The sequence below is a fragment of the Callithrix jacchus genome, chromosome 22, assembly GCF_049354715.1.
Source record: "Callithrix jacchus isolate 240 chromosome 22, calJac240_pri, whole genome shotgun sequence".
NCBI classification, from domain to species: Eukaryota; Metazoa; Chordata; class Mammalia; order Primates; family Cebidae; genus Callithrix; species Callithrix jacchus.
The window spans coordinates 44260324-44382271 of record NC_133523.1 but is presented as its reverse complement, the minus strand read 5'-3'; the positions used below and the strand labels follow the sequence as shown (position 1 = coordinate 44382271).

The 121948-nt window shown below is 53.7% G+C and overlaps 4 protein-coding genes and 1 long non-coding RNA gene across 26 annotated transcripts; 3 read left to right on the top strand and 2 right to left on the bottom strand.

Moving 5' to 3' along the window:
* Positions 1–15207: 15207 nt before the first annotated feature.
* Positions 15208–17554, bottom strand: CLEC11A (C-type lectin domain containing 11A). Of its 2 annotated transcripts, none has more exons than XM_035286742.3 (4): positions 17242–17554; positions 16829–17012; positions 16275–16515; positions 15208–15897 (listed from the first exon to the last, which is right to left on the bottom strand). In XM_035286742.3, the coding sequence occupies exons 1-4, from the start codon at positions 17386–17388 to the stop codon at positions 15519–15521; spliced, it is 951 nt and encodes a 316-aa protein (XP_035142633.2). In that variant the 5' UTR covers positions 17389–17554; the 3' UTR covers positions 15208–15518. The 2 variants fall into 2 exon arrangements, with proteins under 2 accessions (XP_035142633.2, XP_035142632.2); XM_035286741.3 differs by having other exon boundaries at positions 16324–16515.
* Positions 17555–21099: 3545 nt separating this feature from the next.
* On the top strand, positions 21100–80776 carry SHANK1 (SH3 and multiple ankyrin repeat domains 1). Of its 7 annotated transcripts, none has more exons than XR_008478708.2 (25): positions 23927–24222; positions 24426–24629; positions 25178–25249; positions 26637–26745; positions 27059–27210; positions 28888–29055; positions 29535–29651; positions 35621–35698; positions 35929–35995; positions 36279–36609; positions 37455–37648; positions 42315–42428; positions 42590–42665; positions 43137–43163; positions 50944–51026; positions 51255–51379; positions 52809–52944; positions 53193–53273; positions 53818–53841; positions 54058–54126; positions 54514–54632; positions 68402–68498; positions 70600–73693; positions 76892–76964; positions 77382–78298. XR_008478708.2 is itself a non-coding variant. In XM_054250367.2 (25 exons), the coding sequence occupies exons 1-24, from the start codon at positions 23968–23970 to the stop codon at positions 76931–76933; spliced, it is 5838 nt and encodes a 1945-aa protein (XP_054106342.1). In that variant the 5' UTR covers positions 23927–23967; the 3' UTR covers positions 76934–76964; positions 77382–78298. The 7 variants fall into 7 exon arrangements, 6 of the variants coding, with proteins under 6 accessions (XP_035142620.1, XP_054106342.1, XP_078215656.1 ...); XM_054250367.2 differs by having other exon boundaries at positions 76888–76964; XM_035286729.3 differs by lacking the exons at positions 53818–53841; positions 76892–76964 and adding an exon at positions 21100–21506 and having other exon boundaries at positions 23925–24222; positions 77382–80776.
* C22H19orf81 (chromosome 22 C19orf81 homolog) lies at positions 80195–91206 on the bottom strand. 2 transcript variants are annotated; one of them, XM_003735641.6, is made up of 5 exons: positions 90682–91206; positions 83963–84035; positions 83739–83859; positions 82012–82151; positions 80195–81091 (listed from the first exon to the last, which is right to left on the bottom strand). In XM_003735641.6, the coding sequence occupies exons 1-5, from the start codon at positions 91187–91189 to the stop codon at positions 80896–80898; spliced, it is 1038 nt and encodes a 345-aa protein (XP_003735689.3). In that variant the 5' UTR covers positions 91190–91206; the 3' UTR covers positions 80195–80895. The 2 variants fall into 2 exon arrangements, with proteins under 2 accessions (XP_003735689.3, XP_078215666.1); XM_078359540.1 differs by lacking the exon at positions 90682–91206 and adding an exon at positions 90405–90468.
* SYT3 (synaptotagmin 3) lies at positions 80932–115840 on the top strand. Of its 14 annotated transcripts, XM_078359535.1 has the most exons (14): positions 80932–81196; positions 81988–82130; positions 86698–86792; positions 94773–94888; positions 100253–100390; positions 102019–102181; positions 105907–106432; positions 108088–108475; positions 108781–108999; positions 110706–110826; positions 111226–111397; positions 111496–111628; positions 114877–114945; positions 115340–115840. In XM_078359535.1, the coding sequence occupies exons 6-13, from the start codon at positions 102034–102036 to the stop codon at positions 114940–114942; spliced, it is 1773 nt and encodes a 590-aa protein (XP_078215661.1). In that variant the 5' UTR covers positions 80932–81196; positions 81988–82130; positions 86698–86792; positions 94773–94888; positions 100253–100390; positions 102019–102033; the 3' UTR covers positions 114943–114945; positions 115340–115840. The 14 variants fall into 14 exon arrangements, with proteins under 14 accessions (XP_078215661.1, XP_078215659.1, XP_078215662.1 ...); XM_078359533.1 differs by lacking the exon at positions 94773–94888; XM_078359536.1 differs by lacking the exon at positions 94773–94888 and having other exon boundaries at positions 101727–102181.
* A 1700-nt stretch (positions 115841–117540) lies between these two features.
* LOC144580746 (uncharacterized) lies at positions 117541–120423 on the top strand. Its single transcript, XR_013530851.1, has 2 exons — positions 117541–117675; positions 120166–120423. It is a non-coding gene; the product is annotated as an uncharacterized LOC144580746 (long non-coding RNA).
* The last annotated feature ends 1525 nt before the right edge of the window (positions 120424–121948 follow it).

Below are 121948 nucleotides of genomic sequence, written 5' to 3'. Positions count from 1 at the left end.
AGCCCAGAAATGGTGCAAACGGAGGACCATGCACAGATGCGGGTGTGCACGGCGGGGCTCCTCCACCTGTGCCTGGTACACGAATGAATCCGTGAAGAGAAATAAAAGGTAGAGAGAAAGCCCTCAAAAGAAAGATATGGATGGGTGTGGAGGCTCACGCCTGTAATCCCAGCACTTTGCGAGGCTGAGGCAGCAGAATCACTTGAAGCCAGGAGTTCAAGACCAGCCTGGGCAACATGGTGTGACTCCAATCTCTATTATTAAAAAAAAGAAAAGAAAAGAAAGGTATACACTTATTAACGATTCTCATTATCTGAGGGAAGAACAAGGATGGCAGGGGAGTCTTTAGGCACCAATTTTAGTTTGATCTGCAATATTCTCCCCCTTTGGCATTTTCTGTTTTGTTCAAGAAAAAAAGACCAAAATATTGGAGGTCAATCTTTTAAAACATAGAGCAACCCAGAGAAAAGAACTGCTGATTCATGTCCATTCTTTTAGCGTTCTTACGTTTTGTTAACACTGGAGCCATAACGGGGTATGAGGGAATTTGGGGTGACGGAGCTGTCCTGTGTTTTGGTTGCAGGCGATCACATGCCACATGCATTTGCCAGAACCTCAGGACTGCACCTAAAAACGGTGAATTGTGCTGTATGCAAATTATGCCTTTATTTTAAAAATGCTAATTTTTTTCTTTCTTTCTCACATTAAGGAGACAGATTTGACAGCCTTTAAATTAAGATCTCTGTGTATAAAACAAAACTCACACTAAAATTATAAGTTAAGAAATAGACCTGGAAAAAACGTATATCCCCTGTGACAGAAATAGCATCAATAATCTTAACATATGAACCACACAGAAGAGGAACAAAGTTGGATTCCAGTAGGCACATGGGCAAAAGACACAGAGAGACATTCGCAAATCGGAAAGAGGGAGTAGCCATCCACCACCGCAGGAGGACCTTCCCGAGCTCAAGAAATCAAAATCCAACGCCCCCCATCACAACCAGGAACCAATCTCACAGGAACCCGGGTGTGGGGGAGGTCGGGGCAGCAATTCTCCTGCTGGGACTGTCAGGGCCTTCTGGGGGACAGAGACAAGATCTTTTCATCTTCGGGGTCCATTTGTGGGAATCGAGACCAAAGAAATCATCTAAACACGGACAAAAGCTTCATCCCCAAAGGCGTGATTTGCAGCACTATTTATTGTAAAAGTCACCAAAATAAAAACAGAGGTACTAGTATCTTTGTCTTTATTTAACTTATTTTGAGACAGAGCCTCACTCTTGTTGCGCAGGCTGGAGTGCAGTGCCGTGATCTTGGCTCACTGCAAACCTTCGCCTCCCAGGTTCAAGAGATTCTGCCTCAGCCTCCCAAGTAGCTGGATTACAGGCACGCAACACCGCGTCCAGCTAATTTTTGTGTTTTCAGTAGAGATGGGGTTTTGCCATGTTGGGCAGGCTGGTCTTGAACTCCTGATCTCAAGTGATCCGCCTGCCTTGGTCTCCCAAAGTGCTTGGATTACAGGCACGAGCCACTGTAATATTAGCACCTAGGGAGTGCCCATCCTAGGAACTAGGTACAAATATTTGTAAAACATTGACAGAGTTATGAAGAGAGGGATATCATGTCTGTATGCCTGATAACAAAGACTCTCACATGCAGGATTTGATGGCTCATGCCTGTAATCTCAGCACTTTGGGAAGCTGAGGAGGGAGGCTCACTTTGAACCCCCCAACAAAAAATACCAAATAATAGCCGGGCATGGTAGTATGTGCCTGTGGTCCCAGCTACTCTGGAGGCTAAGGTGGGAGGATCACTTGAGCCCAGAAGTTGGAGGCTGTACTGCAGTGAGCCAAGATCACACCACTGCACTTCAGTCTGGGTGACAGAGTGAGACCCCATCTCAAGGAAAAAAACCAAAACACCACCAACGACACCTATGATAAAAGACGCTACAAAAACCACACTATAATCCCAGCACTTTGGGAGGCCGAGGCGGGTGGATCACGAGGTCTAGAGATCGAGACCATCCTGGTCAACAAGGTGAAACCCCGTCTCTACTAAAAATACAAAAATTAGCTGGGCATGGTGGTGCGCGCCTGTAATCCCAGCTACTCGGGAGGCTGAGGCAGGAGAATTGCCTGAACCCAGGAGGCGAAGGTTGCAGTGAGCAGAGATCGTGCCATTGCACTCCAGCCCGGGTAACAAGAGGGAAACTCCATCTCAAAAAAATAAAAAAAAAAACAAAACACAACCTGCCACCAAAAATACTTCAAGGACATCTCCCCCAACATTGCCTGTTCACCCTCAGACTGGTGTCACCTTTATTATCGATCTTTGCAGCCAAGGATAATTATTTCAAAACGATTATGTAATCCTCCTCTTCTTTCCCTTAAAACCCTTCTTCCTTTACCTCTCTGCATATGCGTGCCACTTACTATGACATGCATTTCCCACTGCAATGATCTATTCCCAAATAAACATAATTTCTTTTGGAAGCCTCTCTCTGGTTCTTATTTAGTTTGACATTGCAATAGCAAAATACTTAGGGAAAGGGGGAAAAAAAACCTTAAATCTGTGCCAAGAAGGAATTGGGTAAGAACGCCATAAACCCTTCCCAGGGTACTATGATTTTAAAAGACTGAAGATGGCTGGCAGAAGGGGAAATGCTTCCAGAAATTAAGTATCCAAAACCAGGCTGCCCACTTGAAAATATTAGTTAGGCTATCAGCTTGTCAAGAAGCAGTGCCCAAATCCAGGCAGAGCAGAGCCTGGGAGAACAACCATCATCTCACCAGCTCTCCCCAGTGTCACCCTTAGAGAAGGAACTGGCTTCAGTAAAGGAGACACCACCTTTGAAAAACACACCATAATTGATCAATTCTAAGAAGAAACTTTCCCCACATCTTGACGGCTCTGAAACTGGGAGGCATCTTCCAACGGCTGGCACCATACGACTGCTGTTTGCAAGGCATGAAAACCTGCAGAAGGGGTGTCCACAGCCTAGAAGAAAATCCAGCAGACGAGAGTGGGGCACTCAGCCCCTGGGAACCAACTGGGTGGGCCTGGGTTGGGGGAGGGGGACATTGGTGGGGAATACGTTGTGTTTGGTGTTGCTTTGAAAATCGAAGTCAGGGCCGGGCGCGGTGGCTCAAGCTTGTAATCCCAGCACTTTGGGAGGCCGAGACGGGTGGATCACGAGGTCAACAGATCGATACCAACCTGGTCAACATGGTGAAACCCCGTCTCTACTAAAAATACAAAAAATTAGCTGGGCATGGTGGCACGTGCCTGTAATCCCAGCTACTGAGGAGGCTGAGGCAGGAGAATTGCCTGAACCCAGGCGGCGGAGGTTGCTGTGAGCCGAGATCTCGGCATTACACTCCAGCCTGGGTTACAAGAGCAAAACTCTGTCTCAAAAAAAAAAAAAAGAAAGAAAGAAAACCGAAGTCAGAAATAAGCTGTTTCCTCTCATTGCAAAACTGGATCAAGAGCCCAGCAGTAATGATTTTTAGTTCTTACATGCAATCATGCAATCTTTTTTTTTTTTTTTTTGAGACAGGGTCTCCCTCTATCATCCAGGCTGCAGTGCAATGGCGCCATCACAACTCACCACAGCTTCAACCTCGCGGGCTCAGGTGACTCTTGATTCTCCCACCTCAGCCTCCCCAGTAGCTGGGACCACAGGTACACACCACCATGTCCAGCTAATCTTTGTGTGACTTTTCCATAATAAAGAACAGGATCTCAATTGTGAAACAAGTCTGGGAATCATTTGTTTTACCTGTATTTTCCTTTACTGCTTGCAAAAAAACACACCCATAAAAGCTCTTTCAGTAAATAAGAAATAAGAATTCCAAGTGATAATAAAGTACTGTGTTACATCTTACAGGCAGCCCACACTTTTCTTTCTTTCTTTCTTTTTTCTTGAGACAGAGTCTTGCTCTGCTGCCCATGCTCGTGTGTAGTGGCAAGATCTCGGCTCACTGCAAACTCCGCCTCCCAAGTTCAGGTGATTCTTCTGCCTCAGCCTCCAAGTAGCTGGGATTACAGGTGTGTGCCACCACACGCAGCTAATTTTTCTATTTTTAGTAGAGACGGGGGTTTCATCATATTGGCCAGGCGGGTCTCGAACTCCTGACCTCTTGATCTGCCTGCCTCGGCTTCCCAAATGTTGGGATTACAGGTGTGGGCCACCACGCCTGGCCCACTTTTCTTTCTTTGTAACAACTATAAAAGTGGAGTGTCTTAGAATCCATAAAATGCAGTAGCTTAAACATTCTGCAGAAGGAATCATGCTCATCATAGTAGCTGATGGGCCGGGCAGGGTGGCTCACACCCGTAATCCCAGCACTTTGGGAGGCCAAGGGAGGTGGGTCACCTGAGGTCAGGAGTTTGAGACCAGGCTGGCTAACATGGTGAAATACCATTTCTACTAAAAATACAAAATTAGCCGGTGTGGTGGTAGGTGCCTGTAATCTAAGCTATCCAGGAGGCAGGAGAATTGCTTGAACCCAGGAGGCAGAGGTTGCAGTGAGCTGAGATCATGCCACTGCACTCCAGCCTGGGCAACAGAGTAAGACTCTGCCTCAAAAGAAAAAAAAAAGCAGCTGCTGATTTTTTTTTTTACCACCTACTGAGTCCCAAGCACTGTTCTCAGTGCTTTGTAAATATTAACTGATTTTGTTGACATTATGGAAAGTGTGGGGAGAAGAGGGGAGAGGGCAGGCAGTGGAGAGATGGCCCCGTGTCCCAGAGGCAGCCAAAGAGCTTCTTAGAAGCAGACTCACATATCCATCTCCCATAGACTGTTTTTGCAAGACCCCAGGACCTTGGTGGCAAATGTCTTCGGGTACCACAAGTTCACAAGCACCAGAATTATCTGTGGGGAAAGATTGATGTTAACTATTGAGCTGCATATTCAAAGTTTAATGCATTACAGTCTGGCATGTTGGCTCATGCCTGTAATCCCAGTACTTTGGGAGGCTGAGACAGGCAAATTACCTGAGGTTAGACGTTCAAGACCAACCTGGGCAATACAGTGAAACCCTCTCTACTAAAATACAAAAAATTATCCAGGCATGGTGGCATATGCCTATAATTCCAGCTTCTCAAGAGACTGAGGCAGGAGAATTGCTTGATCCCAGGAGGCAGAGGTTGCAGTGAGCCGAGATTGCGCCACAGCACTCCAGCCTGGGCGACAGAGGGAGACTCTGTCTCCAAAACAAAAAGAATGAAATACTAGTAGATGCTACACGGATAAACCTTGAAAACATGATGTAAGTGAAAGAAGTAGCAGAAGTATTTCCTGGGCCAGGAGCAGTGGCTCACACCTGTAATCCCAGCATTCTGGGAGGCCAAGGCAGGTGGACCACTTGAACTCAGGAGTTCAAGACCAGCCTGGATGACATAGTGAGACCCTAATCTCTGGAAACATTACCAAAATTAGCCAGGTGTGGTGGCACTTGCCTGTAGTCCTAGCTACTCAGGAGGCTGATGTGGGAGGATCATTTGAGCCCTGGAGGTTCAGCCTTCAGCGAGCCACGATGGCATCACCATACTCCAGCCTGGCCGACAGAGTGAGATCCTGTCTCCAAAATAAACAATTAAAGAAAAGAAATGCCAGTCACAACATTATATGATTCCATTCATACAGACAACGTTCACAAGAGGCAAATCTATAAAGACAGAAAGAGGATTAGTAATTTCTTAGAGCTGGGCAGAGTTGGGGAAGCTGGGGAGGCAGAGGAACGAGAGCTAATGGGTACAGGGTTTTTTCCAGAAGTGGTGAAAATGTTCTAAAATTGTAGCAATAGGTGTGTGTATCTGTGAATACATTAACAGCCACTGAGTTGTAGACTTTAAATATGTGAACTGTCTGGGTATGGTGGCTCATGCCTGTAATACCAGCACTTTGGGAGGCCGAGGAGTGTGGATCACCTGAGGTCAGGAGTTCAAGACCAGCCTGACTAACATGGTGAAACCCTCTACTAAAAACACAAAAAATTAGCCAGGCATGGTGGTGGGTGCCTGTAATTCCGTAATCCCAGCTACTAGGAAGGCTGAGGCACACAATTGCTCGAACCTTGGAGGTGGAGGTTGCAGTGAGCCAAGATCGCACCACTGCCCTCCAGCCTGGGCAACAGAGTGAGACTCCATCTTAAAAAAAAAGAAAAAGAAAAACTTATTTTTTCCTCCGTGTTTTATAGGTGTTTTAATTTTCTTTTGTTTTGTTTTTTGAGATGGACCATTGCCCAGGCTGAAGTGCAGTGGCACAATTCCACCTCAGTGCAGCCCCCCAGGCTCAAGTAATTCTCCCCTCTGCCTCCCAAGTAGCTGGGACCACTGATGCACACCACCATGTCATAGCCTCACTATGCTGCCCAGCCTGGTCTCAAACTCCTGGGCTCAAGCCATGCTCCCACCCTAGCCTCCCAAAGTGAAGTGTTTTAATTTTTTTTTATCATAAATAGATATACAGCCTTAAGAAATTATTTTCCCACATCAGTTGAAATTACTATATTTTCTTCTTTGGTCTATTGATATGGTGAATTATATGAAAGATTTTTTTTTCAATTTTTGAACCATCTTCGCATTAGGAGGAGAAATCTTATTTGATCATGAAGAATTATGGTATGCTGGATTTAATAGAGGATTATTTCATTTGGGATTTTTGCATCTTCATTCACAAGTGAAAGGAATCTATAATTTTCTTGCATCTGGTCCTTATCCGATTTTGGATTCAACATTGCATTAGCCTCTAAAAATGAATCAGGCAGTTATTACATAATTTTCCAGCAATTTTCTGGAATAATTCATACAAGATAGGAATTAAACATTCTTTGAATGTTTGCTATCACTTGCTTAGAAAACCATCTGTGCCTGGGGGTTTTTGGGGAGAGGGGAGATCTCCGAATATAATTTCAAATTCTTTAATAGTCACTGGCTTATTCAAGTTCTTTAATTTTGTGTCATTTTAGCATTGTATGTTTTTCTAGTAATTTAACCAGTTCATTCAGGTTTTTAATGTTAGCACATAGCCATAATATAGTTTCATTACTTTTTATATCTCTGTCCTGGCTATAATTATTCACTGTTTTACAATTTGTATTTTATTTGCGGCCTCTTTTGTTCTCAATTTGTTTGCCAAAAGTAAGTCTATCTTAGTCGCTTTTTCAAAAATTAAAATAGCTTAAGGTTTCGTTTATCTTCTTTTCTTCCCCCATCCATTTCATTGATTTCTCCCATATTATTTTTAATCATTTTCATACCATACCCCCCAAAAATGTGCAAACTATAGCTACAGGTACCATCACAAACGCATCTTAGTAATAGAAGTTTGTCTTTAAAAAGCAAGTTGCATTGGCTGGGTGAGGTGGATCACACTTGTAATCCCAACACTTTGGAAGGCCGAGGCGGATGGATTACTTGAGGTCAGGAGTTCAAGACCAGCCTGACCAACATGGTGAAATTCCATCTCTACAAATGCAAAAATTAGCTGAGCATGGTGGTGTGCACTTGTAGTCCCAACTACTTGGAAAGCTGAGGCAGGGGATTGGCTTGAACCTGGGAAGCAGAGCGGAGGCTGCAGTGAGCCAAGACTGTACCACTTCACTCTGGCCTGGGCAACAGAGCAAGACTCTGTCTCAAAAAAAAAGAAAAGAAAAGAAAAAGCAAGTTGCATACAGTAAGATATGGTTGTGGGCTGAAATGCAGCCCCCAAAGAGGCAATGAAGGTTAAATGGGGCCATTAAGATGGGCCCTAATCCTATCGGACTTCCTCCTTATGGGAAGAGCAAATACGGCCACACAGGAGTCAGCCGGGATGTGCACAGAGAGAGGACCACGTGAGGACACAGCAAGAAGGCGGCTGTCTGCAAGCCAAGGAAGGAGCCCTTGGACAAAAGCAACCGTGCTGACATCTTGATCTCAGACTTCCAGCTCCAGAACTAGGAGACAATCAATTCCGCTGTTTCAGCCCCCACCAGCCTGTGCTACTTTATAAGGGTAGTTTGAGCAAACGAATGCAGGTATTATCACTACAAAGCCCAAAAACAAGCAAAACTAAATAGGACGTTGTTTCGGGAAACACACACACGCTGAAGTAATAGTGAAAATCGAGCAGCAGTGAAAATCCAGGATGGTGGGAACCAGTGAGCGGGGATGGGAGAAAGCGTTTAACAGTAACGTTCTATCCTTTTTCTTTTTCTTTCCCCCCATCCCTCAACCTCCTGGGCTCAAGCAATCCTCCCACCTCATCCTCCCAAGTAGCTGGGACTTCAGATTCATGCCACCACGCCAGGCTAATTTTTGTATGTTTTGTAGAGATGAGGTCCCACTATGTTGCCGAGGCTGGTCTCAAACTCCTGGGTTCAAGTGATCTTCCCGCCTCAGCTTCCCACAGTGCTGGGACGACAGGAGTGAGTCACCACACAGTCCAGGAGCATCTTCTGTTGTTCATAATAAGCCCATATCTGCTGAATCATCAATGGGTGTGAAATCACGGGGGAAGTTTTGATGAAAGGCAGATACCTACCTGTCTTAAAGTGTCTGCCCCTGGACCGCTTATTAGCTGCAAAGGAGTATTATACAGCTGAGGAACCGGACATCAGCTTGCGGGGTGATCAAAGCTCACTTCACTAATGAGGGACAGTAGGACACTGTCTGTGTCCAGAGGGATACCTTCAAAGTTGTGCACACATAACCTCATTACTCTGGTGGGGAATGTATAACCTGAATCTAATCATCATGAGGAAACATTAGACCAACTCAAAATGAGAATTTTTTTTTTTTTTTTGAAATGGAGTCTTACTCTGTCCCCAGGCTGTAGTGCAGTGGCACCATCTCAGCTCACTGAAACCTCTCAGGTTCAAGCAATTCCTCTGTCTCGGTCTTCCCAGTAGCTGGGACTACAGGCACCCACCGCCATCCCCAGCTAATTTTTTGTATTTTAGTAGAGACAGGGTTTCACCATGCTGGCCAGGATGGTATCAATCTCCTGACCTCGTGATCCACCTGCCTCAGCCTCCCAAAGTGCTGGGATTACAGGCGTGAGCCACTGCATGTGGCCAAAATGTGGAACTTCTATTTTTAAAAGGGCAAGGAGCTGTTCTTCCAAAATGTCAATATCATAAATATGTTCCAGATTCATGGAGGCTAAAGAGACATGACAACTGGCCAGGTGCAGTGGCTCATGCCTGTAATCCCAGCACTTTGGGAGGCCAAGGCAGGTGGATCGCCTGAGGTCAGTAGTTCAAGACCAGCGTGGCCAATATGGTGAAACCTCATCTCTATTAAAAGTCCAGAAATTAGCTGGGCATGGTGGCAGGTGCCTATAATCCCAGCTACTTGGGAGGCTGAGACAGGAGAATTGCTTGAACTTGGGAGGTGGAGGCTGCAGTGAGCTGAGATCGTCCCACTGCACTCCAGCCTGTGCAACGGAATGAGACTCCATCTCAAAAAAAAAAAAAAAAAAAAAAAAAGCCAGGCGTGGTGGTTCATGCCTGTAATCCAAGCACTTTGGAGGCCAAGACGGGCAGATCACCTGAGGTTGGGAGTTCAAGACCAGCCTGACCAATATGGTGAAACCCTGTCTTAAAAAAAAAAGAAAGAAAGACAAAGAAAAGGAAGAGACAACTAAATGCAATGCCTGACCCCAGATGGGATCCTGAACTAGAGGGGGAAGTGCTGTGAAGGACATCATTGGGTAAACTGACATAATTTTGAATATCGCCAGTGGATTAAAGTATGCATAAATGTTACATTTACAGAAGCTGATTGCTGTGGTTATGGAGGGCAATATTTCTATTCTGAGGAAATACACACTGAAGAATTTAGTTACACACATGATATGTGTAACTAACCCTTAAATGCTTTAGAAAATATATGGATAAGGCCCATCATGATGACTCATGCCTATAATCCCAGCACTTTAGGAGGCTGAGGCAGGAAGATTCCTTGAGCCCACAAGTTTCACACCAGCCTGGGAGAGACCTAGTCTTTTCAAATAACAATAATAAAATCGGCTGAGTGTGGTCTTGCATGTCTTTGGTCCCAGCTATTTGGGAGGCTGCCTGGGGAATTGCTGAAGCCCAGACAGTTAAGCGGCAGTGAGCTGTGATTGCACCACTGCACTCCACACTTAGGGGGTGAGGCAGAATTGTTTGAACCTGGGAAACGGAGGTTGTGCCACAGTACTACAGCCTGAGCGACAGAGCAAAACTCCGTCTAAAAAAAAAGAAAAAGAAAAAAAGGAAAGATTGGGGGAGCGAGAGAAAGAGAAAGAAAGGCTGGAAAAGAAAAATTACATATATATGAGCTAAAAGTAGCTAATACCGTAAAAATCTGGCCTGCCTATCATCTATAGATCCAGAGAAACCAGCTACGAGGTTAGCAGCACACATTTCACCCAGGGGCGAGCTGCAGCGGTGAAAGTGTCCTAGCTGCCCCCTTTGTGAAAGACTACTGCTATCTTACTCTCTGAGAAACTTTGTTTACTAAAATCATAGACTGTTGGAAACTTGGCTGTTTGAAAGTCTGTCTGTAAGAATGAAACGGCCTGATCTTTGTTGCCTGGAAGATCTCCGTCACTTAGACAAAGATAAGAAGCCTCCATTTCCAGCCCTGGTGCAGAGCTTTAAATAAAGAGTTTCTGGGCACAGCATGCCACGTTTATATTAACACTGTAGTTTCCAGGGAAACAAGACCTTAGGTCCACTTTGAAGTTCAAATCTGATTTATTTATTTGTTTTTTTGAGACAGGGTGTCATTCTGTTATGTAGACTGGAATACAGTGGTGCAATCATATAGTCCACTGCAACCGCAAACTCCTGGGCTCAAGGCATCCCCTACCACCACACCCAGATAATTCTCCCCTCTTCTCTCCTCCCCTCCTCTCCCCTCCTCCTTCTCTCCCTCCCTGCCTTCCTCCCTCCCTCCCTTCCTCCCTTTCCTTCCTTTCTTCCTTCCTTCCTTCCTTTCTTCCTTCCTTCCTCCCTCCCTCCCTTCCTTTCTTCCTTCTTTCCTTCCTTCCATGGAGACTGGGTTTCACTGTTACCCAGGTTGCAATGAGCTACAATTGTGCCACTACTGCCCTCCAGCCTGGAGTATTATTTATCCTCTTGTGTTGGCCTCCTAAAGTGTTGGGATTACAGACATGAGCTACTGCACTTGGCCCAGGCTTGATGCTGAATCACTTATACAGATTCCTACCGTGTTCTAAACCCATCTAAACATTGCTTCACTTAAATTTCACCCAAATTTCTGTCTTCCTCCAAACCCTATAACTCGATTGCAGCTTCTCCTCTGGGGAGTGATCGCCATCATTTCAATGGGTCAACAATCCTGACTTTGTCTTGCTTGTCCCTGATGGCTGGGCTAGGATGGGTGGGTGGATGAATAGATGCAATGGCACAAACTGCTAATAAATCCATCTGAGTATTTGTACTACAGTGTTATCTATAAGTTTAAAATTATTTCCAAATTAAAATTTTGTCTTTTTGTTTGTTTGTTTTTTGAGACGGAGTCTCGCTGTGTCACCCAGGCTGAAGTGCAGTGGCACAATCTCAGCTCACTGCAACCTCCGCCTCTCAGGTTCAAGTGATTCTTCTCCCTCAGCCTCCCGAGTAGCTGGGACTACAGACGCCTGCCACCGTGCCCGTCTAATTTTTGTATTTTTAGTAGAGACGGGGTTTCACCTATTGGCCAGGCTGGTCTCTAACCCCTGACCTTGTGATCCACCCACCTCGGCCTCCCAGAGTGCTGGGATTACAGGCATGAGCCCCCGCGCCCAGCCTTTGTGTTGTTTTTGTAAGGTGCACGCCTGTAGTCCCAGCTACTCAGGAGGTTGAGGCGGGAAGATTGGTTTCGCGTAGGAGGTTAAGGCTGCAATGAGCTACAATTGTGCCACTACTGCCCTCCAGCCTGGAGTATTATTTATTTATTATTATAAATAAATAAATAATAAAAAAGAAAAAGAAAATAAATAAATAGAAAATAAAGAAACTAAGTTGGTTCGGACCAGCGTTTAGGCACAAAGAAAGAAATTTTACATTGAATTTTATGTTGTAATTCTGCATATTGACGTTCAAATTTTGAAAAGCTTCTTACCATTTTCCCCGTTACTAATATTTCATATGAACTTATTTCACTTTTCAAAAAATGATTATGATGTACCCAAGGAAATGCGCCTGTTTTGAAAAACTCTCGTCTAAGAGCTCCAAGGGCAGGTTGAATGCTAAGACTTCGCTGCTTAGGGTTTTCCTACCTTTGGGCGCGTGACCGGACTACATTTCCCAAAGTACCGCGGGGCGAGGCCTAAGAGGAGAGGTGGGGTCTGAGCTCTGATTGGAGACTGCGGAGCTCCGACCTCACCGCCAAGGCGTGGCCCTCAGGCTCGCTGGGAAATGGAGGGGAAACCCCACGTGGGAGGAGGGGGCGGGGCTTGCGAGGTGACCCGTTGGAGTCACCCAGTTACTGCAGAAAAACATGGTTCTGGGAAGGCGGTAACGGGCGTGCAGCTTGGCCTCCTGGGCTTTGTCGCCCTGCAAGTCCTTGCGGCTTCCTCCTTTGCTGAATCATCCCAGGCCTTCTGCCCTTCCTCTACTACTTCCCTGGGATCCCTTAATGGATCCATCCCAATCAGCTGCCAAGGCCTCCCCTAGTCTATTACTCTGGCCTTGCAAACTACAGGCGCTCCGCAGAAATTCAGAGAGGACATTGGCAAACTCTGGCCCGTGGGAAGTCTGGTGGGGCTTCCTGGAGGAGACGGTAGGCTTCCCACGCAGATTAGTCAGGAATCAGCACCGAATGCCACTTATAGGCTGCTGTTCGATGTATAAACAGTCCTTGCAGGCATGCCACTCCCCACCTCGGACCTCTCTCTCTGCATGCCCCTAGCTGTCCCAGTGCTTGGTATGGTAGCTCCAGGCACTGCCAGAGAGACAGACATTGTCTGTCAGACCAGACAGTGGCAGCTAAAGTGATGTAGAAAGCCCTGAACCCTATGGAAAACTAGAGGAGGTGCCTCACCCAGCCTGGAGAAGGCCAGGGAGGAAAAGCAGCAGAGATCCGACTCATCTCAGGGTCCCCAGCATGACGTCACACAAGCATCTTCATTCAAAGGGCTCTCATGTGGCAGGCGATGCTGAGGACACGGAGATAGTCATGCCCTGTCCTGCCCCCCACCACACACACACCTGCAGTGTCCCTCAGCCTGGCTGATCAGGGCTGGGTCAAGTGAGGAACAAGAGGTTTGTGGATACCAAAGGGGGTCCCTAACCCCACGCGGGGTGGGGGGAAAGTCTGGTTGTTTGGGATGATGTGTTATCCAATTCTTGGGAGTGGGCGTTTACCCTGCAGAGAAAGGAGGATGGAAATCTTTGCATATACAAGAGCACAGTGTCAGGAGAGAGCACACAGAGATGAAGGTGAGGTCGACTTGCCCTGGGGAAGATCAGATTGGGAATTGCAGACTCCTCTGTATCTGGTACTATTCTGGATCAATATTGTTTTTATCCCCACAGTACAGATGGGGACAGTGAGAAGCAGCAAGGTTATATCTCACTTGGGTTTTCCCAGGAGATAACAGTTGAGATAGGATTGGAACCTGGGCCATCTGGCTCCAGAATCCAGGCAGGTAACCATGGTGTACCATACCCACATACTTTCCAGAATGGAAGCTCTGCAAGGGCGGGGACCTCTCTGGGAAATAATAGGTACTCATCGTCTGCCTAATCTGACCTCTGGTTGGCTTTAAGATGTCAAGCTGTCTGTCCCTTCCCAGGGAAACTGAAGCTCAGAATGGGTGGAATTTCTGATTGAAGGCTGGCTCCAGGCCACACCCCCGCTATCCTATCCTGCATTCCTCTGGGGCTGTAGGACTGAGAAATAACTCCTGAAGGGAAAAGGGTGGGTGATCTCCCCTCTATCCAAGCTGACAGTGATGGCTTGCTCTTCTCATGTGTGGATCCAATGGTGTCCCTTTAGGTGGTGGTGCCATGGCTGAAGGAGGGGACTGTGGTAAGGACAGACAGGGTCACATCCCCATTCCTGGGCTCCCTGACGTCAGGGTCATGCCCACAATGCCAATACTGGGGGAGGTACTAGGGTGATTTCTAAAGAGCCTCTCCTCCAAACAGAGCTGTCCACTATGCTGAGGCCCAGGCTGGCTGATTCCTGAGTGTCTTCACTGCCCCCAAGGAGTAAAGGTATGAAAAATGGTGAGGAAGGGTTGGGCAAGGTGCTCACACCTGTATTCCCAGTACTTTGGGAGGCCCAGACAGGCAGATGGCTTGAGCTCAGGAGTTCAAGGCCAGCCTGGGCAACATGGCAAAACCCGCCCTCTACAAAAATACAAAAATTAGCCAGGTGTGGTGGGGTGCACCTGTAGTCCCTGCTACTTGAGGGGCTAAGGTGGGAGGACTGCTTGAGCCCAGTTGGTTGAGGCTGCAGTGAGTCATGATTGTACCACTGCACTCAAGCCTAGCTGACAGAGTAAGACCCTGTCTCAAAAAAAGAAAAAAAAAAAGGAAGGAAGGAAGGTAGCATGTGGCTCAAGTTCAGCCATCCCCAAATGCACACTGTCCTGGCCTCACCTGAACATCCCAAGAGCCACAGAAAGTAGAAAGGATTGTGCCCATGTTCAGATGAGGAAACCGAGGCTCACAGAGGGGAAGGGCTGGGCTCCTGGACTCACTGACAGGAAGCAGAGGAGGAAAATTTGGAATTCTAAGCTTCAGGGTTGGGTGGGTCCTTAAGTCCATGTTTCAGTATATGATCTCAAGTCTGTGAAATGATATCAGGGGAAACAAATTGGCGGCACACCACTTAAACAAAGTAAACAGGCTCTTTCCTGCAGGACTTGTCAAAGCCTTTAGCTCCTTCATGTTTCCCCAATCTCTTTGAAAAGGACCAAAGCCACAGCCTGGGCGGTTGGCAGGCCCTGCGTCCCAAAGGCCAAGAGAGAGGGCACAATGGAGGTGAAGGTGTCTACAGCGTTTACACACGTGTACTCCGGGCATCTGTGCACAGGAGCAGATGACCGTGTGTACATATGCACCTGTTTCTCCATCACTCTGACATCTCAAATGACATCTGTAAAAAGCAGGCATCCAAAGGCCAGGACAGGCGTCCAAAGACCAGGGTCTGGCCCTTCCCGTCTTCCCCTGCAGGAGATAAAGTCCAAGAGTGCCTTCACTGCCCCTCAAGTCAGATTCCACAAGGATTTATTGGCACCGGACCTAGCATGCTGCCAGCCCATTCAACGGGGCTGAACCCGGAGGAGTCCCAGCACCGCAAGAGCCCTCCCAGGAGGGCCCAGCCCGGAGGCCGGGGACCGGGGAGACACTGCCATCCGTGGATAGGGAGTGAAGGGCGATCTCGGAGGAGGGTGGGCACGGCACAGGAGAAGGCCGAGTGGTGGGATGGGCGGAGAGGCGGGTAACCAGCCCCGCTAGAAGGGGAACTCGCAGACGTAGTAGAGGCGCCGCTGGCAGTCGTGGTCCCACCAGGAGCCATCGTCAGAGGCCTGCGCCACGCAGTTCTCCAGCGTGCCGCCGTTGGGCTGGTCCGGGCTGAGTGGGTGCGGCGTGGCGCTGGGCCGCGCGCCGGGCTCGGGGCGGGGTGCGCGGTGCCATGCGAAGAAGGACACGCGCTGCCCGTTTTCGAAGAGGTAGAGGCCCTCGGCGCGCCGATCGTGCACGCCCAGCCATACGGGCCAGTTGTAGGGAGCGAGCGCCGCGCGCAGGTAGCGGGTGAGCGCCTCCATCTGCTGGCGGTCCGCAGGTTGCGCCAGGCTCCCGCCCCGCGCCGTGCACCGCGCCTGCGCCGCCGCCTGCGCTTCGAAGTCGCGCGAGAGTAGGAAGCACTTGTGGCCCAGGCGCAGCCCCTTCAGGCAGCCTGCGGACCCCGCCGGGTCGAGAAGGAGGCGGGGTCATGCATTTGGAGGCGGGAAGGGGGAGGTGCTAAAACACCCGGGGTGGAGGGAGGCGGGGTCAGGACCTCGTGAGGTGGGCTGGGAGGAGGCGTGGCCAGAACCGCGGGAGCCCAGAGGCGGAGAGTCCGGTCCGCCAGGGGCGGGGCCAGGCGGTGGGGGCGGGACTGTAGGGGGCGTGGCGCTGCCCCAGTCGGGTCCGCGCGGCTCCGGGGTGCCAGCTCTGCTCCCCGCATTCAGCCTCCCGGCTCTCTAACCTCCCTGTCCCCCAGCACACCCCAGTCCTCCCGAATCCACCCTCCTGCCCCGGGCACCGAGGGCCACTTTCCCACCAGTCCCATACCTGGCCCAGATAGTCTCATTTTTTTCCATCCCGCGCGCCGCGGACTCACCCTCCAAGCGGCCGTGCTCGCGCTCGGCGCGACCCTGCGCCTCCTGCAGGGCTTGCAGGGCATCGCGGGTGTCGCCCGCCGCGTTCCGCAGCTGCCGCAGCCCCTGGGTCAGCTCGACCACGCGGGTGTCCAACGCGTGCAGACGGACGTGCAGCTGGTGCAGGCCTGCGTCAAGGCCGGCCAGGCGGCCCACTGCGGACACACAGGGATCATGCTGGAGGGGGAGCCTGGGGATGCAGCGGGGAGCCTGAGGACCTGGAGAACTGGGACCTAGGGCTCCTGAGGGCGGGGAGGGAGTGGGGTGGGACGGGATTCCTGGAAGGTAGGATCGAGTGGCACAGGCTCTTAGGAGGCATGGCCGTGGACCTGGGGCCTCTAGGGGTGTGGGGGCTCTGGGCTGGGCAATGAATAGCTGAAAGGCCACTGGGCACTGAACCAACCCTTCATTTTGCGAAAGTGATAGCAGAGGCCAGGGGTTTGGGGGTGGGGACTTCTGGTTACTCACGGATGTAAGTGACGGTGTCCTCAGGGGTGGGAGAGGGGCTGGGGCTGGAGGATGGGGTTGGCGTTGCTCCCTCCTCTTCATCTCCCTGGTCCTCCTCCATCTCCCAGTCCTCTTTGTCCTCAACAGTTCCGGGAGGATTCTCATCCCCCCTCCCAGCAGGCAGTCCCAGGGCCTCCTGCAGATGCTGAGGCAGGGGAGGGGTGGTGAGCCCCAGCTTGTCACCAAGATGCCCCACATGCCCTTTTCCAACTCTTAACTCATTCTCTGCCTCCTGAGTCCTGTCTCTGAGCCCATTACCCTCCTCCTCCGAGACTATCCCCATCGCTCCTCCTTGTCCATTTCCCTAACCTTGCAATACCCTCTCCCAGGCCCACAGTTTGCCACCCATAGCTCCCTGACACTCCAGCGCTCACCTTCAGCATCAGGGCCTCCCTCTCCCGCTCCTCCTCCTGAGCACCTCCCCAGACTCCCTCCCACTCCCTCTCGGCTCCCCGAGCCCCATGGCCAAAGCTCAAGAGCTGGGGGATCACCAAAGCCCCCAAAAGCCAGGCTGCCGGCATTAGGCTGTACTCTTGGCACCCAAGGTTCCAGATGTCTGGATGTCTGGGGTGGGGGTGGGGGTCTCTGAGAACTGCTGAGTGGCTCTGCCCTGTGTGCAGATCACTAGCCCCCAGGTTCCCGACTCTCCCAGCTTCTCTCTTCCTGTTCCTCTCCTCGTCTCTGTCTGTCCGTTGGTCTCTTCTGCTCCTCTGAGTGTGTCTCTCCCCGCCCCTCTTGGCTCCCTCGAGGCCCTGCCTCTGTGGCCGGAAACCTCCAACGTTCCAAAGCCTGGATCCCGCCTTGGGTCTCCTCACACACCCCCCTCTTTCCACTTTCCAGAGCTCGCTTCCGCCCTGCTCTTTTCCTTCTGCCGAGGCCCAAAGCTCAGATAATCAGGAAGAGGATGGAGCTGACTCTTCAAGGAATCTTGGAGAACGCAGGCCCCGTTTAGAACCAACGGAGCAGTGGAGGGATGCTGGGACCGAGCACTGCTCCCTTCTCCCCTGCCTGGTCTTTCCTGAAGAGGGAGCAGACCTCAGGGTAATAACTGAGGTTATTACCCTGGGGCCACCATTGCCCACACACCCGATGGAGGAGACGCCATGGCCTCTCCTGCCCCTAGATTGCACATCCCACCCTCCAAGCCCTTGTCTGGAGAGGCAAGTGAGTGTGTGCGGGGGCGGGGCGACACATGTGAAGAGCATGCATGTGACTGTGCACAGCCCTGGAAGATGGGGCTTGGAGATTAATTGACCACTTTACTAGAAGCCTCCTGCAGGCCGGGCCCTGGACTGGGTGATGCTGGGGGCTCCAGCTGCTCACAGACCAGTAGCCAGATAGTTCCCAGGGTGAGGGGGCTGGAGGTGGGAGGGGGTGGGGAGTCTGGAGGAGCAGTCAAGGAAGGTTTCTCCAGGAGGTGAAATCGACAGACACTGGGTTGTGTGCCTAAGGAGCCCAGAGCATTCCAAGAGCCACCTCATCCCAGCCTGGACCACTGCAGTCTCCCTGCCCTCCCCCTTCCTCCTGAGCCCCTCCAATCCCGGCTGCTTGCCACAGCCAAAGCAATCCTTCCAAACCATAAATCAGATCACATCACTCCCCACTCCCCTGCTCCCCCACCTTCCCATCATAAGCAGGAGGGAAGCCAAGCCCGGGCCTCAGTCCTCGGCACAGCCTGCCATGCTGGGGGCTGGGAAGGAAGAACCCTTTGTACCTCTGCAGCCTCATCACCCCCACTCCCCTCGCCCACCCCCAGGCTCCACCTTCCCTGGCCTCTTGGCTTGTACCCAAATACTAAGCTCATTACAACCTCAGAGCCTCTGCAGTAGCCCTTTCCTCCTTCTAGAAGATTCTTTCCCCAGCTCCTCATCATCGAGATCTCAGCTCCAAGATGCCTTCCCCAACCACCTTCTCTGTCCCACAAGTTACTTTATTAAAATGCCCCATTTCATCTTTTTGGTATAATCAAGACTGGCACGATCTGTTTGTTTACATCTATCCCCTGCCAAAGAAGGCAGGGGTTTTTATGCACTGCTGGATTCCCTAGCACCAGGCCTACCGAGCACATAGTAGGTGCACAATCGGCCTGTTGAGTGGGTGAGAGAGTAGCTGTTCCTGGTGGGGTCAAAGGCCTGGAGGCTTCACCTTTTTGGTTTGGCGGCACCCAAGTTCCCAGGGTCGTGGTGGCAGCGTGGGTGGAAGTGCTGAGGGCAATGGGAGAGGGGTTTGGAGGTGAGGAAGTACGGCGCCACTCCATGCCCCTCTATGCCAGGCCCATGAGTCACACAGGGCTTTTCCAGCACAGGCCTGGCCGGTGGTGCCAACAAGCATGGAGCACAGCAGCCAGGGATCACTGGGCCTGCTCTTCAAAGGAGGAGACCGAGGCTCTGAAGCAGCATGGCCTGCTGGAGGTCACCAGTGTGGCGGCAGCTAGCCAAGGTTTCTGGCTCCAAGAGCAGGGCATCTGCCCTCCGCTGCCGGGAGCCCCAGGAGGGGCCTTGGAAAACAATGCCTCCAGCCTTCTGTTTTCCAAGAAAGCCTGGTACATTGAGGACACGGTGACCTTGGGCAGGCTGCTCCCTGCCTCAGAGCCTGGGCCTCTCAGGTGCCCACCAGGGACCTGGGCCCCTCACCAGGAGCTACAGACCTCAAGAAATCATGCATATGTGGGGAAAGGCCTTGTAAACTGCAGGGGTGCACAGCCTCTCTGACTGCTGGAGCCAACACCGGCAGCTGTTCTCTCCCCGGGCTCAGCTGCTCACCACCTGGGCTAGTGGGTGTGCATCGAGATAGAGGCCTCCCCAGGCTGGGCAGGCACCTCCTCCATCTCATACTGGGGTACCCCAGAGAGCCTGCAGCTGGAGGGGAACCCAGAGGCTGCTTAGAACTGCCTCTTGCAGGCTCTGGAGGTGCTGTTGGAGCCGGAGAATGGGGAAGCCTGGGCTAAGGAGCCACTCACCACTCACTGCTGCCCTGTGGGATCTGCCTTTGTGGGTGCATCCCAGGCATGAATTAGCTGTCTGCACACAGCTGGCTGCTTATGCGTGCCTACACACACGCGTGCAAGCTCTGAGGAGATGGCTGGGTGTGTCTGTGTGTGAGGATCAAGGATATGCAACTGTGAGGGGATATGCCCAACAGTGCACAATAGCAATTGAGCGAGGACTCTGGAGCCAACCTACCCGTTCCTGATCCTCGTTACCACCTCCTTATAGCTAGATGACCTTGGGCAAGTTATTTCGCCTCTCTGTGCCTTGCTTCCCCCGCTGGAAAATGGGGATGGTGAAAGTCTCTGAGCCTGGCACACAGAAAATGCTCCAGGAATGTCAGCAGTAACTATCCTGGAGGGGAAGGATGGCACGGAGTTAGGCATGTAAACGGGTGAGTGCCAACCAGTGCAATGGACGGCACAGTGGGTGGGTGTGATGGGAAGGCGTGCACACGTCTCTACAGTGCTGTAACTCCGTTTTGGTGTTGAGAGATCTGGGCATGCATACCCGGGTGAACGCCTGCGTGCGTGTGTGTGTGTGTGTGTGTGTGTGTGTGGTGGTGGTGGGCAAATGTGTGCATGTGCTTATGTGCTGTGTGTGTGCCCAGGCGCAGGGGTGTGACACACAACTGCATGTAGCTGGGTGTGTTTGTGGCTGTGTACCCCAGGTGCACTGTGTCTGGGCTTGCGTGCACTGGAGAGTGTGTGCATGTGGGGATGTCTGCAGGTGCTGTTCAGCTGGTGACTATGCACCTGTGCCTTGGGGTAATGTGGTCTGGCCCAGGTATGTCCACGTGTGCCCGGCTCCAGTGCTTAGATGGAAAGGGTGTGTGTGTGGAGGGGTGGGGAATAGGGTAGGAATTTATAACCTTCACACTTCAATTTGGGGGTATAGAGTCTGGCAGCAAATATTTATTGTGCCCCACTGTGTGCAGGGGAGTGAAGAGCTCTCTGGGAGGGGGTAGTCCTGAGGTGTGTGTGGGGCACACTTGGGGGGCAAGATCCCTTATTTGGGATATGGGAGCAAACAGTGGAGTCAGGATTTGGGGACTCGGAGGTGAAGAGGAATGGTGGGGGAGGGCAAGGGTAGGGGGCGGAGCCGGCGTTGGTGGGGGGGGATGGGCGAGGTTTGGGGGCGCGGGGAGGGGCGATGTCTCCTCCGCCGCCTCCCGGAGGGAGGGGAGAGGGCGGAGGGAGGGGAGGGAGGGAGGGAGAGAGGGAGGGAGAGAGAAACAGGGTGAGGGAGAGACAGCGAGAGCGAGAGAGCGAGAAGGGTGGCAGAGGAGGCGCGGAGCGGGCGGCGGCGGCGGCGGCGGCGGCGGCCCGAGGAAGAGGAGGAGGAAGAGCAGGCGGAGACGCGGCGCCCAGAGCCGGCCGGACCGAGCCGGGGGCGGGCGAGGAGGGGCGCGGCGGCCGCGGCGGAAGGGGGGTGCTCTGCGGATGGCCAGGCCCGGCCCGCGGGGGGGGTGAGGTCCTCGGCCCTCCCGCCCTCCCCCCCGGCCCCCGCCCGCCCCCTCCCCGGGCCCGCTCGCCCTCCGGGGCGGTGGGGCATGGCCTGAGGGTCCCCCGTCTCCGGGGGGGTGGGGGGTGGGGGGAGGGGGGAGGGGCCGCGGGCGCCGCCGACCGGGACTCAGCAGCCCCGCCAGGCAGGTAAGGGGGTCGAGAACCTGGGGGTTGGGGGAGCTACGGGGCCGGGGCCGCGGGAAGGGGCGGGGGCGCCCGGGATGTCCTTGGCCTGGCGCCGGGCTCCGGGCCTGGGTGTGCGGCTGGGGGTGCGGGTGAGGTGGGGAGCGTTGCCCTGGGTGACGCCAAATTGGGTTACGCCCCGGTCCCCGGTGCCCCGTCCCAGATCGCATCCTTGATGGGAGGCGCGTCCCCCATCCCCAGACAGCAGAACCCCTATCCCGAACCCGCCTTCCGGCTCTCAGGGGCCAAGGGCTCAGTCCCGGTACCCGCCTCCCCGCCCAGCCCGGCCACTCCCCCGCCTCATCCTGGCGCACCTGGGCCCCTTCGCCAGGTCATTCTGGTTCCCCTTCTCCTCCAGGGAGGGTCTAGGCCCGGGCCTCCTCCGCCCCCTTCGACCCCTCCAGCTCCCGCTTCCCCTTCCAGGCTCCTCCATTCCCTTCCCACCTCCTGCCGCAGCTCCCCGCGTCCCCTCCTGGTCTCCAGTCCCTACACCACCGGCCGGCGCGCCCCCTCGGCTCCCGCCCCCGACTCCTGCTCCCCGGAGACCCCCGCCCCTCTCCCCGGCCCGGGCTCTCCCCCACCAGTTTCCCAGCTTCGGCCCTGGCTCTCTCTCCCCGCCCCTCTCCGCCTCCCTCCGCCTCCATTCATTCTCCCGAGCCCCGCTCTCGGCCACGCCAGCCGCCCCCTGTTCCCCCGCAGCCTCCCAGGGCACCCCCTCTCTCCCGTCCTCCGCCCCCCCCTCGCCGATTCCTCAGCCCGTCTTGGTACCAGCTGCGTGCCAGCTATTCTTAGCCGCGGAGCGTTTGATTCATGCCGCCCCGGCGGAGCGTGCCCGCTCCCTCCCGCGAGCCCTGAGGGGGAGGGGCCGGAGCCGGCCCGGGGGCTGGGGCAGCCTTGCGCGCTGGGGGCCTCGGCCAGCTTTTCTTGCCTCCCACTGGCCACCCCCTCCTAGCGGGGTTGAGGCTGGGGGTCAGCCAGGGTCAGCCGAGGGGGAGTGGCTGCAGGCCCCAGATCGAGAGGTGGGCTGTGCGGTGGGGTGAGGAGGAGGAAGCCAGGGTCTCCGCAGGGACGAGGTGGGGCGGCGCGGCTGGGTACCTGGAGGGGGAGGGGGCTTCGTAGCGCTGCCGCGCGTGGGGGAGGGGTCCGCCGGCCCTGGGTTAGAGGCGCGCTCGCCCACAGCTCCTGGAACTCTCTTCCCCCCCACACATTTCGTCTTTGCTTCCCCAACCCCCCAGCCCATCCCCACTCCCCCAAAGTCAGCAGTACCCTCCACTGCTTCCCATCTCCATGGCAACGGTGCAGGAACCGGGCCTGGTGTGGGGGGGAGGGACCAGACCAGACATTCTGGTTTCCGGTGCTGGGGTGGGAGTTGGGGGAGAACAGTAGGGAGGCGGATCCCATTTGGAAGGGGCCCACCCTCATAAGGCCACCTCACGGGAGAACAGCAAGGATCCAGAAATGACCCCCACCCTCCTCTCACTTCTTAATCTCCCTCCTAATACCCCGGTCCTCAGAGTGGAGCCCCTAGTACCCAGCAAAGCCAGCCTACCCCCCCTGCAGTCCTAGGAAAGAGCTACAGGTCATGTGCAGCCACCCATATGTACCAGAGCACCATACCACTGCCACCAGGACAGTGCTCCCCGGCCAACCTCCCCACCCACCCACACACCTCCAGATGCCCCAACCTCCAAAGGCCACTTCTTATGGTTCCCTTGGGGACACCCCGGGCCAGATGCTCTGCCCGTGACACCCCATCTCAGTGCCCCTTGCTCCCGTGTGACAACCAATTCCCCAGCACTACTCTGCATGCCACACGTTGTCAGCCACACTGAAGTGAAGTCACCAGCTCCACCCGCTCCAGGCTCACCACGCCTCCATCTCCCCTTACTACATCTCAGCCTCAGCTTCTCCCCAACACCGCCCCCCCCAACCAACGCCCTGGGTGAGGGGCCAGGCTGGGGCCAGGAGGGCAGGATGCCTGTCAGTTTGTCCACCTGTCTGTCCTTAGCTAATTTTAGCTGCATTTTCTGTGGCCTGGCAAAGTGGGCCAGTAGCTCCCGTGGTGATTCTGCGGTTTCTGGGACACGGCCACGCTGGGTCACCAGCAAAGTGGGGCGCAGGGGGGGTGGGGGGCTGCAAGCAGGGCCAAGGGCAGGGAAGGAGACACATGCCAGAAGCATGTCAGGGATGGGGGTGTGTGCTTGCCAGCGTGGGAGGAGGCGGCAAGGGAGGCCCTGCAGGCAGAGGGTGTGCCCAGCCTCCTTTCTGTCCGCCTTGGGCAGTAGGGGGAGGCTGCCCTTGACCACTTGACCACTGAGTAGCACCCCTGGGCTCCAGGGGGTCCCAATCTCCTAGTCTGATGCCCGCCCTTGGCCCTCGCAGCCGCCTGTGATGCTGCCGTCCCCCGTCGCCCCGTGGCCCCACGATGACCCACAGCCCCGCGACAAGCGAGGACGAGGAACGCCACAGTGCCAGCGAGTGTCCCGAGGGGGGCTCAGAGTCCGACAGCTCCCCAGACGGGCCAGGTCAAGGCCCCCGGGGGACCCGGGGCCGGGGCAGTGGGGCACCTGGTAGCCTGGCCTCTGTCAGAGGCCTTCAGGGCCGCTCAATGTCAGTCCCAGACGACGCCCACTTCAGCATGATGGTCTTCAGGATTGGCATCCCAGACCTGCACCAGACAGTGAGTGCCTGCTCACTGGCTGGCGGCAGAGGGGGGACGGGGGAGCTGGGGGTACAGGGCCCCAACTGACACGGGGAGGCCACTGGTGCTGGGTATCCCCGGAGGAATCACCCCCACGCCCAGCTCCCAGCTCCCTTCCCAATCCACCTGAGGCTCCTCTCTGGCCCCTGACCCACCCTATCCCCTGTCTCCTCCCCCACCAGAAATGCCTGCGCTTCAACCCTGATGCCACCATCTGGACGGCCAAGCAGCAGGTGCTCTGTGCCCTGAGCGAGAGCCTGCAGGATGTGCTCAACTATGGCCTGTTCCAGCCGGCCACCTCCGGCCGTGACGCCAACTTCCTGGAGGAGGAGAGGCTGCTTCGGGAGTACCCCCAGTCTTTTGAGAAGGGGGTCCCCTACCTGGAGGTGAGGCTTCCCCAACTCCTCCACTGACAAGAGAAGGCACGCCCTGAAATACATCTGTCTACCACCCACTTTTTAACACACTTGAAACCTTAACGAGGGGGCACCCAGTGTGCTAGTCCAGACCTAAGCAGCACAGGGAACTCAGAGAGGCCTGAGTGCAAATTACCATCTGTTCCACTTCTGACTAGCCAAGTGGCCTTGAGCAATTCACTCTGTGCCCTGAGCTTCTGCTGGCCCGTCAAATTGGGGGAGGATTCCCGATTACAGGAGGCACTCTAGAACATTCCCTGTGGGGTCCAGACTCCCCCTCCTTCAAGGCAGGGGTTGCAGCGCACCTATATCATGATGCCCAGCACTCTCGGAAAAGCCACTGCCTCCCCTCTGCCCAATAAACCAAGGTTCCAGGGCTGTTTCCACTCCTACCCTGAGCTCCCCCCGCCACTGGGGAATTAGAGGGGGATCAGACCTTCCCCCTACTCCAAGCCTCCTCCCCAGGCCCCTGATTCCAAGTCTCTGTGTCTCTCCCACTACCCTACCCCTGACCTCAGTTCCGATACAAGACCCGAGTTTACAAACAGACCAACCTGGATGAGAAGCAGCTGGCCAAATTGCACACGAAGGTGAGAGAACCCTGCTGGCATCTGTCCCTTGTAGACCCTACCACCGGAGCCCCCTGCCCAAACACCTTCTCTGCCCACCTCTTGCCAACAGACTCCACATTCCTCAAGCCCGCTATTCCTCTGGCAGTCCGCTCCACCCCTGACTTAACTTGGGATGCGGTACCACATTTGAGACAACCCCAAATACCCTCATCCCCATCACAGCCCCTTCTTACTTTCCTCTTTTGTCCCTCATCCCTCTGCCTGGGGTCGCATCATTCCCACCTGGCCTCCTTTGAGTCCCCTTTCTCTTCCCCTGACTCTCTCCACATTCAGCCAAGGCCTCTTTGCTTTCCCGCCTCGGCCTAGGACCCTGATATTGAAGGTCCTTCTGCCTAGAGGCTATCTCACAGACAGGCTGCAGTTCCCCCACCCTCATAGCCTGAACCTCTGCGAAATCCAAGCATTACCCCCCACCTTTTCCAGCCACATCTATCCTGGTACCTTGCCCTCTAGTCCTCAGCCCCTATCTCCCCTGTGTCTCTGATGGTGAGAGCTGGGAGGAAATCAGGGAACTGCTTTGGTCAGAAGTGAAGGATTCTTGATGCTTGAGAAGGAAAACCTCCCAATCCCTCCTTGTCTGCCCTCTCCCGCCCACAGCATGCATTGAACTCTTTCCTCCCCGAAATGTTCCATCCCTCCAGACTTGCACCATCCACGTTGGGAGCTACTGGCCAAGTGTGGCTCCTGAGAGCTTTCAGTGTGGTTGGTCCCAACTAAGAAGCGCTGTGAGTGTGAAATACACACTGGGTTTCAAAAACTTAGTATCAAAAAAAGAAAAGTTAAATAATCTCATTAGTAATTTTTATCTCAATTGTCTGTTGAAACAATAACATTGTGGCTATGTCAGTTAAAGAATATATATCATTAAAATGAATTTCAACACGATTAACAGTTCACCCCCACCCTGCTTTCTTTTTTTTTTTTATTTTTTATTTTGACAGGATCTTGCTCTGTCCCCTGGGCTCCAGTGCGGTAGTGCAATCATGGCTCACTGCAGCCTCAACCTTTCAGGGTTCAAAGGATCCTTCCAGCTCAGCCTCCCGAGTAGCTAGGACTACAGGCGTGTGCCACCACACCTGGCTAGTTTTTTGCATTTTTTGTAGAGACTGGGAGGAGGGGTCTCACTTTGTTGCTCAGGCTGGTCTCAAACTCCTGGGCCCAAGTGATCCGCCGGCCTCGGCCTCCCAAAGGGCTGGGTGCTTTCTCTGTAAAGGAGGCTGCTAGACAGTTTTTAATGGTGTACATGACACCACGTGTATTTTCACTGGACGGCCTTGCTCAAGGACCCTGCTTCTCCTCCCTGCTCCTGACTGTCCTGTCTTCTCTCTTTTTGCCCGTGGCTCAGACGGGGTTGAAGAAGTTCCTGGAGTATGTGCAGCTCGGGACATCTGACAAGGTGGCGCGGCTGCTGGACAAGGGGCTGGACCCCAATTACCATGACTCAGATTCGGGAGGTAGGGAGGGCACACAGCAGGAGGACCTTGGGGCCAGGTCAGGGCTGGGGAGCAGGGCTGCCATCTGCATTCAGATCCATTCCTGACTGATCCAACTCTCTGTGGTTTCCCTGGGGACACCCCAGGCCGGATGCTCTGCCCGTGACACCCCCATCTCCGTGTTCCTTGTTTGGGTGTCTCCCAAACATGCCACCGTCCCGAGGGGCAGGCTGCAGGGCCAGAGGCTGTGGGGTGGAGAGCTCCAGAGCCTAGAAAATGGGCAGGGATGGAGGAGAGAACGGGCTCCGTGTGACCAGCTTTTCCTGCCCTGCAGAGACCCCTTTGACACTGGCGGCCCAGACCGAAGGCTCCGTAGAGGTGATTCGAACCCTGTGCCTGGGTGGAGCCCACATTGACTTCCGGGCCCGGGATGGCATGACAGCGCTGCATAAGGCCGCCTGTGCCCGACACTGCCTGGCACTCACGGTGAGGCTGTGGGGTACCCCGCCCCGGTCCTGGGGCTCTCTCCTTTTCCCTTTGTTCTTTCTCAAACCTGGGTTCTTTGGTTTCTGTTAAAAATAGGCCCTCTCATGTCCCCAGTACAAAGCCCCTTTCCATAGACTGACAGGCAGCTCCTATTGTCACTGTTGTCAGGCCCCCTGGGTGCACCCACCTGGGCTACAGCTGACATTACGCATTCCCCAGGCACAGCCTCCTCCCCTAAACACCCCGAATGTCTCCATCCCCAGTGACCCAGCTCAATACCAAACCTGCCTCTGTCTCCCCAAGGTGTAAACCCTTCTCCTTCCTTAGACTATGAAGTGAGCTCCCTGCTATGCCTCCAGGTAGAGCCCCTCCGCATATACCCTGAAAGGAGCCCTCCAGCTACCTTTCCAAACCCAGCCCTGCACCAGCTCCACTCCGTCCTCTCTCACATCCAAATACAGCCCCTTCCCCACGTACACAGCCTCAAATGCACTTTCCCAAATAGACAAACCCATACACCCACAAAATACATACACAGCGTCAGCTGCACAGTCTAATTTTAAAATACTCTTCTTCTCCCCCTGCCCCCGCCAGGACACTTGATTCCTCTTCATACACAGGTCAGGATGGGCTGCCCCCAAAAACAGCCATTGAGAAGCACCCCAATGCACAGATGCTCCAGCTAAACAGCCCCTCCCTTCTCTCCCTCAAATTCTTTCCTGAAGAGCCCCTAATGCAGTCAGACACCAGCCACAAGGAGCTGCAGTATACCCCTAGAATTAGCAGACCCTCTTCATGTACCCCCCCATTCCCACTCACCCCCAAACCCCCATCCTGCTCATGCACACCCCTCCCAGCCCCCAGACCTATTCAAGCCAGTAGCCACTGGCCACCTGGGGCTGTTTAAATTTAAATTAATTAGAATGAAGTAAAAAAGTTTCAGTTCCTGAGGCTCACTAGCCACATTCAAGTGCTCAGGGCCCACTCGTGGCCACCACATAGGGCGGGGAGCTGTGCACCATCCCCATGATGGCGGAACGTTCTGTTGGACAGCTCTGCTCCAGGCTGTCCTCACACAAGGTTGCTGCCAACATTTTCTCCTATTAATGCTCATTATCGCCAGCCTTCCACACCCGGAGCTGTCCTTCAAGTGGGGGCAGGAAGTGGCCTCCAGCCCCAAGGAGGCTGACCTGATCCTTGCCCTTTCCCAAGCTTATTTATCTGTCCCCTGGCTTCCTGCTGTGCCCCTTCTTTGAGATCCTGGACCTAATAACACCTCCCACTTGGCCAGGGACCCTCCTGCATCCAGACTCTGTCCTCTCATTTGTCCCCACAACCCACCTGTACTAGGTGGAATGGGTGGGTGCTGTGGCCCCTAGTATCCCTCAATGGCTCATCCAAGGTTGCCCCCTTGGGGAAAGGCTGGGCAGGGTGTCAGAGTGCCAGAGTCCTCTGGAGGCACCTACCAAGTCCCACATTGTTCACAGAGGATCAGAGTGGTCCAGGGAGGGAAAGGGCCGGGCTCAAGGTCGCACAAGGGCATCATGGCGGAACTGAGACTGGCCTTGGCCACTTGGTTCACCCAGGACTGCCAAGTCCCTCTGGCCCTTCAGAATGAGTTGGTTAATGTGTGACGGTCACCTGTGTTTTTCTACTGGGCTCTCTCTTCATTCCTAGGCGCTCCTGGACCTTGGGGGTTCCCCCAACTATAAGGACCGCCGGGGTCTGACCCCCTTGTTCCACACGGCTATGGTGGGTGGTGACCCCCGATGCTGTGAGCTGCTGCTGTACAACAGGGCCCAGCTGGGCATAGCTGATGAGAACGGCTGGCAGGAGATTCACCAGGTGCTCCTGAAGGGCTATGCCATGAAGGGCTGGGGTGGGGGACCGGGTCCCTAAGGCATCCAAGGGGCTGGGGCTGGGAACCAGAGGCCAGGCTCCTCACAGAGCTTGGGGGTGAAGATAGCATGGTCCCCAAAGAGGAAAAGATGGGTGATGAAGTCATGAAGACCCCAAGGGAGCAGGGGCTGGGGAACCAGGCGCCTTGATCCCTGAGAGCGATGGGCTGGCCTCTTGGCCCTCTTAAGGAGGTAGACCAGACACCTGGGGCTTGGAATGACTGGACATTTGGGTTGTAACGCTGACAGCCCAGGCCCCTCAGCAGGAAGTGGGGCTAAAAGGTGATGGGGAGGTGGATGCAGTGAATGCTAGCATCAGAAGGCCAGAACACAGGTCACAGACAGACTCTTGGCCCAGAGGGAGAGCAGCCTGGGCGGAATCCAGCCTGGGTCTGATCCATGCCCGTCGCTCCCTGTCCTGCCCAGGCCTGCCAGCGGGGTCATTCTCAGCACCTGGAGCACCTGCTCTTCTACGGGGCTGAGCCTGGAGCCCAGAACGCCTCGGGGAACACGGCTCTGCACATCTGCGCCCTCTACAATAAGGTCTGCCTAGCAGCGGCCACCCCAGGCCCCTCACACCCCCCACAGTCGCCTCCCCCAGGGCCAAGCTCAGGAACTCCTCTTGACTGCACTCTGCATCCTTCACTTCTTCACTATTTCCACCCTTTATCCAGTCATTCATTCATTCCTCCATCCATCCATCCATCCATCCATCCATCCATCCAACAGATATTTACTGAGCTCCTTCTCTGTGTCAGGCCCAGAGCTGGGTAATGGGGACAAAGTGTTGAGCTTGTGGCCTAGCATAGGGCAGATGACATAGTTTGCTGCTGCAATCCAGAGTGCTCAGAGCAAAGTCACAGGGAATCCAGGTCCCTGTGGGAGCCCACATCTGGGACTGGGCTTGGGTGGAGTGGCTGGGGGTAGAGGTGGCTTCCTGGAAGAGGTGCCCCCAATGTTAAGATTAGCAGGAGTAGAAAAGGATAAAAGGGGTGCTCCAGGGCAGGGGCGTGGCCTGTCCAGAAAGCCAGCAGAAAAGGGGCTGTGGGTCCTCAGTTCTCACGTGTCTTCATTCAGCCAGTGATGTGTGCAGGTGCCACGTGTCAGCAGGGCAGGGCACAGGGGAAGGCCAGTGTGCAGCCCCTGCGGCCCCTGAAGGGAATGAGAGTGGGACAGGAGTTTTAGCAATTCAGGACCTTGGGGTTTCTGACAACCTGGGTCCCTGAGCAGGAAGGGAGTGCTGAAAGGAGACGGGGAGGACATCCCCATTTCTGGAGTCCCTGGGAGAGGAGAGGTACAGAGTAGGCAGGGGGTCTCATGAGAGCTGGTTGGCAAGAGCTGGGGCTTTCAATGTCATGACCTCTGGCACTTCAGCCACCCAAGCTGCAGGTGATCCTGGGCAGATCAGCCCCATGGGAAGCCTCAGTCTCCCCACCTGTTTCTTGATGCTCCCTGCCCTTGAAGGGATGCTGGGGGTTACCTAGAGGGACAGGGGCTAGCATGACAGAGCTTGTATGTCAGCCCCCTTCCTCCAGGAAGTCTTCCAAAACAGCCCTCGGCCCCCTCTGCTCGGCAGAACTTGCAGTGCTGGGGATTTGGCGGGTGGCCACGTGCCGCCTCGTGGCAGCCAGCAGTATGCCTGGAGCCCAGGGAAGACTCAGTGTTTGTCAAACTGAACCAACATGGTGCCGGCACTTCTCTCCCTGCATGCTTCTGCCTCTCCTGCTCTGCGACACAGGCCTCGAAACCAATCCTCTGACTCCCAGGCCCTCGTGCTCCTGAGGGGGAAGAAGCCCCAGCCCCACAGGCAGATGTGGGGGGGGCAAACAAGTCCCTCCCCCTCTTCAAGGCGCCATCCTTCTTCCTGAAATGGGAATAACACCAGCTTTTATTGAAGAGGATGAGCCATCGTGTATATTAAATGCTCATCCCTGGAAGGCAGCCATCAGAATAATAATTGTCATTGTTATCATCACCAGTGTCAGTCAGCGTCCAGTCGAGAGACAGAAACTGTACCATTTGGATAAACAGATAAATTTTAGTTTAGAGAATTAGGCCAGACACGGTGGCTCATGCCTGTATCCCAATACTTTGGGAGGCTGAGGCGGGAGGATGGCTTGAGCCCAGGAATTCAAGACCAGCCTGGGCAACATGGGAAAACCTGACCTCTATGAAAAATACAAAAATTGGCCGGGCATGGTGGCTCATACCTGTAATCCCAGCACTTCGGGAGGCTGAGGTGGGTGGATCATGAGGTCAAAAGATTGAGACCATCCTGGTCAACATGGTGAAACCCCGTCTCTACTAAAACTACAAAAATGAGCTGGGCATGGTGGTATGCACTTGCTACTTGGGAGGCTGAGGCAGGAGAATCGCTTGAACCCGGGAGTTGGAGGTTGCAGTAAGCTGAGATCGCGCCACTGCACTCTAGCCTGGGCTACAGAGCGAGACTCCATCTAAAAAAAGAAAAATACAAAAATTAGCCAGACACAATTGGGTGCACCTGTAGTCCCAGCTACTCAGGAGGCTGAGTTGGAAAGGTCACTTGAGCCTGGGAGGTGGAGGCTACAGTGAGTTATGATCATGCCACTGCACTATAGCCTGGGTGACAGAGTGAAACCCTGACTCTGAAAAAAAAAGAGAGAGACAGGAGGCAGAGTTTGCTCAGTGGACTGATGAACAAATAATTTCTCCTCCTTGGTAGTCTCCTTTCTCAGCTGTGAAATGGGTCATTAATTAATATCCGCCCTGCCAAAGGATCAATGGGTTAATAGTTATGCTTGCCTTTGCCATGGGCTTAACAAATGGATGCATAACACATGAGAACTTGTTTTTCCATTTCCATGCCCGCCCCCACCAGTCTTCCTTCCAGGCTTTAAGCTTTCCAAGAGCCAGAGCTGAGTCTGACAGTTTTTCCTCAGCCCCTGCCACCTTGGCCTCCTGACATGCCTGTCTAGCCGTTAGCGGTGAAGGTCAGATCTGTGTCTCGGCTGTGAGCACCTCAAGGGGGAAAGTTGAGTCTGATTACTTGCTCTGTTCCAGGGCCCTGGCATAGAGCAGACCCACATGCATCTTTGTTGAGTGAGTGAATGAATGAATGAAAATGAGTGGATGAATGATGGGTTAGTCCTCTTGGATTTCCACCAAGACTGTGCACAGTGCCTGGCTCAGAGCATTCAACAGGTGTTTGCTTATTTCAACAGAGTGAATGACTCAACGAATGAATGAATGACTCGAACAAATGAATTTTGACTGACTCAACCCCACATCTTCCATCCTCATTCTTTCTGTGCACATTTCTTGAGCACCTACTGTGTGCCCAGCACCAGGCACTGGGGATGTGAGATGAATCAGACGCAGCATCTGCCCTGGGGAGGGCGAGGGCGGGGTGGGGGGCTGGGAGTTCACAGTCTGGTGAGGAGGCAGACGTGTAAACAAATCACAGCGACAGCATGAGATAAGTGCTAGGATTCCTTTAAATTCCAGGTTCTCTGGGCTCCCAGGGGAGGGAGCCGTCAACTCTGACTTGCACACCTTCTCAGCTTTGTAAGAGTAGGTTGAGGAGCACGTGAGCTCAGGGGCTGTGCTCTGGTCCTGTGCCCCCAGGGTGGGGGTTGGGGGTGTGAAAACATTCAAAAATACACATGGCAGCAGTTAACAGTCTAGTTGGCCAGCACGGGCACATGCAGACTCACATGCACACACACACACACACACACACACACACACACACCCAGAACACACACTGGGCTAACTCTGCTGCCTAATGTGTGACTTGGGCGGTCAGAGTCCTCCATTCACAGCATCAGAAGGCCAGGTACATAGGAGAATCACTTGAGCCCAGGAAGCGGAGGCTGCAGTGAGCCAATACCGCGCCACTCCACTCCAGCCTGGGGACAGAGTCTCAAAAAGTAAAAAAGAAGGTCGGGTTGGAATCCTAACTGTTCCACTAACCAGCTGTGTGGCCTTGGGCATAGTGTCTGCCCTCTCTGAGCCTGTCCTGTAACATGTCATGTGGAAGGGGTAAGATCAAGGAGGTGCTTGGGGAACGCTGGTTAAATTAGCATCAGAGGGCACTGGGGTAGAGTTGAGCTGGAGGCCAGGTTGGGTTTGGCCAGGCCAAGACAAAAGGGAGAGGACATCCCTCCTACCAAACAGTTCTTGTGGGTCCAGCATGAATCCAGGTGGTGGGTGCCACAGGCAAAATGAATCCCCTGTGCAATTTATGATGTAGAAGAGACACTAATGGGACAAATAACAGAAAATGGAATTTCAGGGAGATGGTGTTATGAAGAAAATGAGTCCACATTGGCTTAGAGTGCCTGGCACACACACCAGTATCATATTAAAAAATAAAGCAAGGGGCTGGGCGCAGAGGCTCAGTCCTGTGATCCCAGCACTTTGGGAGGCCGCTGAGTTTGGGAATTCGAGACCAGCCTGGCCAACATGGTGAAATCCCACCTCTACTAAAAATACAAAAATTAGCCAGGCATAGTGGCAGGCTCCTGTAACCTCAGCTACTCGAGAGGCCGAGGCAGGAGAATCACTTGAACCCAGGAGGCGGAGGTTGCAGTGAGCCAAGATCACACCACTGTACTCCAGCCTGGGCAAACTCCATCTCAAAAAAAATAAATTAAATAAATAAAGCAAGGAAGAGGACAGGGTTTTTTTTTGTTTTGTTTTGTTTTGTTTTGAGACAGAGTTTCGCTCTTGTTACCCAGGCTGGAGTGCAATGGCGCGATCTCGGCTCACCGCAACCTCCGCCCCCTGGGTTCAGGCAATTCTCCTGCCTCAGCCTCCTGAGTAGCTGGGATTACAGGCACACACCACCGTGCCCGGCTAATTTTTTGTCATTTTTAGTAGAGACGGGGTTTCACCATGTTGACCAGGATGGTCTCGATCTGCCGACCTCGTGATCCACCCGCCTCAGCCTCCCAAAGTGCTGGGATTACAGGAGTGAGCCACCGCGCCGGCCCACCTTGAGCTCTTTTAAAAGCCTTAGTTTCCTCCTCTATAAAATAGAGACAATTTCCATCTCCAGGAATTGCTGGGCAATTCAGTGAGCTTTTGCCTTTAAAGTGCCAAGTGCCTGGCATGTAGCATGATAAGCCTCTGGAAGGTCTAGACCTGTGGTTCTCAACCCGGGAGCTTCTGCCGCCCAGGGGACACTTGGCAGTGTTGAGAGACATTTTTGGTTGTCATGACTGGGGAGGGGAGTGCTACTGACATCTAGTGGTAGAAATGGGGGATGCTACTCAACTCAGAACACCCCTCATAAACCAATGAATCACCAAGAATTAATTATCCCGCCCCAACGTCCAGTGGAATGTAGCATGAGCCATATATCCTAAACGCCCTCAAATATCCTAGTGACCACGTTAAAAAGAAGGGGAAAATAATTAGGTGACATTTATTTTAATAACATATTCTACTTATAATAGTGTATCCGAAATATCATTTCAACGTAGAATCAGTGCAGAAATTATAAGAGGTTTTTTTGTTTGTTTGTTTGTTTTTGTTTTTGAGACAGAGTCTCACTCTGTCACCCAAGCTGGAGTTCAGTGGTGTAATCTCAGCTCACTGCAACCTCCAACTCCTGGGTTCAGGCGATTGTCCCACCTCAGCCTCCTGAGTAGCTGGGATTACAGGCGCCTGCCACCACGCCTGGCTAATTTTTGTATTTTTTGGTAGAGATGGGGTTTCACCATGTTGGCTAGGCTGGTCTTGAATACCTGGCTCAAGTGATCCACTTGCCTCAGCCTCCCAAAATGCTGGAATTACAGGTGTCAGTCGGCACACCCAACTTCTCTTTTTTTTCCCATGGAGGGAGACAGGGCCTTGCTCTGTCACCCAAGCTTGATCTCAGTTCACTGCAGCCTCAAACTCCTGGGTTCAAATGATCCCCCTATCTCAACCTCCCAAGGAGCTGGGAATCCAGGCACCCACCACCATGCCTGGCTAATTTCTGTTGATCTTTTTGTAGACATGGGAGGGGGGGTTCTCACTATATTGCCCAGGCTGGTCTGGATTGCCTCCCAAAGTCCTAGGATTATAGGCTTGAGCCACCGAGCCTGGCTACAGACATTTAAATTCTCTCTTGTTTTCATATGGCATCCTTGAAATCCATCGTGTATTTTGCATGCATGGTGCATCTCTGTTTGGGCTGGCCACATTTAAACTAAAGTGCTCCTGGTCCATACCTGGCAGGCGGCTGCTGTCCTGAGTGGTGCAGGTTTAGGGTGGAGTATTTATTCCTATGGATCTTAGCACAAGCTCGAACTAAGGGCCTTGGGCAAGTGGTTTCACCTGTGTGGGGCTCTGTTCCTTCAACTATGCAATGGGGCCCAGGACCCCCTTCCCCAGAAAGGGCCATCAGGGAGTCTAATAAGATGATTTGGTGAAACGTTCCAACTATGTCCTGCACAGCGGCACACCACGAGTAATACCCGTATCCACTCATGGTGACCTTAATTTTTTTTTCTCTGTCCTGCACCACGGGCCATCACCCACAGGAGACCTGTGCCAGGATCCTCCTGTATCGAGGGGCCGACAAGGATGTGAAGAATAACAACGGACAGACCCCCTTCCAGGTCCGGGGCTGCAGGGGATGTGCTGACATTTCCGGGGCTGAGGAAAGGGTGACAGTGACACCCAGTGGATAAGGAAGGGGACAATGAGGAAAGCAAGGAGAGGTTGTGGGGGGAGCTGGAATAAGAGGGAGGGCGTGGGGGGAAGGTTTGGGTTGGCTGGGGGCCTCACCATGTTTCCTGCCCTCTCTCTGCTGCCTGCCCCCCTACCTGCCTGTACCCCCTCTCTCCAGGTGGCCGTGATTGCTGGGAATTTTGAGCTGGGGGAGCTGATCCGAAACCATCGAGAACAGGATGTGGGTGAGTGACAGGGAGCTGGGGCTACATAGAGAACCTGGGGCAGCTGGGAGTTCATGGTGGGATGGACAGTTGGGGGACTGGATATGGGGGCTGGGATCTGATGGAGAAAACCCTAGAGAACCCAAAACGTCTGGGTGGTGGTGGGCAGTTCCAGGCCCCCCACCCTTTCTCATCCCTGTCTCTCCCCCTCATACCTCTCTCCCACCATCTCTTATCCCTGCATGGCCCCTGCCTGCCCTTTCTCCTCCTCCCGTATGCCCCTGCCACCACTGTGCCCTCTCAGTGCCCTTCCAGGAGTCCCCGAAGTACGCGGCCCGTCGACGGGGACCCCCGGGCACAGGGCTGACGGTGCCCCCGGCGCTGTTGAGAGCCAACAGTGACACCAGCATGGCCCTGCCCGACTGGATGGTATTCTCTGCCCCGGGGGCCTCATCCTCTGGGGCCCCTGGCCCTACCTCAGGGTCCCAGGGCCAGTCACAGCCCTCAGCCCCGACCACCAAGCTCAGCAGCGGGACCCTCCGAAGTGCCAGCAGCCCCCGGGGTGCCCGTGCCCGCTCTCCATCCAGAGGGAGGCACCCTGAGGACGCCAAGAGGCAGCCCCGAGGCCGGCCCAGGTAGGGGAGGCTGCCCTGGCACCACAGTTCCCAGCCCCATTGAATCTCCTCCCCAATCAGTGGCTTCTCCCAAGGCCAGCCCAGCTGCCTTCCTCCCTGTGTCCCCATCCATCCAAGTCCCTAGTGTCACTCTGGGGTAAAGTAAGGTCCTTGGGAGGTACTGTCCCAACTCCATCTCCAGAGCACCACGTTAGCTGGGTGTCTGCTCCACGACAGGGGCCCAAGACGGGGGGTACCCCAAATAAACATAGGCCCCAGCCCTTGAGGACAGACAGAATGACAGAGTGAGGTGGAGGAAGCTGAGCAGGAAGAGGATGAGGGCTGGTGGCAGGGACTTGGCGGTGGCGGGCAGATAGAGGTCATGCTGAAGGGAGGATGAGGAGGGGGTGGGGGACATTCTGGGGTCAGGTGGCTGACCTGGCTAGAGGAGGGTGATAGGAAGGTGGAAGCCAGGCAGGCGAGTCCCAAGGAAGTGGGGGAGAGGCTGGCAACAGCGGGCAGAGGAGTTGGAGCTGACCCAGGAGGAAGCCGGGAGTCGCGGAAGGCTCGTGAGCAGAGGGATGACACAGTCCCAGCTCAGCCTCAGGAAGCTGAATCAGGCGGTGCGCACAGGACCGTGGGAGGGGCAGAGCCGGAAGCCAGGAGGCAGGAGAGGGGGCTGAGGGGGCAGCTGTGGGCAGGCAGAGGGAGCCCCCAAATGGCCTCTTTCCCTGAGGATGCCAGTGCTGGGAAACCCCTATCCCCCACCCTGATGCTCCATCCTCCCCCACCCAAGGACCTCTGTCCTCCTAGAAGTGTCCCTTCTCTCCACCCTCCCCTACCTTTCATGCCCTCTGTGTATGCAGCTCCAGTGGGACACCCCGGGAAGGGCCAGCTGGGGGCACAGGGGGCTCAGGGGGCCCTGGGGGCTCCCTGGGCAGCCGCGGGAGGCGGAGGAAGCTCTACTCAGCGGTACCCGGACGATCCTTCATGGCTGTGAAATCGTACCAGGCCCAAGCCGAGGGGGAGATTTCCCTGAGCAAGGGCGAGAAGATCAAAGGTAGGCTGGGTGGAAGCAGGGAGGTCTGGGCTGTAGGGGCGATCAGGGAGGAGGTAGAGCAGAGAGCAGACCATTCTTGGGCACCTGGAGTACCTCATGCACTCTGGAGAACTCAGAGAGCCCCGGGATGCCTCTTGAGCCTTGGAGGAGCGTAGAGTGTAGCTAAGAAGCCCCTGTCAGGTGGCAGCACTGAGGCAAAGGAGTCGTGAGCATCTGTGGGGCGCCGACGCTGTGTGCAGGGCATGACTGGAACGTTCCACCAAATCGTCTCATTAGACTCCTGATGGCCCTTTCTGGGGAGGGGGTCACAGGCCCCATTGCATAGTTGAAGGAACAGAGCCGCACACAGGTGAAGCCACTTGCTCAAGGCCCTCAGGCCAAGCCCACAGTCCTTCCTGCCACCTGGTGTGGAGCCTGAGGCTGAGCAGCCTTAACTTTGCCTCCTGCATCTGCCCAGGGGTCCTCAACTGAGAGATGGGTCGTGGCGAGGGCTCGAAAAACAGTGGCCACTGTTATCGGGGTTCATCTCCCTTTGGTTTTTCCATCATCTGGAAAGTGATGCCAGTTGCCCCTGCTTGGAGGCTTTGCAGGGCTGCTGACGTGTTCTTGGATAGAAGGATGCTTTAGAGACTACCACGTGCAGCAGGTGTGGCTGTTAATATGAGGCAGAATAATTCTTTGCCAGACTCTAGGCCGCCCAGGATCCGAGCAGTATAGAGGTTGAGAGCCAAGCGGCTTGGGTTCCAATCCTGACCCTACCACTTCTTAGCAGGGTGACCTCGACCACATGATTTCTCTGGGCCTCAGTTTCTTCATCTGTAAAATGGGACCCTATGAGGATTAGAGGAGTCAGTGCTGTGAAGCACTTAGACCAATGTTTCCTACATAACAAGTGCCATATAAGAGTCATCATTTGGCCAGGCAAGGTAGCTCATGCCTGTAATCCCAACACTGGGAGGCCAAGGCGGTGGCTCACCTGAGATCAGGAGTTCGAGATCAGCCTGGCCAACATGGTGATTCCCCATCTCTATTGAAAATACAAAAAATAAAAATAGCCAGGTGTGGTGGTGTGTACCTATAATCCCAGCTACTTGGGAGGCCGAGGCAGGAGAATAGCTTGAACCCAGGAGGGGGAGGCTGCCGTGAGCCAAGATTGTGCCACTGCACTCCAGCCTGGGTGATAAGAGTGTAACTCCATCTCAAAAAAGAAAAAGCCATCATTTTCCTAAGTGGCCCCTATTTTAGGCATTTAGAGGACAGAGACTCAGGCCCCTGGATAAGCAAGGAGGGTCCTATCATAGAAGGTGAACTTGAGCGAGGCCTTGGAGGGTATTCAGGGATCAGAGCAACAGGCAGGCAGTGTTTTGTAGTCTCTCTTCCCATAGCCTGAGTTCCTGGAGGTGAGGTCATAAGTCAATGGTCTCTGGGTCTCTAGTGCTCAGTTTAATGACCCAACCTACAGGAGGTTTCAATACACAAATACTGAGTGAATGAATGATCAAATTCAGGAGCCACTGTGGGGGCCAGGTGCAGCTTCTTCAGGGCCAGCCGCCTGGGATGTAGGCACGTGGGGTGGGGGTTGATGGGAGAAAAGCATGGTGAGCTGAGGCCAGAGGTAAAGGCCCTTCCAGGCAGGCGGAGGACCATGGGCAGTATCTTGCTGAGCTACACACTCAAGGCTTCAATGCAGGGAGAGAACACATTGCCTTCTGTTTTATATCCTCATCTTCCATTAAAAGGGACTTAATTGCCTCAAAGCATGCCCACATCCACGATGTCACCAAGCTTCACACAGCCCAATGAGGTAGCAGAATCCCTCTACTCTCAGAATCAAAGCCTAAAGCCTTAACTTGGCCTCCAAGCTGCCTCCCTGCCCATCTCACCAACCTCATCTCATGTGACTCTTCCCTTCATCCACCAGGTTCCAGGGACCTCGTCCTTCTCTCCAATCCTCCAATGGTACAAGTCCTCCATTACCCAATGCCCAAACCCCCCAATCCTTCAATGCCCAAGCCCTCCAATTCCCCCAATACCCCAAGCCCTCCAATCCCCCAATGCCCCGAGTTCTCCAAACCCCTAATGCCCCGAGTCCTCCAAACCCCCAATGCCTCAAGTTCTCCAAACCCCCAATGCCTCAAGTTCTCCAAACCCCCAATGCCCCGAGTCCTCCAACCCCCCCAATGCCCCGAGTCCTCCAACCCTCCAATGCCCGAGCCCTCCAATCCCCCAATGCCCAAGTCCTCCAATCCCTCAATGCCTAAGCCCTCCACCCCTCCAATATCCCAAGTCCTCCAAACCCCCAATGCCCCAAGTCCTCCAACCCCCCAATGCCGAAGCCCTCCAATCCCCCAATGCCCCAAGTCCTCCAATCCCTCAATGCCTAAGCCCTCCAACCCTCCAATGCCCCAAGTCCTCCAAACCCCCAATGCCTCAAGTTCTCCAACCCCCCAATGCCCCAAGTTCTCCAAACCCCCAATGCCCCAAGTCCTCCAACCCCCCAATGCCCCAAGTTCTCCAAACCCCCAATGCCCCAAGTCCTCCAACCCCCCAATGCCCCAAGTTCTCCAAACCTCCAATGCCCCAAGTCTTCCAATCCCCCAATGCCCCTAGTCCTCCAATCCTCCAATGCCCTGAGCCCTCCAATCCTTCTATACCCCAAACCCTCCAATCCTCCAATACCCCGAGCCCTCCATTCCCCCAATACCCTGAGCCCTCCAATCCCCCAAACCCTCCAATCCTCCAATGCCCTGAGCCCTCTAATCCTCCAATACCCGAGCCCTCCAATCCCCCAATGCCCTGAGCCCTTCATTCCCCCAATACCCCAAACCCTCCAATCTTTAGTGCCCGAGCCCTCCAATGCCCCAACTCCCTGAGCACTCCAATCATCTAATGCCCTCAGCCCTCCAATCCCACAATACCCCAAGCCCTCCATTCCCCCAATGCCCCAAACCCTCCAATCATACAATGTCCAAGCCCTCCATCCCCCCAAATCCCTGAGCCCTCCAATCCTCCAAGCCCCCTCAAGCCTCCAGTGCCCCAAGCCTTCTTACACACCAAAGCCTTCAAACATGCTGTTCCTTCTGCCTGGAAAACTCTTCCACGCTCTCTTTGCCTTCCCAGCTCCTAGGACCTTCAGGTCTCAGCCTATGTGTCAGCACCCAGGGACTCCTCCCTGGACCCCTTTGCCATATGTAAGTTACACCCCCATCCGGTTTCTCTCCAAACACCCTCTTCTTTTCTTTTGCGCTCTGACCCCAACTCCCAATCATGCAGTCACTTGTACAGTCATGCCCCTGCTGGCTGCTGGTTTGGAAGCTTCTCAAAGGAAGGAACATTGATTTATTCAACAGGGTCTACCCTGGCACCTGACTCATGACTGGTACTAAATAAGTATTTTTTTCAGTGAACAAATGATTGATCACAAGACCTGGCATGGCAGAACCAGACAAGAACCCAGTTCCCTCAACACCTCATCTCCCGCTCTCTTCCATTACTTTCAGCTTCCCCTCATTTGGTCTCCCCAGAGGCTCTCAAGGGAGGCAGTTTGTAGAAGGGAACACATCTGATGGCCCCAACTCAACCCCTAGCACAGCTGGAGCCATCTCCAGGCAGGGGTTTTCTCCACATTTGCCTCAGCTTCGTCTATAAAGTGGAAACACAGTCGTTACCTAGGAAGGTGTAAGGAAGGGTTGAATGAGGAAGGAAAATATGTGAAGGGCCGAATGGGGGCAGAGTCATGAAAAACACCGAGGAAATGGAAGACAATGTGTTGTCACTGGTGCCATTGTCGTGCAGCAAAGCTCTGTGATGGAGAGGTAACAGCTCCTGAGTGACTGAAAGCATGACCCCTGGAAGCAGACTGAGCTGTGTTCAAATCCAGATCTGTCAGTTACTAGCCTTGTAACCTTCAGCAAATGATCTTGGCTCTCCAAGCCTCAGTGTTCCTATGAGTAAAAGGGGGTAATGAAAGTGCCCCCTCTTAGGGTCCTGGCCCGGGTGAGAGCTAGATAAACATGAGCTGTTCTTGTCATGCATCTCTGTACTTCGGCACCAGGCACGTAACAGGCGGTCAGTGATGTCTGCTAAATGGGGAAGCGGTAGAACCTGGGAGGTTGGGCAGGGGGAAGCAGCTTCCATTAGGGGAGAGGGAGAGAAGGAAACAGGTGATTCTAATCTCTTCTCCCTTCTAGAGCCAAGAGAGGCAAAGAGAAACAGAGGGGTCTGGGGACAAAGGACAATAAGTGGCAAGGAGACTTTGGGAGGTGGTGGGGACAGTGGTGAGGGGGTAAGGTAGAGCTTGTCCCTCCACCGGTGATCTAAGTCCACGGAGCCTAGGAGGGTGTAGGGGAATGACACAACTGAGCTGTGACCAGTTGCCAGGGGAGACGAGGACCAGTCGTGGACCTGCCCCTAATCCGGGAAGACCATGTCATGGAACACACCCCTCTTCCCCAGTGCCTCTGATCCCCACTGGATCCAGAAGCTAGAAGGCAAGAATGACATGATTTCGTTCTCTCCCAAGCTCCTCGCCCCTTCCTCAGACATTTATCAAGGATGCCCTTGGCCAGGAGCTGGTAACTGGGGAAGGCTGTAAGTTGAGTGTGTTGCCGGCTGAGGGGCAGCACAGAAATGCAGAAATGTATCTGTGTCCCTGTTCCCCAACCAGTACTTAGCATCGGGGAAGGAGGCTTCTGGGAAGGCCAGGTCAAAGGTCGTGTTGGCTGGTTCCCCTCTGACTGCCTGGAAGAGGTGGCCAATCGCTCTCAGGAGAGCAAGCAAGGTAATGCAGAACCTCCAGCTGTGCTCAGTGGACCCTAGGATTCCCATGTTCACACCTTTCCCTTTCTTGATGGGGGTGGGTGCTGGGAGGTAGATGGGAAGACTTGGGGTTGGGCTTGTGGTTTCCACAAGAGTCCAAGGTTGTCTGTTGTCTCCCTGCAGAAAGCCGCAGTGACAAGGCAAAGAGACTCTTCCGGCATTATACCGTGGGCTCCTACGACAGCTTTGATGCCCCAAGGTAAATGTCCTTACACCCGTGGGTGACCCCCCTCACCCCAAGTTCCCTTCACAATTTATGCCTTTAAATATTTCCATTACCTCTAAGGCCCCTTTCTAATCTGTTCCTTCTAAAATTTAATCCAGGGGTGGGAGAAGCCAGAATTAGCTTCAGACAGCATAGCCCAACCCAACCCCAAACCATCTTCCACAGCCACTAAGACTGCCCAGCTCTGGGGTTGCCAGAGACCAATGGAGTGGCCAGAGCAGTGTGGGGACGCCTAGGGACCTGGGGAGTTCTTATGCCCGGCTGGCTGGAGGCCCTTGTCTCCTTCTTGCGCCCCATCTCTGTGCAGTCTCGTGCAGTGGGAGTGTGTGTGTCCCATGCACTGGCGTGGGGAGGGCGCAGTCAGGGCTGGGTGGGATGGGGGTGAGGAGAGGGGTGCACTGACACCTTTCCCCTCCCTGGCTGCTGGCTGACTTGCTTCGGAAGCTTAATCGATGGGATTGGCCCAGGGAGGTGAGAGGGGAGGGGCAGGGAGGGGATGGGGTCAGGAGGGAAAGACGGGGTGCCTGGGGGGGTGTATGAACATGTGTGTGCACGATCAGAGCTGAGGTTTCCTGGTGTGTGAACGTGTGTCTCTGTAGGTGTGCATGACATGCATCTGTGTGCATGTGTGGCCTGGATGTACATGTACCTATGCCCGGGGTTGGAGGGTCTGCCCTGCTCTGTACATACCGGTGCCTTTGTGGCTATGATGACTGTGGGCTGGCTCTGCACATCTGTGCCTCTCTGAATCTGTGGGCAAGCACTGCAGGGCATGTCAGTGAGTCTGCTTACACACACGGACAGGTGGGTCTCTGCACACATCTGTCCCTCTCTGTGCATGTCACTGTGCGTGTGCACTGGCACAGGAACGTGTGTGCATGCATGTGTGTCTGTCTGATTGATCTGAGATTCAGGACCTGGGATGTTGGGGGAGGGAAGGGCAGAGGAGGGGAGGATTCCAGGGCTTGGGCCTCCAGAAGGACAGGGCTGTGGGGGAGGGAGGGTCATAATTTGGTGTCTAAAATAGGATACTCTCCTCCGATGCTCCCTCCAATCCAAGGAAGGGTCCCCTTGTGCGTAGCATCCTTCCATTAAATGTGTCCAAACCTACGTGTCTGTGTTCTGGCCAGTGGGGATGGGTCAGGGATGGGGGAGACAGAGAAATGGCAACATGGGGAGAGAGGGTGGGGCTGGGGTGCCACCCTGCGCTCTGAGTGTCTGAGGCGCTTGACCGTTGTGCGTGTTTGCCTGGCACGTCTCCGACTCTGGGCACTGGGTGAGTATTGGGGTACATCCCCACCCCGAGCTTCCATGTCAGCCTTTGCTTCTTGTGTACCAGCGTCTCTCTGGGTCTCTCCTTGGCCTCCTCAGTGGGGGTCACTTGCTCTACCAGCTGAATGAGGGTGGTCCCATCTCCTACTCTGTCTTGTCAATGGGCTTCCTCTCCTACTCCTCCGTGCCTCTCGCTGGCTCCCACGTGCTGCTCTGTGTGTGGTGCATCTGAGCCTCCCCTCCTCCTGCCTCCCCGCTGCTCCTGGACCCTGTCTGTGCTGGTCTGGCCTGTGCCTTGTGGTGGGCCCCTGCCGGAGATGGGAGATCCTTCCGTGTGTCCCCCCTCCTGGCGTGTGACGCCCTCGCGGGGCCACGCTCTTTCGCGGAGCCGTGGTGGTGTGTTCGCCCCTCCGCCTGGGCTTCTCTGGTGGAGGAGGGGTGTCGCTCACCGCCTTGGGGGCCCAGTCTGAATGGCCTGGCGTGCCTTTCCAACTGTGTCGAGGTGCGTTGTGTGTTGGTCTGTGGTGGTGGGCTGCGCGTCCCTGCCTGGGGCCTCTCTCACCCGCGGTGTTCCTGCCCGGGAAGCGGGGCTCCGTCCGCGCGTCCGTGCACGCGGCTGCGAGGCATCTTGTGTGATGTTGTGCGTCCCTCTCCCCGCGCTCTCTCGCTCTGCACCTGCGCGGGAGGGCTCTGGAGGGGGGAGGGGGGTTAAGGGGGGGCTCAGACCGGAAGTGCCTCCCCCTTCTCCTCCCCCCTCCTAGCCTTGCCCCTCCCCCTTCTCCCGCCAAGGGGGCCCCGCGTTCCCCTCCCGGCCCCCTCCCCCTGCCCGGCCCCCTCCGCCGCCCGGCGCAGGACGCCAAGGGGTTAAGCCTCGCGCCTGCCGCCCGCCTCCGGAGCTGTCCGCGGTGCTGAAGCCGGCGCCGTCCGCGGTCTTCGCGCTACCGCCGCGGCCCGACCCCGCGCCCCGCGCCCCCCGCGCCCCGCGCCCCCGCGCCCCCTGGCATGTGAGCCCCCGGCCCTGCCCTCCCTCCCGCGGGGGGAGTGCGCGCCCCCTCCCCCTCCCCCCTCCCGGCGCGGGTCAGCATGAGGCGGGGCCTGGGGGCCCGGACACGGGGGTTCGGCCGAGCGGGGACGGGGACGCCGCGGCGGCGGCGGCGGCGGGGGCGGCCGGCACCGGGACCCGGGCCGGGGCTGGGGCCGCGGCGGCGATGGCTTTGTCTGCGGTCGGCGGCGGGGGTCTCGGAGGTGGCCCCGGTGGGAGCTCCCTGCCGCAGCCGCCCCCCGCGCTGTCCTCCAGCTGGCCAGCCCTGGGGCCCCGGCGGCGCAGCGTTTGGTACATCTACAGGTAACGGAGCGCGCCGCCCCCTGCTTTACGGCCCGGCCAGCAGGCCCCGGCCCGCGGTGGCGACCCTCCCCTGCCGCTAACCCCCAGCCCCAGGGCCCTTCCCCCTCCCCCAACCCACCCCTTCCCCTCCGCTCCTCTTCCCTAACCTTCTCTCAGCCGGAAACCCCTTTCTGGACCCTCGTCTCAACCTTTCTCCTCTCCATCTCCCTCCCTGGACCCTCTCCCCAACCTCCCACCCAATACGCACTCAACGGCCCTGGGAATCTTTTCCTCCACCCCCTCACAGGCCCTTCGAGGCCCCCCTCCGCTCTTCCCCCAGACTTCCCTCCCAGCAGGCCCCCCAAACGGATCCCCCTCCAGGATTTGGAACCCACTTGCCTTTCTGCCGCCCCTAGCGCCCCCACTCCCCGGAGCCCTCCCTGTGGGGAGCCACCGTGGCTTACCCGCATCCACCTACATCCCAGGCCCCTGTCCCTCTGATCCCCACATCCCTACACCTCTTCACGGAGTTGGCAAGTCCCCCCATTCATACCCCTCTCTCCCATTCACAGTCATCCCCCCTCCATCACACACGCATCCCGCCCCCGGCTTCCCCTCCCCTCCTCTTTTTCCGCTGCGTGTCACTGTGCGACGGTGCGTGTGTCAGTGTGGCTGTGTCGATGTGCGTGTGTGTGACTGCCTGCAGCCGCGTGCGTGTGTGCTCGGTGTGTGTGTGAGTGAGAGAGATGGAGAGATGGTGGGCTCCGAGCCCACCCCCCAACTGTGTCCATCTGTGTGTCCCTGTGTGACAGCGTCTGTCTCTGTATGACTTGGAGCGACAACGAGGCTGTCTGGGACTCTGTGTGTGTGGTGTGTGGTTTGTGTGCTGGAGTGGGTCTGTCCCAGGGACTGCGGCTGTGCTTCCCAACACCCACCCTCCTGGGCCTGGCCTGCCCCTCCCCCACAGGTCCCTACTTCAAGGGTCCATCCTGTGTCTCTGTCCCCATGTGCTCCTCCCTCCTGCCCCCTGCCCCTGGGGGTCTGTGCTTGTCAGGGGCACTTGAGCCACTGGCTCTGCCCTCTGCCCAAGTGGGGCACGTGTTCTGAGCCCCGGCTGAGCTGCATGGGGAGCCGCATCCGCTTGTTTGTGCCACTTTTCGGCATGGGGAGGGGGGCTGGCGTCCCTTGTGGGGCCTCTGGGCGGGCCGTGGACGTGGGTACACGGGGAGGGGCTGAGTGTGGGGTTGGGGGTGCGGCATGCACAGCAGTAGGCTCTGGGCTGGTGGACCCTGGGTTTTTGAGGGGGACTATGGGGCGGGGGAGGGGGAAGGAGGGGAGTGCAGGCCGCTGCAGTGCCCCTGTGTGTGGAATCCAGTGAACAATAGCTGGCTACTGAGCTCTGAAGGCCTCTCGGGGTCGCTGAGGGATGGCCTGGGGAAAAGCATTGTGTGAGCTCCTGCAGGGCAGGTAGTCAGCCATAGGGAGCATGAATGGGATGCTACGTGGGCAGCCAAGATGGGAGGCGAGAGGGAGGGGCTAGAGGGGGCTGGGTAGGAGGTGCAGGGTTGAGCCTGGAACCGGGGAGAGTGGGGATACTGAAGTGGGGGAGGGGTGGAGGCTGGAGCCCGGAGGGTTCCGAGCAGAGAACTGGGGTGGGGAGGGAATGCGGGGAATGTGGGGAGGATTTGGGGGTGGGGATTTGGGCTGTAGGGTGAGAGGACGCAGGGAATGTAAATGAAACGCAGCTGCCAGTAAACGCAGGTGGGAGGGCGTGTGATGAAGTGAGTCGAGGGGGCAGAAATTGGTAGAGGTTTCCACTGTTTCGAAAAGGGTGCCTGGGGAGTATGAAAGGGACCAGGGGTGCTAGGGGAGCCATTGAGGTTACTTACGAGGTACAAGAGTGTGTGGGAGGGATGAGGCCAAGAGACGATGGAGAGGTGACAGGACAGGGGTGAGGAGGTCACAGAGGTCTGAGGAGGATGCTTTGAGGGAAAGGAGGGTGGGGTGTGTCTGGGTGACCAGGGAAGTTTGGGGATGGCTCCTGGGAGTGTGAGGAGAGCTTGTGGGAGTCAGGGTTGAGGGGGGTGGGTTAGGGCATATGTAACCTCAAGATGGCATGGAGGAGCAGGGAGTGAGGGGCAGAGAGGAGGGGTACACAGGAGTCGGGGAGAGGGAGTTTAGGGGTACATGGAGCTGTGGGAGCAAGAGAGCAGTTGGGAAGTCCGAGGAGGCTGTGGTGGGATGAGGGAAACCCCAACTATGCCCTAGCTGGGGGCTGGGGGAGGAGTCCTGGAGGAGAGAGGGGAATGGAGCATGTGTAGGATAAGGGGTGATTGAGAGGCAGGAACAGAGCAGGTCTGGATGTGGTTAGACCCCCATCCCTGCCCCAGATCACCGCTGCTAAATCTAGGTTGCCTCTGGTGAATCCAAATCTTGGCTTTGACATTTTTCTATCTGGTGTCATCTTGAGCAAGTTATTGCTCTGTGCCTCAGTTTCCCCATCTATAAAATGGGAAGAATAACAGTCAGCCCTTCCCAGGGTTGTTGTAAGGAATAACTGAACACACAAATGTTTAAATGCAAAGTGCTTGGAATGGTGGCTGGCATTCAGCAACAGTGCGATAGTTCCTGCCACACCCTGGGATAAACTCCAGGTGCTGCAGGGCCGAGCTCAGGGTGGATTTGGAGCAGACGGATATGTATGCTCAAGGTATTTCAGTGCTGTGGAGTGGAGGGTATTACCACTGCAGTTACCCAGGTGTTCTCTTGGGTATTGTTGAAGAGTGGTACTCACTGTGTGACCTTGGACAAGTTACTGAACCTTTCTGTGCCCTGTTTCCTCACCTATACAGTGAAACTAGGGCCCAGTGTCATGGCTCATGCCTGTAATCCCAACACTTTGGTGGGAGGACTGCTTGAGCCTAGGAGTTCAAGACCAGCATGAGAAAGATAGTGAGACCTCATCTCTATCCAAAAAATTATTTTAATTAGTTGGACATGGTGGCATGCACCTGTAGCCCTAGGTATTTGGGAGGCTGAAGTTGGAGGATCCTTTGAGCCCAGGAGTTTGAAGTGAGCCTCAATTGTGTCACTGCACTCCAGCCTGGGCAAGAGAGGGAGACCCTGTCTCAAAAAAATATAAAAAAATACATAAAGTGGAACTGGTACGTATCCGTACCCCAAGGCTGCTTATGAGGAGAAAATTTAATGATCTATGTGTGACGGGCTTCAATACTGCCCAGCCCATGGCAAATTATCTTTCTTGGCATATCGACATGGGAGTTTTATTAATTATATTGGCTGACATTTGGGGAAGGCTTATATATGGGGTATGAGGCTGATAAGGGGGCAAGAGAGAGATTCCAGAAGACAGGGAGAAAGATGAAAGAAGGGAGGGATTGGTGGAATAAGTGAAAGAAAGTGAGGTTGCCACCAGTGAGGAAGGGTGCTGCTGGCTGCTGGGGGGCCCTGGAGACCTGGAAGGGATACAGGAGGAGGAGGAGGGTAGGGAGATGAGAATGAGGATGTCACAGAATGCATGGTCAGAAACAGACAGCTCTGACCTCTGAGTCAATGTCCATGTCCAGTTTCCCTGTCCACTCGCTGTTCCAGCCTTCTTGGCCCCTTTTCCTCCCTTCCCCTCTCCCTTCTTCCCACTTCATCCACCCCTTTCAGCCCCTTCCCTTTTTTGCTGCCATCACCTCTCCATCCAAGGGAGGAAGACCTGGCAGGTATGGATGAGTTTACTGGACTGTGATGAACTCTGAGCAAGGATTGTTGCTGGAGTACGTACATGTGGACACTCGTGGTGTTGGGTGCACTGAGGCACCACAAGGAGGGTGGTGGCAGGAAGGGAGGACATGTGCACGTCCAGAACCCTGTCGCCATGGTGCAAATGTATGGATTTTACAAGGGGAGCCATTGGGGTTCTGGGAGCATACAGGGGTGCTTGTAGGGGGTAGTACCCAAATACAGTGGAGCACAGTAGGTATTATAGGCATGTGCTGGGAGGTATGTGTTCAGGGGGCGTGTTATGGGAAATATACTGAGATCCGAGTGAAGGGGAGTTATTATTGGAACATACTGGGATGTGTGGGGGTTGTTGAAACATACTGGAGTATTCCAGAAGGGCTGTTTTGCTGAGTTTGTGGGGGCAGGTAATTGGGGAGCATGCTTGGCTATTATTGGAGTATATTCGGGCCACATGGATGTTACTGGGATCTGGGTATTGTTGGAATACACTGGGATTGTGAGGGCGGGAGGTGCTATATGGTTATGCCCTGGGACAGGCTTTAGACCCCTAGGATGCTGGGCACAAGAGAGCATGCAATCTAGTGACTTCTGGGTGATCTTGGGTATTCTGAGGGCAGTGGGTTACAGCCAGGTTGTCTGAGTATCCCTGCTGTAGATTGGGGTGTCAGATCCTCTGGAAATTGAATGGATGTGTATTCCTGAGGTGTACAGTGGTGATGTCAGGGGTTTGGGGCTGTTTGAGTGAGTGTTGAGATGAATGAACTGTATCTGAGTTTCATTGACATTTCCTGGGTACATGAGCCTCACCCAAATGTGCTGGTGGTATTTGGTGGCTTTACTGGAGACCACCAGCCATATGCACGGGTGCTTTGCATTTTACTATAATAGAATATGCTGACTGCATGCAGGAGCTCCATTTGGGATGCACCAGGGAATACAGAAGACAGAGCCATTCGCAGGGAGCTTTGCAGCAAGGAAAATGTTCTGTATCTGCACTGTCCAGTGTGGTGGCCACCAGCCACGTGCAGCTTCTGCACACTTTGAAATACGGCCACTGTGACTGAGGAATTGAATTTTTCCATTTGATTTTGATTAGCTTTCATAAAAATAGCCACACGCACCTAGTGGCCACCATATTGGGCAGTATAGAATAAGCAATTTTATCATGTATGTGGAGTCCTTGGGAGGTGACATATATATATGAAAGAAAGAAGAAAGTGAGGGTGCCACCTTTACTATATATATATATATATATATATATATATATATATATATATACACACACACACACACACACACACACACAGTAAAGGCATTTTGAGGGGTATCATCAAAGTACATGAATCCTCTTGACTTAACACCCTGACCTAAGGACAGCAAGCAGATCGTACTGAGCACCCACTATGTGCCAGGCATTGTGCAAAATGCTATATGTGTATTACCCCCACTGGACTCCTACCACAATCCCATCAGGTAGGGTCTGCGATCACACCCCATTATATATGAGGGAACTGAGATACAAAAGGTTAAAGTTGTGGGCTCAAGGTCACAGGCAGGAAGTGACTAGCAGGGACTCAAGCCCAGCTGTCTGGTAATCTGGAGGCTCTTCTCCCATCCTCCCCACCATGCCTGGCGATGAATGGATGGGTGGATGGAGGCATGGATGGATGAATGAGGAGAGAGGGAGTGGGAGAGAGAGCATGCCGGCTCCGAGGGGGAAGCCTGTCAGGGCTGCTGCTAGCATACACACACAGAGTGGGTGACAGAGATCCTAGGAGGTGCATTTCATGCCCCTGGAGCAGGAGCTCTGGTCTCTGGGTTGCTGGGTTGGGGACAGGCTCCATGTCTCACGATTTCTTCTCCACTCCCCCCGCACCCCCATTTCTCCTGCCTCCCTGCCAGCGATTACATCATTAAGGAGAAGACAGTCTTGCTGCAGAAGAAGGACAGTGAGGGATTTGGGTTCGTGCTCCGGGGGGCCAAGGGTGAGTGCCAGCTGGGGAGGAGACGGGAGAAGGGTTCTGTGACCCCAGAATCAGGGCTGGGTTGGGGGCCTGGAAAGGGAAAGGGACCCCAGCCTGCCCACCACCCCACCCCGGGGTGCTGGTCCCTCAGCTGCGGTGAGGCCTCCGTGACTTGGGTCTGAGCCCCATCCCCTGCTCGGCCTCTCCACCCCCTCCCCTCCGACCCCGCCGGCTCCTCCCTGTCTGCAGCGCAGACCCCCATCGAGGAGTTCACCCCCACCCCGGCCTTCCCGGCGCTGCAGTACCTGGAGTCAGTGGACGAGGGTGGCGTGGCATGGCGAGCTGGACTGAGAATGGGAGACTTCCTCATCGAGGTGAGTCCAGACCCCTTCTCTTCCTGGGGAACCTGGTGACAAGTTCCCAGACCCCCTCATGATCCACACCAGATCTGACTGCGCAGTTTTTTTGTTGTTGTTTGTTTTTGTTTTTTTTGTTTGTTTGTTTTTAGACAAGAGTTTTGCTCTTGTGACCCAGGCTGGAGTGCAATGGCGCGATCTTGGCTCACCGCAACCTCCGCCTCCTGGGTTCAGGCAATTCTTCTGCCTCAGCCTCCTGAGTAGCTGAGATCACAGGCACGCGCCACCATGCCCAACTAATTTTTTGTATTTTTAGTAGAGACGGGGTTTCACCATGTTGGCCAGGATGGTCTCGATCTCTTGACCTCATGATCCGCCCGCCTCAGCCTCCCAAAGTGCTGGGATTACAGGCTTGAGCCACCGCGCCCGGCCCGTGACTGCCCAGTTCTGTCCTCCTTTGGCAACAGACTTCCTAGCCCCCTGCTCACCCTCCAGCCAGCCTCCGCTTTCTCCAGCGATTCCATCCAAAGGCCTCTGAGGCATCTTAAAAGAGTGACACAGAGCTGTTGCCAACACACATACACAATACCAGGGGACAGCCAGGTACAGTGGCTCACGCCTGCAATCCCAATGCTTTGGGAGGCTGAAGCAAGTGGATTGCTTGAGCCCAGAGGTTTGAGATCAGCCTGGGCAACATAGCAAGACCCTGTCTCTTAAAAAAAAGAGCCGAGTGTGGTGCTACATGCCTGAGGTCCCAGCTACTCAGGAGGCTGAGGAGGGAGGACTGCTTGAGCCCAGGAAGTTCAGGCTGCAGTGAGCCGTGATTGTGCCACTGCTCAGCAACCTGGGTGTCAGAGACTCTGTCTTTTAAAAACGAAAGTAGCCAGGCGCAGTGGCTCCCACCAGTAATCCTAGAACTTTGGGAGGCTGAGGTGGGCAGATCACCTGAGGTTGGGAGTTTGAGACCAGCCTGACCAACATGGAGAAACTCCTTCTCTACTAAAAATACAAACTTAGCCAGGTGTGGTGGGGCATGCCTGCAATCCCAGCTACTCAGGAGGCTGAGGCAGGAGAATCACTTGAATCCTGGAGGCAGAGGTTGTGGTGAGCCAAGGTCACACCATTGCACTCCAGCCTGGGCAACAAGAGTGAAACTCTGTCTCAAAAATAAATAAATAAATAAACAAAAGTAAATAAATACTGGGGACAAAGAGGGAGGGCGAGGTGAATAGGGTAGGCTGAGCCTCTTCCCCAACCCTGGGGCCAGGGAGGGTGGGAAAGGGGGCTTGCCCAGGGAGGCAGTGGTATGAAGGGTCAGAGAGAGGGGAACGTGGCCCAGAGGGCCATGGACAGGACAGTGCAGGAGGCATCCTCACTGGGGTGTCTGAAGCTGCAGGTACCCCTCCCCTCATCCACTTGATGTGATCTGGGAATGTCTGTGCCTCAGGTGAATGGGCAGAACGTGGTGAAAGTCGGCCACCGGCAGGTGGTGAACATGATCCGCCAGGGGGGCAACACGCTGATGGTGAAGGTGGTGATGGTCACCAGGCACCCGGACATGGATGAGGCAGTGCACAAGAAAGGTACTCCTGTGACCATTCTTGCAGACACCCCACTGCCACTAGGCTCAGGCCTGTGGGAGCCCCAGAGCTGGTTGCTGCTGCCCAAGGCCTTCCCTTCCCCAGCCCTGTTTCTCCATGACTCTTGTGGGGAGAAACTGAGGCCGGGAGGGCTCACCCTGGCAGTGGCTATCCTCGGAGCCCTGTAGTGGGTAGAGGGTGGTGGGGGCATCTCCCCCATTATACTGATGCCTCCCCCCATCACCTTTTAGCACCCCAGCAGGCCAAGCGGCTGCCGCCCCCAACCATCTCTCTGCGTTCCAAATCTATGACCTCAGAGTTGGAGGAGATGGGTGAGCCTGCGGGGCTGCTGCAGCCAGGGGGCCAGGGGGGAGAGGGGAAGGGGGTGCTAGACCACCCCTTGAGTTCGTTAGTGTCGTTAGTGACCAGGGGTCCTTGTCCTCATCCTGTCCCTAGTCCATGGGTAGGACTCTGGCCTATGTGTGTGTCGCTGGGAAGGGGTGTCTGAGAGACGACTTTCCTCTGTGCTCTTGCATCTGTTTCTCTGTTGGGGTCTCTCTCAGGGTCTGTATGTGGCCCTCTCTACGGGTCTCTCTGTCTCCTTCCTTCTGTCCACCTAACCCCCAACCCCCATTCAACATCTCTCCCTCCACCAGCTCCCCCCAACCCCCAATAACAGAGGAAAGCGAGCCCCTCCCTCCAGAGGAGGCCGAGTGGACCTAGGGGTCCCACTTCCCCTGACAGGGAGCGGGTCGGACAGCTGACCGCCCCCCCTCCCCGGGGCCCCGAGGGAGGTGGGCTTCCAGAGAGGGGACCCCCTCGCCTTCCCCTGACGTCCTAACTCTTGGCTCCTCTACTGCCTCTCCCCCGGGCTAGTCTCCCCCTGGAAGAAGAAGAGTGGTGAGTGGGCACAGGACTGGCGGGAGGGTCCCCGTCTCCCGACCCCGCCGGCGGACTCGCGCCTCCCCGAACCCGGCCCCTCACTGCCCCTCTCGCGCATGCGCGCCTGCTGGCCACGCCTGCTGGCCCGCACCTGCTGGCCACGCCCACTGGCCGAGCCCGCTCCGCCCCGCCCCCGGGGGCTCCCTGGGCTTCATCCGTGTCCTTTGCCCACAGAGTACGAGCAGCAGCCGGCGCCGGTGCCCAGCATGGAGAAAAAGCGGACCGTGTATCAGATGGCTCTCAGTAAGACGGCCCAGCCCTGCCCCTCAGGCTGCGGGGGGCCCCCAGCCCCGACATCCGCTGCATCCCCGTCCCACCATGAACCCCACGGCGCCCCTCACCTTCCTGCCCCAGCGGGGCCACGATCCCACCTCCCCTCCCTCCGCCCGTCCTCCCCCGATGGCTGCCCCGTTCCTTGCCCGCACCCCTTCCCATCCTGGCTGCTGCCCCATGGGCTGGGAGATCGTGTCCCCAAGCGGGACTTCCCGTCCACCTGGACCCAGACAGCGCTGCCCTTTCTCCGTCGATCCAGGTGCTGGATGAACTGCGGGCGGCAGCTCTGGTCTCTGCGGCCCGGGTCAAAGTAAACTTCATTTTATTGTCTTGCTACCGCTCTTCATCTCCCCCTAGACAAACTGGACGAAATCCTGGCTGCAGCTCAACAGACCATCAGTGCAAGCGAGAGCCCTGGGCCCGGTGGCCTCGCCTCCCTGGGCAAACACCGACCCAAAGGCTTTTTTGCCACTGAGGTAGGTGGCCTGGTGTGGGGAGAAACTTGCAGGGGAGCCGCGGTTCACACAGCAACCCGGAGCCTCTCTCTTTCCAAAACCCTCCTGACACCCCTGTGCTTTAGGCTGGTCCTGGGGAGGCGACACGCCTCCTAGGGTTCCCTCCTTTCTCTCAACTTTAGGGACCTCCTTTCTTCCTTATCCCCTTTCCTCAAAATCCCATCTCTGTCCTTTTCTGTCTCCACTTTCCACCCCTGCTCTCATACTTGCTCTCTTCCCCTGCCTCTTTTGATCCTTCTGCGTCCCATCTCAGAGGTCTCAGGGAACACAAAATGGTGTTACGGATGGAGTCTCCCCTGGCATAATAGATGCCCAACAGATAGTACTTATTAAAATATGAATGGTCATCTCTGCGGCCGCTCTGTCTGCCTCTCCCTGCAATAAGAGTCTGACCTGTAGGGAGTGTTGATAATCTGGGGGACACTGCATTTTATTTTTTAATTTTCATTTATTTATTTGTTTTGAGACAGAGTCTCACTCTGTTGCCCAAGCTGGACTGCAGTGGGGTGATAGTGGCTCACTGCAACCTTTGCCTCCTGAGTAGCTGGGATTACAGCTGTGCACCTCTGTATCTGTCGGATTTTTGTATTTTTAGTAGAGACAGGGTTTTGCCATGATGACCAGGCTGGTCTCGAACTCCTGGCCTCAAGTAATCCACCTGCCTCGGCCCCCCCCAGAGTGCTGGGATTACAGGTGTGAGCCACCGTGCCCAGCCAGACACTGAATTTTATAAATTATCTCATTTATTCCTTAGACTCATCCTGGGAGGTACACCAGGTTGTTAGCTCATTTACAGAGGGGGAAACTGAGGCTCAAGGAAGGAGGAGGGATTTTAACCCAGGAAGGCAGTCCTCTGAACCCACGGTCCTGCCACAGCTCTGGCTCTTCTCGTGGGGTCCCGCTGGCACCTTCCTGGCTGTCACCCTACTGCACTGGGCTGTGTGCCTTCCCTTCAACACATTCCTCACCAGGCCCACCAGTGCCACTCCTGACCCTCTGGCTGTCTCCTCCTCCTGAAGCCACACTCTGCCTTACCCCTCCCTTCCCGCTTCCTTCTTAGCTGCACAGGCCCCATCCTCCAGCCACATTCACCACCTAGTGGTCAGGGGTCCATTGACTCTAAAACTGGGTCCTTTGGCTTTTAGGGGGTCATGGATCTCTTTGGCAGGCTGCCATAGTCCTTCTCAGAATAATGCTTATAAATGCATAACATGAGAGGATAACAAAAGAGGCCAGTTATGCTAACATATAGTTCTCAAAATATTTTTCTAAAGCAAAATTTGTGATATCACAATATCATCTTTTTTTGTCAACATGGTAGACACTGGCGCTGGATCTTAACAACTCTAATTTCAAAATCACGAGGAGTATAAACACTATTTTGGGAAATCTGCGCCACTGTGATGGGTTATGGAAATATCTGTGATTCCTACTGGGGATACAGGCATGGGTCCTGCTGAAACGAGCATGGTTTGCCGCTTACGTATTTAATTGAGGAAAGGTTGAGTTTTTGTTGGAGGATAATGAAAACGAAGACATTGGGTTTTTTTCCTCTGCAAGTGCAGGAGCCCGCTGAAGTCTTTCCACAGTGCAGATGTTAGAAACTGCACTGTGCTCTGGAGGGTCTCATGCTTTTATAAAAATCAAGAGCAGGGGACAAATTTTGTACCAGGACTCCTGGAATTTCTTTCTGATTTAGAGGCAGAAGGTCCTTGGCCACCTCTCAGGGCATGGCAAAGAGTCCTGTTTGTAACTAGTCTTCATTTTACACCAGCCCTTGGATTCTCAAGGAATTTGCAGTCCTTGAGTCTGTTAGGGTCATATTCCCATGCCCACCTCTCCCCAAGTTCCACGGTACATGGACATTAGAGCCGGGAGGATGTGGCTTCAAATCCTGACTTCCTCTAACTCACTTAATTTCTCCTCAACTCAGTTTCCTGCTCTGCAAAAGAGTGTTAAAGCTGACCTTGCTGGTTCTTAGGAGGATAAAATTGATGAATCCTAGCACAGCAGGCTCTCCACAAATAGAGGTTTCCATCTTTCCCCATTTCCCTCGTCTCAGAGATGTTTTTCCAGATGGTTTCTCTGATCTAAGGCATGTCCTTCCCCCATTCCCCAGAACTCACACCCTGGAGTTTTTGAAACTTCACATCTGGCTCTGAGTTCCACAGACTCCAAGGCCATCCCCTGGGGACATTGTTTGGAATCTAGTCCAGATATCAGCTCTTTATTTCATAATCCTCTCTACTGCCTCTTTCTTTCTCTTTCTTGAGGCAGTCCTTTTCCAGCCTGTTCTTGAATGCCTCTGAAGATAAGGAGCTCACCACTGCCTGTTGCAGTTAGTCTATATGTGGATGGGTCTTGTTTTTTTTTTTTTTTTTTTTTTTTAAGACGGGGTTTCACCATATTGGTCAGGCTGATCTCAAACTCCTGACCTCAGGTGATCTGCCCACCTCAGCCTCCCAAAGTGCTGGGATTACAGGCGTGAGCCACCGCACCCAGTGTGGATGGGTTTTTAACAAACTCCTTCCTGGCCAGGTGTGGTGGCTCGCACCTGTAATCCGAGCACTTTGGGAAGCTGAGGTGGGCAGATCACCTGAGGTCAGGAGTTTGAGACCAGCCTGACTAACATGAAGAAACCCCATCTCTACTAAAAATACAAAAATTAGCCAGATGTGGAAGGTGCCTGTAATCCCAGCTACTCAGGAGGCTGAGGTGAGAGAATCAGTTGAACCTGGGAGGCGGAGGTTGCAGTGAGCCAAGATTGCTCCATTGCACTCCAGCCTTGGTGACAAGAGCAAAACTGCATCACAAAACAAAACCTATTCCTTATGTGGAGTTCAAATCTACTTCCACTGGGCTCTTACCTTTTTTGTCACAGTTTTCTCCTGTGATCTATCCTTACTTGCCTGGCAGCAAACCCTCATAATTCCTCAGCAAACTTCTTCATAACCAACTACAAAGAAGGAAAGGGCAGTACAGAGACAGACGGGGCGGGGGGAGAGAGAGACAGAGAGAGAGAGACAGAGAGAGAGACAGCGAGAGAGACGGGGAGAGAGACAGCGAGAGAGGGGGAGGGAGAGAGAGGGAGAGAGAGACAGCAAGAGATAGGGGAGACAGAGACAGAGAGAGAGACAGTGAGGGGGAGAGAGAGAGACAGAGAGAGAGACAAGGAGGGGGGAGAGAGAGACAGAGAGAGAGAGAGGGTAGAGAGGAGAGAGAGAGACAGCGAGAGAGAGAGAGAGAGAGAGAGAGAGCGCACATTCCCATTTTGCGGAAGATGAAACAGTCTTAGAGATTTGCATTCCCTTGCCTGAGACCTCTTGGCAAGTGTGTATCTAATCAGACAGAACCAAAGTCCAAGACCTCTTCCTCTGCGTAGTGGTTTCTAGCATCTGCACTGTGGAAACAGTTGGCCCTCATGATCCCCAGATTCTGTTTGCGAATTTGCCTACTTGTTGAAATTTATTAGAACCCCAGGATCAATACAGGAAGGGTTTTTGTGGTTATTCTTGGACATGGGCAAAACAGAGAAAAATCTGGAGTAGTTCTATGTGCGGGCTCCCGACGAGGCGGAATGAGGCTGCCTTCTCATTTCGGCTCCTATACTGTGAACAAGTGTCTTTTCTTGGTCTATTTAGTGCTACATGCTTTGCATCCTTGGGCTTTTTAGTGGTGATATCAGTGTTTAAAAGGTCCCCCAAGCATGGTGCTGAAGAACTGTCTAGTGTTCCTAAGTGTGAGAAGGCCGTGATGTGCCTTATGGAAAAAATACGTATGTTAGAGAAGCTTCATTCAGGCATGAGTGAGAGCGCTGTTGGCCAGGTGTTGGATGTGAATGAATCAACACTATATATTAAATAAGGCATCCTTCAGGCCGGGCGCCGTGGCTCATGCCTATAATCCCAGCACTTTGGGAGGCCGAGGCTGGCACATCCCTGGAGCTCAGTAGTTCCAGACCAGCATGCGCAACATGGCAAAACCCCGTCTCTACTAAACCCCATCTGTATCAGCTGGGCATGGTGGCTCACACCTGTAATTCTAGCATTTTGGGAGGCCAAGGTGGGTAGATCACCTGATGTCAGGAGTTTGAGACCAGCCTGGCCAACATGGTGAAACCCTGTCCTATTAAAAATACAAAAATTAGCTGGGCACAGTGGTGCATGCCTGTAATCCCAGCTACTTGGGAGGCTGAAGCAGGAGAATCACAACCCGGGATGTGGAGGTTGTGGTGAGCTGAGATCGCCCCATTGCACTCTAGCCTTGGCAACAGAGCAAAAAAACTCCGTCTCAAAAAAAAAAAAAGGAAGTCCACCATGACTCACCAGTGATCCCTGTGTATGCCTCCAGAGACCCCGAAACACCAGAGACCCCACACTAGCATATCAGACTGAGTATCAATCTCTGATAAACTAATTAGAGCAAGTCCTATTTCCATTAATTCAACAAATGCACAGAGCTCCCGTGAAGTGCCAGGCAGCCACAGTGCGAAGTCTGCCCTGTGTGAACCCAGTTACAGGACAGCCAGGATCCCAGCCCTCAGGGAATTCACTCTCTGAGCTCCAAAGTTCTCCCAAGAGGAGCCCAGACACCAGCCAGTAATAAAACCAGCTGCCCACCTGCCCCCACCTCCTAGAAATGAAATTCACAGGCACTCCCCTGAGTTCTGCGGGACCTCCTTTCTCTCTGTGACCAGGGCAGCCATAGTCATTTGCCCTGTACATCCCCCTCGCCTCTTCTCTTGCCTCTTGGATCTGCCCTGGGCCTTCCCCAGGTGCCCCTCTCGTGTCTGAGGCTCTCTCTGCCACCTTCTCTCCTCCTTCCCCCTGCAGTCTTTATCTTTCCCAATCTCCGAGTCAATGCAGACCCCCCTTCATGAGGTGTCTGCATCTTGGTGGCCTCTCTTGGCATCTGGTCTGGTTTTTGTGTCTCGATTTCCCGTTTCTCTCAGCTCCTCTCCCTTTTCACTCTGCATCTTCCCTCTGGTCTAGTTGCAGTGTGGGGGTGTACTATCCCCACCTCCCCGAGGCATCTTAGGTCAGGTCTGCACAAAAGTGAGCAAGAGCAAAGCATTGTATAAGATGCCACTATTGGCTGAGTGTGGTGGCTCACGCCTGTAATCCCAGCACTTTGAGAGGCTGAAGCAGGAGAATCACTTGAACCCGGGAGGCAGAGGTTGCAGTGAGCAGAGATCACCCCATTGCACTCCAGCCTGGGCGACAGAGTGAAAAAAAAAAAAAGATGCCACTGTGTAAGGACTTGGAAGCTGGGAAATTTCAACCCTCTCTAAAGATGCACTTTTGCATACAACCTAGGGCAGGTGGGGAGGAAGACCCTCAGGTGCCAACAGCGGGGCAGAGAGCCCGGAGCCTGGCAGATCCACCCTAGGTCAGGGCATCTCTTGGGCTGTCTCCTCCTAGGGCTCTGCTGTCCATCCAACCCTCAGCATGGCTTTGGCTTTCTCGGCTACCGTCTTTGTCACCCACCACTGATGGCAGAGAACTCCCTTGCCCCCCCAGTCTCTCAGTCTGAGAAGTCTCACCCTCTGGAAGTTGCACTCCCTGCTTCTGGGGTTCCCTCCTGGGGCTGCGCTGGCCCTCTCCAAGTCAGGGTTGCCCTCCCTCCCACCTCTCTGTGCTCCTTCTGCTTCCCATCTCACTCTCGTTACCCTCTTGTCTCAGTCCACGTCTCTCCCCCTTCTAGGCCCCATCTCTGTCTGTCCCTCCTCCTCTCTCTCACTTTCCCCATCTTTCTCTTCTCATCCCTCTCTACTTCCCCCCCTTCCCCCATCTCTGTGTTCATCTCTGTGTCTCTGTCTCTCCATCACTGTCTCCCCATCTCTGCCTGTGTCTCTCTGTCTCCTGATCTCTGCCTTTGTCTCTCTGTCTCTATCTCTGTCTCCCCTCTCTGCCTTTGTCTCTCTGTCTCTCCATCTCTGTCTCTCTCTCCCCATCTCTGCCATCGTCTGTCTCTGTCTATCTCTGTCTCTTCACCTGTGTCTCTGTGTCTCCTTGTCTCCCTGTCTCTATCTCTGTCTCCCCATCCCTGTCTCTCCAGTTGTCTCTCTGCCCATTCTCTCCTCATCCCCTATCAGGGTGGCTTCCCTAGCAGGAGTTCCCAGCCCCTGGTCAGCCCCAGGACCTGTGCTGCCACTGAGGCACCAGGCTCACGAGGTGACCGAGAGCTGGGCCTGCAACTCACTGAGGAGTGTCTGCCCGGCAGCCGGTGACGTCACTCATGGCCGCGCACTCTGATTGGCTGTCCCTTCGCGGGAGCGAATGCTCTTGTTGATTGGTGGAGTTTAGGTGCTCCCTTGGCAGTCAGTGCGACGCCCCCCGCCAGACAGTGTTATGGCCCCTCCATCATTCTGATATCTCTCCTGTTACCCTGGTCCTTCTTATGTCAAGCTTTTTGACACTTCCTCTTCCACATGGCAAATCTTTTGTCAGTTTGCAAATCTGACACCTCCTCTGTCACTCTGCACCCTCCTCCGTTGGGGACACCCCTCCCCTCTCACTCTAATCCATTTCCTACCACTCTAAGCCCTCTCCCATCAGCCTGATACCTTGCCTGTAACCCTGAACCCTCCCCATCACCCTGATGCCTTGCCTGTAACCCTGACCCCTCCCCGTCACACTGACACCCTGCATCACCCTGAACCCTCCCCATCACACTGACACCCTGCATCACCCTGACCCCTCCCCGTCACACTTACACCCCCATCACCCTGTCCGCTCCCCATCAGCCTGATTCCTTGCCTGTAACCCTGACCCCTCCCCATCACACTGACACCCTGCATCACCCTGAACACTCCCCATCACACTGACACCCTGCATCACCCTGACCCCTCCCCGTCACACTTACACCCCCATCACCCTGTCCGCTCCCCGTCACACTGACACCCTGCATCACCCTGACCCCTCCCCGTCACACTTACACCCCCATCACCCTGTCCGCTCCCCATCAGCCTGATTCCTTGCCTGTAACCCTGACCCCTCCCCATCACACTGACACCCTGCATCACCCTGACCCCTGCCCGTCACACTTACACCCCCATCACCCTGTCCGCTCCCCATCAGCCGGATTCCTTGCCTGTAACCCTGACCCCTCCCCATCACACTGATATCTCCATCACCCTGACCCCTCCCCATCACCCTGATTCCTTGCCTGTAACCCTGACTCCTCCCCATCACACTGACACCCTGCATCACCCTGACCCCTCCCCATCACGCTGATTCCTTGCCTGTAACCCTGACCCCTCCCCATCACACTGATATCTCCATCACCCTGACCCCTCCCCATCACCCTGATTCCTTGCCTGTAACCCTGACCCCTCCCCATCACACTGATATCTCCATCACCCTGACCCCTCCCCATCACCCTGATTCCTTCCCTGTAACCCTGACCCCTCCCCATCACACTGATATCTCCATCACCCTGACTCCTTGCCTGTAATCCTGACCCATCCCATCACTCAGATCCCTCCCCATCACCCTGATCTGACCTGAAAAATGCTTTTTATCTCTCTCTTGTTAAAGAAGTATTGGGGCTGGGCATCGTAGCTCATGCCTGTAATTCGAGTATTTTGGGAGGCCAAAGCAACGGATTACTTGAGGTCAGGAATTCGAGACTAGCCTGGCCAACATGGTGAAACCCCGTCTCTACTAAAAATACATACACAATAAAATAGCCAGGCATGGTGGTGGGCACCTGTAATCCCAGCTGCTCGGGAGGCTGAGGCAGGAAATCGCTTGAACCTGGGAGGTGGAGATTGCATTAAGCTGAGATCACACCATTACACTTCAGCCTGGGTGGCAGAGTAAGACTCCATGTCTATATATATGTATAGATATATATGTCTATATATATGTATATATATATACATGTATATGTCTATATATGTCTATATATATACATGTATATGTCTATGTCTATATGTATGTATGTGTATATATATCTATAAATAGGGGGTCTCAGCCAGGTTGGCAGCCTCCACAGTCTTAAAGACCCAGAATCCTTCTCAATTTCTGCTTCACCATCCTAGCTATGTTTTCAACTGCAGACTGGCCTCATAGTCCAAACTGGCTGCTGGAGCACTAGCTATTGCACAGCATTCCAGGTAGCAGGAACAAGGAAGGAAGGAAGGAAAGGCAGAAGGACAAAAGAGGGCCATACGGCCACACCTAGCTGCAAAGGAGGCTGGGAAGTGGAGTCTCTCAAAAGGTGCCAAATAAGATTGGCATTTTCTTACCAAGGAAATAGAGTAGAATGAGTATGGTGGTGGGCTGCATGCCCAGGAAGACAGACAGTAAACAAGCAAGCAAATAATTATGATGACTCCAAACTGGCATAAGTTCAGGGAGCTGTGGCAGAGTAACAGGAAGAAGCCTCTCCAGAGAGGAGACATTGGAGCCAAAATCTGAAAGAAACTCGAACCTTGCAGATCCTACCCAATTCCACCCTTCCATCACCTGTCTGACCTCATCTCCCACCCCTCAGCTCCCGGTCTTTTTTCTGCTCCTCCTGAGCCTGCCAGGCTCACCCTCACCTCAGGGCCTTTGCACCTACTGTTCCAGCTGCCTGGAACACTCTTGCTCTACACATGGTTATGCTGCCTCCTCCACCTCCTCCAGGACTTTGCTCAAATAATACCATCCAGTCAGGCCTTCCTTGACCACCTCATTTTATTTATTTTGAAACAAGGTCTTGCTCTTACCCAGGCAGGAGTGCAGTGGCATGATCATAGATCACTGCGGTTTCAAACTCATGGGCTCAAGGGATCCTCCCACCTCAGCCTCCCAGTAGCTGGGATAACAGGCACAGGCACCATGCACCACTAATTGTTTTTAAAAAATTGTTTTGGTAGAGACAGTGTCTTGCTGTGTTGCCCAGGCTGGCCTCAAGAGAGCCTCCCACCTCCCAGAGTGCTGAGATCACAGACATGAGCCACTGTGCCTGGCCAGCCCTTATTTTGTTTTGTTTTTTATTTTATTTTATTTGAGACAGAGGCTTGGTCTTTTTCACCCAGGCTGGAGTGCAGTGGCACAATCTCAGCTAACTGCAAATTCCGCCTTCCAGATTCAAGTGATTCTTCTGCCTCAGCCTCCCAAGACTTGGGACTACAGGCATGTGCCACTACACCCAGCTAATTTTTTTGTATTTTTAGTAGAGATGGGGTTTCACTATGTTGGTCAGGCTGGTTTCAAACTCCTGACCTTAAATGATCCACCGCCTTGACCTCCCAAAGTGCTGGGATTACAGGCGAGAGCCACCATGCCCGGCACCAGCCCTTATTTTAAATTACATTCTCCCTCTCTGTTGCCCCTTACCTCCATCTGACCCATGTTATATTTTACAAATTTATTTTGTTTATGGCCTGCTTGCCCTTCCTGTGGTCCAGGCCATTTGTGTAACTTGTTGTATCTGCAGTATCTGTCACAGTCCCTGGCATAAAGGAAGTCCTCACTAAATACTTCTGGAATGAATGAATCAGTGAGACAAACATAGGAATAGTCCCTGTCAGGGAGGGAAGTGCAGTGAGAGGCGTGTAATACAGACCCCAGGAAGGTCTGGACTAGAACCAATAGAACTCACTGTGATGAAATGTTCCGCATCTACACTGTCCAGTTTGGTAGCCAGCAGCCACAGGTAACTGTTGAGTACTTCAAATGTGGTCAGTGCAATGGAGAAACTGAATTTTACAAATTAATTTTAATTAATTGAAATTTACTCTTGTCTTTTTGGTTTGTCTGCAGAGTCTCACTCTGTCATCCAGGCTGGAGTGCAGTGGTACAATCATAGCTCAGTGCAGCTATGAATTCTTGCACTCAGGTGATGCTCCCACTTCAGTCTCCCAAGTAACCAGGATGACGGGCATGTGCCACTACGCCTGGCTAATTTTTTTTTTTTTTTTTTTTTTTGGAGACCGAGTCTTGCTGTATAACCCAGGCTGGAGTGCAGTGGCGTAATCTCGGCTCACTGCAACCTCCGCCTCCCTGTTTCAAGTGATTCTCCTGCCTCAGCCTCCTGTATAGCTGGGATTAGAGGTCCGTGCCACCAAGCCCAGCTAATTTTTAGTATTTTTAGTAGAGATGGAGTTTCACCATGTTGGCCAGGCTGGTCTCAAACTGCTGACCTCAGGTGATCCCCCCGCCTTGGCCTCCCAAAGTACTGGGATTACAGGTGTGAGCCACCGTGCCCAGCAACTTTTTTAAATTTTTGTAGAGACAGTCTCCCTATGCTTCCCAGGCTGGTGTGAAACTCTTGGGCTCAAGCTATCCTCCCAAATGTTGAGATTTCAGGCATGATCTGCCATGTTGGCCTGAAATTTACAGTTGAATGGCTAGTGGCTACTCTACGGGGCAGGGCAGACCTAAAGGAAGTGGGTAGCCAGGCCCAGGTGGAGGGCTACAATGACAGAACTTCCCCAAGCAGAGCACAGAGCCCAGTGCAAGGATGTTCCACGCAGAGTCTGGGAGGTGAGAATTCAGGGAACTGGGACTGCTTGTAAATGGCTGGAAGAAAGGAACAGGAGAGGGTGTGGTGGGAAGTACAGGCAGTGAAGTTTCACCCCAAAGGTGAGGACTTCATTCCAAGAGGGTTTCCTTTCTCTGCACTTCTTGTCCCAAAGATGGAGAAGAAAGAGAGATGGGGTGACCTGGCAGAAACTGGGAGTCAGGGCCCAGAAGTGCTGGACCTTGGCTGATGCTCCGTTACTCATCTGATGCCTGCAGAACAGCAGGCCGTGTATACGGACTGGGGACTCAGTAGGAAACGGATAAAGTCACTACCCTACCCTCAGGCAGGTTTCACAGTGACCTCCATGAACCTTAGGCACTTTGGCCCTTCTGCATTAAAGAAAAAAAAGGGGCCAGCACGGTGGCTCATGCCTTGTAATCTGACACTTTTTGGGAGGCCAAAGGGGGAGGATCCCTTGAGCCCAGGAATTTGAGATGAGTCTGAGCATTTCAAATGCCCAGTTTGTTTGTTGGATGGTTGGTTGGTTGGTTGGTTTTGAGGTTTTGCAGAGGCAAGACCTCCCCTCTGCACAAAACTCAACACCGTGTCTCACACCTGTAATCCCAGCACTTTGGGAGGCCGAGGCAGGTGGATCTCGAGGTCAGGAGATCAAGACCATCCTGGCTAACATGGTGAAACCCCGTCTCTACTAAAAATACAAAAATAGTTGGGCATGATAGCCTATAGTCCCAGCTACCCAGGAGGCTGAAGCAGGAGAATGGCTTGAACCTGGGAGGTGGAGACTGCAGTGAGCCGAGATCATGCCACTGCACTCCAGCCTGGGTGGCAAAATCAAAAATTAGCCAGATATGATAGTGCCTGCCTATAGTCCCAGATAGTCAGGAGTCTGAGGTTGGGATCACTTGGGCTTGGGGGAGCTGTGTTAACGCCACTGCACTCCAGCTCTGGCTCAAAAAAAAAAAGTTTAAATTTTATTATTTCGCTGGGCGCGGTGGCTCACGCCTATAATCCCAGCACTTTGGGAGGCCCAGGCGGGTGGATCACGAGGTCAAGAGATCGAGACCATCCTGGTCAACAAGGTGAAACCCCGTCTCTACTAAAAATACAAAAAATTAGCTGGGCATGGTGGTGTGTGCCTGTAATCCCAGCTACTCGGGAGACTGAGGCAGGAGAATTGCCTGAACCCAGGAGGAGGAGGTTGCGGTGAGCCAAGATCGTGCCATTGCACTCCAGCCTGGGTAACAAGAGCGAAACTCCGTCTCAAAAAAAAAAAAATTATTATTTTGTTGCTGCAAAGACGGATATTATCCAGGTAGATTTTTTTTCACTTCCACTTTGAAAATAAATTAAAACATTTTCCCTAAAAGCATTGTGGGCCCTAGACACTGTAGGTGCGATGCCTGCGATGCAAGGGCCTTGCCTTCAGGGAGTTTCTAGGCTACTGGAGGAAGCAGGCAGCAGGTAAACAACATGGGTTCTGGGGAACAGAGATGCTGTGAGGAAACGCGACAGAGGGAAATGCAGTCTGGGAAGCGGGCGGGGAAGGTCCCTTGAGGAGAACTCAGCGCTGGAGAGAAACTGTGACAGGAAGAGGGAAAGCAGCTGCAGAGAGAACTGCGCTTACCTGTGTTCTCAAGCCATGGTAGATCCGGGGCTGACAGAGGAGAAGGAAGAGGTGGGAGTGGAGGGGGACGAAGGGAGCAAGTGGGAAATGGGGGCAGGGGCTGGGTCCTGGGTGTCTTTATGTGTGGGCTTCCCTAGAACAGGAGCCTGAGGTGGGGATTCCTGTGCCAAGGGCTTGCTAAGGGGGGATGCTCAGGGAGTTCGGGAGACTGGCTGGGGCAGTGGAAGGTCAGCAGGTGCAGTTCTCACTGGAGTCTGCCTCCAGCCTGATTCCATGGGGAGTTCTGGAGTGGGAACCCATGGGGTCAGGCTGGGCACGCCAGCATTAGTGCTGCCTTGGACCTCCGTGTCAGTCAGTCGTGGGCTGTGTGCTACTCTGAGAGGCAGGGGCACCTAATGGACTGGGTGAGTCCAGGACTCTGAAGGAGGGTGATTCTTCAGGGCCGCAGGAGGTGGCAGTCCCAGCAGTGGGGTAGGGGTGGGATGCCACATGGGGCAGCTGCAGGGGCACCAGCCATGCTTGTCATGGAGGGTCTTGTAGACCAGAGTTGGGAGTTGGGTCCCCTCCGTTCTCCTAACTCCATGGGATTTCAAGCAGGAGTAATTGCATGCTTTTTGAAAGATGCCTTGGACTCTTTTGTGGGAAACAGATGGGAACAGGGTTGGGGATCAAGGATGGCAGCTGGGACATGAAGCAGTAGGCTGCTGCCGCCATCCTGGAGAGCACTGGTGGGGACCTGGACATGGGCAGTGGCTGGAGGAGGGAAGCAGAGCGAGATGGATGGAAAGTCTGCTTTCTTCTCCTTTCTTTCTCCCTCCTGCCCCGAATGCAAGGATTTTCTTTTCCCCAGAATCTCCTTTCACCTTCTTTTTTTGTTGTTGTTGTTTTGAGCCGGAGTCTTGCTCTGTTGCCCAGGCTGGAGTGCAGTGGTGCAATCTTGGGTCACTGCAGCCTCCACCTCCCAGGTTCAAAGGATTCCGGAACCTCAGCCTCCCAAGTAACTAGTATTACAGGCGCCCGTTACTATGCCCAGCTAATTTTTTTTTTTTTGAGACAGAGTTTCGTTCTTGTTATCCAGGCTGGAGTGCAATGGTGCGATCTCGGTTCACTGCAGCCTCCGCCTCCTGGGTTCAGGCAATTAATTCTCCTGCCTCAGCCTCCTGGGTAGCTGGGACTACAGGCACACACCACCATGCCCAGCTAATTTTTGTATTTTTAGTAGAGACGGTGTCTCACCTTGTTGACCAGGATGGTCTCGATCTCTTGACCTCGTGATCCACCCGCCTCGGCCTCCCAAAGTGCTGGGATTATAGGCGTGAGACACCATGCCCGGCCTAATTTTTGTATTTTTGGTAGAGACAAGGTTTCGCCATGTTGGCCAGGCTGGTCTCGAACTCTCGACCTCAGGTGATCCTCCTGCCTCAGCCTCACAAAGTGTTGGGATTACAGGTGTGACCCACCGCACCTGGCCTCCTTCCACCATCTTCTTCATACTGCTCTCCCTTCCCACAGCGGCTTAGGGAAGAAATAGGGGGCAGCTGTAATGGGAAGCCACGAGCCTTTCTGCCCTGACTGATCTTTCTCTGCTGTTTTTTCTCTGTCTCCCCCTGTGACTGCCGCCCCAAAGTCAAGCTTCGATCCCCACCACCGTTCCCAGCCAAGTTATGAGCGTCCTTCTTTCCTGCCTCCAGGACCTGGGCTGATGCTCCGACAAAAATCTATCGGTATGCCACCGGAAGAGGGGATGTGTGGGCTGGGGCAGGCCAGGAGGGCGACAATTTAGGGAAAACGAGCAGACCTGGGAATGTTCTCTGCTTCCAGAGAGACCACAGTTTCATCACATTGGGTCAGAAGTTCAGGCTTTGGAGGTGGGCAAACTTGACCATAAATCCTGGCTCCTCTCCTTCCCAGCTGTGTGAACTGGGACACGTGGCTTCACTTCTGTGGGCCTCCAGCTCTGCGTCTAGAGAATGGGAATGTAGTGAGCTAAAGCCCCGCTCCAGCTTTCTGATTCTTTCTCTTATACCCAATTTCATCCATTCATTCATTTTGCAAGTGTTTACCGGGCGCCCCCGACAGGCCAGGAATCATTCTAGAATGGGGACGTGTCCGTAAATAAAACAGACTAAAGGCTCCTGCCCTCCTGGGGCTTGCTTTCTAGCAGGGGAAGACAGATAATGGATTATAAGGATGCTAAGCAAGAACATTAGTACATTAGCAGTGGTACATGCTATGGGGGAAAAAAAGAGAAAAAAATAGTAGAGTAAGGTAAGAGAGATCAGGAGTGTTGGGGTGGGGGGCGGGGAGCGGGGGGCGGTGCAGGTTTGACCTAAAACCTAGAGATGAAGTAGTCGGTCCTGAGGCTCTCTGGGAGTAAGGCATTCCGGGCAGAGTGAACTGCCTCTGCAAAGGCCCTGAGGTCGGTCTGAGTCTGGTGCACTTACAGAACAGGGAGGAGGCCAGTGTAGCGGGCGCTGAGGGAGCACTGGACATGAGGGCAGAGGGGGGACAGGGCCCTGATCATTCAGGGTCTGGGGAGTCACAGTGAGGACTTGAACCTTTGCTCCGAGTGAGGTGGGGGCATGGCAGGGCTCTGAGCAGAGGAAGGATGTGAGCTGATTTCGGTTTTAGCAGAATCTCTCTGGCTGCTGTGAAGGGACTAGAATGAAGGGGGCGAGCTGGGAAGCCCAGGGACCAGAGAGGAGGTACAGTTATTGCTCTCCAGATAGGAAATGATGGTGCCTGACCCAGGGTGGTGACTCTGGAGGGGTGAGAGGGATTGGATTCCGGATACATTTTGAAACAACAGACTTTGCTGGTGGATTGGATGTGGGTGATGTGAGGGAGAAAGCCACGAAGGGTGACTGCAAGGTTTTCAGTCTGAGAGCCTGAAAGGACAGAGCTGCTGTTTGCTGCCCTGGTGTGGGGAGACTGTGGGCTGGGAGGAGTCTGTTGGGGAGAAGATCGGGAGCTTGGGCTGGAGCCTTGGGAGTCTGAGATGCCCATGAGACAGCCAGCTGGGTGTGGGTATTTGGATATAGGAGCTCAGGGCGGAGGATGGGGCCACAGGCAATAAACGGGGCTGTCAACAGCAGAGAGGCAGTGAATGAAGCTGGTCACTGGTTGAGAGGGAGTAGAGGAGAGAAGAGGGGCAAAGACAGAGTCCTGGCAGTTAAATAAGCAAAGACGTAAACTCCTCCACGGCTCCTGGAGTTGTTTTTCCTTGATTACATCCAGCTTTTCCCCAGCTCCTCGATTTCTAAGTCCATCAGTGTGAGTCTTGCAGCTGTGGGGTCTACCTGGCTCTCATCCTTTACCTGATTTTTTTTCTATAGATCTGCTCCCTTTTAAACTTTAGCCTCATCCTAAGTGGTTCTCTGTAGAATCACAGCTTCAGTGTGCTGGTTGCATTTCTTTCCTGCATATGTGTATAAAGAAACACATATCTATGCGTAAACACGAGGGACCATCCCTTCCCAGCTCAAACCACTCAGTGAATGGTTTATCCACTGAGCCTTTGAACGGACTTTTTTAAAGAAATGGCGCCCCCTCCTGGCGTGGGGAGGAAGCTCCGCTGAATTTCAGTTTCCTGACCTTGCGGACCTTGTGGTTTCCGGTTGTGCAGTGCACAACCTGTACCTCTGTATGATGCAGATTTGGGTTTACCTCAGCTTGGGAAGCGCTGGGCGAGTCCACGTGAAGTTCTTAGCATATACTGGCTGCCATTCTTCTTCTTAGTATTATTGTTGCGGTTCTATGGGATAGTGGAGCAGGGAGACCCTCCCTCCCTCCTGTCCCCCTCCTTGATCCTCTCTATCTCCCCAGGGGCAGCAGAAGATGACAGACCTTACCTAGCACCCCCAGCCATGAAATTCAGCCGCAGCCTGTCTGTGCCTGGTTCGGAGGACATTCCCCCGCCACCCACCACGTCCCCACCGGAGCCCCCCTATAGCACACCTCCAGCCCCCTCCTCCTCAGGCCGCCTCACCCCCTCCCCCCGGGGAGGGCCCTTCAACCCTGGCTCCAGTGGCGTCCTCCCCGCCTCCTCCCCAGCATCCTTTGACGGGCCCTCCCCTCCCGACACCCGCGTGGGAAGCCGCGAGAAAAGCCTGTACCATGGCGGGCCCCTGCCCCCCGCCCACCACCACCCGCCCCACCACCACCACCACCACGCCCCGCCGCCGCAGCCCCACCACCACCACGCCCACCCCCCTCATCCTCCCGAGATGGAGACAGGCGGCTCTCCCGACGACCCTCCACCCCGCCTGGCGCTGGGGCCCCAGCCCAGCCTGCGAGGCTGGAGGGGCGGCGGGCCCAGCCCAACTCCCGGGGCCCCGTCCCCGTCGCACCACGGCAGCGCCGGCGGGGGCGGCGGCTCCTCGCAGGGCCCGGCTCTGCGCTACTTCCAGCTGCCCCCGCGGGCGGCCAGCGCCGCCATGTACGTGCCCGCCCGCTCGGGCCGCGGCCGCAAGGGCCCGCTGGTTAAGCAGACCAAGGTGGAAGGCGAGCCCCAGAAGGGCGGCGGCCTCCCGCCCGCGCCGTCGCCCACGTCCCCTGCCTCCCCGCAGCCGCCGCCCGCGGTGGCCGCGCCCTCGGAGAAGAACTCCATCCCCATCCCCACCATCATCATCAAGGCCCCGTCCACCAGTAGCAGCGGCCGCAGCAGCCAGGGCAGCAGCACCGAGGCAGAGCCCCCCACCCAGCCCGAGCCCGCGGGAGGCGGCGGCGGCTCCTCGCCCAGCCCCGCCCCGGCCATGTCGCCCGTGCCTCCGTCCCCCTCGCCCGTGCCCACCCCCGCCTCGCCCAGCGGCCCGGCCACGCTGGACTTCACCAGCCAGTTCGGAGCCGCCCTGGTGGGGGCGGCCCGGAGGGAGGGGGGCTGGCAGAACGAGGCGCGCCGGCGCTCCACGCTGTTCCTCTCCACCGACGCGGGGGACGAGGACGGCGGCGACGGCGGGCTGGGTGCAGGGGGCACCCCGGGCCCACGGCTGCGCCACTCCAAATCCATCGACGAGGGCATGTTCTCCGCCGAGCCCTACCTCCGGCTGGAGTCTGCGGGCGCCGGCAGCGGTGCGGGCTACGGTGGCTACGGGGCTGGAAGCCGAGCCTACGGGGGTGGCGGGGGCAGCAGCGCCTTCACCAGCTTCCTGCCCCCGCGACCCCTGGTGCACCCGCTGACCGGCAAGGCCCTGGATCCCGCCTCCCCGCTGGGGCTGGCCCTGGCAGCCCGTGAGCGAGCGCTGAAGGAGTCCTCGGAGGGCGGCGGGGCCCCCCAGCCCCCTCCCAGGCCCCCGTCGCCCCGATACGAGGTCCCGCCGCCCACCCCGCACCACCACTCGCCTCACGCCCACCATGAGCCAGTGCTGCGTCTCTGGGGGGCCTCCCCGCCGGACCCCGCTCGCAGGGAGCTGGGGTACAGGGCCGGGCTGGGCAGCCAGGAGAAGTCCCTTCCCGCCAGCCCGCCCGCTGCCCGGCGCTCCCTGCTACATCGCCTGCCGCCCACCGCCCCGGGGGTGGGGCCCCTCCTGCTGCAGCTGGGAACGGAGCCCCCGGCCCCGCATCCCGGAGTGAGCAAGGCCTGGAGGTCCGGAGCCCCCGAAGAGCCCGAGCGGCTGCCGCTGCACGTGCGGTTCCTTGAAAACTGCCAGCCCCGGGCCCCCGTGGCGAGCGGAAGGGGGCCCCCCTCGGAGGACGGGCCAGGGGTCCAGCCACCCAGCCCACGCCGGTCCGTGCCCCCCTCCCCGACCTCCCCGAGGGCCAGTGAAGAGAACGGGCTGCCCCTGCTGGTCCTGCCGCCTCCCGCCCCCTCGGTGGATGTGGAAGACGGCGAATTCCTCTTCGTGGAACCGCTGCCTCCGCCCCTGGAATTCTCCAACAGCTTCGAAAAGCCGGAGTCGCCCCTCACGCCTGGGCCTCCGCACCCGCTACCCGACCCACCTGCTCCGGCCACCCCGTTACCTCCCGTGCCGCCCCCGGCTGTCGCCGCAGCCCCTCCCACCCTGGACTCCACCGCATCCAGCCTGACATCCTATGACAGCGAGGTGGCCACCCTGACCCAGGGGGCCCCCGCCGCTCCTGGGGACCCCCCTCCACCAGGCCCACCTGCCCCAGCAGCACCGGCTCCCGCTGCCCCACAGCCCGGCCCAGATCCTCCGCCTGGCACGGATTCTGGCATCGAGGAAGTGGACAGTCGGAGCAGCAGTGACCATCCGCTGGAGACCATCAGCAGTGCCTCCACGCTGAGCAGCCTGTCTGCCGAAGGTGGTGGCAGCGCAGGGGGTGGGGGCGGGGGTGGGGCCGGTGTGGCCAGTGGGCCAGAGCTTTTGGACACCTATGTGGCCTACCTGGATGGCCAGGCCTTCGGGGGCAGCGGTCCTCCCGGCCCGCCATACCCTCCTCAGCTCATGACTCCCTCTAAGCTCCGCGGCCGGGCGCTAGGAGCTGCTGGAGGCCTGCGGCCTGGCCCCAGTGGGGGACTCCGAGACCCTGTCACTCCCACTAGCCCCACCGTCTCGGTGACAGGAGCTGGAACCGATGGGCTCCTGGCCCTGCGCGCTTGTTCAGGACCCTCCGCGGCCGGCGTGGCGGGGGGTCCGGTGGCTGTAGAGCCAGAAGTCCCACCGGTGCCCTTGCCCACGGCCTCCTCTCTGCCTCGGAAGCTGCTGCCCTGGGAGGAGGGCCCGGGCCCACCGCCACCACCTCTGCCCGGGCCCCTGGCCCAGCCTCAGGCCTCAGCTTTGGCCACAGTTAAAGCCAGCATCATCAGTGAACTCAGCTCCAAGCTTCAGCAGTTTGGGGGCTCCTCGGCAGCCGGAGGCGCTCTGCCCTGGGCCCGAGGAGGCAGCGGGGGAAGCACAGACAGTCACCACGGGGGAGCCAGCTACGTCCCTGAGAGGACTTCCTCCCTGCAGCGGCAGAGGTAAGCGGGGGATGGTGGCCAAGAAGGGAGGCCAGAGGGCTTGATTTCATGGGTACCAGAGTCCGCTTACCCCATGGCTGTGTCCCTTTAGGGTCTCAGGGTGGCAGAAAGGAAACAGAAGCCAGGCTGGTTGCTGTCACAGAAGCGCACCTTCAGATACTTTTTTTCTCTTTCCTTTTTTTATTTTTTTGAGACAGGGTCTCACTCTGTCACCTGGCTGGAGTGCAGTGGTATAATCATAGCTCACTTGCACCCTTAAACTCCTGGGCTCAAGCAATCCTCTGGGACTGCAGGTGCATGCCACCATGCCTGGCCAATTTTCTCTCTCTCTCTCTCTCTCTCTCTCTCTCTCTTTCTCTTTCTTCTTTCCCAAAGTTTCACTCTTGTTTCCCAGGCTGGAGTGCAATGGCACAATCTCTGCTCACTACAACCTCCACCTCCTGGGTTCAAGAGATTCTCTTGCCTCAGCCCCCCAAGTAGCTGGGATTACAGGCATGAGCCACCATGCCCAGCTAATTTTTGTAATTTTAGTAGAGACGGGGTTTCTCCATGTTGGTCAGGCTGGTCTCGAACTCCCAAGCTCAGGTGACCCACCCGCTTCAGCCTCCCAAAGTGCTGGGACTACAGGCATGAGCCACCACGCCTGGCTCTTTTTAATTTTTTTAGAGGCAGGGTCTCACTCTGTCACCTGGCTGGAGTGCAGTGATGTAATCATAGCTCACTTGCACCCTCAAACTCCTGGGCTCGAGCAGGCCTCTAGGACTACAGGTGCATGCCACCATGCCCCGTCAACTTTTCTTTTTTTTGGGGGGGGAGACAGAGTCTTGCTCTGTTGCCCAGGCTGGAGTGCAGTGGTGCAATCTCCTCTCACTGCAACCTCCACCTCCCAGGTGCAAATGATTCTAAAGCCCCAGCCTCCTGAGTAGCTGGGATTACAGGTGCCCACCACCATACCCAGCAAATTTTCGTATTTTAGTAGAGGCAGGGTTTTGTCATGTTGGCCAGGCTGGTCTTGAACTCCTGACCTCAAGGAATTTACCCCACCTTGATCTCCCAAAGTGCTGGGATTAGAGGCATGAGCCACTGCACCTGGCCATGGCCAATTTTTCTTAAATTTTTTGTAGAGACCAGCTATGTTGCCCAGGCTAGTTTCAAAGGAGTTTGAAAGCAATCCTCCTTTTTTGACCTCCCAAACTGTTGCAATTACGGATGTAAGCGACTGAGTCCAGCCTTTACATTTCCGTTTATCTCAGTAGCTTCCGCTGTGTCTTCCCATCACCATCACAACCTATATCCCATAATGAACAAAAAGTCATTAACAAAGGATACTGGAGCGAGACCTGCTTATGTTTGTTTCCTTGGTGAGCCGTCACTTCTTTCTGCCAGTCCCTGAAATCTGTGAGTCTCCTGAAGCCTGTGTGGTCCAAGACACGATGCAGTTGCAGGTGTGGCTCTAGAGCCCACCTTCTCGGCTTCCAGTCCCAGCCTCCCACTTTCTACCTGAGTGATCTTAGGCAAATGAATGCTAAGGCAAATTCTACCTCTCTGTAGAAGGCGGATGGCCTAGTGCCAGCCTCAAAGAGTTTCTGAGAGGATTTAATGTGGGCCATTGTTGTAACATGAGATGGGGCCTCTAACCAGAGCCCAGCAACTACTACATGGGGAAATACGGGATGAGGCCGAAGGTTCCCGGAGCAGCCAGTTAGCTACCTCGCCACAGAATTCCAGCCGATTCAAGACCTTCTAGTCCTAGAGAAAGTAGAGTTACATTTCTGATTCAGATACACAGAGGGTTGGGAGCAGTTCTTAAATCTCCTTGTCCATCTGCAGAGTTCACTCGTATTCTGTTTGAAGATCTGTTATCCTAATGTGTGTGACATTCAAATATGGGTTCAGGGAGTGTATATTTGGGGCAACTTCAATCTATGCTCCCAGGCTGTAAAAAAATAAAAGAAAAAGGAGACTGGGCACGCTGGCATGCATCTGTAGTCCCAGCTACTCAGGAGGCTGAGGTGAGCAGATCACTTGAGTCTGGGAGGTTGAGGCTGCAATGAGCTGATATCACACCAAGGCACTCCAGCCTGGGCAACAAAGTGAGACCCTGTCATAAAGAAAATCAAAGAAAGAAAGAAAAGAAAAAGTGAGTGTCTATTATCAGAGCAACTTGAATCAATGCTCCTAGGTTGTATAAAAATAAACAAATGTGGCCGGGTGTGGTGGCTCATGCCTATAATCCCAGCACTTTGGGAGGCCGAGGCGGGTGGATCATGAGGTCAAGAGATCGAGACCATCTGGTCAACAAGGTGAAACCCCGTCTCTACTAAAAATATAAAAATTAGCTGGGCATGGTGGTGTGCGCCTGTAGTCCCAGCTACTCGAGAGGCTGAGGCAGGAGAATTGTCTGAACCCAGGAGGCGGAGGTTGCGGTGAGCCGAGATCATGCCATTGCACTCCAGTCTGGGTAACAAGAGCGAAACTCCGTCTCAAAAAATAAAAAATATAAATAAAAAAATAAACAAATGTGTGTTTATTAGGCCTTTAAGATCTAAGTGCAATTCATTGACTATTCTTAAGTATTCTGAGTAAAGGAGAGGATTTTTTTCTTCCCCCGGCCCCCCCACCACGACCCCCACTGCTTACAGCAGCAATAGGAAGGATGCTTAATTCAGTCAACAGTTGCATCAATGATTGATTCGTGACCTGCTGTGTGCAGGGGGCCCTTCTGGGTGATGAGATTCGCTGCTGGACAGGACAGGCAAGGACTGTGCGACCGGAAGGGCTCATAGTCTAGGGGCGTAGGAGTGGGGGCCTGGGCAGTAAAATAAAATAGTTGTAACCATCCCCAAAATGGGATCATTGGAGAAGGTCTCTCACTAACAGGCAAGCTGGGCAGAATAATGGAAGTGGGGAGGGAGTGAATCCCAGGGCTGCCTGGGGCAGGAGTGAGCCAGGCATGGGGAGCGGCCAGTTCTAAGGGCCTGAGGTGGGACAGTGCTGGAGGGAACGAAAGGGATGAGGGGAACCTTTTTCTCCCCTTGTTTCTTCTCTCTTTCATCTCCCTTTCTTCATCTCTCTCTCTCTCTGTGTCCCCTGTCCCCTTCCATCTCTCTCCCCTGGATGCTAACCCTCTTTTTTGTCTCTCTCTCACTGTCTTCCCGTCTTTCACTCTGCTATGACTGGCCATAACCTGAAAGGCAGTATAGAGTAGTGGTGAAGAGCTCAGACTTTGGTGCCATATAACCGGGCTCTGCCACTTCCTGTGTGTCCTTAGGCAAGTTACTTAACCTCTCTGTGCTCATAATAATGGTAACCTGCATCAGGGTTGTCGTGGGGATTAAATTGAGATGCAATCATGTAAAGCACTTAGAACAATGCCTGGCACACGTGAGCATCAGTAAGGGGTGACGATTATTATTATTATCACTTAATGTCTCTTTTTCTTTCATCTCTCTTGACTGTCGCCCTCTCCCTGTCCTGTCATCTTTCTCTCCCTTCATTTCTTTCCTCGACGGCCGTCTTACCCTTTGCTCCCTCCGTTTCTTCCCGTCTCTCTCCTCCATCTCTCCCCCTACCCTGTGTCTCTCCTCCTCTCTCCCTATATCTTGACCTCTGCCTCGATCTCACCCCTGCCCTTGACCCCTAAATCCCTGTCCTCCCCACCCCTGCCCACCCCCTTGTAACATTCCAGACTCTCCGACGACTCGCAGTCCTCACTCCTCTCCAAGCCAGTCAGCAGCCTGTTTCAGAACTGGCCTAAACCACCTCTGCCGCCGCTCCCCACTGGAACAGGGGTCTCCCCGACAGCCGCTGCGGCCCCAGGGGCCACCTCACCCTCAGCCTCCTCCTCCTCCACGTCCACCCGCCACCTCCAGGGCGTGGAGTTCGAGATGCGGCCCCCTCTGCTCCGCCGGGCCCCCAGCCCCTCGCTGCTGCCCGCCTCGGAGCACAAGGTCAGCCCGGCGCCCAGGCCCTCTTCCCTGCCCATCCTGCCTTCTGGACCCCTCTACCCAGGCCTATTTGACATCCGTGGCTCCCCAACTGGAGGGGCAGGAGGCTCAGCTGATCCCTTCGCCCCAGTATTTGTGCCACCACACCCGGGCATGTCCGGGGGGCTCGGGGGAGCCTTGTCAGGGGCCTCGCGCTCCCTCTCACCAACCCGCCTGCTCTCGCTGCCCCCGGACAAGCCGTTTGGCGCTAAACCTCTGGGGTTCTGGACCAAGTTTGACGTGGCCGATTGGCTGGAGTGGCTGGGCTTGGCGGAGCACCGAGCCCAGTTCCTGGACCATGAGATCGATGGCTCCCACCTGCCCGCCTTGACCAAGGAGGACTACGTCGATCTCGGTGTGACCAGGGTGGGGCACCGCATGAACATCGACCGGGCTCTCAAATTCTTCCTGGAGAGGTGATGGCTGGCCTGGACGGACCAGCCCGTCCACAAACTCTTGAGCCTGCTGGCCTCTTGACCTCTGACCCCTGACTGTCATTGTCTCCCCGGGCCAGGGACTCTGTTCAAACTGTGCCCTGCCCTCTTCTCCCAAGGCCAGAGGTCACCAGGTGGCCCAATCCAGGCCGGACATTTGCACCTCACTGGAGGGGGGCAGCTGACACCAGACTGTGTGTGTGTGAAGCGGGGAGCGGAGGGGGGATAGGAGAAATTACAGAGGGGGATTGAGAAGGAGGGAAGGGCCTATTCTGGGGGGAGGGGACAGACAGAGCCATAGAGGGTCAGCCCTGAGCCTGATTGGATGGGGACCATCCCCCAGGCCGCAGGGGAAGGGGGTGCCCTCAGATTCCATCACCTGCCGCCCCTCTAACAACCCTTCCCACCCTCTCCAAGCCCCTCAGCTCTTCCCCCCTTCCCCTCTCCCCAGCACACACAGCTGCCCGCCTCAGCCTCTTGCACGCTCCGTTGCACACCTACTCACCTCTCTCCCTGCCTCTCCCCTCCCTGGGCTGCAATTTTGCACAAATTTGCCCTTTCGCTGTCTTGCACATTCTGCCTTTGCTTCCGGCTGGCGAGGCCCGCTCAAACACTCTTTTCCCCTCGCACGCACTGCATTTCCTTTCTCACACTCCACGCCTCCTGCTCTGATTCTCGCTGCTTACACACTTCCCTCCCAGGGCCCTCCTTTACACACTCCATTTCACAGCTCCAGACCCCCTCCCCCCGCTCGCTCTGGACCCTTGTTGCAGACACACTTGGGACACATTTTCCCTTCCCCACTCACAGACTCCATGCACATCATTCATTCTCTGGAGTGCCCTGCTCTTTGCTCAGCCCTTGCACACTTGCTGTCTTATGCCCGTCCCACACACTTACCTCCATTTTCTTACGTTGAAGCACTTTCCCTTCTTAAACCCCCGGATTCTTTCTCTCCCACCTCCCCCATCACCATGACAGTCCTAGCCCCCCACCCCCTCGCTCCCCCTCGCTCCTCCTGCACCGTCACTTTTGGTCACACCTTTTGCACACTTGCCTCCCAGGAACTGTGTTTCTCTCACAAATGCTCATTCTCTTCTTCTTTGCCAGGCTCCCACTCCCTTGCCCCTTTCTGTTTGAAATCTTTGCCGCTCTGCATTTTTGATTCTTTTTGAACCCTCTTGCACACTTGCTTCGGCACACGCGCCCCCTCCAGCACTAATGGTCTCCGGAAGCCTTGCTTCTCCCCCTTCATCATGTTCTTGCACACCATTGCACTGCTGCACACCCCTTCGTGTCTTTTCTACCTGGATGAGAGCTCTGCCACTTCTTTCCTTTTGCACACTCATTCCACGCGCTCTTCGGCTATAACTGTCATTTCTTTTCCTGACACCCTAATTTTTTTTTTCCTGTTGATGAGCAGCTCTTGCGGCCGTTCTCACTGATTCTCTTACCTCCTTAAGCGCTTTCTCTTCCTGGTGAGAGAAGACCCTATGCACACTCGCTTCCTGCTCACCTTGCTTCCACACTCCAGCCTCTCCCTGCCTCCAGCTCCCCACCATCCTCTCTTTTCTCAGTCTTCCTGTCCTTCCTGGGTCATCTGTTCATCCCTTTTGCACGAAGATTCCCCTTTCCTAACCTGTCCTCTCCAAGAAGCTCCCCCTCCCTCCAGCATGGCTGTTCTGTCCCGCACGCTTCCTCTCTCCCCTTATTCCCGGGGCTTGGGAATTTTAAGCCACCCCTCCCCCTCGAAAGCCCCCTCCCCTGCTGTGGGTAAAGGGGGGAGGGCATTGCCCTCAGGTCCCCCCCCCATGTTCAGCTGCCAAAGAAGGGAGCTCCCCCTCCTTCCCCAAACCCATTTCCCCTCTGCTGCCCCTACCCCCGAGGGGGGGGCGCTCCGTCCATGAGGGGAGGGGGCTTGCAGCCCCCTCCCCTCACCATGTCAGGGATCTGCGGGGAACCTCGTGGGAGGGTCGTGGGAGGGGGGTGGGGTGGTGAGGAGAGGGGCAGAGGCCGCGCTGGACCCCTACCCGCCCCCTCCCCCTAGTCGGATGGCCCCAGTCCGCAGGGGGCCTGCGCGGCGCCCGTCTATCAAGGGCTTGTTCATTCTGGATGGGTGCCGCGGGGTTGGGGAGGGCGTAGGGGGTGGGGAGGGGGGGAGGAGAGGTCGGGGTGGGGATTGGGGAGGGATCGAATGCGGGGACAGCGCGGGGTGGAGTGGAGAGACAAAGCAAAAAGCGGAACAATAACAAAAGAAAATACAAAAAACAGAAAAAAAAACCCAAAAAATCCCTAGAACACACAAAAAAATCCAGAAAAAAACCTGAAATAAAAGCCCGAGAATTGTCTTCCAATGGGGGCGGGAGGGCAAGAGGAGGGGGGCGGATGAGGACGTCTGATTCTCGCTGAGACAGGGCTCCGCACGCGCTGAAAGCCCCAGTGCCCAGGTCTTCCCTTTCGCGGGCTTCAGTTCATCCCTCAAGGGATTGGGACCCAGGCGTCCACGTAAAGGAACTGGATGAAGATTAGGGAGGCGGAATTATAACATGGGGGTTCATTCCTACCTCCATCACTTCCCCCCCCCCGACTCCCCAACAAGATTTTGCAGAGAGAAATGGCTTTTGTACCAGGTCATTCTTTATAATTAAACTCACAGTATCCACCCCCTCGAGCCGGCCCCGCCTCCTTCCTGGGAAGGCAACGCCCCCTGTCCTCCCGGGCCCGGGGTGGGTGGTGCCTGCCGGCGGGCGGTGCGCGTGCGCAGGCGGGATCGGCCCAGGCGTCAGGCCTCCTCGTCCGGCTCCGCCCCCAGGGCCTCGAGCATGCGCCGCCGGACGAGGGAGCGGCGCAGGTGCAGGCGGTAGTCGCCCAGCAGGAGGTCGTCGTGGCGCACGAGCTGGTGCGCGACCCCGCGAGGACTCAGCCCGGAGCGCAGCAGGCGCGAGCGCGTCTGGAAGTCCGTGACTGCGATGAGCCACCTGCAAGGCGGGTGGGAACGGAAAAGGAACTGGCAGATCGTCTCAGCCCCGGCTTTCATCGTCGAAGAGTCCCTGCCTGGTCCCTGGAGTCGTTTACCAGCTCCGGTCAGCAAACCGTCGCTCCGTCCCTAAACTCCCCTCCAGCCCTGCCCTCTCGCCTGGGTCGCTCTAGGCTCCTTACCCTCTCTTAGCCTGGTTCTGCACCCTAATCACTCTCTGTCGAGGCTCCATCTCAGAACGCTCCAAGGTCCGACCCTCACCTGGCGGCTGCAGGCTCCGCTCTGTCCTAGGCACCCTAGGCCTGTCCCCACCCTGTCACCCCTGCCCCTACGCCTACTATGTGCGCAGTCCCCTCCGTCCCCTCACAGCTTCCTTTCCAGGCTCAGACTCCATACCTCGGGTGTGCCTATCCGGGTCACTACTAGGTCACTCAAAGTCGGATCCCCACTCACTACAGATCCCGCCTTCTCTCTGATCTCACCGGTCCCTGCCTCCAAACGCGCTCACTCTAGGCCCCGCCCCTCTGGGGGCGCTCCACCAATCTCGCTCTTATCTAGTGGCTCCGGGCCCCGCCCCCTCATGCTTTCACTCCACTGTCGCCCCACCTCACAACGCCCTTACACCAACCACGCTCTTTTCTAGTGTCTCCGGGCCCCGCCCCTCAGCTCCTTTACACCAACCACGCTCTTATCTAGTCGCTCCTGGCCTCGCCCCGCACGCTACCGCTTCACTGTCGCCCCGCCCCCCCAACGCCCTTTCACCAACCACGCTCTTATCTAGCGGCCCCTGGCCCCGCCCCTCAGCGCCCTTACACCAACCACGTTCTTACCTAGTCACTCTGGGTCTCGCTCCCTCGCCGCGCTCACTCTGGACCCCGCCCCTCCCGCTCGCTCTAGGCCCCGAACCCGCGGTTTGCTCACCGGTTCCGGCGGCCCGCAGTCCCACAGATGACATTTATGTTCTCAAAGCGGATGCTGCTCACGCGCCCGCTCTCCATGGCCCCCGGTAACTCGGCCTCCAGCGCTTGCAGCACCTCCAGGTGGGTAAAATCCTCCTCGGGCTGCGAGTGTAGGAGAGAGAACCTCAGCCCGTGACCTCCTGGTTCATTTTCAGTTCACAAGTAACCACCCTAGACCGCACCTGTAGAACCTGCCACAGAGTTCCAGGTGGCATTTGTGGGGCCTGGGATCATGATCGCACTTGATCCCAGGGTACTGTCGCTATTGTCAAAGGAGGCAACAGATTTTTCTCTCACATGGGAAAGCATCTACTGTCACTCTAGGTCATTCTCCAAAAAAATCAATTCTGACCAAGCCGATTTGCCCAAAAGTCAATGAACAGTTGGTTGAGTGATTCACCAACTTAGCCAACTTTAGCAGTCTACCAAAAACCTTCCCAGCAACCTACAGTGATGCGACGGGAAGCTCTTGAAGATTTCGGCCGGGATTTAAGTTGCATACCCGACCTTTTATATTTTAAGAATATTCAGTTGTCAAAAGATAAGGGTCATAGGTGGTTTTGATGTCTTTTCAATCTATTAACAGTCAGAAACATGTACTGGTCACTAAACACATTTGCAGCACGTGATTATCATGTCGAGGGTGATTACAGTTTTCATAGCACATAAAATTGCCGATGAGCTAAAATGAAATGAAAATTTCCATGATTTCACTGAAAAGTGATGTCACTTCTAGAGCGGCATTCCTTGAGTGGGCTGAGAGGGGAGGCTGGAGGGTCTCTTGCTCAAAGCCACAGCGAAGTGGAGTGATGGGGTGGAGATTGATCCCTAGAACGAGGACAGCAATCCCTGTATGTGGGGTGGAGAGTCACACAGATTAGCTGAGAGAGTACCTTAGAGGCCTTTGCCTGGCACACAGTAAGTACTCATTGACATCAACTCTTCTCATTCAATTACTGAGTGCCTGGGACCCTAATATATACCTCTTCTGATTGAAGGCAAGGATGACTAGTTTGCTGAATCTGCCAAAAACATGGGCTTTTTCTTTTTTCTTTCTTTTTTTTCTTTTTGAGACACAGTCTCACTCTGTCACCCAGGCTGGAGTGCAGTGACATGATCTTGGTTCGGCTCACTACAACCTCCAACTCCTGCGTTCAAGTGATTCTCCTGCCTCAGCCTCCCAGTAGCTGGGATTACAGGTGCCAGCCACCACACCCGGCTAATGTTTGTATATTTAGTAGAGATAGATTTTCACCATGTTGGCCAGACTAGTCTCAAACTCCTGACCTCAGGTGATCCACCCACCTTGGCCTCCCAAAGTGTTGGGCTTACAGGCATGAGCCACCGCACCCAACACACATGGGCTTTTTCTTGAGTGTTTGTTGTATTTGTAAACTTTACAGAATTTCATAGTAGATGGATTAGTAGGACTCCTCTTGTCCTCCTTCCCTGCCCCCCTCCATCTCCCCTTTCTCTGCCCCTTGGTCTCCCCTCTGACATGAGCAGTACCTTTCATGACTGACCCTTTGACAAATTCACAACCAGTTTACAGCAGACTGTCCTGGTGCCAGGCCCACTGCTGATCAGCCACAGAGCCTGCATTTAAACTCTGGCCACACTGCTGCTCAGCCTGTGCCTTTCCCACCACCCCACCCAAACTGCAGAAAATAAGGGCCTCAGGCCACTCACCAGGGTCTCCATGCAGAGACAGAGGGGCTGGGCAGCTGGTTGTGTGGAGAACTTCCGGATGCACGGCAGCTCTCGGTCCAGTGCCTCGTACTCTGCAATGACCCGCCGCAGGTACTGCCTCCTAGGGAGGGAGCAAGCAGGCAGGGACCTCTGAGGTCAGGGGTGATTGCCATCACATTTGGGGGAGCGGAGGACAGAAGTCATGGGGGTCAGGTACAACTCACGAGGATTTGATGGGCCTGCCCAGGCTCCGAGCCTGCATCTCCTCTGGGGTCTCCAGGTCCATAAGGAGGGCTCCTGAGGACAGAGAACCCAGTGTCAGCTGCCCTGAGCCCTCCTCAGCCACGATTTTGCCTAAATAGGCATCACCAATTGCTTGCCCATGCCACACCCAGAATAGCTGTTATGCCAGTTATTGAGCTACTGGCTGTCAGCTCCACCCCATGACACTGGCTCTGTGATGCCTGGGCTGAGACTAGTAACCACAGTTCTGCTTTACCAGCTGGGTTCCTATTAGGCTCTGCCTCAAGGGGGCGCCAGAGGGAGCCTGCAGGAGGAAGCAGGAGGAATTGCTCCTTTTCGCCTCCTCTTCAAGTCACCCCAGCCTTACTTCTTCACTGTGGCAGCTTTCATAACAGCACTTGAATCTAGTTTTCAGTTTTTTCAGCACTCTCAGAATCTGTCTCCTGATTGGAACTTGATTGATAATAGTTTTCAAATATGGGCCCTTTTTGACCACCCCACCATCAGCTAACTGGTCTCTCTCTTATGGCTAAGTGCTAATTGTTCCATGTACTCCATTTTCCCTTTTTCCTACAATCCTAGAGTTTTACCCAGCATATGGCTTCCCAGCTGAAGACAACAGTCCCAGACTCCCTTGCAGCTAGGTGTGGCCATATGACCAAGAGCTCACCAATAAAGTGTTAGCTGGAGTGAGAGGTGTAAATTTGGAGTCATTTGCTTAAAAGATTACTGCTTTTCTGGGACTCTTTACCCTTTCTCTTGGACTAGAATGTAGATTACAATAACCTAGCTTCAGCCATGTTCAGATATGGGGAGCAACAGTATGTGAGGAACTCTCATCTCTAAATCTTCTCACAGAGCCAAGATGTCCCACCAACCCTGCCTTCCATTACACAATAGAGAAAAGCACTTCTGGTTCTTGACCAGCTGAGGCAGGCAATATAGAAAGACTCTATCTCTACAAAAAAAAAAAAAAACAAATGTTTTAGTTATCTGGGCATGTTGTGTGTGCCCAGTTACTGAGGAGTTTAGGGTGAGAGGATCGCTTGAAGTCACAAGTTAGAGGTTGCAGTGAGACATGATTGTACCACTGTACTTCGGCCTGAGTGATGAGAGAGAGAGAGAGAGAGAGAGAGAGAGAGAGAGAGAGAGAGAGGAGGGAGGGAGGAAGGAGAGAGAAAGAAAGAGAAGGAGAGAAAGAACTGGGCATGGTGGCTTACGCTTGTAATCCCAGCACTTTGGGAGGCTGAGGCAGGCAGATCACGAGGCCGGGAGTTTGAGACCAGCCTGGCCAATATGGTAAAGCCCCATCTCTACTAAAAATACAAAAATTAGCCAGGCATGGTGGTATGTGTATGTAATACCAGCTACTCAGGAGGCTGAGGCAGAAGAATTGCTTGAACCCGGGAGGCGGCGTTTGCAGTGAGCCAAGATCAAGATACTACACTCCAGCCTGGGTGACAGAGTGAGACTCTGTCTCAAAAAAAAAAAAAAAAAAGAGAGAGAAAGAAAAGAGAGAGATAGAGGAAAGGAGGAAAAGAGAAAAGAAAAGAAATACACTTCTGTCTTCTTTATGCTGTTGTGTTTTGGGGTATCTTTGTTGCAACTGTGGAAAGAGAGGGAAGCAGACCCTGACAGCCAGGCCCTGATGCTCTCCTGCCGAACATAAGACAGTTCCCGTAACACCAACATCAAGCAAGGCCACTCTGACTGCAATGGACTGAGACAAGAACAAAACTACTCCTGAATCGTGTCTCAACACAACAAACATGAACATTGTCCAAACCACGAAAATGACCAAAATCCCCCCACCCAGGTCAGAGCTGCCGGCTCTCTTTCATTAACGCCGGCATTAGCTCCGTCTACCCCTCCTGGCTGCTGATAAGATGAAGATTCCCAGTCACGGGTTGCCTGTGCTCTCTGTCAACTTCCCATCCAGAGCAAAGCCCTGCTCACACGAACCCTCCCCAAACTCACCTGACACATCTGGGCTCTTGTAATAAGCCTTGCTAATACCCTTCTACTGAGACAACCCGTGTGTGTGTGTGTGTGTGTGTGTGTGTGCGCAGTCTCCCTCATTACAATAATACAACACATTCAGCCTGGGTTAGCTGTAGTCAGTGGTGTGATGGTGTATTTTCACAAGGCTCTCGCACACTGTCCCTCACACATGTGCCGCATTTGCCAGTTCTCATGGCGTCAGTGCTCACACTATGGCCAATTTCATGCTACCAACAGTTTCAACAACCAGCTCTCAAAATGCGACGTTTGCCTCCTTTGAGCCAGCACAGGCTGTGTCCAGCACACCACTGCCACAGATGTGGCCGGTGGTCTTTGACTTCAGGACATCAACACAGCTTAGCCTGTCCCATCTCTCTTCCCGGCCCTCTGCCTCCCACCTGTTTCCCCAGGGCGGAAACAGCATTCCATGCTCTGCAAGCCATCAGAGGCCCTCTTACCCTCAGGATGAGGTCCTGACTGTGGTAGACACTAACTCCGGGGCCACCCCCAGACCTACTAGATTCAAATCTACATTTTAACAGGATCCCCTTCTGGACGCACCTTACCTCATTATTTCCTTCCAGCCATATTGGCCTCCCTCCATCCCTCAAATGCAGTTGTCCCCTCCTCAAGTCTGTCCACTTAACAATATACCATGTGCTTATTATCTCTTTTATATGACAAACACTTTTTAAAATACTTTTCATTGTGCCAGGTCACATGATCCACGCCTGTAATCCCAGCACTTTGGGAGGCCAACGTGGACAGACTGCCTGAGCTCAGGAGTTCAAGACCAGCCTGGCCAATAAGGTAAGATCCCGTCTCTACTAAAAATACAGAAAATTCGGCTGGCGTGGTAGTGCACACCTGTAGTCCCAGCTACCCTGGAGGCTGAGACAGGAGAATCATTTGAACCCAGGAAGCAGAGGTTGCAGGGAGCAGGGATCACACCACTGCACTCTAGTGGCAAAGCAAGACTCTGCTGCCAAAATAAAATAGAATAGAATAAAATACTTTCTGGCTGGGCACGGTGGCTCACGCCTGTAATCCCAGCACTTTGGGAGGCTGAGTTGGGTAGATCACGAGGTCAGGAGATTGAGACCATCCTGGCCAACATGGTGAAACCCTGTCTCTACTAAAAATACAATAATTAGCTGAGTGTGGTGGCAGGTGCCTGTAATACGAGCTACTCAGGAGGCTGAGGCAGGAGAATTGCTTGAACCCTGGAGGTGGAGGTTGCAGTGAGCCGAGATCATGCCACTGCACTCCAGTCTGGGCAACAGAGCGAGACTCTGTCTCAAAAAAAAAAAGAAAGGAAAAGAAAACAAAAATAATAATATACTTTCCATTGCATCCTCACAACCTTCTGAGGTAGTGTTAACACATGATGAAACAGAGAGGTTAAGTGACTTGCCCAAAGTCACACAGCACAAAATGACAGAATAAGGATAAAAATGTAAGCATCTGGATCCAGAGTGTGTGTTCTCAATCTCCCGAGGCGTCTTCCTCTCATTCCACTGTCATCTAGTCTCCTAACCCCTCTCCCTCTCCAGTTACCCCAGCAATTTTGAAATGTAGATCTGACCCTATGGCCCCTTTCTCAAAACCCGCCTGGGACTTTTCATTGCCTTTGGGATGAATAAGTCTAAAGTCCTTCCAGTGACCATAAGACCAGACGTGATCAGACCCTGCCGAAGTCCTAAGCCTGATCAAGTACCGTCATCCTCTTCACCTGCTGCATTCCAGAAACGCTGTTTTTCTGCGACTTGGATTCCCTCTGACCCCTCCTGCTGCAGGATCTTGGCTAATGCTGTGACTCTGTGTGGAATGCTCTTCCCCCTCATCTGACTAATCAAGTCTCTCTGAGTGTCCACTGATGGCATTTCTCATAGCACAATATGCTTGTTCTTACAGTGGTTGCAATTTTACGTTTATTTCTATGATTCCCTAATTACACTGTCTTCCCTACGTCTTCTGAGGAACTCGAGGGCAGAGGCTTGTCTTTTTGCCCCCAGCATCTAGCAAAGTGCCAGGCTTCTAGTGGGTCCTTGGTACTTACTGAATGAAGCCTGAAATGTGTGCACATTTTCTGGGACCCTAATTTAAACCAACCAACTATAAAAAATAAAATTTTGAGATAATTGGGGAAATTTAAATATGTACTAGGTATGAGATGATATTCAAAAATAACTGTTGGCCGGGCATGGTTGTTCACACCTATAATCCTGGCACTTTGGGAGGCTGAGGCAGGAGGATCACTTGAGCCCAGGATTTCGAGGCTGCAGTGAGCTACGATGGTGCCACCGTACTCCAGCCTAGGTTACAAAGTGAGTCCCTGTCTCAAAAAAAAATTAATTTTTAAAAATTGTATGCCTTTGAATCAAAAAGTAACTCTAGCAACATCAAAGATGCATGTGAAAAAATGTTAATAGTTTCTCATGAAATATGACATTAGAAATAACTATTTCTAGTTAACAGTGATCTTAATATATTCATTTACATGTATACTTGTAATTGAATTAACAAAAGTGCAAATTCAAAAGTAAGTACTTATTGAGTAACTGGGTAAATGCAGCAATTTCAAGCTTTTCCCCCCCTCTTTGCTGTTGCCCAGGCTGGAGTGCCGTGGTACAATCATGGCTCACTGCAGTCATGAACGCCTGGGCTCACGGGATCTTCCTGTCTCAGCCTCCCGAGTAGCTGGTTAAATTTTTCTTAACAGGCATCTCAGAGGGCCCCTCTATGCCTTGGAGGATGCTGGGGATTAAGAGATGAATGAGACACACCCCTGCCCTTTCAGAACTCTTAGGTAAAGGGTAATGTGTGTTTCAACGAAAGTGTTACAAGGTAGAGGGAAAGCCCAGTCTGGGGGCAATCAGGGAAGGCTCCCTAGAGGAGGTATTGTCCACAGCGAGACCGAAAGAATAAGAAGGCATTCACCAAATAAAGAGGTGACAGAGAGAAGGACGTTTCACGTGAAGGGTCTAGTGTGGGCCAAGGCTTTTGAGCAAAAGAGAACATGTCACCTGCAAGAACTACCCAGAATTCTCTTGAGCCCCAAGACAAGAGCCCTTATTGCCATTGGAGACTATGAATGATCTGTGAGATGACGTGTTTCATGTTTCCTCTCCCAGCATGAGAACAAGCCAGGCTGTTTCATCTGTTAGGCACTACAGGCAAAGTGCTTGGGGCCCAGGGGCTTTCTAATGGCGTATGCTGAAGTTTGCAACCTGATCAACTAAAAAAAAATTATTGGCTCCACAATGCTGCAAAGAAAACAGCAAAATCAAAATGAACAAACGTTGATCTACAAAACAGCTAACTGGTTGACTCAACTCCACTGAACGTTTCTGGGGCTACATATACATTACATGTCACATGGGTGCCTCAGCCTAGGCTACAGATGGTGCAGGTAGGGGCACCAAAAGAAAGATGCCTTCAGAAGCACTAAAAGAGACCTGAAGGCCGAGAATCAATGTCTGTTTTGCCACCAGGACACTTGTTCTACCTTGAAGGCTGAGGTGGGAGAATCACTTGAGCCCAGGAGTTCAAGGCTGCAGTGAGTTTTGTTTTTGTTTTTTTGAGATAGAGTTTCCTTCCGTCACCTGGGCTGGAGCACAATGGCACAATCTTGGCTCGCTGCAGCCTCTGCCTCCTGAGTTCAAGCGATTCTCCTGCCTCAGCCTCCTCAGTAGCTGGGACTACAGGCGCCCACCACCACGCCTAACTAATTTTTATATTTTTAGTAGAGATGGGGTTTCACCATGTTGGCCAGGCTGGTTTCAAACTCCTAACCTCAGGTGATCCGCCCACCTTGGTCTCCAAAGTGCTGAGATTACAGGCCTGAGCCACCGCGCCCAGCCTTGATTTGATCTTCTATTACCTGCAGTCAAATGCATCCTCACTGAGATACTGCTCTATAAATGTTGAATAAGTGTAAATGCATGAGCTGTGCTACAGCACAGAGTGCTAGCAGGAAGTGCTGGCCCAGGAGTCTGAAGTAGTCAACAGGGGTCAGACCACACAGAGCCTCAAAAGCCAGGCTGGAGCTTTGGGACTCTGTCCTGGAGGTGACAGGGAGCTAGGATGTGTTATGAGCAAAGGACAGCCAGGGTCACTGCTGGAAGTCAGAGAGACCTTTCTGGAGCCATGGAGGGATAGGCAGGAGGAGAGAGACTGGGGACCGGGGAGGAGGTGAGGAGAGGGTCCACATGTAAGAGGATGAGACCCGGGACAGGGCCGTGGGGACAGAGAGGAAGGGATACAGAAGGGAGAGTCAGAGGGCAGGAAGATGGGGCCTGACGGGCTGTGGGAGGGAGCTGTGGGAGGTGGAAGGATGGCACCAGTGACTGGGTTGGCTGTGGGGAGCAGCTCTGGGCCAAGATGCTGAGCTCAGGGCGGAAGACAAGACAGTGAGGGTACCTAGGAGAAGAATGGCCTCAGAGGTGTTGCTTAGGCCCCAGAGGGTCATGGGAAATGTAGTTCTGAGTTCAGGGCATTGGCCAAGGAACTGCAGAGCCTCATGGGAAATGTAGTTTGAGGTCTAAGGGGGCGGCTCTCTAGGAATCTGGTGAATGTTAGGGGTGGCTTTCACTTTGGAGTGCCAGTGACTCGCTTAAGGCCACACTGTGAGCCAGGGCTACCACGCATTGCCTGGATGGAGGAAGTCCACCCCTTCCCCGACGACACTGCTCAGTACCTGCCTCCCTGTGCGTGGTGGGGTTGCCCATGGTCGTGGAGCACACGGGCTGCACTCCTGGCTGCATCCTGGGTAGGTGGGTGGGGGACGTCTCAGGAAGACTGCAGGAGAGGCTCTGACTGGGCCACCCACCCCAGCTCCTTCTCCCCACTGCTGCCTCCTCCACCTCCTCTTTGAAGCCCCAGGGTAGAATTACAGAGGAACTAGAAGACTGAGACCACGAGGAAATCTGGGTTCCCCTGACCTCAGGGACTCCCTGTGCGCCCCAGTCCCTTCTTGCCCATTTCCCTGTTTTCCCTCCTATCTCTCCCTGTCTCCTAGAGTCCCTTTCTGCACCCCTCTCTCTCCACCTCCCTTCCTCGTTCTCTCCCCATCTCTCTGCTCCCCTGCCTCCTCCCTTGTGTCCCCAGGTCTCCACCACTCTTTCGCTTGATTTCTCTGCCTTCTTCTTTCCTCCTTCTCTCCTGGGCTCCATCTCTTCAATCTCCTCTATCGGCTTCCCCGGCATCTCCCCAGGCCCCTGTCCCTCCTTGTCTTCGTCATTTTCTGCCCCTCCCTAACCCCATCGGGCTCTCTCTGTCCTCCCACGTCTCCCCAGTCCCCTTGCCCCATCGCTCTCCTCTCCTAGCTGCCTCCACTGCCCCCAGGAGCTCCCTTCCCCTCTGTCATCCTTTTTCTGTTCCCACTTGCCCTCGTTCATCCCTGCCCCAGGCAGGAACTGGTTAGAAACAGTTGAGATTCCAGGGGAAACTGGGTTCTCTGGGGGGAGGGGATGGAGGGCAGAGGGCCTGGTTGCCATGGTGCCCCCAGAGGGAGGGGGAGGGGTGGGGGCCTGGACTCTTGGGTCTGAGGAAGGAGGCACTGGGGGCCTAAAATCCTGGGGGCCTGGGACCTGCTCACCTGGGGCTGAGGGAGGAGAGCACTGGGGGCCTAGACTCCTGGGTCTAGAGGAGGAGGGCCTGGGGTCTGAGCTCCTGGGTCTGAGGGAGAAGGGGCCGGAGTTCCGGACACTTGGATCTGATGGGGGGGGAGCCTGGGATCTGGACTCCTGGGTTTAAGGGAAGAGAGGATGGGGGCCTGGGGTCCTGGGTCTGGGGGCTCCTGAGCCTCTTGTGCTAGAGAGAAGGGGTCTAGCCATGTAGGTGCCTGTCCAGCATCCCTTTCCCTGGGTCTGCAGAGCTCTCAGCCGGAACTATGGAAGAGAAAGCTGGATCTTCCCCTATTCATTTTGTCTGTCCTCACAGTCTCTGTCTCTATTACTTGTATCTGTTTCTCTACCTCTCTCTCCACATCCAGATGGTCTCTGGACTGTCCATTGCTCCTGCTTACTAAGTATTCATTCTAGGTAGTGGCACCTTGATTTCTTCAGTGGTGAGCTAAAAAATCAATCTAGGCTACAAAGTCAGCCTTTGGACCTTTGCTGGAGCTGTTAGAAAAGATCTTTCCACTGTGGTTTTGGGGCTGGTCAGAGCCAAGGTTGGCACTCCTGGGGCTGCCACATCACCATGCAGGGAGATAACTTGCCAGAGAGCAAAGACAACCCGAGGGAAGCAGAGCCCAACGATACAGACAGTCTGATTCCTGGAGATAATTGGAAAACCTGGATCCAGCCGTGCCTGAAGCCCTCTTCCACCCCATAAAGTTCCTTTTATGATTAAGACAATTTGATTTGAGTTTCTGTCCGTGGCAATTAAACAGTCCAGATTTAAGTAGTTCTGCTCAGTTCTGGGGGCCCTGACCCCCTCCTGGCATCTTCACATCTCTTTCTCTCCCATCGAGCTGTCTTCCATTTCCGGTTGGCAATGTTATCGCAGAGGGATGGAGGACATTTTTGATTGCCTTGACCACAGGCACACCTGACCCTCCCAGCCTATCAGTCTCCAAGTTTCATTCCTTTTGCCTCTTACCTCTCTCTGCTCCGTCCTCTCCTCTCTGCTCCCATAGCTCCCGCAGCCGCTGAGGCCTCATTCGCTCCTATGGGACCCTTGCCCCAGCCTCCTTTTCGGTTTGCTCGTTTTTGAGACAGGGTCTCACTGTGTTCCCCAGGCTGGAGTGCAGCGGTATGAGAACAGCCTTGACCTCCCAGGCTCAAGCAATCCTTCTGCCTCAGTCTCCAGAGTAACTGGGACCACAGGACCACACCACCACGCCCAGCTAATTATTTTTTTTTAAAGATGGGTCTCCATGTGTTTCCCAAGCTGGTCTCAAACTCCAGGGCTCGGGTGATCCTCCCACCTTAGCCTGCGAAAGTGCTGGGATTACAGGTGTGAGCCACCACGCCTGGCCCAGCCTCCTCGCCATCCCATCCTCCATTCTCTAGCCCTCATTTCTCTCCTCACAGGCGAGGCTCCAGAGGGGTCTTTCTGTGCCCAGCACTGACCCGCCCCTTCCCTCCCCACAGTCTTCCCAGGGCTCCCCAGTGCCTTGGACAACCCTTCAGCCCCTCACCTGGGCTGAAAGAGCTGCGTGATCTAGCCCTGCCTCTCTCTCCCACCTCACCCCCTCAAACATTCTCTAGCTACCCTTTATTAATTATTTTATATAAATAATCCCTCCCACACATCCTACCTTATTTCTGTCTCCACTCTTTTCATATGCTGTGTCTTCTGCCTGGAATGCTCTTCCAACCTCCTTCTTTCCCCATGCCCCAAAATGCCCTCATCTTTTAATAAGAAGCTCAAATGCTCCTCTTCCAGGAAGCCCTCTCTGACTCATCCTCCTCCCTCTGCCTGTTATTATCCAGACCTCTGAACACTGCCCCCTACCCCATCTGTCTTGCTCAGAAATTTGTTTCCTGACTCATCTCTGGCTCTCCAGCATCACCCCACACAGGGCCAGGCTTCTGGGAAGTTCAGAACACATGAGTTGAATGAATACATGATCATTTCCCTCTATTTCTGTCACTCACACTCAGTAGCCCTGTAACGCCATCTGCCCTGTCTCTCCTGGTCTTCACAAGCCAACATAAGGTGAAGAAGAGGACATGGGTTCTGACATCAAACAGACCAGCATCAGATGCTGCTCCCAGGCTGAGCAATGTCAGGCAAATGTCTTTCCCTCTCTGAGCCTCGTCTTCCTCATCTCTTGCCTTCCTTAATGTTACCTTCAAGGGCTGTTGGTGCTTACATGAGGCAAGGTACAGCAACACCCCCAAATTCGAGCCAGGCACCAAGGAGGCACCCAAAAGGAGGTGGTTTCCTTTCCAGTCCTCTGACTGTGCGTCTTGCTTTGGCTGTCTTTGTCTCTCCTCCTCTGCATCTCTCTCTGCTCCTCTGTGTCTCTCTTCTTCCCTCTGGGGTTTGAGACTATATCTCCATCTCTCCAGGCCTCCATTGCTTTCTGTGACTTTGTCTTTCTTCCCTTCTCTCTACCTGCGTCTGGAACCCTACCTCATCTCTCTGTGTGGCTTAATTGGATTTTTTTGGAAATTTGGGTTGTTCTATTTATTTATTTTGAGACAAGGTCTTGCTCTGTTGCTCAGGCTGGTGTGCAGTGGTGCAATCACAGCTCACTGCAACCTCAACCTCCTAAGCTCAAGCGATTCTCCCGCCTCAGACTTCCAAGTAGGCGGGACTACAGGCATGCACCACCATGCCTGGCTAATTTTTGTATTTTTTGGGTAAAGCTGAAATTTTACCATGTTGTCCAGGTTGGCCTTGAACTCTTGACTTCAAGCTATCTGCCCACCTCAGTCCCCCAAAGTGCTGGGATTACACTGTGTGTCTAAATTTGAATTCCTGTATCACACGTTTCTGTATTCCTGTATCTCACTGTCTGCATCTTATAGATTTCTGTGTGTCTTCATGTCTCCATCTTTCTCTCCCTGTCTTTCTCTCTGTATGTCTGTCTCTGTCTCCATCACTCTATTTCCCCGTCTCTGTTTCTCTGCCTCCATCACTCTGCCTGTTTCCCCATCTGTCTGCTTCTCTGTGTCTCCACCTCTCTATCTCCTTGCTTGTCTCTCTGCCTTACCCCAACCAGCTTTCCTCTGTCACTCAGTCCATATCTCTGGACCATCCCTGTCCCACTTCCTGGCCTGGCTTCCAGTCTAAGGCACACATCCCTGAATCAGCGTTTTCCTCCAATTTCAGAAATACTGTCAGCATGGCAGTGGCAGCAGAGATGGCTGTAGCCCTGGTCAAAGGGTTTGCTTCCCACCTCCCTGTTCTCAGGGTTTGTTCTCTCCGGGGGAGCACCAGGAGAACAAGTGAGTCTCTGTTTACACACATGTGTACATGCCTCTTAATGTGTCTGCATCTATCTTCAGGCACATTTGTGTGTAAATCTGTAGGTATTTGTGAAAACTCATTCATTCAGTCATCCATCCATCCATCCCTTCATCTATTTCTCCAACATCCCCCAATCCATCCAATCATCCATCCATCTACCTAACCCTCTACTCATCCCTCTCTTCATCTACTTCTCCAAAATCCATCCATCCATCCTCCATCTACTTCTTCACCTACCCAGCCAATCATCCATTCCATCATCCATCCATCCACCCAACCTCCACTCATTCATCCCTTGATCTATTTCTACAGCATCCATCCATCCATACTATCATCCACTCATGCATCCATTCCTTCATCTATTTCTCCATCATCCATCCATCCATCCACCAATCCATCCATCTTCTGTCCATTCAACCACTTACTCATCCATTCCTTCATCTATTTCTGCAGCATCCATCTGTCCATCCTCTATCTAACTCTTCATCTATCCATCCAATCACTCATGTATTCACTCAACCATCCACTTATTCATCTATCCATTTCTTCATCTGTTCCTGCAACATCCATCTATCCATCCACCATTCTATCCATTTTTCTATCCATCCAACCATTCACTCATCCATCCATCTATCCGTCCATTCCTTCATCAATCCTTCCAGCATCCATCCAGTCATGCACCCACCCATCAATACATCATAGAGTCGTACGTTCCTCCACTTATGCATTCATGTGTTCACTCATACATTCAACCAACTATTATGTATTGAGTGCCTACCATGTGCCGGGTACTGTGCCAGGCAGCTGGGACACCACTATGAACAAAACGAAGTGCTGCTCCTATGGAGCTCATGTGCTCGGCAGTTCTCAAAGTGCACAACTCCCTCCTGCCTCCAGGTCTTACTCGAGCTGTTCCCTCTCCCCGGAACATTTCCCCTCCCCTCCCTCGTCATCACCACCTGGCTTATGCCTACTCATCCTTCTGAGCTCAGCTGAAAAGTCACTTTCTCAGGGACGTCCTTGACCTCTCTCAAGCATGCAGCACAATGGATATCCCTTCCTAGCATTGATCCTAGCAGGAGGGTCCTAGTATGTATAGTTATTTGATTATTATCTGTCTCTTCCACTAGACCATGAGCTCTTCCAAGCCTGGCATTTTAGTCTGTTTTGTTCCCAGCTGAATTTCTGGTGCCCCCAAAAATGCCTGGCACACATTAGGTGCTCAGAAAGTGTTTCTTAAATGACTGCATGAGTTGAGTAGAAGGGATGTGGAAGAGTCTATCTCTGTTTCCTGGCTCCCTGTCCGGTGCTCTTTATATTGTCCTGTACTCCTAGCAGCAGTAACGAGCAAGTCCTCAAATGGGTCGTAGATGTAAACAGCATGGTGGTTACAGGCAAGGGCTCTGGATTCAGATCCACTCGTTTTTTTGGTTTTTCTTTTTGTTTTTTGAGACAGGGTCTCACTCTGACATGCAGACTGGAGTGCAGTGGCACAATCATGGCTCACTGCAGCCTCCATTTTCCTACAGCCTCAACTTCCGGGACTCAAGCAATCCTCCCACCTCAGCCTCCCCCCCCTCCCAAGCAGCTGGGCTATAGGCATGTGCCATCATGCCCAGCACATTTTTGTATTTTTTTGTAGAGATGGGATCTCACTATGTTGTCCAGCAAGTCTCGACTCCTGAGCTCACACAATCCTGCCGCCTTCAGCCTCCCAAAGATTATAGGCGTGAACCACTGCACCTGGTGCAGACCCATACTCTTTTTAGTCTCCACTCACACTTTCCAGATGTGTGACCTTGGACAGGGCACTTCCCTTGTTAAGCCTCAATTTCCTCAGTCGTCAAGTCCAGCTAAAGTTTAAATGAGCAAATGCATTTAGGTTTTAGTTATGACAACACTAAACACTAGCCATTTTTCCTAAGCATCTTCCATGAATTTAATTTAACCCTCAAAATAGCTCAATGAGATAGAATATTATTATTATTTTTTTTTTGAGACACAGTCTCACTCTCTCGCCAGCCTGGAGTGCAGTGGCGCAATCTTTGTTCACTGCAATGCCTGCCTCCCGGGTTCAAGTGATTCTCCTGCCTCAGCCTCCTGAATAGCCAGGATTACAGGCCTGTACCATGATGCCTGGCTAATTTTTGTATTTTTAGTAGAGACGGGGTTTACCATGTTGGCCAGGATGGTCTCAATTGCTTGACCTCGTGATCCACCTGCTTCAGCCTCCCAGAGTGCTGGGATTACAGGTGTGAGCCACCACACTTGGCCAAGATAGAATACGATTTTTAAAAGTATTATTATCTGCACTTACAGAGAGAGAAACTGAGGCATGGAGAATATAAATAATCCCTCCAAGGTTGCACGCAGAGGGGAGCAGAGCTGGGATTTGAATCCCAGTGCTCTGTCCCCAAAGTCACACAGACAACCAGTGCACTACGGCTGCCTCTCAATGCCTGGGCAACCTCTGAATCTGAGCATCTCTTTGGAAACATGTCATGGCAGCCTGGCAAGCCCATCTGTGTGCCTGTCTCTGAGTATGTGCATCACTGCATGTCTCTTCCTGTGTGATGGGGCTACCTGTGGACCCGGGGCAGGCCCAGCAGGGTGCAAGCGTCAGGCCGTGAGAGTCAGCACCGGGACCTGCATGCATGGTCCGTAGGTGTACACCCGCGCATGCTACCCTGGGTGTAAATGCACATCCATCTGGGGGGATGCAAGAAGCCACAAGGATGGGACTCTGGGCAAACCTGGGAGGCATTTCTGGGGGTTCTGTGGTAGGATAATGACTGTGAGAGGTACGCAGAGGCAGCAGCAGGGGTGGGGTGTGATCTAATTAGAGGAAGGACCTAGGACGCTTGCTTGAAGTTGAATTTGCAGAAGCAGCAAGTGATTTTTACTTTATTTATTTTGTCATTTTTATTTCTTGCTCTAAATAGTTATTTATTTATTTTAACTTTTTATTTTTGAGACAGGGTCTCACTCTGTCACCCAGGTTGGAGTGCAGTGGCACATTCTTGGCTAACTGCAACCTCTACCTCCCGGGTTCATGTAATCCTCCTGCCTCAGCCCCCAAGACAGCTAGGACTACAGGGTTGCATCACCACACCTGGCTAATTTTTGTACAGACAGGGTTTTGCCATGTTGCCCAGGCTGGTCTTGAACTCCTGAGCTCAAGTGATCCACCCACCTTTGCCTCCCAAAGTACTAGGATTATAGGCATGAGACACTACACCTGGCCTATTTATTCTTGAGATGGGATCTTGCTCTGTTGCCCAGGCTGGAGTGCAGTGGTGCAGTTATTGCTCACTGCAGCCTCAAAATCCTGGGCTCCAGCAATCCTCCCACCTCAGCCTCCTGCATAGGTGGGACTACAGGCATGCGCCACCACACCCACTAGTATTGTTTTGGTTTTTTGTTTTTGTTTTGTAGAGATGGGGTCTCACTGTGTTGTCCAGGATAGTCTCAAACTCCTGGACTTCAAGTGATCCTCTCCCTTCTCGGCCTCCCAAAGTATTGAGATTTACAGGTGTTAGCCCAGCCTGATTTTTACTTAGAGGTTATATTTATTTGAAGGCCACTGATTGCAGGTCAGCACTGAGGGGGCCTCCAAGCCATCTCTCCAGACTACACAGATCTAGCTCAAGCTTGTCTGACCCATGGTCTGAGGCCCCCAAGCAGCCCAAGACGGCTTGGAATGCAGCCCAACACAAATGTGTAAACTTTCTTAAAACATCACAAGCCTTTCTGGTCATTGTTCTTTTTTTAAGCTCATCAGCTATCATCAGTGTTACTGTATTTTATGTGTAGCCAAGACAACTCTTCTTCCAATGCAGCACAGGGAAGCCAAAAGATTAGACATCCCTGATCTAGACCTTACCCAAGGGATTTAACCTCCACGGGCCTCAGTTGTCTCCTCTGTGAAATGGGAGTGACATAATTACACCCAAGGGAAAGTTAAATGAGAAAATGCTTTCAAAGCACTTAGCACTTCACCACTTACAGGAAGTGACAATTGCGATTAACTGCTATTAATATACCAGAACTGTTACTTGCTGCTTTTGAGAAATATTCATTAAGCACTTAGTTGGTACCAATGTTTTGGCTACACTGACTGGTTTCTCAAACTGTGGATCCCTTAGGAAATAGTTTGTGGTATGTATTTTACTGATGAGGTAATGAGGGCTCAGAGCAAGAGGTGCACACAGGCAGGAGGTGGCCCAGGTGGGATTCAAACCCAGGTCCCTGCTAGTACCTCTATCCCGGCTGTGGCACTGTACCTTTGAGTCTCAGCTTCCCCTTCCACCACCAGCCTTCAGAGCGGCTCAGGTGGGAGGGCCTGAAGTCCTGGGTTCCTGGGAAGAGGGGCCTGGGGTCCCGGACTTCTACCTGTGTGATAGAGGGGCGGAGAACCTGGCCCCAGACCGTGGAGAAGCAGCATGTCATGATCCCAGATCTCTGGATCCCCAATGTGGAAACACACTTGGTCTCTGATGCCTTGGCCCCAGGAAATCTCCCTGCTTCCTTGCTGAGGCCAAGTGATTTCGGCTTTCTGGCCGCGGGTTTGGAGCCGGGGAAGGAGGGAGGGTGCAGGGGGAGGAGCCGTAGACCTGCGACAGTGGCAAGGGGAGGAGCCAAGCCGGCACCGCGGCTGGGCGCGCGGGGCTGCAGCGGCGGTGGTGGCGGCGGCAGCGGCAGCGGTGGCTCTGGGTGAGTCCGCTCCTCCCCTCCCCCCGCCACAGCCCCCGCCCCAGCTAGATCCCGGGGGTCGGCCCGGCGCGTAGGGGCAGGGTAGGTGCAGAGGCGCTTGGATCTCGGGCCGGGTAGCGGGAGCAATGCAGCCCTCTCCGGCCACCCCGGGGGACGGACACGTGGCCTTGGAAGGGGGTCCCGAAATACCTGGGTGTACCCCACCCCTCGCCCACCGACCTCCAGCGTGTGGGGATCGTTTCCCCATTCCATGGCCCCTAAAGACTTAGGGCTCCGTGACTTTTCGAAGTCCCGGACATCGTTCCCCTCCCCTGCAGTGTCTTGGGACCCCAGCATCTTAACCCCCACAACCTTAAAAAAAGAAAAAAAAATTCCCATCTTCTCTGCAGCCCAGGGAGGCATTAAGGACTTCAACTCCCAGCAGCCCCTGCAGCGTCGGGTCTATGAAGCTGCAGCCTCGCGAGTGCGAGGCCTGCCGGGAATTGTAGTCTCTTAGTCTTTAACAGGCGCTGGGGGCCCGGGGGTGGGAGGGGGGTGGCCAGGCTCCCAGTGGGTCGCCTGGGGTCGGGCAGCTGGCTCGAGGAAGGCAAGATGTGACTCTTAAGCCGAGCTTTTTCTCTCGGCCTCAGCCCCCGGATCGGATTTCCCTTCTCATCACCCAGCGTGTGGGGACGGGTCCACAGTCCCTTGTCCGCCCGACAACCCCCATGGGCTGCCGCCCGCCGCCGCCCCGGCTGCCACCCAGGACGCGGCAGAGATAAGCTTAGGTGAGTGTGACCATGCCTGTCTTGGAGTCCTGGCCTTCTGCAGCACCCCCACGACACCTGTCCATCTGTGAGCCCTGGTCTGTCTGTTCCTAATTCCCCTGCATCCCCTTCAACCTGTCTTGATGCCTGGCTCTGAGCCATGTGTCACTAATTCCCCCTCTCCCCACATTCACCTCTCCCTCCTAGCCCCCTCTCATTTATGTGCTCATCCAGCCTTCCCTTCTGAACCCATGTCTGTCTGCCCAGCCCTCCTCTCTCTCCTTTTGTCTGTGGTCTCTAGCCATCATCTACCGCCCTTTATTTCCGAACCCATCCATCCTCCCATTCGACTGTTTCTCTTTCAAAGACATTTCTGTCCACACTCCTGCCTGCCCCTCTTTACCGTCTCTCTTACCCTCGTCTCTCGAGCCCCCGTGAATTAATTACACCTCAGTTCATTCCTTGTCACTGTCCATCCCAAGTCTCAATCATTAACTTCCCTTCTGCTGTCTGTTCACCTCTCCTTGTCCTCCGAACCTCAGGCTGGCCTTTTCATCATCTCTGTCTCCACTCCCCGCATCCCTTCCTCCCTCAAGTTGGTCCCCATCTCTGCATCTCCACCTCTCTACCCCCAGCTACCACCGTACCTGTCCACCTCCTATCTCTCTACCTGCATGCATCCCTCTCTCCTGACCCTCCCCGCGTCTACCCCAGTCTGGCCTCCTTCTTGGTCCCTGGACCCTCCAAGTGCTCCCTCCCACCCTAAACCCCCATTCATCCTGTTACTGCACTCTAAAACGCTTTTCTCTACGATGCCTTTCCCCACCCCGGCACCACTGCTCTCTGCCTGTGGCTGGCTCCATGTCACCCTTCAGGTCTGGGAGAGCCCTCCCTGACCGCCCCACTCTGAGTTCCTTTGTGGCACATCCTCCAGCTGTGTCCTGTGGAGCACTCTTCACAGTCTGAGAGTGACCCGTTTGTGTGTGTTTTTTTTTTGCTTGTTTACTCTGTCTCCTCTTGTTGGATTGTGACCCCAGGAGGTCAGGGAACTCCAGGACCTTGTTCTCTGCTGGATTCGCAGCAACCAGCGCAGCATGCAGGGTGTAGTTGGTGCTGGACAGATGTTGGCTGAATGAATGAATGATGAATGGCTGGCACCTTGTCTGCTCATCCCTAACTCCTGTTCCTTCATCTGTGCAGCCCTAATCTTTGTTTTCTCGTCTGTCCGTCCCTTTATTTATGCATCCCGATTCTTTGTCCCTTCACTGCCCTTCTCTGTCTCTTCCTCCTTGTTCATTTGTCCCTATTCTGTCCTCTACTCCATTTACGCCGATATCTGTCCCCTTGGCTTATCCAGTCCCTGTTACTCTCTTCATCCCTAATTTCTGCCCTCTCGTCTGTCCGTTCCTAATACGTTTTCCTTGTCCATCCCTCTCTAATACCTGTCCCCTTGTCCTTCCCTCTCTAATACCTGTCCCCTTGTCCTTCCTCAAATCTCCATCCCTTATCCATCTCTCTCTAATCATCGTCCCCTTTGCCCATCCTTCCTTTGCTCGGTGTCTCCTTCCACCCTTATCTCCACACCTGCCCACCCTTCTCTCCCATTCTGTTTCCCATCTGCACCCTTGCCCCACTCCTCCCACGCACAGGACCAGACGGCCACCATGTCAGGGGACTATGAGGATGACCTTTGCCGGCGGGCACTCATCCTGGTCTCAGACCTCTGTGCACGAGTCCGAGATGCTGACACCAACGACAGGTGCCAGGAGTTCAATGACCGAATCCGCGGCTATCCCCGGGGTCCAGATGCAGGTCAGCACCCCTGGCTGTTTTGGCCAGCCCCCTGCCTGCATGGCCAGGAGACTCAGAGCAGAGCTGCTCAGCTTTCTGTTGCCTGTGGGGCCAGTCCCTCATAGAGTCTTGCCCCCATCCTGCCTACTGCTGCCCCTCTCCCAAACCTCTGATCCAAGGAGAAAACTGTGTAGTCCACTTGACCCCTGACTTTTTGAGTTTTGCCCTGTGGGCCTCCCTCTGACTACCACCACCAAATGTCCCCTTCAGATATCTTTGTGCATCTTGTGTACATCTCAGGCTCTTGAGTCAGAGTGTCTGACTTGTTTGGGTTCAAACACCACCTCCCCCAGTTTATTAATAACTGCATGGCTATCAGTGAGTGACTTTTCTTCTGAGCCTCAGTCTCCTTGTCTGAAAAATGGGGATAATAAAAGGGATGCTTCATAGAGCAGATGAAAGACTTAAAGGATGTAACACCTGGGAAGCACTTAGAGCAACGCTGGGCACACAGTGGCAGTCACCTGCCACCATGCCCAGCTAATTTTTTGTATTTTTAGTAGATATTGGGTTTCAACATGTTGGCCAGGCTGGTCTCGAACTCCTGACTTCAAATGATCCATCCACCCACCTCGGCCTCCCAAGAGTCCTGGGATTAGGCGTGAGCCACCATGCCCAGTTGGAAATTGTTATACTCATGGTTATGGTTTATTATAGTGAAAGGATACAGACTGAAGTCAGCAAAAGGAAGAGGTGCCCAGGGCAGAGTCCAGGACAGACCAGGTGTGAGCTTCTGGTCATCTTCTCCCCGTGCAGTGTTTAATTTTCCGAGCAATGACGTGTGACAGCATGCACAGTGTATTACCAAGCAGGATAGCTAACCTGAGCCTGTGTGTGCGGGTTTTTATTGGCGGATTGTCCCATATATGTGGCTGATCGCTGGTGTGGCTGACTTTAGTCTCCAGCTCCTGTAGAGGCTGAGCTGGAGGCCTCCAGCATACATCACAGTGTTAGCATAGACTATCATGCATGATCCAAGGCCCAGGTAAACAAAGACACTCTAATCAGGCAGGACATTCCATGGGCTTAGAGGTTCCCTCCCAGGAGCTGATCACCTTTCTCTGGGCAAGGTGAATCTTCTACTGCACAACTATACTGCCTTTCCACACCCAAATATCTCCCCAGTCTGTGCAGGCAGGAATGGGGATTCTGTCAGGGTTTGTGGGATTCACATTTTGAGTTGGACAGGGTCTGAATCAGACTGGCAGTGAGACAAAGCATCTGTTTAATTCTTCTCCACAATGACCCTGTTTTCTCAATTCACCCTGTATTCAGGAGGCTGGTAAAGTCCTTGCCTCTGGTTTCTAAGAGGCCCCCCAGAATGCTCAATGAGTGTTGGTCACTTAAAAAGGAGCACTCTGGCCGGGCATAATGCTGCATGCCTGTAATCCCAGAACTTTGGGAAGCCGAGGTGGATGGATCGCCTGAGGCCAGGAGTTTGAGACCAGCCTGGCCAACATAGCAAAACCCCATATATACTAAAAATACAAAAATTAGCCAGGCTTGGTGGTACCCACCTGTTGTCCCAGCAACTTGGGAGACTGAGGTACAAGAAGTGTTTGAACTCGGGAGATGGAGGCTGCAGTGAACTGAGATCATGCCATTGCACTCCAGCCGGAAGATAGAGTGAGACTCAAAAAAAAAATCACCCTAAGAGGGAGGGGAGAAGGAAACCCAGGGTTCTTCTGCCAGTGCCTGGTATATATGTTTCTGCAGGGCCACTTCCTTTTTCTCAGAGCCTGTTTTCTCACCTGTAAAATGGCATAAGTCATTCCGAAGTTACATAATATAAGGATTAATATCATCCATCACTGTAGCTTCACTGAGCAGTACAGGACCAGAAGCTATCCCCTTCCTGCTGTGTGTCCCCTAACGTAACTGGACACAGCCATTCCACCCAGCTGTCCTTGCTGGCACTGGCCTGCCTATCTGCTTTCCCCCCATAATCCACTGTCTGTTTGGAGTAGTGATTTCTTCTGTCTTCTACTTTGCCAATACCCAGGAGTCCCTTTCAAAACAAATTCCCATTCCTCGAAGGTAATTTCTGAAAAACCCCCCTCCTGGTACCAATTATTCAAGACGCCAAAAACCTCTGGCTGTAAGAACAGTGCTATGCTTGGGTTTCTCTGCAAGGCATATCAGCACATACGTGGCATTCAGAATGTGTTAGCTCTGGTGCTGAATGCACATAGTGGCAGCAATAGGATTTATTATTCTAGTAAAAATTCACATCTGAACTACCATTTATTGGGAAGCATTGAGGTGTGATAGCATTATGGTAAAGACCACGGACTCTGAAGCCAGGCTTCTGAGGCTTCAATCCTGGCTCTACCAGCTACCAGCTATGAACTTTGGGCAGGTGACTGTCGGTCTACTGACCTCAGTTTTCTTTTGTGGAAAACAGGGATAAATATATTGCCAACCCCATGTGATGCTTGACAAGTTTAAATAACCTGATGCCTATAAAGTACTGAGGTATCTGGTATGTAATCACCCCTCAACATATGTTATTATCTTCCACATGTGATTTACCTTCTGCATTCCTTCAAACACCATGAGGGGGAAGAACTGATTTTTCCTACTTGGAAAATGGGAAATGTAAGGTTCAGAGTGGTAATGATACGTTTCCAAGGCACACAGCAAGCGTGATTTGAACCCTGACCTGCTTAACTGTGTAGTTCAGGGTCCACGCTTCCTTGATCATCTCTGAGCATTTTGGAGGACCTTGGTGTTACCTCAGATGTTGTGTTCTCTTACAGAGAGGTGGCATAATCTAGTGATTAAGATAATAAAATCTGGAGACAGACTGCGGGATTCAAATCTCTGATCTGTCATTTATTACCTGTAAAACCTTAAACAAATCACTGCATCTCTCTGTGTCTCAGTTTCCTCATCTTTAAAATGGTTACATAGAAATACTGGGCTGGGCGCAGTGGCCACATCTGTAATCACAGCATGTTGGGAGGCCAAGGTGGGAAGATTGCTTGAGGTCAGGAGTTCAAGACTGGCCTGGGCAACATAGCAAGACCTTGTCTCTACAAAAAATTTTAAAAGTTAGCCAGGTGTGATAGCACGTACGTGTAGTCCCAGGTTCTTGGGAGGCTGAGGTAAGAAGATTGCTTGGGCCCAGGAGTTCAAGGCTGCAGTGAGCTGTGCTCATGCCACTGTACTCCAGCCTGGGTAATAGAGACTCCATCTCTAAAAAAAATACAGTATGGCCGCGCATGGTGGCTCACACCTGTAATCCCAGCACTTTGAGAGGCCGAGGTGGGTGAATCATGAGATCAGATCGAGACCATCTTGGCCAACATGGTGAAACCCTGTCTATGCTAAAAATACAAAAATTAGCCAGGCGTGGTGGCACACGCCTGTTATCCCAGCTATTCAGGAGGCTGAGGCAGGAGAATCGCTTGAACTCAGGAGGCGGAGGTTGTGGGAGCTGAAATTGTGCCATTGCATTCCAACCTGGGCAACAAGAGCAAAACTCCATCTCAAAAAAATAAAATGCAATACTTACCTTGTAGAGTTGTAGAGCATAAATTAAATGATACATGTAAAGTGCCTGGTACTGGCAATCGCACAGACAATTGCATGGCAAATACAAAGGGTTAACTCTTTGGGGACAGCAGAGGGAGGATGGACTGTGGCTCTACCCTGACCCCTACCTCTCTCCTTTTTCTCTCTAGACATCTCCGTGAGCCTGCTGTCAGTCATTGTGACATTCTGTGGCATTGTCCTTCTGGGTGTCTCTCTCTTCGTGTCCTGGAAGTTGTGCTGGGTGCCCTGGCGGGACAAGGGAGGCTCAGCAGTGGGCGGTGGCCCCCTGCGCAAAGACCTAGGCCCTGGTGTTGGGCTGGCGGGCCTGGTAGGCGGCGGTGGGCACCACCTGGGGACTGGCCTGGGTGGTCATCCTCTGCTGGGCGGCCCACACCACCATGCCCACGCTGCCCACCATCCACCCTTTGCCGAGCTGCTGGAGCCAGGCAGCCTGGGGGGTTCTGACACCCCTGAACCCTCCTACTTGGACATGGACTCGTATCCAGAGGCTGCAGCAGCTGCAGTGGCCGCTGGGGTCAAACCGAGCCAGACATCCCCTGAGCTGCCCTCTGAGGCAGGAGCAGGCTCTGGGTTGCTCCTGCTGCCCCCCAGTGGTGGGGGCTTGCCCAGTGCCCAGTCACATCAGCAGGTCACAAGCCTGGCACCCACCACCAGGTGAGAGAGGATACTGGGCTGGGGGTCCCCTCTGAACTTCTGCTCCTCCTCTGTGTCTCTTTCCCATTTATGGCTCTTATAAGTTCAGGATTTGGAGGAGAATCGGGGTATTGACTCCTGGATCCTGGAGGTGGAGGCGTCTCAGCTGAGACCCGCAGGCTGAGCTAGTTAGCCAGGCGAGGAGGCAGGGCTGTGACTTGGGCATTCCAGGCGAAGGGAGTGCCCCAGGCAAAGATGAGAGGAGAACAAGATCGTAGTGCATTGTGGGAACAGCCCTTAGTCACCAAGGCATGAGAATAAGTTTGATAAAAAAAAAAAACAAACTTCAGGCTGGGTGCGGTGGCTCACATCTCTAATACCAGCACTTTGGGTGGCTGGATCCCTTGAGGTCAGGAGTTCGAGACCAGCCTGGCCAATATGGTGAAACCTCATCTCTACTAAAAATACAAAAAAGAAAAGAAAGAAAGAAAGAGAGAGAGAGAGAGGGAAAGAAAGAAAGTAAAGAAAAGAAAGCCAGGCATGGTGGTGCTTGCCTGTAATCCCAGCTACTCAGGAGGCTGAAACAGGAGAATCGCTTGAACCCTGTATAGTGGAGCCAAGATCGCACCACTATACTCCAGCCTAGGCGGCAGAGCGAGACTCCATCTCAAAAAAAAGAAAAGAAAAGAAAACTTCAGAGATGTGGCTACGGACACCAGACCACATGGGGCTTTAAGTGCCAGGCTGAGGGTCTGGGACTTTGTCCTGAGGGCACCAAGGAGCCACAGGGCGGAGTGGGGGGCTGTGAGCAGCAGAGGAGCAGGGTCAGCTCTGGGTATAGAAGGAACCCTCTGGGGCCATATGAGGGCGGACTGGAGGGAGACAATGAAGGCTGAGAGTCCAGGCAAAAAGAGGACAAGGCCTGAGCTGTGACCATGACAGTGGGACTACAGAGGAGAAATGGCCGGGGAGACTAAGAGAAGGGCAGAAGAGGGTTCAAAGAAGGTCTGTGTTATGTGGGGCCTCTGGGGTCCATGGAGAAGCATCCTGGGTCACCAGCTTGAGGTCCAGAGGAGGTTACTGGAAGCTGGTGCCTGCACAGGTCTGGGCTGGAACTAGCTTTGATATGGTGAGAATGAGACTGGGCGTGGTGGCTTACACCTATAATCCCAGCACTTTGGGAGGCCAAGGCGGGTGGATCACCTAAGGTCAGGAGTTTGAGAGCAGCCTGACCAACATGGTAAAACCTGTCACCACTAAAAATATAAAAACTAGCTGGGTGTGGTGGCATGTGCCTTTAATCCCAGCTATTCAGGAGGCTAAGGTAGGAGAATTGCTTGAACCCGGGAGGTGGAGGTTGCAGTGAGCCAAGATAATGCTATTCCACTCCAACCTGGGCAACTAGAGCAAAACTCCGTCTCAGTAAGAAAGAAAGAAAAAGAAGGGAGGGAGAGAGGGAGGGAGGGGGGGAGGGGAATACCTCCAGATACCAATGGGGAAACTGGGGCTCAGAGAGCACAGTGGCCTGCTCAAGCTCACAGAGTGAGCAAAGGAGGGGACTTGTGGCCACCTGGCTGGGGGTGGAGGGAAAGGCAGGAAGGAGTCTCCAGATCTTTGCATGCAGTCAAAGATCAGAGCCACTGACCTCACCTTGGTCTCCCCTCACCCCCCTACAGGTACCCAGCCCTGCCCCGACCCCTTACCCAGCAGACTCTGACCTCCCAGCCGGACCCCAGCAGTGAGGAGCGGCCACCCGCCCTGCCCTTACCCCTGCCAGGTGGCGAGGAAAAAGCCAAACTCATCGGGCAGATTAAGCCAGAGCTGTACCAGGGGACTGGCCCTGGTGGCCGGCGGGGCGGTGGGGCCCCAGGCTCTGGAGAGGCAGGCTCGGGGGCACCGTGTGGCCGCATCAGCTTTGCCCTGCGGTACCTCTATGGCTCGGACCAGCTGGTGGTGAGGATCCTGCAGGCCCTGGACCTCCCTGCCAAGGACTCCAATGGCTTCTCAGACCCTTACGTCAAGATCTACCTGCTGCCCGACCGAAAGAAAAAGTTTCAGACCAAGGTCCGAAGCAGCGGTGGGCTGGATACTGGGGTCTCACAGAGAGGGAGCTGGGGACCTGGACTCCTGGGTCTGAGAGAGGAGTGGGCTGGGGGCCTGGACTCCTGGGTTCCGTGGAGGAGGGGCTGGGGGCCTGGACTCCTGGGTCCCGTGGAGGAGGGGCTGGGGGCCTGGACTCCTGGGTCCCGTGGAGGACGGGCTGGGGGCCTGGACTCCTGGGTCCCGTGGAGGAGGGGCTGGGGGCCTGGACTCCTGGGTCCCGTGGAGGAGGGGATTGTAGACTGTCTTCTGTGGCCCATCCCCACCAGGTGCACAGGAAGACCCTGAACCCTGTCTTCAATGAGACGTTTCAGTTCTCAGTGCCCCTGGCCGAGCTGGCCCAGCGCAAACTGCACTTCAGCGTCTATGACTTCGACCGCTTCTCGCGGCACGACCTCATCGGCCAGGTGGTGCTGGACAATCTCCTGGAGCTGGCCGAGCAGCCCCCTGACCGCCCGCTCTGGAGGGACATCGTGGAGGGCGGCTCGGTCAGTGGCCCCGTCCCCTGACCCTCCCCTTCCCAGGACCCCGAGACCCGCCGGGTTGCAAGCCCCTGCCCTCAGAGTTCATCCACCTCACTTCTCCCTGCATTTCTCTGTTAAAATGTATCGCACTGAGGAAGATTGGAAACTTACAGGCAAGAACAGAGAATGATACAGTGGACACCCTTCCCCTCCCTGAGGCTGCCAAATATTATTGTCAGGCCTGGATCTGGTTTTCCGACCTCTCAACCCGGTTGCCATCAGTGCCTTCCAGCCTCAACCCCATGACTTCTCCCCTCTCACCCCAGACTTCTGACCTTCCAGCTTCCTGACTTTCCCACATCCGGACTTCTGGAAACTCCAATCCCTCAGTAATGTCTGAACTTTGGAATTTTCCAAACCCCTGGTGCCGGAACTCTTTCATATTCTGACCCTCTGTTTTTCCGTGGTCCCTGTCTGAACCCTGGGAGCCCAATCCCCCAGACCTCAGCCATCCTGGGGACCCCAATATCCTGACACTCCCCAGTTCTCCTAGCATCCAGATTATAGGGCCCAGTGGCCTCTTCCTTATTCCTTAACACCCCTTCCCTCTGGCACCTCATTCTCCCTGTACCTCCAGCCCCTCCCCAGTCCCACTCTTAGGTCCTTGTTGTGTGTCCTGAGCTCTTCTGCCCCCAGATCTCACATCCTCAACCCTACAGCGCCCATCCTTCAATTCGAATCTGTGAATTATCCAACATTCCAGGTCCCTGCCCATCTGGGGTAGCTGTGCATGTGTTTCAGGGAGGGCTGTCTTTATATGAGGAAGGGACTAGCTCTGACCACCTCATGGCCCTCCTCAAGGTCCTTTCCTTTTCTCAGCCTCAGTTTCCCCATCTGTCCAGTTGAGCTGGGTCTATAGCTCTTCCTGCAGGCTTCTTCATGAGGCTCTCCCCAGCCTACCTGCTTCGCCCCTCCAAGCCCAGCCTCTGGGATTGAAGTGCCTCAGTCCCAAGGTCCGGTTCCCAGGGCCCCTGTGTGTCCCACCAGCTCCCCCTCCCAGTCACCAATCGTGGCAGCCCCACACCAGAGCCTTCTTTCTGTATCCACGCTGTGCAGGAAGTAGGGTGTCTAAGTCTACGTTTCTCTCTCTCTGGTCTTTGCCCCTCCACTCTCCTAAGTCACTATCACTCTCTCTGGATCTCTATACACCCCAACCCACTGTCTCTGTCCCTTTCTCTCTCTGGGCCTCTGTTTCTCTCTGGGTCTCTGTCTCTCTCTATATCTGGGTCTCTGTCCCCATCTCTCTGGGCCTCTGTCTCCCTCTGAGTCTCTGTCTCTGTCTGTCTCTGGGCCTCTGTCCCTCTTACTTTAGAACTTTGTCTGTGGGTCTGTTTTTCCATCTATTTCAGTTTTTTTGGCTTCTGTCTCAGTCTATTTCTCTCCGTGTGTTTCTCTCTCTTTCTTTCTCTCTCTCTCTCTCTCACCTTCTCTTTCTCTCTCCCTGCACTTATGTCTCTTCCAGTCTTCCCTGCAGAACAAATAGGCTTTGATGGTAATGGGCGGCTGTGGCCAGGGAGTTACTGGGCCTTGGCCCAGAGTCAGATTGTTAAGTGGATTGGAAACCTGAGCCCTGGATGTCAGGGTGGAGAGCAGGAGGCCCCAGAGAGAAAATCAGGAAGAGTTGAAGAGGGGCTGAGGCAAGATATCGCTGACCTTTTCCCCAACTGCAGGAAAAGGCAGATCTTGGGGAGCTCAACTTCTCACTCTGCTACCTCCCCACGGCCGGGCGCCTCACAGTCACCATCATCAAAGCCTCTAACCTCAAAGCGATGGACCTCACTGGCTTCTCAGGTGAGGGGCCTGGGTCTAAGGGAAGAGGGGCCGGGGGCCTGGACTCCCCGGTCTGACGGAGGAGGGGCTGGGGCCTGGGGTCCTGGGTCTGAGGGAGGAGGGGCCAGGCGCCTGGATTCCTGGGTCTGAGGGAGGAGGGTCTGGGGGCCTGGATTCCTGGGTCTGAGGGAGGAGGGGACAGGGGCCTGGATTCCTGGGTCTGAGGGAGGAGGGGCCGGGGGCCTGGACTCCCCGGTCTGATGGAGGAGGTGCTGGGGCCTGGGGTCCCGGGTCTGAGGGAGGAGGGGCCGGGGGCCTGGATTCCTGGGTCTGAGGGAGGAGGGGCTGGGGGCCTGAGGTCCCAAACACCTGGGTCTCAGGAAGGGAGTCTGTGGTTCCTTACTTCATCGCTGCTCCCAGACCCCTACGTGAAGGCCTCTCTGATCAGCGAGGGGCGGCGTCTGAAGAAGCGGAAAACCTCCATCAAGAAGAACACGCTGAACCCCACGTATAATGAGGCGCTGGTGTTCGACGTGGCCCCTGAGAGCGTGGAGAACGTGGGGCTCAGCATTGCAGTGGTGGACTATGACTGGTGAGGGGCGCACCGGGCTGGGGGGTGTGGCAGGAAGGCTGGGTGGGGACAGGCTCTTCCACCGCCCTCCCCCGTGCCTCACCAACCCCAACCCGCAGCATCGGGCACAACGAGGTGATTGGAGTGTGCCGCGTGGGCCCTGACGCCGCCGACCCCCACGGCCGCGAGCACTGGGCGGAGATGCTGGCCAATCCCCGCAAGCCCGTGGAGCACTGGCATCAGCTAGTGGAGGTGAGTGGGGTCCCGCACCGCACCCGCCCAGCACCCCCGCAGTCTCGGCCCCTTCATTCACGCAAACAACGTGAACATCTTTTTATTATTTTATTTATTTATTTTTGAGACAAAGTCTCACTCTGTCCCCAGGCTGGAGTGCAGTGTCGCGATCTCGGCTCACTGCAACCTCCGCCCCCCAGGTTCCAGCGATTCTGCTGCCTAAGCCTCCTGAGTAGCTGGGATTACAGGCATGTGCTGCCACGCCCAGCTAATTTTTGTATTTTTAGTAGGAACGGGGTTTCACCGTGTTGTCCAGGCTGGTCTTGAACTCCCGACTTCGGCCACTTCGGCCTCCAAAGTGCTGGGATTACAGGCGTGAGCCACCGCGCCCAAGGGTGTGTGTGTGTGTGTGTGTGTGTGTGTGTGTGTCAGTGTCAGAGTCTAGCCTTTGTTGCCCAGGCTGGAGTGCAATGGCGTAATCTTGGCTCACTGCAACCTCCGCCTCCCAGGTTCAGGCAATTCTCCTGCCTCAGCCTCCCGAGTAGCTGGGATTACAGGTGTGTGCCACCATGCCAGCTAATTTTTTTTTTTGTAGTTCTTTAGTAGAGATGGGGTTTCTCCATGTTAGTCAGGCTGGTCTTGAACTCCCGACATCAGCCGCCTCAGCCTCCCCAAGTGCTGGGATTACAGATCTGAGCCACTTCGCCCAGCCCACCTTGCGTCCTTATGAGCCACGGAGTCCGGCGTCTTAGGTTCCAGTCCCTGCTGTGCCAACTTTAGCTGTGCAGCTTAGAGCCAGTTACCCAAATGCTCTGTGCCTCAGTTTACCCAGTGGGAAATGGGACTGTGGATAGCATCTTCTGTTACGATTGAGGTGAGACGTGCCGAGTTAAACATTCTGTAAATGATTGCTGTTGTTACCCATGAGGCTAAGTTGAAAATAGAGGGAGGAACTGGGTGAAAAGATCAAGGTTGGGGGGTGCTTTATTTGTTTGTGTTGGGTCGTGTTAAGAGCAGGCTGTGACAGTTACTTGCTTATAGCATACTGGGCAGGCAGCAACTTTTTTTAAAATGGGGCAGAGTGAGATGGCTCACACCTGTAATCCCAGCACTTTGGGAGGCTGAAGTGGGAGGATCATTTGAGCTCAGGAGTTCAAGACCAGCTTGGCCAAAATATAGAGAAACCCCATCTCTACAAAATCCAAAATACAAAAATCAGCTGGGTGTGATGGTGGGCACCTGTAATCCAAGCTTCTCAGGAGGCTGAGGCAGGAGAATCACTTGAATCTGGGAGGCGGAGGTTGCAGTGAGCCACCATTGTGCCACTGCACTCCAGCCTGGGCAACAGCGAGAGACTGTCTCAAAAAAAGAAAAGAAAAGAAAAAGTCATTTAAGATTATCGCTTGGTCAGGAGAAATAATCAAACATGGCCATTCTCTCAGTAAAAAACAAGAAGAGCAAAGGAGTAGAGTATGAAGTGTTATCGATAGATTTGTCTCCATTAAAAGCCAAGAAAGTAAAATTATTCAAATTCTGTCCAGGGTATATATGAAAGATTTAAATGTAAAATAGTGTTGTGAATTTCAACACACTTACTCTTCATTTTTCAGTATTTTTCAACTAGTTTAGCATTTGGGGGAAAATAAATTTAGAAAAAATATATAAAAGCTTGGGCGGGTGCAGCGGCTCACGCCTGTAATCGCAGCACAGGCCTTGGGAGGCCAAGGCAGGTGGATCACTTGAGCCTGGGAGTTTGGGACTAGAGTGGGCAACATGGTGCGGTGGGGGGCGGGGCTGTCTCTACAAAGATAATTTAGGAATTAGTAGGCATGGTGGTACACATACCTCCTGTAGTCCCAGCTTCTCAGGAGGCTGAGGTGGGAGGATCCCTTGAGCCCAGGAGTTTGATACTGCAGTGAGCTATGATCTCACCACCACAGTCTAGCCTGGGCAATGAAGTGAGACCCCCCACTCCTTAAAAAAAAAAGCAAGTATATAAGGGCACATGCTTTTCCTTAGGAATAGCAGTCTGATATGGCATGAGACTAGCCTTTTTAAAAAATTTGATATTTTGTTCATCATGGATTTTTTTGCATTAATTCTGATCTTTAAAAAATATTGCATTAAATATTCTTTTTAAAAATTTTTATTTATTTATTTATTGAGGCAGTCTCACTCTGTCACCCAAGCTGGAGTGCGGTGTCACAATCTTGGCTCACTGCAACCTTCCCCTCCTGGGTTCAAACGATTCTCCTGCTCAGCGTCCCAAGTAGGTGGTCACTCTGTTACCCAGGCTGGAGTGCAGTGTCACAATCTTGGCTCACTGCAACCTTCCCCTCCTGGGTTCAAGCAATTCTCCTGCTCAGCCTCCCAAGTAGGTGGAAATACAGGTATGTGCCACCACACCCTGCAATTTTTTTCTTTTTTTTTTTTTTGGTAGAATGAGGTTTCACTGTGTTGGCCAGGCTGGTCTAGAACTCCTGACCTCAAGTGATCCACCCACCTCGGCCTCCCACAGTGTGGGGATTACAGGCGTGAGCCACCGCGCCCGGCCAGCATTGCATTAAGTATTCTGTACCTTGATGCTGCATTTTTGGCATACAGTTACATGTAGTACTGGGTGAAACTTTCACCACGTCACCAGATTTCGTCTGGCCCTGCTTGTGGGCTTCTTTCCAGTGATGATGAGGGACTCAACAGCTGGGCACAGAGCTCAGATTTGAGATTGGAAAAGACTGGGACTCTATGGAAGTGGACAGGATGGAGCTACTCCCTCCTTCTGTCATTCACTCATTCATCTCACAAACCTTCCCAGAAGTTTCTGGTGAGCCACTGCCTGTGCTGGATGACGCTGGAGGCACAGAGTCCGGGTGGAGTCCCGACTGCCCATGAATTTCAGCCCCTCGTGGTCCCTGTGGCCCCAGAAGGTCCTTCTGCACTCAGAGCTCCCCCTCCCTTCCCTTGCTCATAGCCCTCCCATGGCTTCCCAGTGCCTCCAGGACAGTCTCAGCCCTTCTGAGCCATGCAGGACCTGCCCTACTCACCCCGACAGCCTCATCTCTCCTCCCATTTGCAGTCTCCTCTTTTTGGGCCTCCATTTCCCCATCTGTAGAATGGAATTGTAATACCAACTTCCCATCACTTCAGGGCCAAGTGAGAAAGCACATCCTAAATAATGAAACAGGATTGACGTCTTACCCTGTTGATGATTAGCATCTGTTTCAACCCTGTCCCTCACTCCCAAACCTCTGGACTTTCTCCTTTAGGAAAAGACTTTGACCAGCTTTACGAAAGGCAACAAAGGACTATCAGAGAAAGAGAACTCAGAGTGAGGGGTAAGGAGTCTGGCCACAGGGGTGGGGCTGAAGGTAGGGACCCCTGGGTCTGAGGGAGGAGGAGGGGCTGAGGGCCTGGACTCCTGGGTCTGAGGGAGGAGGGGCCGGGGGCCTGGACTCCTGGGTCTGAGGGAGGAGGGGATGGGGGCCTGGACTCCTGGGTCAGAGGGAGAAGGGGCTGGGGGTGTGGACTCCTGGGTCTGAAGGAGGAGGGGTTGGGGGCCTGGACTCCCGGGTCTGAGGGAGGAGGGGCTGGGGGCCTGGACTCCCGGGTCTGAGGGAGGAGGGGCTGGGAGCTCGGACTCCTGGGTCCTTGGGTGGTGATGGGGCTACAAGGGGTCATGGAGCAGTTCTGTGCTGTTGCTGACCCCTCCTCTCCTGCTCCACTGTGCAGGTCTGGCCTAGGCCGGGGATCGGACCAGGCTCCCTCGGGACCCCATCCTTTCCTGCCCGGACCGTGAATTCATCTCCTCGAAGCCATAACGTCCGAGCTGCTGGTGCAGGGCAGCCCCGGCCCTGGGCTTCCCATCCCTGGAAGCGAGAGGATGGGAGGAGGCCGGCCCAGCTCCTTGTTTCAGGGTGGGGGGCATTCAGCCTCCACTGTGTATGTCTTTTCTTCCCTGGGGCTCCCCCTCGAGTCGAGGGGTCATGCATGTCTGGGGGACCCCTGCCCCCACAACCCTCTGTCTGTCTCTGTCTCTTTGCTGTGTGTCCGAGACTTGGTGTCCTGACCCCTGTTCTCACCGTGAATGTCAATGGGCCATCCGATCTGTCCTTCCAGACACACACACACCTGTGTCCACCCCTTCTGTTGGCCACACCCTACATCTGGCCGGTCCCCCCACTGCTGCTGCTATCAACGCCAGAATAAACACACTCCGTGGGCCTCACTCCACCTGGGTCTCCTGTCCTCTCTGAGACTGGGAAGCTGGATTGCAACACGCTGGCTCTGCGAGCAGACAGAATCGTGTTTCTTTCAATGACTGGGCAACTTAAGGATCTCTCTGAGCATTGGTTTATAAAAATGGTGTTAGTCAGGATCACTGTGAGTACAGAACACAAAATGCAACCCAAAGCCATAAACAGAATTGAAAGACCTCCATCCATGGAAAGCCTGTGAGCACAGAGGGACTTCAGGCATGGTTATATCCAGGTGTTCAAGGGGCTCTTTCACTTCTGCTTCCTTTTTTTTTTTTTTTTTGAGATGGAGTTTCCCTCTGTTGCCCAGGCTGGAGTGCAGTGGTGTGATTTCGGCTCACTGGAACCTCCACCTCCCAGCTTCAAGCAATTCTCCTGCCTCAGCCTCCCTATTAGCTGGGATTACAGGCGCTCACCACCACACCTGGCTAATGTTTTGTATTTTTGGTAGAGATGGGGTTTTACCATGTTGGCCAGGTTGGTCTTGAACTCCTGACCTCATGTGATCGGCCCGCCTCCACCTCCCAAAGTGCTGGGATTACAGGTGTGAGCCACCACGCCCGGCTATTGACTTCTTTTTCATGTAGGTCTTTGGAGTGGCAATGATATGGCCGCTCGGAGCTCCAGGTGTATAATGCTGTATCTGTTATGATGCCTTTGGCTGGAAAAAAAAAAAAAAAAAAAAAAAACACAAGACTTCCCAACTGAAAGAGCTTAAATGAGAAAGCTGTTTTTGCATGTTCGCTATGAAATCTTTCAAAGACAGACAGTCCCAGGGTTGGTTTGGTTGCTGAAGAACATCAGGCTCTGGTTGGCATCTCTGAGATTGGTGTTCAGTTCCCTCCTGAGTACAAACTGTTTATAGCAGCATCGTGTTCTCACACAGTGGCATCTAAAGCAGTGTAGACCGGGGCCTCCCCTTCTGTGTTCCTCCTTTTTCCTCCCCAGAATAATTCTCCTTGTTTCTCTCTTGTCAGAACCCGGCTGTATGGCTACCCTGAGTTGCAAAGTGGTCTGGGCAGTGAACATCTCATTTCCAGTCCCCATGGTGGGGTGCGGGCTTTGCCTAGTGGAAGCATGGGTAGGGGAACGATTGTTGGGTAGGAAATTAACAGGGTCTGCCACAGTTTCGAGAAATTAATAGGACTTGTTGTAATTGGCTTCAGAGTAGATAACTTGAGAGGAAACAATGTGAGAATCAGCTGTCCGTCAGCTGCTGTGTCATTCAGGGACAGGATTCTGATTTGTCCTGCTTAGAGCTTGGAGATACCTCAGGCCAATCATTGGGTACAGTTTGGGGCAGACTCTGGGGTCTGACCCCTGCCTTAGCTGACTCCTCCTCCTCCCCTGCCTGTGTTCCCCAGGATTGGTCCAAAGACCTTCAGGACCTCTTCCCTTTTTGCTGGAGGGATAAATTCATCTCTTGCAAGCCAGTATGTAGGGGTCCCTTGATTGACAGTTCCAACAGAATCACACAGCAATGGGCAAGGGACAGTCCCTCTAAGTGGCAGGTGTCCACTACATTCTACCCTCAGCTGCTTGACACTAATTCACACCTGCATTCCAGGACACATATTTCAAAAAATCCCATTGCAAAAATTGGTCCAGTCACTGTGTCAGTTTGCTAGGGCTGATGTAACAAGTTACCATAACCTAGCTGAAAACAACGGAAATGTATTCTCTCACAGCTCTGGAGGCCAGAAGTCTGAAGTCAAGGTGTTACCGCCAGGCACAGTGGTTCATGCCTGTAAATGCCAGCACTTTGGGAGGCTGAGGCGGGAGGATCACTCAAGCCCAGGAGTTGGAGACCAGGTAACATAGTGAGATACTCTTTAAAAAAAAAAAGCCAGGCACTGTGGCTCACACCTGTAATCCTAGCACTTTGGGAGGCCAAAGCAGGCAGATCACAAGGTAAGAAGATCGAGACCATCCTGACTAACATGGTGAAACCCCGTCTCTACTAAAAATACAAAAATTAGCCAGGCATGGTGGTACACACCTGTAGTCCCAGCTACTTGGGAGGCTGAGGCAGGAGAATCTCTGGAACCCAGAAGGCAGGGATTACAGTGAGCCGAGATTGTGCCACTGTACTCCAGCCTGGCATCAGAGCAAGACTCCATCTCAGAAAAAAAAAAAAAAATAGCTGGGCATAGTGATGTTCACTTGTAGTTCCAGCTACTTGGGAGGTCGAAGTGGGAGTATCACTTGCGCTCAGGAGTTTGAGACCAGCCTGGGTGGCATAGCAAGACCCTGTCTCTACAAATAATAGTAATAATAATAACAACAGTAAAATTAGCCAGGCATGGTGGTGCTCACCTGTAGTCCCACACACCTGGTGGCTGAGGCAGGAGGATCACTTGAACCCAGAGTTTGAGGCTGCAGTGAGCTGTGATGGCGTCACTGCATCAGGAGGAGTTTGGTCTCAAACTCCTGAGCGCAAGGACAGGTGTCCTTATGGGGAAAGGGAGAGGGAGATTTGAGACACAGAGACACACAAGGGAACAGGCAAAGAAAAGACAGAAGCAGAGACTGGAGTGATGCCTCCAGGAGCCAAGGAAGGTGAAGGGTCACCAGCAGCCACCAGGAGGTAGGAGGGAGGAGGGAAACAGATTCTCCATCAGAACCTCAGAAGAAAACAACCTCACCAATGCCTTTGTCCAGGCTGCACTGCAGTTACGCCATCACAGCTCACTGCAGCCTCAAACTCTGGGTTCAAGTGATCCTCCTGCCTCAGCCGCCAGGTGTGTGGGACTACAGGTGAGCACCACCATGCCTGGCTAATTTTACTGTTGTTATTATTATTACTATTATTTGTAGAGACAGGGTCTTGCTATGCCGCCCAGGCTGGTCTCAAACTCCTGAGCGCAAGATTTTGGATGTAAGAGACCACTCTCAATCCTGGATGATGCCATTAGAGATCGTTAATTACATCCCAGAGACCCTTCTTCTAAATAAGGTCACATTCACAGGTTCCAGGGCATAGGACATGGATCTATCTTTCAGGGGCCACCGTTTAACCCACTGTAGCCACCTAGAAAAACAGTTGGTCAGTTTCTTATAAAGTGAACACAAACTTACCATATGACTCAGCAATCCAGTTCCCACCCATGAGAAATGAAAACATGTTCACACGAGTTTTCACAACAGCCTTATTCATGATAGTCCCAATCTGGAAATGCAGAAACAACAATGTCCATCAATGAGAGGGTGGATGGTCAAACCGTGGTCTGTCCGCAGGATGGAATATGACTCACCCACTAACATGAACCACCTACCGATATGCATAGCACCATGGATAAATCTCAAAAACATGATGGCACGTGATGTAAGCCAGACAACAAGAGTATATACTGAAGGATTCCAGTTATGTGAAATTGTAGAAAGAACACACTAACCTGAGCTGGGCATCATGACTCCCGCCTGTAATCCCAGCACTTTGGGAGGCTGAGGTGGTGGATTACTTGAGATCAGGAGTTCAAAACCAGCCTGGCCATCATGGTAAAACCCTGTCTCTACTAAAATAACAAAAATTAGCCGGGTGTGGTGGCATGCACCTGTAATCCCAGCTACTCGGGAGGCTGAGGAAGGAGATTCACTTGAGCCCAGGAGGCAGAGGTTGCAGTGAACGGAGATCATGACGCTGCACTCCAGCCTGGGCAACAGAGCAAGACTCCATTTCAAAACAGAAAGAAGGAAAGAAGGAAGGAGAGGAACGGAGGGGAGGAGAAGGAAGAGAAGAGAAGAGAAAAGAAGAGACTTAATATGTAGGGGAGAAAGTGGATCAGTGGTTGCCTGGGGCTGTGGCAGCGGGTGGGTGGTTGTGGAGAGATTGATTACTAGTGGACACAGGGAACCTTTCCAGATGATGGAAGTTGTCACACAACTGAATACATTGTCAAAACTCGTTGCACTTAACATTGGTTCATTTAAATTCTTGTTACATTGTTGCAAAATAAACTTTAGCATCTTAGCCAAAACATTTTTTGAGACAGAGTCATCTTAGCCAATTTAAAAAAAAATATTTTTTTTGAGACAGAGTCTCTCTTTGATGCCCAGGCTGGAGTGCAATGGTGCAATCTCAGTTCACTGCAACCTCCGCTTCCTGGGTTCAAGCAATTCTTCTGCCTCAGCCTCCGGAGTAGCTGGGATTACAGGCATGAGCCACCATGCCCAGACTTAGCCAGTTTTAGGTGTGCAGTAGCATTGTGCAGTCACCACCCCTACTCATCTCTAGATCTCTTTCCTCTTCAGAATTGAAACTTTGTTCCCATTAAGCAACTCACTGTTCCCTTTTCTCCCCAGCCCCTGGCAGCACATTCCACTCTCTGGGAAATTCTCCATGAATTTGACTACTCTAGGTACCTCATGTAAGTGGAATCATGCAGCATCTGTCTTTTTGTGATGGGATTGTTTCACTTAGCATGATATCCTTAGGCTTCACCCATGTTGTAGCATATGTTAGAATTTCCTTTCTTTTTAAGGTTAAATAATTTTCCATTATGTGTATATACCACATTTTGTTTATTAATTCACTGATAAACAGTTGGGTTGCTTCCTTCACCTTTTGGCTATTGTAAATAATGCGGCTATGAAAATGCATTGGAAATATCTTTTTGAAATATTGGTATATTTTTGGCCAGGCATGGTGTGTGCATGTAATCCCAGCTACTTGGGAGGCAGAGGCAGAAAGAATCGCTTGAACCCGGGAGGCGGAGGTTGCAGTGAGCTGAGATTGTGCCACTGCACTCCAGCCTGAGGAACAAAGCGGGACTCTGCCTCGGAAGGAAGGAAGGAAGGAAGGGAGGGAGGGAGGGAGGGAGGGAGGGAGGGAGGGAGGGAGGGAGGGAGGGAAGGAAGGAAGGAAGATGTTAAATGAAATTGTAGCCTCCTCAGCATCCCATGCCCACATATAACAGTGGAGGAAAAACAGGAAAACTATCACAATTGTCACTTGAAGGGGGAGGGAAGAGAAAGAAACAAAATAGTATGGCCATTTGCTGAATTTATCAAGACTCCTTCACTTTCAAGACACAGAAAACTGGCCTTAAAAAGAAAACTATTGCTAGGCACGGTGGCTCATGCCTGTAATCCTGGCACTTTGGGAGGCTGAGGTGGGAGGATCACTGGAGCCCAGGAGTGCGAGATCCAGCCTTAGCAACATAGCAAGACTCCGTCTCTTACAAAAAAAATTTTGTTTTAAATAGCCAGGTGCCATGGTGTGCACCTGTAGTCCCAGCTAGTCAAGAGCTAAGGTGGGAGGATCTCTTGAGCCCAGGAGGTCAAGGCTGCTGTGAGCCATCGTTGAGCTACTTCACTCCAGTCTGGAGGACAGAGAGATGACACCCAGTTTCCAAAAAAAAAAAAAAAAATGATTAAAGTATAACATACTCACAAAGAAACACACATATCCAGTAAGTATGGGTCAGATTATAGGCTGAGCACACCCATGTAAGCAGCCCTGGGTCATGAACTGGATGGAGCATCACCAGCTCTCCAAGCCCCTCATGCTCCTTATCAGTCACTTCCTCACCTCGAAGGTAGCTACTGCCATGATCTCTGACACCATGTCAGTTTGCCTTGTTTTTGATCTTCAGCTACTTGGAATCCTACAAGTGTACAGACTTATGTGTTGGAATTCTTTTTATTTTTTACTTTTTCTGAGGCAGAGTCTCGCTCTGTCGCCCAGGCTGGAGTGCAGTAGCATGATCTCAGCTCACTGCAGCCTCCGCCTCCCGGGTTCAAGCAATTCTCCTGCCTCAGCCTCCTGAGTAGCTGGGACTACAGGCATGTGCCACCATGCCCAGCTAATTTTTTGTATTTTTAGTAGAGACGGAGTTTCACCATGTTGGCCAGGAGGGTCTCTATCTCTTGACCTCGTGATCCAACCTCCTTGGCCTCCCAAAGTGCTACAGGCGTGGGCCACCACACTCAGCCTGAATTCTTTGATTCTTCATACGTCTGTGAGATTTGTCCATGTCGTTGCTGATTGTTGGAGGTTGTTCACTGTCATCACTGTATAAGGTGTGTATTATGAGCCAGGCACGGTGGCTCACACCTATAATCCTAGCACTTTAGGAGGGTGAGG

Bases quoted from the DNA above. Each gene is read 5' to 3' on its own strand.
- CLEC11A (XM_035286741.3), bottom strand. From the start codon at position 17,388: ATGCCGGCAGCCTGGCTTTTGGGGGCTTTGGTGATCCCCCAGCTCTTG. The intron at 17,013-17,241 runs GTGAGCGCTGGA...CCCCTGCCTCAG, and splicing joins GGGAGGCCCTGATGCTGAAG to CATCTGCAGGAGGCCCTGGG. The intron at 16,516-16,828 runs GTGAGTAACCAG...GTGTGTCCGCAG, and splicing joins GGACACCGTCACTTACATCC to TGGGCCGCCTGGCCGGCCTT.
- SHANK1 (XM_078359530.1), top strand. From the start codon at position 23,968: ATGACCCACAGCCCCGCGACAAGCGAGGACGAGGAACGCCACAGTGCC. The intron at 54,633-68,401 runs GTAGGTGGCCTG...GCCGCCCCAAAG, and splicing joins AAGGCTTTTTTGCCACTGAG to TCAAGCTTCGATCCCCACCA. The intron at 73,694-77,381 runs GTAAGCGGGGGA...GTAACATTCCAG, and splicing joins TCCTCCCTGCAGCGGCAGAG to ACTCTCCGACGACTCGCAGT.
- C22H19orf81 (XM_003735641.6), bottom strand. From the start codon at position 91,189: ATGCCGGGGAAGCCGATAGAGGAGATTGAAGAGATGGAGCCCAGGAGA. The intron at 83,860-83,962 runs GTGAGTTGTACC...CTCCCTCCCTAG, and splicing joins GGCAGGCCCATCAAATCCTC to GAGGCAGTACCTGCGGCGGG. The intron at 82,152-83,738 runs GTGAGTGGCCTG...CTACACTCGCAG, and splicing joins GTCTCTGCATGGAGACCCTG to CCCGAGGAGGATTTTACCCA.
- SYT3 (XM_078359532.1), top strand. From the start codon at position 94,786: ATGGCAGTGGCAGCAGAGATGGCTGTAGCCCTGGTCAAAGGGTTTGCT. The intron at 100,391-105,906 runs GTGAGTGTGACC...TTTTCTCTCTAG, and splicing joins CGCGGCAGAGATAAGCTTAG to ACATCTCCGTGAGCCTGCTG. The intron at 108,476-108,780 runs GTCCGAAGCAGC...CATCCCCACCAG, and splicing joins AGAAAAAGTTTCAGACCAAG to GTGCACAGGAAGACCCTGAA.